Source organism: Dromaius novaehollandiae, chromosome 4, assembly GCF_036370855.1.
Source record: "Dromaius novaehollandiae isolate bDroNov1 chromosome 4, bDroNov1.hap1, whole genome shotgun sequence".
In the NCBI taxonomy this organism is placed as follows: Eukaryota; Metazoa; Chordata; class Aves; order Casuariiformes; family Dromaiidae; genus Dromaius; species Dromaius novaehollandiae.
Window position 1 is genome coordinate 18375147 of NC_088101.1, and position 118467 is coordinate 18493613.

The 118467-nt window shown below is 43.2% G+C and overlaps 4 protein-coding genes and 1 long non-coding RNA gene across 6 annotated transcripts; 1 reads left to right on the top strand and 4 right to left on the bottom strand.

Annotated features, from left to right (window-relative positions):
- The first annotated feature begins 8213 nt into the window (after positions 1–8213).
- DAPP1 (dual adaptor of phosphotyrosine and 3-phosphoinositides 1) lies at positions 8214–32723 on the top strand. The gene is made up of 9 exons (XM_026109487.2): positions 8214–8382; positions 18854–18976; positions 22326–22459; positions 25485–25615; positions 27671–27718; positions 27947–28009; positions 29808–29893; positions 30440–30527; positions 30994–32723. Exons 1-9 carry the CDS (start codon positions 8315–8317, stop codon positions 31042–31044), a joined length of 792 nt encoding a protein of 263 aa, XP_025965272.1. The 5' UTR covers positions 8214–8314; the 3' UTR covers positions 31045–32723.
- Positions 32724–33758: 1035 nt separating this feature from the next.
- On the bottom strand, positions 33759–38838 carry LAMTOR3 (late endosomal/lysosomal adaptor, MAPK and MTOR activator 3). Its single transcript, XM_026109464.2, has 7 exons — positions 38715–38838; positions 38579–38627; positions 38272–38306; positions 37399–37457; positions 36348–36481; positions 35194–35257; positions 33759–34612 (listed from the first exon to the last, which is right to left on the bottom strand). Exons 2-7 carry the CDS (start codon positions 38585–38587, stop codon positions 34539–34541), a joined length of 375 nt encoding a protein of 124 aa, XP_025965249.1. The 5' UTR covers positions 38588–38627; positions 38715–38838; the 3' UTR covers positions 33759–34538.
- Positions 38839–41252: 2414 nt separating this feature from the next.
- On the bottom strand, positions 41253–70188 carry DNAJB14 (DnaJ heat shock protein family (Hsp40) member B14). Of its 2 annotated transcripts, XM_026109044.2 has the most exons (9): positions 69800–69937; positions 67675–67803; positions 62245–62419; positions 52441–52586; positions 50163–50348; positions 49664–49758; positions 48847–48956; positions 47450–47622; positions 41253–44742 (listed from the first exon to the last, which is right to left on the bottom strand). In XM_026109044.2, exons 3-9 carry the CDS (start codon positions 62400–62402, stop codon positions 44618–44620), a joined length of 993 nt encoding a protein of 330 aa, XP_025964829.1. In that variant the 5' UTR covers positions 62403–62419; positions 67675–67803; positions 69800–69937; the 3' UTR covers positions 41253–44617. The 2 variants fall into 2 exon arrangements, with proteins under 2 accessions (XP_025964829.1, XP_025964824.1); XM_026109039.2 differs by lacking the exon at positions 67675–67803 and having other exon boundaries at positions 69800–70188.
- Positions 70189–71649: 1461 nt separating this feature from the next.
- LOC112988748 (histone H2A.Z) lies at positions 71650–74172 on the bottom strand. The gene is made up of 5 exons (XM_026109443.2): positions 73966–74172; positions 73380–73457; positions 72824–72937; positions 72196–72325; positions 71650–72045 (listed from the first exon to the last, which is right to left on the bottom strand). Exons 1-5 carry the CDS (start codon positions 73966–73968, stop codon positions 71984–71986), a joined length of 387 nt encoding a protein of 128 aa, XP_025965228.1. The 5' UTR covers positions 73969–74172; the 3' UTR covers positions 71650–71983.
- Positions 74173–78831: 4659 nt separating this feature from the next.
- Positions 78832–92068, bottom strand: LOC112988692 (uncharacterized). The gene is made up of 7 exons (XR_003260597.2): positions 91975–92068; positions 89036–89167; positions 87437–87592; positions 84802–85117; positions 83640–83780; positions 81413–81567; positions 78832–79297 (listed from the first exon to the last, which is right to left on the bottom strand). It is a non-coding gene; the product is annotated as an uncharacterized LOC112988692 (long non-coding RNA).
- Positions 92069–118467: the final 26399 nt, after the last annotated feature.

Here is a 118467-nt window from a genome sequence, read left to right on the forward strand (position 1 = left end):
TTTATACCGGCAGGGTATACTGTGTACAACAATGAAAGGTGTATTTCCTGCCTCCTCCCTTCACAGGAGGAATCACCAGCGACTGCCAAGTAATAGCCATGCAAGGATCATACCGCACTATACTCACAGAGAGATGTCTCAGGTAAGACTATGCTCCTAGAGAGGATCTCTATTTATAACCTGGACCTCGATAGGTGGCGAGTCTTGGGTGTTAATGTGATGAAGTATTGGTTTTTAGAGTAGCTGAAATGCCTCAACGCAAAATGGAAGATGAAACCGCCACTGGCTTGTAAATAATCATTCATGTCATTTGCTGGTAAGAGAAGAAGAAATCAATACTGAGAATTTGCAGTGCATTGAACACAAATTCAACTGATTAAGGTCCATGAAATCTTAATAATAAAGCATCTGTACCCCTTCTAAGATTAGGCTCTTGTTCTTTTTAGAAAAAATTGTCCTGTCATAGGGCATATGTAGCTTTAAATTAGCAACTGGCAATGAACTGAGCTTTCGACAAGGCTCTGGAAAATGCCTGGCATCCATAATTCCAGCAAGATGACTTCTAGGTTTCTATTACACAGATGTGAGCAGCATATTAACCCATGTTTCCCCAGCAAGGAAAAAGCTTTACAATTAGAAAGATTGCCCTCCAAAAATAACTTACATCCTCTTTTTGACCCAGATTCTCAATATCCTGCAAGAACATGTAATATGCAAGAACAGTGCCGTAAGATGCAAAATTATGCAACATTCAAATGTTTTTGGAGCTACTGACATAACATAATTTTATTTGGCTAAAATAACTTTCTCCACTACTTAGCTTTCAGTGTTACTCATGCAGTTTGTCCCTGCATCCATGTACAGTCAGATAAAGGAACAGGGCTATGAAGTTTGATAGTATATGCATACATTTTGCATGTTATTTGAACCTAAACTTTGAAGCCTCAAAAAGCTAAAAAATGGCAAATTTCAAAAAGAACTGAAAAAAATAAAGAGAAAAGAAAAAAATATGTAAATGAGCTGCGGAATAAGATCACACAAGACATTGAATTTCATAAACAGGCACATAAAACTATTTTCGGCTTTCTTCCTAACTTACTCTCTAGTTTAAACAGTTTCATTCTGTATTTTAAGACACTTCTATCTAAATCTAAAAGTGTATGTTGTATCCCTACCAATTTTGTCTTTCTCCTGAAGTATTTTTCTCTCCAATAAAGTGCTTGAAATTAACACCTAACTTTGTATGCCTTCTCATGAGCTCAACTTTGAGTGCTTTGAATTCAACATATACAGGATCTAATCCATTTGTTTTGTAACTGACAACACTGGAGATGATATTCTGAGACTTTGGGAATAAGACACATTACATATCTGCTCCAGCGTCAACAGATATTGCAGAACACTGGCATTTGTTTAGTTATGCACTGGAGGTACCGCTTGATTCAGAGTTTATTTTCAGTGGATTAGTAGACGTGAAGATCACCACAAAACCATACAGCACCTGTAACATGGAAGCAGGGTAGCTCCTGTACTGACACCAAGATAGTTGTGTTTAATTAGCAGTGTCAATACTGCAGCAGCAATATCTCTGGGATGCGAATGAAAACATTACTGATTGCTAGTTCTAAAAACGTCAAATAGGTGTTTAGTCCCATGCGTGATCTGAACCTAAGCCTGCGGTCAGATGGGAGCTGTAGCTCATTACAGAGGTGGAGCTAGGACCCTGGGCTCTGCAGCAGGACCGAATTACAGGTAGGCTTAACAAGCAAGTGGGAGTAGAGCAGGATTCTGTGATGGGATTACAGGTCTGAAGACGTTCAGTTCTCTAACCCTAACACTACCCCCTACTCCAAATCACTATAGCATAGACCCAGATTACAGGGAGTCCACTCCTCCTCTCTGGATCTTTAATTACTAGGTAGTCACAGCACACAAATTGCCAGCCAGGCACGATGCCTCTTGGTCACAGACCTTGGCCCCGACTGCCGTCAGGTCTCTTGGCCACCATATGGCCCACAAAAAGAGCTGCCTGCCTCCAGCCACTTCCCTTACACTGGCCTTTGACAACAGAGACCCCTCTCACCTACAAGCCCATGCACGCCACAACTACTAGCCACCGAAACTCACAAGATGATTTTCTCATTCAGACATAATTCCTAGATATTCAGGTTTGTTTCTTGAGATTATTTTGCATCTTGGTTGGATAGAAAAAGCATTTGCAGTGCATACCATCTATTAAGAGAGAAGAACACTGCTCTAACGTGGAAACTTTTGTAAAAGAGACTTTGGCCATCTCTGAGAAGACCTGAAAAAATGCGCTAAATGCTTCAAAAACAGGTGAATATTAAATAGTGGACCAAGAAAGTTCCTAGAAAGCTTTCCTTGTAAAACCGAAACTGGGAACATGTAATCTTCATGTCCTTATCTACATTATTAAATCTGTGGAAACTGAACCACGTGCCATAACACAGCTGTTCTAACCAGAGGCATTTAATCTCTCACTGCCATCTCAAAATATACATGATCCAGCTCTTGGTAATGTACACAGTAAGCAATGATTAGAAAAAATTAGCAAGAATGAAGGGCAATCAGATCCTCCTGATCTGATTTCCATGTCCCTGCTAAAGTTCTCAGACCTGGAAAAAAAAAAGAAAAGCAGGCTTTTCTTTATTCTAAAGGGAAATTGGACTTTCTAGAACTGAACAGACAAGAGGAGAAAGTCTTATTTGGTTACGAATGCTAACTATATTTGGTCCCAGAAATCACATCTTTAAGAGTCTGGAGAATGCAACATGTTTTTCTAAGGGCAGAGTTAAGAGACTTAGAAGGCTGAAATAGTACGTAAGTATTTCTTGGATCCCAAACACAATGATTTTTTGCACAACATGGCTGTGGCCATCCTACTTTGGAGGAAAGCATATAAAGGTTTGGGAGGACATGGCTATTACCTAACTTGCTGCACATAGGTGGGGATGTAGTCCTAGCTTAAGTCTGGAGTCTAGGGAATAAGCCTTACGGTGACAATGACTACAATGATCTGGGGGTACAGAGGCACTGGCCAGCGCAAATCATAGGAGGAAATGAGGGAGAAATAACCCCTCCTTTTGCCAAACTTCTCTTCAAGCCCATTTTCACTAAGAACCTTGGTAACTTCTCATCCCTTTTCTCACCTCTATTCTGCATTTCCTGACTAAATATATTGCAGGCAACGTAGGGTTAGTCAGAATCTTTTCTGTGTTGACCACTGAAATTGGGAATGCATTAAATAAATACATCCTTGAGCATCTCAAAATCTATGAAGAAATTTTATCACTATGTTGATATCTACTGCATCAAGGGTTTTCCAACAACAACAAAATAAAACAGTGTAATTTGCTTTTCATAAACACTCCAAGGCAATCTGTGATATATTCAGAAGGGAAGAATCAAGTTAATTGCAGAAGATTAAATTAGTGCTCATACCATGCATGAGCCCCATGTGTGAACAAAATGAAAATATTTCTGTTATTCTGTTAATGGATTTCATGGTATCCCCTGGGACTACAACTGAGTATAATAGGGATTAAACATCTAGGACTCCTGGAAAACTGTCAGATGCAATTACCTTAAAAGGAATAACTTCTTTTGCAGCTCTGCATTCCTATAGGAAACTTGCACTCGACGGGTAACCAGCCTGCTGCAGAAGGGACTGACCTCTCCTGTTGGCTGCTTAGCAGCGCAGTGATGAGAGCTTTCACCCAGAAAGGAAATGAGACCAAGGCAGACCGAAGCTCTCTTGCTCATCAGGTTTTGGAGACTTTGAGCAGAAACTCTCTCCAGATGGGGTCACTGTGGCACAGACCTGGACTGAGACACAAGCCTGCAGCTCCAAACCTGCAACGAGCTATCCTTGCCTAGCCCTCAACCTAATGATGTTAAATGGTTTTGTGATATTTCTATTTATTTCAGTTTCATTTGGATGAAATCACTCCCTTTAGGGTTTTCTTGAGGGGTAGTTTACAGCTGTCTATTCAGCTTATTTGAAACTGAGGTGAAACGGTAAAAGGAAATAGAGATTTCAATTCTTTTCTGTCAAATTCTTATCAAAAATTCTAATAGCATTGGGGGTTATTTAATTACACTTTTGCAGCAAGTATGTCTCTTCACCAACTTTATTAGATGCTCAGCTATCTAAGCTAAATTCTCCTTTATCACATTCATGTATCTTGAAATATCTAGAATTACAACCATCCCTGTCGATGATAGTGACTTAGTGGCCTAAATTCTGAATAAATTAAAATTATTTCAAATAGTTTTAAGTAGTTGCTTCGTAAAAGCTTAAAAACCTGGAAGAACCATTATGATCCCATGATTTGGCTGCAGAACACGGGTGATACGAACTCATTTAATAAATTCACAATTTCTGCCGGAACACAGGCACATCTTCCCAAAGTACCTTGTCCTAACAGAAAGCACTTACTAGTCTGTGAGACCTGGGGGCTGCTATGTAAAAGCATTTATTGGGGTTTAAAGTCTGCCTGTAATTATGGTGCCCTGTAATAGCCTTGAGTGATACAGAAGACAAGGTATACTTACATATCAATCATTATTGACTTCCCCCCCCTCCTTGTTTTGCTGGCCATAGTTTTCCTTCTGTGTAATTATGACCTGAAGTTAAACAAACAACAGTTTTTTTTTCCTGGGATGGGGCAGTCATTTAAGCAAGACTGTAAGTCAGTGTTTTTGAATTAAATTACACTCTGGTTCACAATCACTGAAAGGTGTGAGAAGAGGAGAAGAAAACCAAGCTATAAATTGATTTGTAGAAAGGTACCTTATTCTCTCGCGTCTTTTGGAGGCACTTTGTGTTCAGCAGCGCTCTGGGCTGAACAGCAAGCGCTGGAACACTGCTGCTACCTACAGGTCTCATCTGCACAGTGCTCAAAACCGATATAAAATCAAGTCCTGCGACGGGTTCTTGTATTTGGGAAAGGGAACTGACACTAAAGCCTGTTGACTTTTGGGAACTGCAACTTAGCAATCTGTTACGTGGCTAAAAGTTGGTTATAAAAAAAAAATTAGGTGCACTTGATTTAAGGGAAAGCTGATCTCTGTTGCACAACAGAACTTTTTTTTTTTTTTCCTTTCCTGTGAATGAAGAGGAAGCTTTGCACTCTCAGGTGCAGAGTAAGAGGAAGCATCTGCTCTGAGATGGGAACCTTCTCCCACCACAACATATTGGTGCACAAAACATGATGGCATATAGAAGGACTGGAAACTACCTTCCAGCCTACAATGCTCAACTTTTAAGCCAAATTGTGATATAACTAGAATTCCCTAAAATTTAGTTATGGCTATTTATTGTTTGGAATTTACTCAATCTCTTCCTCGGCTTCTTCCTCTACAACTAAGAAACTTTGATAATTGCTTTTTTCTCTTTCAGTAAGACAGGCAAACAAGATAACCTGAAATAGATTAAATGAAAACTTTGCTACAAACAAAGCAGCTTTCAGAACAGAAGAACAAAAATAAATAGATCTATCCACCACATACAAAGAAACCACGGAGAGTGTAAAAGCATCGTTACTTAACCGACGGTCATGGATTTCAGTATCAGGCTACCAAAGACAGTATCAGATCACAAACTCTGTAAGTGACAGAGGAAGGGGCAAACAGAGGAAGAGCTAACAAGGAAAAACCTCCCCCAATGTACAATAACAGAATTAAACCAGCTCATTTGTGAAATCTGCATATGCAGCTGCTTATTTTGCTATTGAGATGAATAGGCAAGCAGAAGAGAGAGCATCTTGCAGCCATAGAAAAAAATAATTAGAGGCTAAAACAGCAGGAGAGTCTAATCTGACATACAGAAAGTTTGTGAAGCTTTATCGGTCCAAGATGCTAGAAAAGCTCTTCCAAAATTGATTAACCTAGACCACCAGGAGCAGCATCTGATGAGCCTGTTCTAAATAAACCTTTGTTCCATACTGAGTGTCATGTTCGTATTACTGCTCATGAGAAAATAAATATCTGTTCTGAACTCTTTGTATAAACATTCTTCTGAAAATAACTTATTTTCAATACTGGATTTTCAGTGAAAACTTCAAACAGTGTACGTGATATGAAAATACCATTTTTTTTCCTTTAATTCACTGAAGCCCTATCTTATCAATAAAGACGCTTAATAAAACAAGAATTTGCCAGAGCTATAAGAATTATTGCACATGAAATATTCAGGAATACAAACAACCTCTAGTATGCAGGGAGTCATTTATGCATTTGGAAGGGCACGCACCAGCTGATGCTAAAAACTTGCTCATCCACAGAGTTCAGTCTGCATCTAACAGAACTTCATGCCCTGATTCACATTATCTTTTTGTCATTCTTTCACATTGATTGTCTCTTAGAAACAATAGTAGGAAATCAGTACAATCTTTTTAAAATCCACATGGAGAGGGAGGATAAACACAACAAAAATCAGTCATCAAACTTGCAATTTTGAATATAAAAGAGTTAAGGACAGCCTTCAAGAAGCTGAGAGTGCAAATATATTTAGGAAAGACACTGTTCCATCAGTGTAGTAACCTAAGAAAACATCTATAAAAAGCAAGCAGAAGACATATTTTTGGCTATTACCTATGCTATTTCTCTGTCAGTTCCCATCTGCATTAGGAAAAACTGAGCTTGTAATCTGCCAGTGGAACAGTTCTTCAAGTAACAGCAGAAAGCAAAAGTATCACGGGAACAAAAGTTAAGCCTGATCTGAAGAGTTTGACAGCTGTTGCTACCACCTGTAGAAATGTGCAGGAGTTGAATTACCTGTCTTGATTTTGCAGAACCAGAGTTAGCTGGATCCAGGTTACTGGGCTGTATTAAATGATAATGCAGGCTACATACGTCTCTACGTACTCCTCATTCAGGCAGCAGTTGCATTTCTGAGGCAAACCATCACCAGGATGCTGAAGCTGCAAAATCTGCAACGACAGTACTGACATTCTAGAAGGCTGCACTCAAATCTTGCAAGTCACAAAGTCCCAATCCTACCCTCAAATTTTGATGGATACAGTAATTAACTACGCTTACATAAATGGCAATTTAACCTTATTTAAAGGCTAATAACAAACTCTATAGATTTCCTCATCGTGTACTTTTAGAGAGATGCATAAGAGTTAAAGGGGAATTCATTAAAAGAGAAAAATGAACATGTGAAATACTTCAAAAGTACGTATTTTTGTGATGTACAGTTTAAAGCAATCTGAAACATACTCCTAGATGCACATGTCACAGCTTGAGATATACTTTATAATTTTCTATTTCCATTTACATTAGCATTTTAAAAGTGTATCTGCGTAAATAAGCACTTCCTCATTTTTATGAAATTAGCAATAACTGCATAGCATTTACACATGCTTACAGGACAGCCATGCTGCTGTCCTTCCTATGCCAGCGGAGACTCACAAAAAACGTAGATGAGTCTCTTCCAGCCTTCTTAGTGGAATGGCATCTTCATCTCACTGCTTTTCTGAGTGATGCATAGGAATTGCCAGTGCTATTCATGTTACCGCTTACAAGAATAGTAAGTATCTGTCCTGGTCTGCTTCTAAACATAAAATATTCTGGGGAAAATTTATTTCCAGTACTGGAAACCCAATGCAAACGTCAAAATGTTTTTGCTTGCACACGTAGCTCTACAGCTAGGCCTGATCTGACAGCCCTCCACCTCGTAAGGCCTCCCCAGGGGAAGGGGACAGTGCATCCCCCTCCTCCTCGCGGTGCTATGGGGGGCAAGGTCGGGGGCAGGGTGTGGGGGGCCAGACCACAAGCTCCTTCCTGGAGCTGCGGGCAGCCACCTCCTCCCTCCAGTCAGGCTTGTGGGGACGCTGAGCCTGATGGAGGCTGGCGAGTCCCACATCTCTGTGAAGAACATCGAGCGTGCAGGCACGTACAGAGCAGCTGTGCTCACTACCTCCTAAAACCACGCAAAATACATAAAAAAAAAAAAAAAAAAAAACCCTCCGACGTCTCACCTTCGGGCCGCGTAGGCACCACAGCCCCACTCGGGGCTGCCTGGCCGCAAAGGCCTGAGGAGAAACGCGAAGCCCCGCGGCCGCCGCAGCTGCCCCACACCGGGGGCGGCTCCCTCGCCGTCGGGGCGGGCGGCGACGAGACCCGCCCGTGCCGGGGCGGGCGGCGAGGACCTGCCTCCGACGGGCCACCCGGCCACGGCGGGCCGGCACCGCGGCCGGGGAGGCGCCTGCTCGCCGCCCGCCCGCCCGCGCACTTCCTCACCGCCCCGCGGAGGCGGCGGCCGGCGGCGCAGAGCCGCGGCGCGAAGATGAGCCAGCGCCAGGAGCCGCATCCCGCCGGGCAGCGGCAGCTCGCCGAGGAGCTCCAGGCGCTCGGGTAAGCGGCGGCCAGGGCGGCTCCCCACCACCACGCCGCGGCCGCGGGCTCCCCCCGCGAAATGGCGCCCCTCAGCCCCCGAGGCGGCACCTGAGGGGCGCGGGACCCCCCTCACGAAATGGCCCCCGCTCCCCCGGGTCTACTTCCCCCGTCATGAAATGGCGCCCCCCCCGGAGTGGCATCTGAGGGGCGCGGGACCCCCCTCATCAAATGGCACCCGCCCCCCCGGGGCGGCATCTGAGGGGCGCGAGGCTCCCCCTCGCGAAATGGCGCCCCCCCGGGGCAGCCCCCCCCTCGCGAAATGGCGCCCCCCGGGGCAGCACTTGAGGGGCGCGCGGCCCCCCCTCACGAAATGGCGCCCTCGCGGCAGCCCCCCCTCGCGACGTGGCGCCCCCCCTCCCGCGGCGGCACCGGGGGGGCAGGAGGCAGCAAGGGGAGGGGGAAAAAGCTGCTCTGACTCCTGATTATTAGTAAAGAAAGGAATGAAATAAGCCGCGGTTTGTTCTGAGCATGCCGCCGAGAAGCGCAGCCCCCTCAGGGCCGCCTTGAAGCTCGGCGCAGCCCCACGGCGAGCCCGGAGCCTAGTTTGCGTTGCCGGGCTGATGGGGCTACAGGTGCCGGCGGCGTACAGAGGATGGTGGCATGCAGCGGGCGACATGCGAGCAATAGATAATTATTTGACAGATTTTTCTCAAATAATTATTAGATGAGAAATAAATAATGACTAGAAAAATGAGCGCACTAGCAGGCATTTTAAATACAGCGGAGGGAGGAGGTCGCACCTTTCCTAGGGTGGCCAGCGGCTCACTCGACGCCCCAAGAGGGCCCCGCGCCAGTTAAACGCATTTAAACAACAGAAAAAGCCCTGCTCGTACCACGTTGTCCCCACATGGACCTTCGCCCCCGCCACACCAGCGCTACCGGCCGGACACGGCTTCTCCAGGCCGCCTCCGCCTTGGAGATCGCGCGGACAAGCCCAGGGCTGCTTACCGCTTCTGAAGATGTCATCCTTACACGAAAACAAAACCCGAGACGCAAAAGGAAGGGCAGAAGTTGCACCAGACCTCCTCCTTCTTCTTCCTCCTCCTTCGCCGTTGGCCGTTTTCACACGCGACTCGCTTGCTTTGCTCGCTAGTTTTGCTTTCTGCGGCGGGAGGGCTCGCTTTCTTGTGGGGAGCGTTGCCACCGAGCAGGAGACACGGCGGCAGGAAGAGCAGCGCAGATAGTGACTGTGAGGAAAAGATGCCGGACAGCAGAGTAAAGGAGTGGACAAAGCAGAAAAACACCCAGCGAGATTCAAAAAGCAAAGAGGCTCCGGTGTCATCTCCGAATTCAGAAGGAAGCGAGGGTGAAAACAGGTGTGATAGAAGATGATGGGTGAGGACTCAATGAGCATCGATTTTGGTGATTAATTTACTTAGCAAAGAGATTGGAGTAGGAGACACACTTGCAGTTATCTCCTTCAAGCTGATATCCTCCCCTATTTGGGAGCACCCATTAATGAAATGCCTGCTATGGAGCATCTAACAAATACAAAGTGAAACAAATCACCTTGTAACAGAACCTGGGATGGCCATTATGTATTTTTCCTTTTACTGCTGCAAGATTACTCTCATACTAAAAAAGCATCTTTGCTGCACAGGAACAGGTTGTGTTGCAGCTGTTGAGGGAAGTGTAATTGCAAATTGCAAGACTTGCGTATTGCAAGATTGCAATTCATTTAGGCTGTAGGGCTTGAATTGGTCTATGCCAGGGAGCTGCACTCACAGGGGGTTTCACAGGTTGGTGAGGAATTCATCCTCACCTTGTAGCACTGCAGCCTGAGCTGGTATAACTGAGGAGGACAAAACTGAATGAGAAGGCTACAAAGATGTAAAAGAAGCTACAGCTTTAAAATGCTTCTCCTTCAATGGCAAGTTGAAACTTTTCATACTACAACGAAACACGAGGCATCTATTTCGGGGCAACCTGTTGGGTTAAATGAAGTGAACGTGAATAAACATGCTGAGCAAGGACTCCTTTCAAGTCATGAAGTGAAGCCCTTCTTTCAGTCAGTATTAGGTCCACTTTTCTTGAATTTTCTGAAGAGGAAAGAGGAGACTCTCAAGCTCTGAACATAGAGGTTGGCTCTATCTTTCTCCACATAGCATATTAACTGTGCATGTAGTGAATCTGTTAATGTAGGTATGTACATCAACTGTGAGAATTGAGCCCGTCACTCTCAACAGATACAGGCCATAACTTTAAATTCTCAGCCACCACAAGGCTTTTTTCCCCCCCCTAAACCATCTCTGGTTTGGTGACAGTGATCAGTTCCCCTTATGGCAGCATAGTATCTACCACAACTGAAACCTGAATCTGAGTAGGACCTCTGTCTTATATTAATTAAAAAAGTTTTTTTTCCTTTTAAACTTCATGCACATCATTGCAATAATAAAGACCCACAGAAACAAAATTCATTTGAATGAGGAGCAACTTTGAAATTCACATGCGTTTTGAAGGGAATTGAAGCAGGTTATTTTTAGACCTTCTGCTTTACTGTGGAAAAAATCAAAGAAGTTGGAGAACGTTTGAAGAAGTGTTAAATGGGAAGCACTTTTTCTTTACTTGTGAGAGAAAGGAGATGAGTACCACAATAGCCTCATATTTTGCCAGGTCAGCTGGCCACCCAAACTGAAAGTTGACAGCAACATAGATTTTTGTAGTGTAAAACCTACCTGACTCCTTGCTAGGTGGCAGTGCCTGGTATTCACTGGTTTATTCCAGTTTAGTGCTCCAGTAATTGCATGGGGGAATATTGAAGTTGTTAAGAATAATGCAGAAAAAAAAAGTTTTAAAGAGTGAAAACATCAAGAATGCTCTTTCACTGCTGTGTCAAAACACTAAAAAACACAAAAAATGAAGCATGCATCCCCATGCCGTGAAACCCCATCTTTTGTCTTATTCCTGCTCTACAGGTATCCCATCCATCGCTAAAAGTGAACAAGAAATAAGGATTTAACCATCCAAATAACGATCAAGGACAATCACAGCCACTGAAAGATTTAGAAACGTCTACAACTGTTTATCAGATTGGGTTGTTTTCCTCCAAAGCCTCAGTATTTGTAAAGATATTCTTTTTGGCCTCTTACATCACACCAAAAGAAAGCCAAACCCATCACTTTCCCCTCTTTAACAACTTCCTGGCTTATGCCATTTCTTTCAGTCATTCATGCTGAGGGAAAATAATGGCTTGTACATGTTTGGAACCCTCTAAATTATTTGAGTTTTGGTGGTCAGATAATCAAGAGTTCAAAGTGAGCATTCAGAATACTATCAACTTCACTGTAAAGGTGTTTATAGGTAGAACCAGTGTCTAATGAAGAGAAAGACCAAAGTCAGAGTATCGTATATAATTAAAGAGATGCTAGAATTATTGACTTCTTTGCTAAAGTTACAGGAAATATTTAAATAGGGAACTTTGAAATTTGTTAAGAGAGACAGACAAAAAGACATCTTTGTTTAAAGGAAGAGAAAACCAACTTACCCAGTCTTCTTAATAGGTCTATTCAGCTATTCCTGGAATAGCCCTTTACCAACAGGGTTTATTGCTGCTTTTGCTAAAACATCAGCCTTTGCACTGTGGCGTGAACTCCTGTGGCTCATCACGCCTAGCGTGAGTTTGGGGAATTCCATTTTGTAACTCACATATTTGCACAAGAGATGAGAATGTGGAACAGCTTGTCACCCAAGTAATTACAGACTGGTCTGGTAACACAGCTTTGACTCCAACATAACACAGCTTTAGTGATACTGCTTTGTCTTCTGTCTTTCAGAGGTCAAAAGAACTGGGGAAGAGGAAACAAGTTTTTGAAATTTTCTTCCCTCTGCGTGCCAGTGTTCTTTGTTGTCTCTAGTAGCACAGATTTTACCTTTCTCCAGCTCCAGGTTTGACAATACAGTAACAATATTGTAAGACTGAACAACACTCTTCACACTTACTTTTAGTAAGAGAAAAGAAATTAGACCATGAGGCCTAAATTATACAATGATTAAAAATTTAGTTATGTGCTCAGGAACTGAAGTGACTAAGACAGGGTAAATTGTCAGAAGAAATTGTCTTCATCTATGCTTCTAATAGGGAAAAATCAAAATTTCAAGGACAAAATTGTGACAGTTAAAAAGTGGGTAGTGGATTTAGAGAGAGAGAGAAATGGGTGAAAACCAGAACGGAATCAGTTGAGAGAAGGGGAAGAGAAAATGGAAGTGAGAAGCAGAAGCTGAACTAGTGAAAGCCTGCTGATAGAAGAGATAAAGAACTTTAAGGTTAGATACATTGATGGCACTTACATTTCCATTTTTTAAATAATTTTTCTGCGAAATGGCACCCTCATATTCCAACAGTATACTTTACATGGGTGTATGATTTAGTGTTTCAACATTATACATTAAAAGAATGTCTAACAAATACCATTTTTGGTTGCATGCCACCTATACCTCCTCCTCTTAGCATTCATCTAAGTCTCTCACACTTTTTATTGATTTTCTAGAGCTCTGTCAACTTGTAAGCCATTAGAAACATTGCAAAATCTTCAGTTTTACTCATGTGAAATACAGAGAACCCTTCTGACTTCCAGATGATAGGTGATGTTTCTGGAGTTTGTCAATGGGAAAAAAAAATTAAATACGCATATCTGATCTGGAAGTTGCTGAAGTCCAGCATACAGAGAATACAAAAACTGATGAGGCTATTTTGCAGAGTTGTTTTTGGAATAAAGGCACATAAAAAGCATTGCATCTGACACCTAAAGAGATGAATGCTTTCCCACTTGCTTCATCAAGCAGTGCAGTAACTCCTCTAAACTAAGAATGGGAATATATCTTGAAGCTAGTATGCAGTTTCAAGGTCTAAGAAAATTCAACTGGTTGTATTGCAGGATAGTTTTATGCACCCCCCTCCCCCCAAAAAGGGTGGGGGGGAAGAGGCAAAGCCTACCAATATTTACTACTGCAAAAAACAGAGTATCTGCTCTGAAATAATTTAAGAATGAAATCCTACTGAGAGCGCATCTAGACCACTTCCCCCTAATGCAGATCTCTGCTCCATTTCAGAAATGGGTGAGATGGATGAATTCAACTGCTGCATTTCTGCTTGGCTTCTGTAAGCCCGAGCTGCAGAGGTGCCATCAGCAAGGACAGTCACCTGCCCAGGAGTACAAGTAGTATTGCACCAACGTACTGTTTCTGAGGAGGGAGTAGGGAGATAACCCAGCTGACTATCAAGAATCTCCTTCCTGTTTCTAGGAAGGAACTTTAAACTGCTTGACTTTTTACAAAAGTAAGTCAAGGCATCTGTGATAACCTGGGAAGATACTCTGATGAGGACACAAAAAATGAGCGCAACCTTTGCTACTTTTATCTAACAGTTATCTGTTATTAGGCATACCTCAAAGTTATGTATCACTCCAAACAGTAAAAACAAATGGCAATTAAAACTGCTTGCTGTGCTCTATACTGGTCATGGCAAACTTTTATTCTTATGAGAAAGAGAAGCAAGCATTTCTATCGGGCACTAGGCAGATTGCATGTGGAAAGAGCCAAGATGATTATCCCAAAGTCATGTAACATTTCTCCTTAGGTTAATCACAGCTAGGTGTTTTTATTCCTTCTGTGTTCCAGTAGAGTTTGAAAGTCGGTCTACGTGATGCCAGCTGCAGTTTTACTGACCAGCCCCTATTTACACAGGCAGAAGAGAAGCGTTTTGAAAAGTGTCCCTAGTTTCTTTGTCAGTGTCATCAGAAATGACAAATCCCATGCATAAGAGCTCCCTGATCTGCAGGGGGGAACATTTGCTTTAAAACATTGAGTCATTGAAGAGAACAGATGAGCATTTTGAGGCTGCTCTAACTGGAAAAGGGAATTTCCCACCCCACCCATCGCTGTAGCATACTCCCGGATCACCACCGTGGGGTAGGGAGATGTAGTCACTGTACTAACTACACAGAAATTGTCATGAAATAAGTTACAACATCAGCACGCCTGATTTTGGAACAGTGCCGACTGGCACGGCTGCGGCGGTACCGACTGCTGACGTAGACAGAGTTCGTGCTGCGGCAGCTACCAGCCTACCCTGCCGGTGGCTGGGCAGGCGGCTTCTCAGAACAAGGCAAGTGCTACAGCTTTTGCCTCTCTGGGGAATTGTCTCTTCCCCTCACCCTCTCCTCTATTTAACAGCAACCTCAGTAGAGCCTTCGTACACTATCACTGATGCAATCTGAATAGTCGTCTAATTTCTGAATTTCTAATTTCATTTTAAGAAATTCTGCCCTGGGCCCAGGAGACTGACCCCCAAGAGCAGGAATAGCACAGTCCCCTTCCACAGTACACACTGACAGCACAAACAGTTATGAATGTGGGATAAAGAGACTTAACATAAATTAACACAAAGTTAACAGAAGTGGATAAACAATTCTGGCAGCAGTTATGAAATGACATTTTTACTGAAGTGGCTGGTCAAATTGACAGAAGCCTGAATAAAAGAACTAGAGCAAGCAGGGTTTTTGACAGGAGAGGAAAAATGCATCGGAAAAGAAAAACCTCCTGGAAGTGTACATGTATTTGAGAAACAGAGATTTCCAAGGCCAAGAGCACCTGCCAAAATTATTGATTCAGCTGGGCTCTGAGGCAGAGAAAAGCTTTGCTCTGTCTTTCCCCCGTCTGCTTCTTCATAGAGATCTGTCAGGAGCCCCAGGCAAGTTCTGAACTCCTGGTGACTTTCAGTCTGGCAAGTGTCAGAGTACAGAGACTATTTCTGGAATTTTTGTAGTGAATACAGGCTCTATAGGTTGAGTCAAGTAGACATGTTTTTTGGAAGGGCTTTGGAAGGTATGGTTCAAACTGGAAGGGCTGGTAAGACGGAATCCAGTTTTCTCCCAAGAAAGTAAATAACTAGAATGGCCTGCTCATGGTCTTCGTAAAGGCTTCAAAAAAGACAGGTATTTGTAAAGCCTTTAATCACATTTTTAGTTTTCTGTTTTAATTAGGCAGGGAGATAGAGATATATTATCTTTTCCATCAACAGTTTCCTCTCCCAGGTACGTAGGTATCACAGGGAACAAGAGCAGAACTTAAGCTAAAGGTAGCTGCTCCTTACAAGGTCCTGTTGAATGAAGCATCTCTCCCACCTTGATTTAATACCAGCACATACACAAGCTGAGCTCTAGTGTGCTGTCTTAAGAGGTCTGTTGATATCAGGTGATGTAGAACAGAATTTGTCAGACTAATGTGACTCTTCTTTAAATCCTGCTTTTTTTGCCCACAAAATTCAAGGGGCTGGCTAAATGATTTTTCCAAACATGAAAAGTTGAAGGATTCCCCTCCTCCCCCCAAGGATTTAAATTCAGTTGAAATACACGTAGTAGTGTCTAATCACATGGCTGTTAGGCAGCTCCACTGAATGCATGAAGTTGTGCTGGCATTTGTTTCAGTCAGCAGTGGTACTTACGGCTCTTGGTGGCTCCAGATCAGTTATTAGACTGGCTGCGCAAAGGCAGAGGACTTGACTATGAAAAAAGGTGACATGAAGTTTTGACCTTGGTTCAGTTATTGGACTGCTTTTGTACCTAGCAACAGAGTGCAGTATAATCTAATTTAAATTAGACAATTTCAATTAAAGCAGCAATTTAAGAAGTAGAGATTTGAAAAGTTGCATGCATCTTAAAGATATTCCTAGAGTATATTTAGCATTTCTACTGGTTGTAAAGTAAGAAACAGGGCAGTTCAGATCTTTCTACAATGGACTGTCCGATGGTCAGGATCACTCATTTACAAATAGGAGGTTAGTACAGGCAGCAGCACCGACTGTATTCAGAACTGTTACAGTTAAATGCATTTCATAGATGATTTGCACCAAGGAGAATTTGGACTTATTAAACAGCTACTCTGCTGATTTGAGGAAAATTGGATCAAGGCTTCCCTTTTAGATTTTTTTCAGTCTTGCATTTGTGTGATCAAGCAGGCTTTATGGGGAGAACAGACTATTTGCATGCTTACCTTCCCTGGTGGTCTGTGTGCAAATACTGCATTTGCCACAGGATTTTAAAGTCGTACCTGTGTTCGGTGGTACTGGAACAAGTTCTGAGTGACCATTTGCATGGTTCAAACAGTAACAACTGTCAGGTTACTCTGGTATTTCACTATCTGACAGGAGAAAGGCGGAAAAACTACCTACGTATAACAGTTGCTTTGGCACGAAGAGCCATATTATGGTATTACATCCATTTCTACTTTTTGAAGTGAGCAAGACAACCTTAATGTTTGAGAGATTTTTGTCTGAGAGAAGAATGGTGGAGCCTTTTCACCAAAGATTGAGATATGTACTTTATGACAATGTTATTTTCCCAAGTAAGGTGGGTTTTTTGGTGCTGCATAGTGGTAAAACTTCACTGGTCAGCAACTTTGTGCTTGAAGAGAGACCACACTTAAAAAGAACATTTCTTAAATAGAGCAATTTCTGTTTCAAAATATCTTAGTAAAAGGCTTTTTGCAAATAAGGTAACAGTGCACTCAACCTCGACTTGAATATACCTTTGTTATGAAATTGGCCATTTATAGATTTTTCCTCAGTGCATGTTTCTTTTGCACAAAAGCGAGAGAAAATGCATTATGAGATTCCCCCCAGACAGTGTTGTCTTCCCAGGTCTGGATCTGGCCAAGCGTACGTGCTGATCCCAGCCTCCTAGCATCAGGACTGACCTGACCTTTGACTACTGCTTAGTTGGGCAGTTAATCCCAAAGCAGATTTTGGCTAACAGGTGTTTCAGAGGATGACCCTTTGATCTTTAAATATGCATTATTTTATTCCTTACAGTGTAGACAGCCCGTACAGCACGTTCTAGAGCCAAAGCAGCAATATCCTGCCGGCATTAAGTTTCACGGGGATCTGGTCTTCCGCAGGGTTAACGTTCTGAAGTCTTTCACAAAGCAATTCATCAACCAGCTGGCCTTTCGAATAGGCAGCCGTCTAAATCCAGAGTTAAAACTGCAGGGGAGTGGGGTGGGAGGATGCCAAGTTTAGTGGCAACTTGCAATGAACAGATAAGGAGGAAGAGTATACATTTACACGTCATTTCAGTTTGAAGACTGCCATAATACAAATGCCAAGAAGTGCTGTGATCCACCTCTCCGTCAACCTATATTTCTGTAGCTGAAATAGTAATAGAATTTGACCCCAAAGTTACCTGCACACACAAATTAAAGGATGGAGGAGACCTCCCACCAACACACATGCAGATGGAAGAGCCTCACTCCTGGCAGAGCCGTGCCCAGTTCAGCACCAGAGGTAGCTCTTCTCCTCCCACAATGTCCCCACATGTTAATAAGCAATTATTGTGTCTTCACCACACCTCAACAAAAGGCTAATTCTGCTCAGAGATACTGTATTTCCTCTTACCTTTGCACCTGAAGTTGTAAATGTAACTATTAGTGGTACCTGCATACACCATCTGTTACAGGATGACACTCCAGCCTTTTTATCTGTGCCCGTTTTATACGTTTAGTCTAAGAAACATTTTAAATGAGATTTTCTATTAAAAAAAAAAAAAAAAAGTTTTTCTATGCTAAATCACTCCAGACAGAAATTAAGCCATAACCAAAGTTTCATGATCTTATCTGCAGGATTTTTCCAATGAAATTCCCTCTAGATTCTTTGTCTAATTTTTCATATCACTAAGTGAAGCAAGTGTTCAGATGCTTTGCTGTGTTGCTCAGAACATGCATGGCTGAGCAACAGTGATATCAGAATTTCTTAAGTTTTATCTTTACATTTTATCTGATAACTTTGTTCCCTTCCCCTGCTCTTTTCTCCGGAAAGGTGAGGCTTAGGCTGAAGATTTTAAATTTGGGCAAATCTGGTTTCTCACAGATCTTAACAGTGCAGATGAACTGAGTTGCAGGGAATGTAGAATTTGGGAGGAGATTTCTTAACAGGGTTGCCTATTTGCCCCAAAAGAGGAAGTGCACTGAAGTGTGCAGATACGTCAGGAAGTACAGATTTAGCAAACAGACCAAAGAACCTGAATACCCTCCCAAATGGCTTTCATCTAAAGCAACATAGATTTAGATGATGTCTTATTGCTCAGGCAGGCTGAATTCACAAGGGTTTGTTTTGTTTTTAAAGATTCAGCAAACCGTCAGCTGTTTACAAACTTTGAAGGAACACCAACTTCAAAACAGACAACAAACAAAAAAAACCCGGCCCCCCCACCCCCAGCCACTTTCTGGGCTTGTCAAAAGGAGGCTGCTGGAAGGGGAACAGTTCTGCGCAACCTGTGCGTGTGTGTGAGACAAGAGTGGTAACTCACCATTGCAACAGCGTTAGTTGCAGGCCTTCCTTTTTCCCCCAGCTCGGCTTCATAACTCAGCAGAAGCTGCCAGCCAGGAACGAACACTGATGCTAAGAGCGAGTGACGATTTATCCCTTGTGTATCCCCAGGTGGTATCACGATAATCTTACCCGGCACGCAGCAGAAGCGCTGCTTCTCTCCAATGGACAGGATGGAAGCTATCTCTTGAGGAAGAGCAATGAAAAGGAAGGCCTATACTCCCTCTCTGTAAGGTAGGCTATGGGCAGAAGTGACTCATTTTATCTGACACTACCCAGCTGACAGTTTTAAAGTCTTCACTTATTCCCATATTTGTTTGCAACTCTCCTGCATTGAGATGATCTACGAGTTTCTTTCTAGGGTGTGAACAAGAATTGTTTAAATATGTATTTCTAATGGTGGAATCCTGCTGAATGACAAAAAAAGATTTTGAATTGGAAATTGCTCCATTTTTTCCGGAGTATGAATTCATTCTCCTGGGAAAAACATCATATAGATTGATTGTACAGGTTCATTCTTGCACTGTGTGGTAAAAATATTTATGACAGTCACAGGAGTTCAAGAAGCAGACTGATGAGAGTAGAAAGGTTTTGTGAGGAGGAGATTATAGTACTAAATATGCAGTTAACAAGTGATAACTTCACCGGTTTCTGGACAGTCTGTTCCTATACAGCTCACAGTACTTGTTCCACTGTATAGGAACAATCATCTCTGGGAGATGATGCAGTGTTTCACAGCGAGCCTCTCCCGTTCTGGGCTAAGCCTGTTTTAGCCAGTACTGCATGACTGATTTGAGTAATATCTTAGGGTAAACAAGTATCGTGCCCTTGAAGTCATCAGAATTACAGCAGTTTACATCAGTTGAGGATGCAGCCTATACAGAGCATGCATAATTCAGTCTATACCTCACTACTGAATCACATTTAAGGACCCTCCTAAGATGCAGAGAAGACATACAAATGTATTAGACACACAAGGTAGTTGCTGCTCGTCAGCTGGATGGAGGTAACCAACCCTGAGTGCATTCTTAGCCTTTGACAAATGTATAAGATATATTAAGCCTCTTTACTAAGAAGTTTAAGCTAGTGCATTTGACCTTATTTCTATCACAAATTGAGCCTACAAATGATTAGTGACCACAGCTCAGCTGGATCACAGTAACTTTTCAAGCTAAAGTCACTTTAAAAGATACATTATACTAGTTATTCACAACCCTAATAGACAAGAGCACAGCACATGCCCTTGAGATTAGTGATTTGCCATGTATTCAGTACCAGGAGACATTATAATTCGGAAGTTTAGTCATCTGGAAACTGAGGAAAGTGCAATTTGTGCATACCCTGTTCCATAGAGGTATGAAAGACAAACACAGTTTGCTTCACTGACCTCTGATAGAAGGCCCTAGAGCAAGTATTCTCATACATACAGCCCTGAAATTTTACCACTATAGACAGCTATTTATACAACAAGCTTGGAGGGGTACAGGGATGTGTGCGCCCTGACTGGAGTCTGGAGGTGTTTTTACAGAATGAATATTCAGAGTAATAATGGCCAAATTACGTGTAAATGTTGTAAAACAGGACAATAGGATATATAAATAATAGTGTTCCTTTAAAAAAATAATTCAAATGAAACAGTATCTTAATATTTTTGACTGTAAAGTATAACAAAACATTATTTATAGTATTCTACTTCAGGCAATTTTTCTAAAAGAATCCGGAAGCTATTTTTTTCCAAGAGCACTCGGGAAACAACATATTACAATAAAATAAAATTTAAATTGCTCTTTTAATAGGAAATAAAAGCTAAAGTGTTAAACAACTGATCAAAATAAATTCACTGCTTTAAATCTAGGCTTAAAATACCCAGAAGATTCTACTTCAGGCCAATTCCAGTATTTTATTCAGCTCTCTGAACAGGAACAAGCATCACTTACTGCATTACTAGATGCACAGAGTATCCCAAACCAGAGTCCGGAGCCTGAGCTTTTACTCCATTATATTAGTTTTGTGGTGGTACAACTCCCTTGAAATACTGATTTTCACTTTAAAATACTTTGTTTACTCATTTTATATTGCCCATTTAATTCTAAGTTTTCTTTTGCATTTTTTGACTAATATAGATTTTGTTTTGGAACAAGCAGTTTGATTTTGTTCTGATACATTTTTATAGAAAGGATCATTTTAGCAATTCTGGCCATCACTGTCCCTCTCTCCTAAATTCCTTTTATAAAGTTTTTACTTTATTGTCTGCGTCTGCCTCCCTAGACACTTCAGTCATTGTTAAGGTTTGTTTTAACAGGAAACAGCACTTGGGATTTTTATTGGCATATCTGTAATAAGCTAGAGAGACTGATCACAGACTGAAATCCCCTCCCCCAGATTAATTAGCCAACTTTAAAAAGGAACTAGAAAATAGAGTAAAGTTGCTCTCATTGCAACATTGTATTTCTTGTGAAACTAGATGAAGATTTTGTCAGTATAGCAGTCACAGCAGCTATTTGATGTATAGGCTGTCTGCACTTTGCTTCACACTCTGTGTCTGAGCTGGCTGAAGACAAGGGTGTTTTCATAGTGCAAAGCACAGGAGAAGCTGATAGATGCATATTCTACAATATCATTTGTCTCTCAAGGACAATTCAAAGATGTATGTTTGTTTAAGCACCTGCTAAGCATACATTATAAATTCCTTTCTTCACAATATTTTCAGTATATTTGCTGCAAATACTTTTCCTGAGCCTGATTTTTGTCTGGACTGCTTTGGATGCTAGCAATAATATTAACAGAAATAACTTTCTCACAATAGAGGTGTTCTCAAGTGCTTCATTGACTTCTGAAGTCAAAATAAGCACCCATCCCAGAAGTAAGGCCTTGCATACTTCTCTAAATATCAGCTTCTGTAAACAAATGATGCGACTGCTCTAACAGAAGGACTGTAGTTCACATTAGACAGTGCCCATGATAAAGAGACCCTCATATGAGTATAGAGACAAAGCAGACTTCGAAAAGCATTTTGAAAAAAAAATACAAAAGCCTTAGGTGTCTAGAGTTACCTTATTAAATCCTTGCATAGGTAAAGAGAGGCAGTCTCATTTTGAAAGAAGACAACATTTTTAGTGAGGTCAGGAGGACGCCTGACAAAACGAACACTGAGGGGTGTAGGTACACCATCAGAGCTAAGCCTGGTACATGGAAGAGTATTATCCTGGTTAGAGGACTGGATACCATGCTTATGAGTCTTGTTGCCTATTTGCAACATGAATTAATATAACTTACTTGGCTTTTCACTGTCTCTCATCTGTAAAGCAGCGATTATTTGTTTATTTTATTTTTTAAACAAATCTGATTTTCAGATGTGTTGAGTATTTGTGAAGGATGGTAATAACACTGATATTGCTGCTAGGACAGTGATTTTCAGCCTGCAATCTGTGGATTCCTTTGTATCTGTTGTACTGCAGTCTACTGTGTGAAATAGGCCCTGCAAGTCCGGATTTCTTGCTGTGAAAGCTGCTATTCAAGGGTTGTAGGTACCTAAATGTCTTTGGCATTTATGTCTTGACAGATTTTTCCTTTTCTATTATAGGGGAAAAGATTCTGTGAAACACTTCCATGTGGAACATACAGGAACTACATTCAAATTTGGATTTAATGAATTTTCTAACTTGAAGGAATTAGTCATGCATTTTGCAAATCAGCCTTTAATTGGAAGTGAGACAGGTAAGGAGAGCCATATGCATGTGTGAATACGTTTTTTGCCAGGCTTCATGTAATGCATTGCACACTCCTTTTACTCGGCTCTTTATCTGATGCCTGTATTGCTGATGTGTTCCTCTTCAGACATTCCTGTTTGTGTTCACCTCTGGTAGCTAAGATATCACCCTTAAGAAACTCTTCCAAGCACTCTGAAGACAAGCTACATATAAACTTACTGTGGTTTTGCTAGCCAAGGACATGAACTCTTTTTATTTATGAGAGAGGACAGAAGCATTTCAAAATATGCATGTACTAGAAATAGCAGGACCTTTCCAAAAACAGCAGAACCAAAGCAGGGTGTTTGATTAGTTAGAGAATAAATTATCAAATACAAAGCTGAAATCCCTCAATAAGGATAAGTAGAAAAGGGACTTGGAATTGTTTCTCTGCACTGTTCTTCATCTGAGGAAGAATCTGCAGTGACATGCTCCCCTTCCCTGCAGGGGATGTGCCCTGTATTACTCTGCTGCTTCTTCCCGACTACAGAGGATCAGCCTGCTGATTACATGCCCCACCACAGTGACTGGCCTTGTTCTTAAGAGAAAGAAAAAGCACAGGATTTTTTAATGGCTAACCTTGGATTAACAGTCAAAAGATCGAACTCAGTTCCTACAGATGAGTTGAATGCCACGTTGGAATCCCAGGAGAGACAGAAGCGTATTACCACGATCATGACAGTTTTAGGTTTAGCTGGAAACGTAGAAGTTAAAGATTTAAAAGTCAGTACAAGTTAGCACAAAGAAAAAAGAAAAAAGAGATGGGGGCAAAAAAGGTATTGTGTGTAGAAAGTGTATGCAGGCTCCTGATATGTAGAGTAGTGCCTAATTATATATGTGTCTAGTTAAATAATAATTGGCACACACAATAGCTGTAATGCACACTAAATATGCATGAGTGCTCTTTAACACAAATGAATCACAAGCATTAAACAGCAGGGTTACTTTGTAAGACATTTTAAAAGAAAAATGCAGTGGTACTTGCAACACTGTACTTTATCTTTCAAAGCATTCTCTTTTTAGGTTGCTTTTAAGAGCAGTTAGAACAGAGAGTTTCTATCTTTTGTGCCAATAAGCTATTTTCTCCCTGAAATCAGACATACACCCACAAGCCTAACCTTGTAAAGATTTCAGATGACATACAGAAATATTCAGGCACATACTCATTGCCTCTGTTACAGAGGTTAGTAATTAAGGATTTGGTGTTACATGATCTCTCTGGACAGGATCAACAGTGCTGAGTGATGGGCTCACTTGTCATCTTAAAGCTCCCTAATCAGATTCTGCTGGCTCTGTGAAATCTCTTAAATTTAAGCTGGACACACTACAAAGTAGGAAAAGGCATTTGGACATCACATCAAGGAACCTTCTGCCTTTCCTTCCTATGGACAGCAATAAATAGCAAGAGAGGGTTAGCACTCAGGCAATGCTCCTTCAAGTACAGATGTCAGAGCTCTCCTGGGAGGCAACTGATTTATGCCAAAAAGGGGGTAGGGGCTTATGACTGGTCCCACACAGGGTCACACAGCAGGTTAGCAGAAGAGCCAGGAACAGGCTGCGATTTCTTACCCCTTCAGCCACATGTCCTTTCAGCAAGGGGCAAACAACAGGAATTTATAAAAATTTATAAGACAGACACCAAGAGTTGCAATACATAAATGGAAGACAGTGGAAGCCATTGCTTTTTTTTTTATTTCATCACTGGAGCTACTTTTGCCTCTGGAAGAGGCGCACTAGGTGCTCTCAGACCAGTGCTTCAACATGCTGCGCTGCAACCCTGCAAACTGGTCCGTGCAGCGCAGCAGTTCTTTTGTATGGGGACAGCTGCAGGGTTGGGCTCCAGGCCCAACAGGCCTCGTCTGACTACAGCTTCACTTCCACTTTGCGTTACTACATGGATTCACATCTATTTTTCTACGTCATAATGTGTACACTTCCTCCTGAACTACAGATAATTAAAAAGGAAATTGAGGCTAGTGTTATCTGTGAGATGTTTTCTTGAACAGACAGCTGACTATTCAGTAACAAGGTTAAAGCAATACACCGTCATATTTCTGTAATTATTCAAAGTGACAAGGTTAAAAATGTTACTCTTACCTATTTGTTTTATTTACCAGTTTTTAAACTACATTTGGAAAACATCTATGAACTTTGAGTCACAAGTCAGATGGAAAAGCCGAAGTTACTTTAACTTGACTAAAGTTTCCAAGAATGTGGCTACATACTAGTTTTCACTCTTCCTTAGAAACACAAACATACAGACTCTTGCCAGAGGGCAGCTGGATCAGCTTTTACTAGTTCTCAGATATATTTACTGAATGACTCGGTAAAAACATCTCTTGTGGAGGAAAAAAGGTGGAGCGCTTACTAGAAAATCAAACCTCTTCTAAAATGTCCCTCCAGTTCTGATATAAGAATCTCTATGATGTACATATGATAGTACTCTGTTCGAGTCCATGCAACAGGTTAGGAGCAGTTTCCATAGACTGATGATGGAGGTTCTCAACTTCCTTTTAAATGGTAAAGCTTTCTCCCTTCCCCAGACTAGGGAAAATTAAGCTGATTCTGACTTTGGACCTATTTTAAGTTGAATATCTTACATTTGCATACACCCCTGTGCCTGTGATCAGATTTCAGTTGGTTGTTTCACATATTATTTTTCTGCTTCCCTTTTTAGCCCTTCCCATTACAAAATATAGCTTATTAAACTATATTTTTCACTTTCAAATGACTCAAGTCATCTGTAGGTTTCAAGTCCAATTCTTAGCAATCCTAGCACCCCTCTTTAAGAGCTGACAATGTCAGCACAAAATGCAAATATAACAAAATTCCCTATGCTATGACATTATTTAAAAAACAAAGATTAGATGCTACAGCAGTTAATATTTTAAGGAGATTGTTCACTATTGCAAATAGAATAAAAATGCAGTTCTTTGCAAAGAGCCTGCAATAAACATGACCTTATAACTCCCTACTGCTCTTTTTCTTTCCAGGAACCTTAATTGTATTGAAGCATCCCTATCCACGGAAAGTCGAAGAACCTTCCATTTATGAGTCTGTCCGAGTTCACACAGCAATGCAGACAGGAAGGACAGAAAACGATCTTGTTCCAAATGCTCCCTCAGTAAGTTGTGTCCTGGCATGAGGGGGATTTCCTCCCAGCCCGAGTTTAGTACAATTGCTGAAGTAAGCTATAGAATAACACCAGTAATTCATCCTTTTATGGATTCTTAAACACACAAAGTCTTTGTCAATCATAGCAGAACAAAAAGTCTTACTAGATACAGTCCCATGACAAATAAGGCCCTTCAGAATCTTTGTCTCTGAAACCTTCAGTGCTGTCAGTGGGAAAACATTACCTGGAGCTGACCTGTGTGAGCCTGGCCATCTGAACACAGTTCTTCTGTGTTAGCTTCCCTTTTGAATGTTAGCTTAAAACTTAAGTAACTTTTTTTTTTTCTTTAATTCCCCCCAAACCACACCACACACCCACAAAACAAGCAGAACCCTTCTCACATCTTTCTGACAACAGTCAGGCTGTACGCAACAATACCTACCTCAGGCTGCACAGTAAGCGCTTGTTTTGGCAAGCCTCTTTTACAGTCATTGGGAAGTTTCTCTCTCTACAGGTGAGGGGAGGAATACCGTAACACAACCGAGAAACAGCTCCAAGACTTACCACATTTTGTCTCGCTCAGTGAATATGAGGATTAGTTGAAAGAAAACAACTAGTGACATGAGACAAATTCAGTGTTTCTTATCATTTTAGTAGTTAGCAATATACAGCCTCCTTCCTAACAGAAAGGAAGGAAAGAGCATCTCCGACTTTCTAGGTTAATTAAAAAGTGACCCTTTGAAATGAAGGGGTGGGGGGGGAAGGATATGTAAGACAGGCAGGGACACATTTGGAAGACCTAAACTGAAGCATGATTCAAACAGGTTAATATGAAAACCTATATCCTGATAGGTACATTATTATATTAAAAAGATTTTTGGCATTTTCACATTGGAACTTTTTTTTTTTAAACAACTCTAGAATCACCTTGTCCTAAAGCACAAAGATGGCTTGCTGAATTCTGCCACAGACTTATGCCCAGCATAGAGAAAGCAATATGATAGAGAAGCACCTCCATACTTTCAGCCCTAATAATTATGAGCACAGTAAAAAAGCTGTGTCATGTTAGAAGCTATGCCTTAGTGATATGAGAAACAAGAGAACATCTTCATATCCATTTGGGCCACCTGCTCTGACATCTGTGACTCACTTGGACAGTAATTAGAGACTTTAAATCCCTAGTATCTCATATCTGAGCAAGACAGATGGTTTGTCTAGGACAGTAGTGCCTAGAACAGAGAGGAAGGTACTTTAATCATATGTTAATTTTTTTTTTTGAGAAAAAGAGAGAGTTAAATTAATAAGGATTAGCATAAAGTGGTTAAAATAAAAAAGTGTTTTGATGCCTCTCACAATCATTCATAGCTGGGTTGTTCCAACTTTACCTCCAAGGACACATGACCTTTTCACATACAACCAATAAAAAGGCAATATTTTTTCAAGAGCAAATAGCAGTTCACTTGACAGGAATCTGTGTTTTTTTTTTTTTTTTTTTAAAAAAAAGAACAGTCTCACAATTAGATCCTTACACAGAGTTTCAATGAGTATCTGAGAAGCCACAGGATCCCAGGGTCACTGATGATGGCAGTGAAGCAGTTCAAAAGCCAATTTTTCAGTAACCACATCTGAATTTTGAATTCATCTGCCTTAACTTGGGTGGGGGGGGGGGCACACTAAGAAGAGAATGCCTAGATAAAAAAACATTTTTGGTTCTTTCCAAGTTTTGTATTTCAAGGAAGATTGCTGTGTTTAATTCGACCGGCTGGCAAACCCCAGTTGCTTCTGGTCTACTGCATTAGGTTGACAAGGTACGAGCCAGAGGCTCACGCAGAGAGTCATGGTCTCACAGGCAGCCCCTAGAGCTGGTGCAGGTCCCCTGTACCCCAGTGGGGAATCCAGCTGCGTGAGGGGAGCAGCACAGACAGGAGCAAGGATGGGGTGATGGAAAGTTTAGCATGAACAGGCTGCTGTCCTATCTTACCAGTATAGGGACAAGAGGGGGATGTGGGAAATGCAAGCAGAGCTCAGTGTCTAACCCCGATCCCTTTCCTTCTTACTTCACAGCTTGGTACAAAAGAAGGATATTTGATAAAACAAGGCAAAATAGTCAAGGTAAGGAAACCTCTATTCCTTGCTTCCACCTTGTAGTCACACACAGAAGCTAGAGACAACGCGGAGCTGAAATAGCTCCGCCTCTATTCCTCTATAGAGAGGAACAATTATTGGTGCTTTGGGAGACAGCAAAGCAAGGCTGCAAACCAGAGCAAGTTAACAGCTTTAAAGGTTCCTCTGTAACTGAAGTTCTCACAAGACAATTACCATCCTTCCTTAATCTTTCAGAACTGGAAGACAAGGTGGTTTACACTGCATAGGAACGAACTGAAGTATTTCAAAGACCAGACAGTAAGTAGCAAACACCAGTTCTCCTCTTTAAATCTCTGCAGAGGAAAGCTGCGCCCCCTTGCACCTCTGGCTTCTCACACTTATCACCACTTTCTAGGCTAAAACTTCCCTTACTTTCAGAGGGACCAAATCAGTTCAAGTAAAGTCAGAGTTTGCTGATGACTTTAACAGGAACAGGTTAATAATGTTTATGGATAGAAGACATCTATTGTGCTCCTTTAGTTGTACCTACTAGACAGGGTTGTTCTTTGCAGTGCATTTTTTAATTGCTTTATCAAGCGAGTTTTAAACTACCAGCACAACGCAGCTTTCATTGGTGGCTTAGACCCACTAACTAAGAGATAAGCATGGCTATTGGGGTTTTTCTGCAAATGCCAGAAGTATGTTTTCCTCTCCTTTATTTAGTTTGTTTCAAATGGCTGCACAGTTTGCAGCGACCCTCATTTAAAGGTTCCTCCCTCCTAGCATTCTGCCATAGATGAAGCTGTTACATCTGAGAAAAATGGTTTGTCCTTACAGTTGCTACTCCATTTTTATCTTAAACCAAGTGAAAATAGGACATACCTCTAGAGCTTCTCTACCCCCAGGTCAGGCTCCTCCATAAATGCAGCCAAACTGTTTACTTCTGTATCTCACACCTCTGCCCAGCCCCATTCCAAACATGTAACGGATTTTAACACGACAACATACAACTCTCCTCTCTCCCCAAACACTACCATTTATAAACAGCTATTTATTTATGGGCCTTCCATCAGTTTTCACTGCAGTTTAAGCCAACCTGACTTAAGTTTCTAGGATAATGTTTCAGAGGGCAGAGCGCCAAGTGCTTCAGCAGCATTTGTGACTTACCAGGCAAGAAGGTGCCTTTGTCAGAAACACAGCCTCCTCCTGGGCAGCAGCCCCAGCTGTCTCCTGGTGCTCACATTGTTGCTGCAGGGTTGCAGATACCTACTGGCAAACAGCTTACTACCGGCCTGAGGACAGCGTTCACTCGCACATCTCAGCACAGCTTTCTCATAACGTAGCACGTAACTAGCATAAAGGAGGTGGGGAAGAAACATTACTTCACATACCTGGTCAGGGACTGAGGCTGTTCTTCTGCTTCAGCTGCCTCTTATAAGCTGCTCAGCAAGGTGAGGTTGAGAGAAACAAATCAGGAGAGGACTATCACACCTGGGAGGAATTAAACTCTTAATTTAACTGGGTGGCAGCAGCGCACAGTCTTCATCCCTGACCCAAGCACTTCTGGGCCTGGCCCAACAAAGTTGGATACACACGTTGTTCGTTCAGTCAAAACCATCACTCCTGCTGTAGCAGCTGCTGTTCCAGCTCTCCTTTTGCATTTTTCCTTTCCTAGCTTCATCCCTTTGAAAGCACTTTAGGAATTAATTAACTCTCCAACAGCTGGTTACGCCAAACTCCTGATGAGCCCTATAAACATTCCCTGTGTCTATGAAAGTAGTATTTTAGCTAGAAGTGTCACTGTGTTGGTCATGTTATAATATATCAACCACATTCTCAGCAGTCTGCTTCTAGCTCTACATTTCCTGTGCTAGTGCTGTACTCTGTCATTCATCTAGCTCTAAACTGACTGTCCTATTTCTTATGTTTAGCTGAGCTTCTCTTGCAGTAGCACTGCTATTAATTTTGCTAGTTTGTGTTTACAGTGTCATAGCTCTACCACCTATGCCTGGAAAAAACTGGTGTGCCTGTAAAGGTCTATATGCACTGAAGATGGGCTTAAATAGTTTTAGCTTCTGTTTCCATATTTCCACTTTAACACCATTTTATTTTCAAGGCCACAGAACCAATTCGGGCACTAGACTTAACTGAATGCTCGGCTGTGCAATTTGACTACTCCCAGGAAAGAGTCAATTGTTTCTGGTAAGCTGCTGTGTTTTTTCTACCTTTTTGGAAAGGTCAGAATAGCTAGGGCAGTTTGAAATGCAACTGCCGGGTGCTTCTCAAAGCTCTTTTGATGGTTGCAGTCCTGATCTTCCTCTCACTTGTGAGTCTGTTTGTGTCAACCAAAGGTTTTCTTGGTGAATAGGAAGGGGGTAGGCCTATATTATGTGCACTTCCCTCCCTAATTCTGTAAGTTGATACAATCGTTGCCTCGGCCTGTGGAACTCTTCCTGAGGTAGGTCCCCAGCTCCTGAGTTCAAGTCTTGCTGCAGGTCACGCAGTAGCCACTTCTGTGCCCAGATGCAGCTCCTTTCTCTGTGCAGGCCTAGGACAGCCCATCCCCAATCTGTAAAGGACCGTAAGTGATTCTTGGCTAAGCTCTCCTCTGGTGACTGTACAAGAGTGCAGCCTCACTCCACCGCTCTGTCTTAACAAACATGGGTGCTGGCCAGGTGGGCTCAGTTTTAGGAGGAACTACTGATTGTTCTAGCAATTTAAGAAACAGTTGTACTTGTTTACTTACAGCTTAGTGTTCCCGCTAAGGACATACTACCTGTGTGCAAAAACTGGAATAGAAGCAGATGAGTGGATTAAAATATTGCGATGGAAACTGGTAAGATGATGCGCGATGTTAAATGACAATATGCTTCAGGCAGCAGTACCCTTGGTACTGCCATGATAAAAGAAAACAATATTATGGTACAGAAGAGCTACAGTTCCCAGCATTTGCAAAGAAGGGGGTGATCGTTCTGACTTCCGGGCCAACTAGACTGGAATATGTAGTTTTCAAATAATGTATAGGCCTGCAAACCTGCTGTAGCATTTTTGGGGTGCCTTTTTAACATATCCTGGTTATGAAGAAGAAATGACTACTATCTTTAAGGACGTCATCTCACAAAGATTGTAAACAGTATAGAGCATCACAGGCTGCATGCGTTGGGTCGTGAAGCAAGCAATGAGAAGACAATGTAAAGGCTTGAAAATGTTACTTGCTTAAAACTCAATATTTGGCTTGTATTTTACTCATCCATGTACACATGCACGCAGGCAAACAGTAATGGATTGTGTTTCTGTTCTAGTCACAAATACGGAAACAACTGGAGCAGCGTAATGCCACCCTCAAGTCATAGTTGCACTCAAATACTTGTACTCAGTTGGCAGGGTTTGTCTGTTTGCTAAGAGGAAGGCATCTGATTACAAGAGGACAGTTTCAATGTCTCCACTGCCAGTAACGAGCGCACGCCTGTGCGGATACCCCTGCACGCGCAGATTTGCATCCAGCCCTGCACACAAAGGATTTGTACAGCTGAGCACTTTCAGGCTGTTGAGTCATGTGTGGAGACCGTTGCAAAATTACAAAGTTGGTTTGAGACGCACAGTTTGCATTTGTAATGCGTACTTAATTCATACACCTGTTCGCCAGTCACAGAAGTATTCACCGTTTAAAACTTTTGTGGTAGTACGGAGCACTCCCTTGAGAATTTGTTGCAAGCTCCATTGCAGCTAACTTTTAGCAACGTATTCTGTAGCCTTGAGCCCATTATTTAAAAGCAGTGTTTTCTGGAAACCTTAAATTTTTCTTCTGTATTACCTGTTTAGGATCTAAATTAAAAGAAAAATGACAGAGTTGATGCTTTCTCATAGCTGTGGAATCAGCTAGATTATATTTTTGTAAATAATATCTATATTACAATCCAAAGAATAAACTTAGTATTTCAAGGCCCTTTTCAAAGTGATGGACAAATAACACTTAGTTCTGGTCAAATATATTTTTGTATGGTTTAGCATTACACTGCAGCAAGACTCTGAGTGAGCATTTGTTGTAAATGGCATATATAGGTAGTGGTAAGCAGCATCACGAAAGCACACTTACTTGCAGAGTAGGATCATGAAAAATCCAGCAGCTGGTTCCCGGCTCACGTATGAAAGAGGTGCCACAGGAGCCGAAGGATGGACGATGACAGGGCTCTGCAGAAAGCTTTGCTTGCAGCAAACATCAGCCTTTTTAGTGGGATTATGAGTTGGGCCCCTTACAATCCCCTGCTGAAAACGGGCTGGATTTTGTATTCTTTCCTCACATAGAGAATTTGGTAGATGAAACAATAGGCTTTGTCCAGAACTTGAGATGTTCTAGAATTAAGCACTGCTTGCTTTATATTAAACAAGATGAGCAACAATAATAGAAAAGCATGATCTCCTCTAAAAATAACTTATGAATTTACAAGAATACATTTTCTACATAACCCGATGTAAATTCCCATGTATTTTTGGAAGACTCATAACAGTTTCTGCGCTCATGAGAGTTTTGCAAGCGAAAGGCCAGTACTATATTTTAGAAGCAAAATATGGCACTCTGGAGGTTTTCAAGGCCAAACTGGGTCAAGCCTTGGGCAACCTGACCTGGCTCCAGGGCAGGAGCCTGGAAGAAAGAGCTGGAGGGTCACCTCTGCCAGGGTGATCCTGCTGGTCCCAGAGGGCTAGGGGAAGGCTGGGAGTCGCTCCCTCTGGCTGGTTAATGGCCAAGCGTCCTCATCCTTCATAAGGTTGCATGCAAACCTCTCCCCCTAAGCACACTGCTTTGGCAGAAGGCTTTAGTAATGCTCAGGTAGCAAGTCAGTTTTCAGTAACTGCCTTTACTGTGAGAAGGCTTAAGAGGAAAAGGGGAAAAACAGTTTAAGCCTGGAAAAAAAAAGGAATCCAGATTTGGACATAGGAATAGCATTTTATTTTAACTTAGAAATGCCAAATATTTGTAAATTTTTTTTATACAGACTTTTCTGAATAAAATGTCATTGTAAAACTTGCAAAAGTCTTCTGTATTTCTGTACTGTATTGTTAAAGCTTTGTAAAACAGGCTTGTCCTTTTTTCCTCCCTTAAATAAGTGGCTTAAACTAACAACTGTAATTTAATTAAAAAGCTTTGATGAGTTTGCATGAGCTAAAGGCAGCATAAGGGGAGAAATCTGATATTCTCCAACAGCACTGCTGTTCTGTGAAGACAGCTTGGAAATGAAGCTTGAAGTGTAGCCACAAAAGCAGCCCTCCTTTTCGTACACACAGACCGTGTTACAAAACACTAGAAACAACTTCAGCACATGAGGCCACCAGCTGAAGCCAGTATGGAAAGGGAGGTCATTTGGCTTAATAAGCAGATTCACAGACAGGACATTAAACTATTTGAAGAGAAACTAATGAACAGCAAGAGTAGGCCCGAGAGGGAACATAAAAGTGGTTTTGCCACGTATAAACACAGATGTCTTGGCACTCAGTTACCACCCCTGCTTCTGTAATTGTAAGCAGCAGAAAGCCTAAGCCAGTTTAAATGGAAAAGGGTTGACTGATGAGTTAGTCTCAGCAAGAGCTTTTAAGCCAAGAATTCACAGCCCTCCTCTCCAGCAGAGCCCAAACGCAGCCACCTCCCCCAGCCCCTTCATCCCAAAGGTGGGCGAGGTACGAGTGAGGGGGGGCCGCAGTGCCACCCTTCCCAGCTGGAAGCAGAGGTCTTCTCACAGCACGCTCTCAGACCAGGGGGACTTCGTTTCAGAGCTGAAAAAAATCTACACTAGAGTCATCATGAAGGGATTTGGGGGAGCGAGGGGGGCCAAGGACATGAGATTGATCCCCAGTGATCTCACAAATAGAAAGTCAGTCAAATATTAACTTCTGCACCTGGACATCGACACAGCTTTGCTATCCACCTGTAAGATCCAACCAAGAGACATGCTGGTTAGTTCTTAGCCTGTAAACTCCCAGGTTTTGTACAAGCAATCAACACCTGTGCTCTGCACAGAAAGTCTGATGTGTTACAGAATGTTATGGCACGATAGAAACATGGACCAGGCTCTGTCATTTAAAAATACTATATTTTATTTAGATTTATTTACTTAGGAAAATCAAGGGTAAATGAGCTGAGAGTGTCACCAGTAATGAACCCACACAAAGAGTATGAAACATAAGAACGTCACACCTATATTACACAAAAACCCATGAAGTGAAAGACGGAGCACTTCTCTCTGGGCACTAGGAAAACCCCTGAAGCAAAAGCTTTTGTAGGAACAGCTCTTGTAGAGAAGCAGGATGCAGATGACATCCAGATTAACAGAATTCATTCTCCAAAGCATCACCAATCTGAGAAATATGGAGTATTTACTGATTGTACTGATAACGTCACTGCTAGCAAACTTGCTTTCACGATATTCTTTTTCAACCACATCTTTGATAACATTTTGTAACCAATTAAACCTGTTTTCCAGTAGGTAGTGGTAGCTAGTCAGAGGATAAGTCCTGCCGTATGCCTATTTCCCTGTACAGCTAAGGATCTGCCGGTTGCTCATTTGAACCCACAGTATCATGCTGATATGGCTCAGCTGGCTGAGCTAAACTCCATGGGAGCTATTTTGGTGGTCTCTCCAGCACTGCACGATACAAGAAATGCGGCCTAAAATAACATCCATCTACAACACACTAGTAGATCATTTCAGATTCAGTACTATGTACAATTTATTTTTACTTAGTATACTAGGGAGATGTGGTATTTCTTCTGAGGTGTGTTACTCAACTGAGGATTATTGAATCTTTCTGCCACCGGGCTGCAGAGATGCTGCACTTTGGCTATGCCGTCAGGTTAGGAAACTTCAACAACCTGCCTCAATTCTTCAAACAGGGGCGTGAGCTCCTTCTCTAAACTTACAATCAGCCCTGGAAAAAGATGACAGAATATCTTGTCAGATGCCCCACCGGAAAAGCCTCCCTCCAAAACCCGCAGCTCCCTCCCCTTGGAAGCCGCAGGAAGGGTCTCACAACACACAGGACATCTCACTCCCCTCGCTCCCCACGGGAGAGGCACACGGCAACCGATCCCGGCAGCACCCTGCGGGGCTGGTGCCCGCTCCGAAGTGCGGCCCAAGGCACCGGCAGGAGCGGATCCACTGCAACACAGCTGTCCCCCACGCTGCAAACCTCCTCCATTAGCGCCTTGCTGATTCCCAACAATCATTGCCAGTGCAGTGAATTCTCTCACATAAGCAAGGATGAAGTCAAACACAGGAGACACAAGCTACTTTCTAACTGAGAGTAGCATTTTCAGCAAGTCATCAAGAATCTTTAGGAATTTTTACCCACACATTTCCTTTTGGCCCCTCACAACACTCTTTCTGACAAAAATCATAGCAGGAGCAAAGTTAATATGCCTTCAACTAAATTCAGGTAATTTATCTTCAATTATTCAAACATCTGGTGCTTAAAATGCCATAATATTTAAAACACATCTGAAGACATACCGGTATTGGCATTGCTGCTAGCAATGAAACTTACTACCAAAGGCAAACGATTGAACTGGACCACCTGCAAGGAAAAATAACAACATTCAGGGAATAGCCAAGATACCTCGTACATCAGAGCTTTGCTACATAAATTCTTTCTGAAACAAGTAGCCTCCACAATGCAAAGGGCAAGTAGGAGTAAGAACCGTAGAACTGGCTTTTAAACATATCTATTTCTTAAGATTCATAGCTAAAAACACTAACAGAGCTTGTACCATAGTACAGTAAGCTGTTCTTGGAAAGCCTGGCATTTCCTTCCCTCTCATTTTCTGCAGAGTTATCTACTTGAAATCAACTCAACTGCAAAAGCTGCAGAGCACTCTATGGAGACCACACTCTCTATGGATGTCAAGAGGGCAGACAGGTTTATTGCTTTAACATGCTCCTGAGTGTACAGCACTATTTCTTCTTTCCTTAACTGGGTGGCTCAAATCATAAGCACAACAATATATTAGTAGTGTCAAGAGAATCAAAGCAATATATTCCTGTGTGTAAACTAATTCATTCAACCATTTCATTTGCAAAAAAATTGTGTAGTGCAGCCTAAACAGCTGACCAGTTTACCGCAGTCATACTAAAAAGCTTGCAAGACCACTAGGACTTCAGAAGGAGCAGAAACTTACTGGATGACACAAATATAATATCCAGTTTGTAAAAATTGTGAATGGTATTTCAAAACTTTCTTCTCTTGAAGTTATATTTACAGCAAGATTAACTGTGAAGTAAGCTGGATGTGCTTATTTTAAGTTTTTATAGGTGTCTCTGATCATAAACATGCAAGTATTTGTTTATAGAAAAGAACATTAACCCATCATAACAAGTTCTGAAGGCCATTTCAACAGCACCTGCAGCAAATTGCTGGTTACTGTCTGCTCAGGAAAACTCACCAGTTTCAACAAGCAAACCGTCTCAGGCTTGAGAAATAGAGAAGCTCGACAAATATTGCAAGTGTTTAGCTTAGCCAGCTTTAAGTGACGCCAGAAATAAAATGTATATAAATACTTTAACAGCAGCCTATATAGCCTATCTAGCACAGCTTGAACAACCCTCCCTCCCCTTTCTCAAGGCAGGAATTGCTCTGGTCAGTAAGAACAAGCAACGCTGCTCCTCACCTGGTATGTATTGTAGTAACAGATGATACTTTTGTTTTTCGAAAGTCCTAGTTTACTGCCCTGATCTGTTGCAAGGGCAAAGGTAGACAGAAAGCCAGGTCTAAGTGCATGTTCTGGAGCATTATCATTGGCAACTGGAATAAAACATGAACATTCTCATTTTTGCATAGTATCTCGGACTGCATCACAAATTGTCATGTAGCTTAGTGCTGTCCCAAATGTAGGTGTGGTGTACAAGATGCATTATTTGTTCCCCAAAACCTCTGCAACAACTAACTGCTATGGGACAACCTTCAAAAGCAGTACATAGGTCAACACTCAGTAAGTGACCTGTGGTGATTACATCCGCATCCTTCCTCACATTTCTAAGAAACAGCCTTTTCTTTTGTGGTGCGCAGTCTGTGTTAATGCCGCTTTGGTTCAGCATCCCACACTGACAAGCATTCATTTGCATGAAAGCAGGTGAAGATGTGCAAAATCTACTAGGCATATAAGTACTTTGGGACACAAACATCTGCAGGTACCTGAATCTTTGCATTCTTAAACTATTCTACCTACAATGTACAAACATCTTAAACAAGGACTGCAGAGAAACAATACAAATGACAGTGCCAAAAAAAGCAAACCGAGTCACATAAAACGGATAGAAGTTGGATGCAAGTTTTTCTAGGTACAGATCAGTCAAGTCATTGTGCTAACAAAACACCACTAAGCTCTCTCCTAGCACCCTATAACAACTTGAAAGTGATTAGAAAATACAAACATCTTATATCATTCCAACCATTTTCACTGGTGATGCAAAAGAGGCCAATTCCTGTGGACTACAATATCAGGAACATCGCATATACACAGATGGATGAAAAGATCAAAGAAGTACACAGTTGACTATTAAACTTAAGGGAAAAGTCTAATGTAAAGCTTCAGCCTCTGATATTCACAGATATCATATGTAAACATAAAAGAGTCTGCTGTTCTTCAGGAAGACTCCCCCACCACACCGCTCTTCAATCAACAGTCCCTTTGCAGTGCACAGCAAGAAGCTGAAGTTTACCTTTGATAACAGGCACACCATCTCTGTCTGATACTACAATAGCATGAAGACCTTCAACACTGCAGAAAATGAAGAAAATACACCATTTAAAATGAGGAATTATTAGCAGCAAAGAGCTTTTTTTTCTGCACAAACATGCAAGAAAGGGAAGAAAGTAATATGGAAAAAATTGCTGCAGTAAGCTCTGCCTATCATGAAAGTATTACTTAACTGGAAGAGACTTTTAAAATACATACTGTTTAATAACCATGGTCTCTTGAAAGAAGCTAAATGAGGAATATAAAATGAAAATACTGAAAGTGGTGTGGAAATTTTAGCTTCCGAAAGAGGAATGTTACTGTAACAGTTTCCTTAGTCAAGCAAGAGACTTTAGATACCATACATAGTAATGAAGTGCTAGTTTTTTTTTTTCCACTGTATTTACCCGTAATCTCTGACTGCAGCTGTTCGGTGATATTAATAGCTCGCAATTAGCAGAAACTGAGTTATCAAGGACTTGGAAACTGAATCACCAGGAGTGGGGTGTTTTTTCCCACTTCTCCTTGAGAAGCCTCGAAGCACACTTAGCTCCCTTTCAAAGGCGCAAGCACAAGGCTGAGCCGGTTTCGCTTTGCGGTGCTTCCAGCCCGTTTGCACCACAGAGAGGTGCACTAACCTCCAGGTTAGCCACGTCCCTTTATCAGCGGACGGGCTCGGCAACTCGCAGCTTTCTCGCGGCAACAGCCCGCCTCTGCCGCGGTTAAAAAGCGACTCACACCGGCGCAGCGGGGACACCTCCGAGCGCCGCCGCGCTGCGCTACCTGCACCGGCCCCCACGGGAATTGAGCAAACACGCAGCGTTTGCGACAGGCCCGAGCGCGGCGCCCACGTTACCTCGGCAGCTTCTTGTAGAGAAACCTCTTCAGGTCCTGAAGGGAGACACGGGCGTCAGGCCGCTTGTCACGGCGAACCGCACGCAGGAAACTGCCGCGGCCGCTCCCCTCAAACGGCTGCTCCCCTCCCCCCTCACCGGCCCCCGCGGCGCGCGCCTCGGCAACCCCCCCGCGGGCGGGGCGGCGGCCGTTAACGGCTGCTCGCGCGCCCAACCGCCGCCCCAGCGGCAACGCTCACCACCACCACCACCACCACCACCCCCCCCCCACCGCCGCCGCCGCCGCACCCGGCTGCGGCCCGCACTCACGTCGGCCATGGCTGGGGGGCCTCCCGGCGCTGCTGCCACCTCCGCGGCCCTGCGGGACAACGCACAAACGGTCACCGGCGGCAGTGGCGGCCCCGGGGGATTGGCGGGGGAGAGGGGAAGGGAGCGGGGCCCTCACCTGCTTGCGCGGCCGCCGCCGACACTTCCCCTTTAAGCCGCTCTCACGTGACGGCGCGGCCGCCGCAACCCCGGAAGCGCTTCCCCGCCGAGGCAGCGCCAGATTCGTCCCGCTGGCAGCTGCCGAGCATGCGCGGCCACGGCGCGGCTAAGGCGCGCCGGCGGGGCCAAGCGCGGCGGCGGAGGGACGAGAGAGCGCGGGCGGCTTCTGATACCGGCAGTAACTTGTTTTGCGGTCAGTGCCGTACCACACCAGGCATGTTGCACACCAGACAAGGCGGTTAAAACCGCACTCGCGAGTCCCGAGTATACTGACCAGGGAAATTACACCTGCAGAAAGCCTTTAAAAAAACCCACACTTTGCATAATCCTTAATATAAGGATTTTTTTAAAAAACATGCTTAGAAGAAATCAGACACGTTGGAATAAATTCCTATTGTTAATAGTGACGATAAAACTGAGAAGGGAGTCTGAAATCTCAAAAGTTTCTCTGTAAGGATACAAAATTCACCTAAGAGGTTACTGCAAGATTACCACCAACCAGACCAGCACAAAAACTTTAAGGACTTTCTTTTTTATTTTGCTCTAGCAGCTTTTCTTCCCACGGCTGCTCGGTTGATTTACCTATTTCACCATCTGGGCAGAAAAAGCATTTCTGCAACACTAGCGGATTTAATCAGAGGAAGGGAAGGAATCCGGTGCTTTTCTGTGACCCCATGTGGCTGTAACCTGCATTGCGATCCCCAAAGACCCTCGGGCTTTTCCCCTCCAAGTTTAGCTATTTCCCTAGGAATCAGATGTTTCTTTTCTCATGGTCAACACAGAGCAAAACCAAGAGTTCTGTTTTTCCACTAAGCTTCTGTTTTTTTTCACTAAGCACCACAGCTCATCTTCTAGGAAGATCGGGGGAAACAGCACAGTTTTGGAGAATTTCCCCCCTGCATTTAAGGAACAAAAAATGAAATGTCCATTTCTGCTTAGCATAGTTACACCTAGTTTTACTTTTCTGGTGATGCTCATGTTCTGTAAACATACCCATACTTTTGGACCTAGTCCCTCTAGCCACGCACCTGCAGACTGATAACTTAACAAACTACGGTGAGGAAGCAAGATTCATCCACTAGACGCGCACTATATAAAAATGGTAACTGTGCATCTGTGTTGAAACTCCTGTTGTACCAGAATCTAAGACCATAGCGGTGAATTTCAAACAGTGCTCGGCAAGTAACAGTGCTCCTTCTCTCAAAGCCAGCTGCTACATATTGAGCACTGCTGATATCCTGGATGGATACCAATTCTGGAGCTTCAGAATAATAAAAAAAAGATGTACAGCTGAAACTTGCTAATGTTTCTGAACATACAGGTCTTGTGAGGGCTAAAAAACCCCCAGAATAACCAGATGCAAGTCAATTTTGCAAGTCACAGAGAAAAAGCTCAGTAAAAAAGGGCAGATCTCTCTGAATATTGAGAATCTATGCCTCTTTCTAAATACAAGACATGGCAATTTGGTAAGGGACTTAGTCATACTGGAGTAACACCTAAAGAGCTCCCCATAAAATTCTCATATGTGAGCTTCTGGTAGCATTTTGAAAATGTTACATGCAAAAACCTTGGTTCACTCATTTGTTAAAATATTCCTTACTATACACTAAAAATGTTTAAAAATGCAACTGAGTTGTTCAGATTTGCCAGCATCATCCTAAATGATTGATTCTACTTCCTTCTCTGTCACACTGAGTACTGACTGAAAGCTATGCAGGAGCATCTATGAGATGACTCCTGCCTTTTAAAGTTGACAGGCATCTTGTCTCCAGTTCCAGTGACAGCCTATGTATACACAGAGTCTATGCTTGCAAACTCAGCCCTGAAGGGAGAAATATATTCTGCACCAAGAATTGTAACATCATAACTAAACATTGTATCTTAACATGACTTCTAAAAATCCTGAGGAATCTGATGTTCAGGCTTAATTCTTGCCAGACTGGGAAGTCTCGATTATCCCAGAAAACAGACATATGGGGAGGAGGGCTTATAATGGCATATTTCTTTTCCATATTTATTACATTTGTACTGTTTGCTCTGAAAAATAGCTAGATCACACTTCAAATATGGCACCACTGCTAATGTTTTACATTTGTTATGTGGTACCTTTTGTCCAGGCTCCCTGCTGTGGTTTACAAAGGAACGTGGGGAAAACAATGCCCAGAGGTGAGTGATGCTTGCAAGTAAATTCATAGTAAAATGGCAATACAGCACCAGGGCTCCCGACTGCCAGCCATCATTAACCATCGTGACCAAGCTGCCTCTGGCAAAACTGTCTGCAGTCTATTGACCAGATCTAGACAACTGGGAAGCGAGCACCTCTTTTAAATTACAGTTTCAGGAATTTGTATCTTGACTGGCTTTCCTCCAACAAAGCATTTGGTTTTACCATCATATTTTGCTTTCTTCTGCTGTGTTTGAAAGATCTACACAAAGAAAGGATAATGATGACTCAGGAGATGAATGAAATTTATGGAGCAAACAACCTTAAAAAATGTATTTTTGCCCAACCACTTTAATCCTTTTATAGCATTCATTACAACAGTGTATTAAAAATGTCCATAATTTACAGTTGCTTCTCCTGCCTATTTAAAAGCATCCGTTATATTTTAGTGACTATACATTTGTGCATTGCTTGGAAACTTATAAAAGAATTGAAACTGTTTTAAAAAAAAGTCAATAATTCAAATTTAATCTTGTTTTCCCTAAACAGGTAGAGAACTTGCAGGCAAATGTTCATCAGATGTGAACACTGAACTTGCTCATGACTCACTCAGGCTGCTCCATAAATAGAACAGATATCGATGTTTTATTTCAGCAGATGCAAATCACCTCCCTTTTTTCATTATGGTATGTCAGAGTGGCATGCCAAAATTTTTTACTTTTTGAAAGACTTTCCTACTTGCTCTTTTAAAGGAGAAATCAAGAACCCTTGTTTGTCCTATCTTTAATTCTAGATCAGACACAGAGGTCATGACTAAACCAAAGAATAAGGAGTTAATTCTAAGCAGCTGGAAAAGCTGAGGGTTCTTTAAGTCAGACTGTTCAAAATCACAGTTTCATTTTTCCCTTTTCTTTCCAATATCTTAACTGTACGAGTACTTAACCTTTTGGAGAAAGCTCATCTGAAAAGATTAGAGTACTCCACCCTCTTCAATTAGCATCTTCCTCATAAAAAAATTCACTCTGAATTTTCCAGCCGATTCCTTCAGCAAAACCTGGGGAGATGATAACATTTCTGAAGAAAAAAATTTCAGACTCAAGAAAAAAGTAACAACCAGACGAGAGAAACACCCACTTGAAACATTAACAGAATGCTTGCAGGCCATATTTAAAGCAGGTTAATATTTATGCTACAGGATATAAGAACATCCTTCTGCATTCCACACGCTACTGCACATTTCAAACTCTGCGACTATTCAATCTGTTAAATGCAAAGTAGCGTCTTTCCACCAGTCTAAACATACTAGCTGTTTCTTCTTTTAAAAGAGTTATTACAATCCAAAGAAATGTAACAGCCCATGTCTCACTCTTAACCTACTGGGACGTCTATGTCACCACACAACACAGACATTGCCTTATTCCAGTTTGCTGAGATACTGATAGCGATCTAACCAGCGAAATGCTGCTCAGCAGCAGTTCATTTACCACCTCCTCAGATGAAGCAGAAGTAAATGCAAGGCAGACATAACCCATCGGATTATTATAAGCAGCTTTGCTAAGACCATCTCTTAACTCTGACTTCACTGTTCCAGTATTTGACAAATGTGTAATACATCCACTTTCCTCTGTTAACTAAAAGATCACCTGCAAGCTCAGACCATTTGTGAATCAAAAGGCCTGAGTACTTGTTAAAGCCTTTGAAACATTTTTTTTCTATTAAGAACACACAGGAGTATCAATATGTACTCTGATAGTTTGTTTTCATTACTATATTTACAATACATTCCAGACAGTTGCAAAATTTGGGGAATCACATTTTCTCCATAAATTTATATTGTAAACTTCAAACATTTGAGCGTCTTTCATCACTTCCTCCCACTCACCCTATAATCTTAGCAAGGACATCCAGTACAGCAACCCCTTCTTTCTTTCAGCAGCTTTTAGTTCTGCTTTGTACCTCAGCCCTTCACATCTACTTTGAATGCTGCTTTAGATGCTCTGTTAAAACTCTGCAGCTAGTCTCTCTCATGTTACAACAACTTATTCAATACAGGGCATTTCCTGTAAGACAGTTTAGAAAAGGTACATATGCAAACTGACTTCTGGGTCACTCAGAGCAGTAGCATTTAATATATTTCTAGAGTCAAATCCTCTTCTCAAACTACAAGTCTCGATCAGAAGGAATTGAAAGGAATTTAGTCAAGTATTTAAATTTCCAGTTTAGGAGCAGAATTCAGCTCCATGTGAACTGATAGCATTGTTTAAGACAACAGTTTTCTCTGACAAAAAATCCTGCTCTTATTATGAGCCATCTGGCGTTCTCAAATACAAGAAAACATTCTGCTACATAGCACTGTTAAAAAGTAGAAACAACAGCTACTGAACCTAAAAAAGTTTTCAGCTCACTTTCTATAGAAACTTTTAGTACATTGTACCTAGCTGCTTCAAAACACCTCTTCATTTGCATTAGCAGGTGTGGCTACATATAGTCTCCCCGTACAGGCCACTGAGTTACATGATATTGTACGTAAGAGCCGAACAGTACGCTTACTCATCTCTAGGAAGTCAATCCAGCAACATTCGGGTCCAAAGAAATGCATACTCTACCTATTTGTTCCTTTAGTTCCTGTCCTGGGACAAGTAATATGGCTCTGACCACAGAAGTATACTGCAAACTAGCAAAGCATTTAAATAGTTGGCAAAAGTGTTGAAAGGCACATAGCTTGTCCTCAGCAATGTCTCCCTGCTCCGCTTGTGGTGCCCATTGAGGAATCAGTGTTAGGACCCAGCTTGAAATAAAAAAAACAGTAAGAAAATTAAGTCTCCCAGGAAAAAATATATTAAATTGCTTTTTTTTTTTTTAAACTCTAGATTTCCTATTGCATGTTTTCCCCTACCTTTTCAGTGAAAATTAAGGAAGCTGTGGATGCCTGTTATGGTCCTATTAGTGTAAACTCTTGCGGGTACTAAAAGCAATGCTTATAACGATCTGTACAGCATTTGCAAATATTTACTTTGAGAAGAGATTACTGTAGTTCTTAGTTTTCTTAGCATTGCTTAGAAACGCTAAAAAACTACAACAGCTAACTGCTACTCTACACCAGATCAATATACCCCAACACATATTTAGGAATATACGTCATTATATTTAAAAATAGCAAGTTCCTCTAAGCTGGTAAACCTAGAAGATTTTACATAGAGTTAGAGATAAAATATTAAAAATTCTGTTTCAACTCCACACACTTGACATCTGAATAGGAGTGATGTAATCATACTATTTATTCCATCAGTGAGACAAAATGTTGTATGGAACTAAATTTCTGAGATTTTAAATAGAAAGTCATTTAACTCGTATATACACGAAGTGTTCTTTCCACAGATATTTACATGGCAAATATGTTAGAGGAGAACCACTATGACTAAATCTCTACAAGTATAGCATCCTTTCTGAGCTATTCTCTCTGCTCAAGAAATTCACAGAAGCTTTGAAGTAAAATATCTAAACAAGTAAGGTACCTATATTTCACAGTAGGTAAAGAAGCCATTAAATTATAATTCAGCATAAGGTTTCTGGAAACAGCTACACAGTAGAGTTTTACATCCACCCCTCTTTTCCAGCATTCATGATGAAACTAAATCTCTTCTTAATTTGCAAGAGAGATAACCGCATACGTAAGGATGCACATGTATAATTCTAGTTCATCCTCCTCGATAGAGGCTGGTCAGTCGTTCTAGTTCTTTGCAGTTGTCCATAGACATGGAGTCTGCTTTCTTTCGCAGGCGGTCATCTCGATACACTTTTGCTGCATAAATTAAGTCTGTTTCTTTAATTAAAAAAAAAAAAGAGAGAGAGAGAGAGAGAGAGAGAGAGAGAGAAAAGATTTTTGAGGTTAAGAATGGAATACTCCACACACGATATATTCCCTCTCGGAGCTGTCCAAACCACCTCAGGCTTAATCCTCAACCTTTCTCCCTTCTGCCCCCTGAATATCACTGTCACAGGCTTCCCTTCACTGGGTCTTCACCAGCATTTCATCTTGTTGAGCAGCGGAAGTGGTAACAGCCTTCCAGGACCCTCATATTTCACACAGCAGTCCCTGACTGAAGAAACTACTTCTCTGTCAGGTATCATTAAACAACACAAACGTACGTATGCCACAGTCAGTGATCCTGCATATTACAGACAGCTCTAATGTCTTGTCTGTGCCCCAAAACCACTCTAAATGTTAAGCCCATTACTTCATTCATGCTGCTTCACACTGCCAGTATTCAGGGGTGTTAACAGAAGAGCTCTCTGTATTACAGTGGCGTTCACTGGCTTGTCACTAGCTTGACAGTGTTGAGTATTTTAATTTTATACGATCTTTTTCAGCCCTTCATCTTGAAATGGATTAGCAAAGTGTTTTTAAACGTCAATCAACACTGGAAAGAAGATTTTAACTGTCAAACAGATCTAAAACACAACAGATGTTTTAAATCCATAAAATATAGGGAAACTCTACTATGGACTGCTTTTTCAAAATCAGTCTGGGTAGTTTTCACAGCTTGATAAATTGCAAAGAGCAAACAAAATGACAGTCACAACCATCAGGTTATTTTTTCCTTTACGCTAGTGTGAGATGTTTCTCCAGCCGTCAATTTTTTCCCATTAAATATTTACATACTGCAGGGTGGGCCTCTGCATTGTCCAGGACTCTTCTAGTGCTTATCAAAGTAAACCTGTCAAGAATAAATGCTGAAGAATGAGATTTTTCCCCCTCTTTCCTTCCCTACGTGGGAATTGCATATCAACTACATATCTACCTTTCCAAAGATACTTAGATAGTATCTATTACATGAAACACAAATCTAATGTGCCAGTAAATCTAAGTGTAATAACTAAGTGACAAAAAGTACATCATGCTTCCTGATCTACACTCTGCTGAAAAAATTCACAGAGAATATGTCCTCTTTTTATTGTGCTGGTTTATCTCTTATGTGTTAAATTTTTTGATAACAACCTGCTGGTTTATCTCTTATGTGTTAAATTTTTTGATAACAACCACCTCTCATATTTTTGTGAGCCACTTCATTACATTTAGGTATTTTATTTCCATTTGAGACTATCAATCCTTTAACTAGAAACCACCCGTAGACGAAAAATTAGGTATTCATTTCTTGGAATGTGGCCATATTCCAACATTTCAAGATTATCAAAGAACAATTTAGTTGCAAATACACAACAGTTCTTAATATTTGCTTTTGAGTTAGATCCAAACAGTCTCTCATGATTTCCCGTATTTGCAAAATATGGGAAAAGTTATTCTGATCAAATCTAGTAGTCCAGATGATAATCTCAAAATTTTTCTCCAAAGCACAGCTGTTTCTCTTGCATATACGTGGCCCGCTGGGACAGTCTGCATTACCAGCCCACAGCTTTTCTTTCCTGCGGGCAATCTGTAAATCTGCAGAGATTTTACTTGAGCACACGCAGTGCGTATACCCGAGTAAGGAGTGTAATGCCTCCAGGAAGCCTTGGGCCTGCTCTGCATGGGCCATACAGTTTGCATTTGTATACAGAGAGGCCAGCTGTAATGAACATGTGCACTCCTGAACAGGTATTTGACCAGCTGTGATGTTTGGCTGTCTCTTGCAATGGGGAGAAGCTCAGGGGCCATTGCAGGTGAAATGTTTGGCAGTTAGGCAGGAACACACAACTTCATTCAGGGAGCAGCAGCATTCTCTCTGCTTCTTGTCAGTGACAACTTTACTAACACTTCATGAAAGAGTTATTTCTCCAGTAAGATATTACTGAGTTTACCAGCATGCTTTCTGATCTTAACACTGGTGCCATTTTAGCAGTGCTGCTCTCACAGAGCACAGCAGGCTAATGTCTGATGCCATTCACTATTCTCTCTGTTAAAGCAAATTCTGCGCTTGAACACTGAATTCTAGGTTCTATCTCCTATGATGTTTTACATGACATGTTGGGTTTCCTTGGTTGCCTGGAACAGTAGTGTTTGTTTGTATTGTGATCCAAAGCAGTTATTTTTTCCTTCTCTGAAAACATCTATGTGTGCTTTGGTTTTATTTCTTTATTTTCATAAAAACACCTACGACCCTTGCCTTGACTACGAGGAATAACATTCTGGAGAAAGAAGCAAAAGCTGGCTCATAGGAAAGGTACACAATAGTAATGAATACAAAACAATAATGAGATATTGCCATGATAAAATAATGTGAAAGAAATCAGAATTCTCAGCTTTCATCCTTTACTTAGAGAATTTTTTCCCCCATTATAAATTCACTGTAATCATTAATTTTCTGAGAAATGGCAACAGAAAATAGAACAACAGGTTAAAAATCCTGACTATTTGCAAATGGTTATTAGGGCACTGAGTAAAAGACAGGGAAGTTAAGTGACACTAGCTGTGACAACCTGAGAAGTGAGAAACAGTAGGGAACTTCACACTAGGCACTTGATTCAAGCCTAAGACAATCTTTTTATAGTAATGCATGCTTTCACGTAATTACACGTAAAACCAAACTTACTTTGTTGCCTCTCCTTCCAACAGTTATTACGAATGTTGGACACATAATCCTCTTCCACACTCTTTTCCACTTTCTGTAATGACACTCCTTTATATTCATTTTTAAAGTCTTTGTTGACATAGTAAACAACAGCCAAGTTTTCTGTCTGCATTTTAATGGTCTGCCCTGTACTTCTGCAGGAAAGGAGAGAGAAAGAGAATAGATTTTTTTTTTTTTTAACATCACAAATACATTTTTTAAAAATATTATTACAGAAGAACAACAGCATGTCACTGAACTTGCTACTTCAAGACAAGTAATGATATGAATGGCTGTATATTTTACTGGAAAAGAAAATTACTACATTTACATGAACACTAAACTTCTGCTGTTTTCACCCATAATCCCAAAAAATCAACTTCAGTAAGACACTATTTTAGAGCTCTTCAGCCACATATAAATTTTGATAATAGAAAATTACATTCAAACCCAACAGAAAGAAAAATAGATCACTACGCTGTAGCAACCTAGTACAGGCATCTCTGCTCTAAAATATTTTCTGCAACCCCTGACAAATCCATCTTCCTGCTGGCATTCCGAGGATTAAAAATCAAAGATTGTGCACAAACATTTTGGCAAAGAAGTGTCTGTAAGCATCATAACAGCTTAGCTGCAGATGGAAACAACATCGCACTCCGGAATTAAAGAACACTGAAAAACAAGAAAGGAGAAAGAAGCCCTTCTGCCGTGGAGCTGTGAGCTCTACAAGGAACTGAGAATCTTTAAAACAAGTGGCAAGTGGGATGCCTGTTAGCTGGCAGAATGCTTGATACTTTATTTAATATGTTATTTATTTCTCTCAAGGAAAAAAGATTTATATATCCTTCTGTTTAAAACAGATGGTTTCACTATCAGAATCGTCTGCAAGGCAGCAGAGAGAAACTATTTTATCATCATCTAGAATGAACGAAAGAACAGATAATTTCTGTAGTCTTTACCTAGTTCAAAACTTAAGTAAGGATGAGGAAGTTGCCTTCAAGCACTTTGCTTGCTACAAGCACAGATGACTCCTAAAATACTAATAAGCCTTAACGGGGTTCAGGACTGATTAAACATGCTAGAGATAGACACTTTTGCAACATGCTACATTTCATAGATGCACTGCCTCGTATTAGAAGCTCTCCTAAGTGCCAGTTACTGCTGACCTCTTTTCTCCACTACATTCTCACAGTATGTTCTTAGTATCTAACTTGCAAGTTTTGTTTTGCTCCATTTCTGCTTCATCTATACTTTTTCTTCCTTCCCTCACTGTGGAAAATCAAGGTCTGACTAATGGAGGACTCTCTAAAATGCTTCTGATGGCAAGGGATTATAACTTCTTACCCTGTTTTAAGCTAATGTAATTTAGCATTACTTACGGTCTTGGGTATAAGGCGTAAGGAGGGTTAGATACCATCAACTGGCTCAATAAGGAAACAAGGATCAACACAATAATAGGCATCAGCTGAATGAACATAGAGAAGCCTCCCTAAGGAACAAAACAGATTCAGATATTTCATAAAATAGAATCAAATAAGCAGGCAAATTTGACAAGATTTAATCCTAACCGTGATTTTATGCTTAAGCATCAAAAGCTGCTAGGAAAACTGTAGCTACAAACACTACTATAACCTGCAAAGCTGCAGGTTTGTTGATATTATCTGTGATATTATCTTAGCTTTCTAATGTATACACAATATTCAAAATGTGCTGAAGCTACAAGAGTTCATTGGTTAACACAAACAATTACCAAATAAATCACTGGTTTCACTTATGCAGTATTCCATTATTTGGTCTCATCTATACAGTGATATGTAATTAAGCAGGACTACACATAATTCCTATCTAGGACTAGCTATTGAGCCTTAAATACAAGCCCTACCTCAACCCAAATCAAGTTTTAAACGCAGACAAGGATTACTGACCAGGATTAGTGGCATAGTTAGACTAGTAGTACCAGTCACTAGCTTGTTAGCAACATACAACACACTTGCAAAAATGTACTATTATCTTCTTAAATTTGCATGTCTATTTACCAGCTCCCTGAGACTACCACCTGCCAAAGTTTTAAAGCATGACACTGGCAAGCGCAAATTCTCCTCTAGAGCACAGAACTCCCTTACGATCACATCCCTGAAAACAACTACCAGCAAATTTCACAATCCACAGTTTAAAGTCAATGGCACTTAAACATACATCACCCCTTTCTTCTTCCCTTTCATGTCCACTCTGACGGTGCTGATTGGGATGACTGTAGCCAGCGCGACCATTAGAAAATGAATGTACACTACCTAAGGAAAAAATATCCATATTTAAAGCATGTAAAATACAACAAAGGGAAAAAATCTAGAAGCCAATATAGGGGCAACAACATAGAGTATTTAACATTATTGCATAATGACACTTAACATAACTCAACTTCAAGATGTCTTACAATTTCAAAGTCTTTTGAAATAAATATTTTAAGCTCTAAAAGCAATTGATTTATTTCATGTACTGCAGGATAACTCCAAAGAAGGGAATTCACATTTTTGGGATTTAGCAATACTTAGGAGAAAAATAAACTCTGATGTAACCTAAAGAGTTGGGGGTGTGTGTTTTGGAGTAATTTAATTGTTTTAGAATGGCACAACATTTAATGCCCCTCTAATCAATACCATTGCATATTGGTGAGTATGCTGATGTATACAAATACCTGTTGGAAATGCCCCTCCAAAAAACATGTTGAATAGATCTTCTGGAGTAATATCTGCCTCACAACCTCTATGGAAGTTGAATCGACCGTTGCTAGGGTGACTGCATGCTTGCTCTTCACTGCCTGTAAGGTCATACTGTTTTCGTTTTTCTGGATTACTCAGCACAGCATACGCATTTCCAATTTCTGAAGCAAGGAATAGAAGACAGCTCCCATAAATGAAAGATAAGAGCTATTTCAGCATGAAAACTGCAATTTCAAAGTCAAAAATAGGCAGAGATTGATGTCCTTCAGGTTACAAATCAGCTATAGCACAACAGGGTCCAGAAACATCTCTACTCATCTTAGCATAGTTTCCACCAAGTTTCCCACCAATTCCATTCAAAAGCTTTTATTTTCTTGAACCAGGTGAAGAAGGCAGGACAGTTTTGTTCCTCCTTCTAGGGGAACACCTTCACCAGTGGAATTACCACAGTTACAGAAAAGAATCAAGCATTACAATGAACACTTAGGAAGGAGGTAACTGCAGCCCAGGGTTGAAATTACCACAGCCAGTTAACAGGTTTTCTTTGGTTTTATTTAAAAGGTGGTAACTTCTAATGTGCCAGGTTGATTGCTTTTAACTGTTTGGATGTATTTTCATACATGCTGCTTAGATATTTTACAGTACATTAACAACAAAGTTTTGCACGACATAACATAAAGAATACAACGTGTGCATGACAGGAATGTTCCTGTTCACCTGTCAAATGACATGTTCCTAAGGTTGTTGAAATAACCTTAACATTTGGAGTGCCTGGCCTGGATGCTTGCCCCAGTACATTAATGCCATTTTATCATGAACTAATTTATTTGATTTTGAAAGCAGCAAGAGGAAAACTCGGATAGGTGAGCATGGAGAGAATCAGTGTGAAAAGACCACAAGTTCTGCCGATTTTACGAGACTCAAAAGTGCTTTCACCCTAACTGCTGTGCACAGACACATAGCTCTTGCAGACTTAAGGAAATTTTTTGTTGACACTCAATAAATAAACTTCACTCAGTCATATCTTCATTAGAGCCCTTCTGCTTTTCTTCCTTCCTCTCCTCCTTGCCCCTCCAACAAAAGGCTTCTCTTTTGCAGCCAATCAACACAAGTCACAGGAATTACGTTTTTCAGTGCCGAAAAGCCATCGGCCATCAAAAGTTGGTGAAAGGTGCAGTACTAAAACCTCATCACCGACAAGTAAGACAGTAGCTCTGCACAATTCATGTTTTCAACATTATCTAACTGAGAAAAGTTAATGGAGTCTTAGCTATGGGCTTTTAAGTTGACCTTAGAAATTATCATTAGTAGTTCCTTTAAGTGGGGAAAAAATACCAAAGAAATGAAGCTTGGTAACTTACAGCTGGGAGCACGTTATACACTAATGACACCAAATATTGTTACAAAGTTACTGTTACTCAGCACAAGGGTAGAATTGGTACTAAAAATTTAGGGTTTTTTTCAACAATTAAGAATTTAGAGAGACATTAATCTGGGGATAGGAAATGAAGTAAAGAAACCATACTGTCACAGTATGGTCCATAATTAAAAGCAACCCTTTTTGACTATTTGTTTGTTACTTGTTTCTGACTAGTTGATACTAATTCAAAACAGATCTGATTAAAAAATAGTTTTCTTTAAATAAAGAACAAAAAAGAAAGACTGCTCAAATGTTTGAAAGATGTTTGATGAAGTTGAGGAAAAGATTTCAAGAGATTAAATGTGATTTTATTTGCATATACTTTTTAAATCTAAAAATAACCTCAAGCAAGACTGCTTAATACAATAGATGAGTAGTACTACCTTACCCCAGGATCTAAGTAGGTACCCTTGCCTAAGACCAAACTCAATCCTGTTCTCTAATGTCACCATTCCTTAAAAGAAATAATGTTTTCTTCAGATATTATTATGAAACTGCTTTTCTCAGGTAGGATGTAAGAAACTCATCAGGCACCTTTAAAAGCCAGACTAAAGTGATAAATTTACTCAGCCATAAAAAAATGAAAATAATTTAAATATAAGAAAAATGCTACTTTTATTGTAGTTCTTTTCAGTCAGCAAGAGTCCTCTGCTAAGTTTTCTGTCTACGTACTGTAATACTACACATCTAGTTCAGAACCAAAAACGTCAGTTTAATATTAATTACAAAACACTACCTTGTCAATTTTATAAAAAGACAACCGACCAATGCAGATGAATTCCTTTTATTCTGCCATAGTTTGATCATAAAGTTTAAGAAAGATGATATTTTACTTTTAAAAGCTTCTGTTGCTCCAGGTGCATGGTTTTTGTCTGGGTGGAATTTCAAAGCAAGTTTTCGATAAGCCTTCTTTAGGTCTTCTTCACCAGCATCCTTTGACACTCCAAGGACTTCATAATAATTTTTACATTTCTTTATACTGCAAAAAAAAAAAAAATTGTAACCCAAAAGATGTAAAAGTAGTGTGTTGGAACACAGCTGCAAAAGAAGTAATACATTGTACTGATTGCTTACTTTCAATAGAAAATATACAAATAAATTCACTCTAGAAATAAATGAGAAAGAGCATTCTTTCATAATAAACTCAATATTGAGTACATAAACTACTGTTCTCAAACATTACTTATTAGTTACATTTATTTTACTTTCACTTGTACTGTAGAACCACAGCAGTTGTGATAAAGGTTTCAATTTGCAATTACTCATTCCCAATTACATAAATATTGCTGCTAATACTACACAAAATGAAGATTTCAAATTGACTTTGCAAAGCAAGCAGTTAGAAAGTTCTGTTTCAACTGTCAACAGCAAATGCACTTTGATGTGCGTGCTAAAAAACAAACACACAAACAATACTTCCGTTCCTCCAAACAAAAGTCAAGTAATAATACCATTCCAGCATTCCCTTTGCAGGGAAATAAGGCATGCAAGAACACCTGCATTGCTAGAAATGCACTTGGATACCAAAAAGAACCTTTCCATAAGTGCTTTATATAAATCTGAAGAAACAATAACAGCTCCAGCAATTACATATCCAGCTCAAGTGTTCAACGTAGCACTTCTGGAAAGCTCTGAAAACTCTGAAATATTCCTGCTATAGACAGTCTCACCCAGACAGGAACAGCAAAATCCGGAAATGCTGTAATATGCTTTACAATACCCAGAAGAGAGAAACAGCAGTTACAGGGGACAGACAGGACATTACTTCCATGTGGGCAGGAAGAACTGACCAAACCAATAAACACATCTTAAAGTCAAACCAAGTTATCTGGGTAAGAGTTCAGAAACGTAGAGATACAAAGCTGAATCACAGAATCGCACTGCAGAAATCAAACACACTGGCATTTAGTGAACACTACAAAAAAGATTTGGTCTGAGCAAGCAATAGAAATTACATCCAGAAATTGTTTCGGCAATCTTTTAAATGCATGCACCTCTACATAAATATGGGTTTAGTGTTACGAAGGCTACACACAAGGCAGCCAAGCGGAAGGGAAGGGGGCAAGCAAGCCTTTGGCAGCTCCGTGGAAGAAGAACGGGCACCCTATGACAAAGGGAACGCTAGCACCAGAAGTGCAACCACACCATCTTGTGTGGTCCTTCAGAGTTCACAGATTGATCGAGTCAAGTTTTATTTGAGGGATCCCTTTTTCCTGTATTCAAATAACACGAGCTTTTTATGGAAGTCTCCGTGTAATGCTCCCAAGAGCACTGAACTGAATATATGCATGCAGTTGCCAACAGGAACATCCTGTGAAACAAATATAGCTCATTACATTGAAGTAACATTTAATAAGCTCTAGTTAGGATGATGATAAAGCTAACTAAAAAGAACACAGTGAATTCATCATCAAAAAGAAAGAAAATACACTAAATTATACTCTGGGTAGTGGAAATTTTTGTTTGTAAATTTTTATGATAGGCTAAAATTTTGGAAGTATACACACATCCCTTCATCTTTAGCCTCAAGACATGGATTACGTATGAGTTATATCAAGAACAGATAGCTTAATATGCAACTGTAACAGTACCACATTAGGCTTTTATTTCAAGAAATTGCCGTCTCAGCATCTGATCTAAATCTAAATTTCTTCTCTTCAGTAATTCAGTATCTGTATTATCTATTTGGAACCATACTTTGCAGAGCTTAGGCTGATATAAAGTAAGGTAGTGATTCATCAATATTTGGCACTATTTTATTAGTATTAAAACTGTAGTTTTAAATGTTTGTTCAAACGTTTCTAAGAACCATGCATCCTCAACAACCTTTTCCCCGAACATGAAAAAAAAACAGGAAACAAACTTGACGGAAAACATGAAAATTCAGTTCTTTGCAGACTTGATACACATTTAGTTCACAGCACTCAAAGATGCAGAGAGGAGAAAAATTAAAACAAAACAAAACAATCTGTTCTAATCTTCAGAAACTTGCCCTACAGTTTCTTCCTACTAATAACCAATAAGGAAAGTCCCACAGCCGACCACCACCATGGGAAAAGCAGGAATGGTTGCTATCAACCAGAAGACATGCAGGTGAGCACACTACCCACCAGCTTCTGACACCACCATTTACTTAAGGCCAGAGTCAAGAACTAGAGCTCTGTCCTGATGAGAAAGTGCAGGAAGGAGCCTGTGGTCATACAGCACTTGCCCTCGGAAGAGATGAATGTAATCACCCTGCATGCAACACCCATCCTGAACCTGGTCTGCAAGCAATAAGCTGTTGTTATTTATCGAGAACCACGCGTTTGGCTCAGGTATAATACATTTCTATTTTCTCTCAGCATGTCTTTGCTAGTGTTTGACTTGCTAAACAAAAAAATTCTACGAACAAACTTTCTATTCCAAAGTTCTTCATTTTGTATGAAGCCATGATTTAATATTTCAAGCACATCTTGTATCTGATCACCCTCAGAACCTGACCTGCTAATCATCGAGATCTAAAAACACTAGGCTAAAAAGCCGTTCTTAGTCAACGAAGCCTTTCCAGAGTTGTGGCTGCCACCCCTTACTTCTATTCTCTCCTATCCTCTTTCGCCTGTTCTTGTCAGGATGGGCACGCTCACAGCACCAGTGCCTACAGCATGCCTGTAACCGATCTTCCAGATCATTTACATTGTCCTCCTTTCTACTGCACAGGATCTACACCGAGTTAGGTACCTGCTGTTCACTGTTTAACCCCTTGTTGTCTCCAGATCTCATCCAAATCTGTGCTAGCTCTTAGAAACCTCAGCAGCAAACATGAGCTTCAAGTACTCTGCTGAATAGCTGGAGGAGCACTGCTGCATGTGACTTCCTTCAATATGCACAAACATAAAGCAATTTTCCAGAGTTTAGCAGAACTTTGGATTCAGTGTATCAAGCTTTAAAGCTAAATAAAGCACATCAAACACCTGTCTAGATACACAGAGGACAAAAACTATATGAAGACTGGAATTCTCAGCAATGAACTTGGCCCTTACCACTTCAAGGCAAAACGCATCCAGACTCGAACTAGCTAGCATCTAGTTAATGCCAACTATTGCCAGCAAAGTTTCCTACAGGGTGGAAGAATTTAGTGACTTCTCTCAGGAGGTCCCTTTACTGAGCACAATTCAGGGCAATAATTACAGGGTAATGACTCCGTCCTTCCCACCTCAGTGAAGTCCAAGGGAGTTTTGTGCCAGAAGTCCTACTGCAGCAGTTTTGCTGTGGGGAACATGGGTCAAATTATCAATGGTTTTGATACATCCCCGAGAGGCGCAAAACTTTATTGCAAAATGAATTCAACCTGGTAAGTCCAGTTAACTGGCAGGACAAACTGTGCTAGATAACCAGGGTAAACCACCAGACCCTCATTTCATACACGTGCTGTGCAGTACCAGGCTTCTCCAACACCTTTGAGTCTGATCACTGATGGTACTTCTGACTTTTACCTGCACCTCAGACCTCTGTCCCACAGCGCACTGAGCATGAACAACTAATTTTTTGAAAGCTGCATTTCAAATTGTTTGTTTTTGCTACACTTAAGGCACTGTTGTCCTTCAGTTTTTTGTGTGTGTGCGTGTGTAAACTCCACACAGACGTTTCTTTTTATAACTGTATTTTATGTATCACTCACTCACTGCACCCTTGCAGTCAATTTTGTTACTTATTTTCCCGTTTAAAGATTGGTGTTTTCACTGTTCATTTGATTTTTGTGAGCTTCTTTTCTCGCATTTTTCATTCCTGCATGGATTACTTCTGTTTCTGAATTACTATCAAATTACTTGCGGTGTTCAGTTAATTTCTGTCCCTGCTGAATTGTTAGCCCCCTGCCAGAAGCTTGGCAGTGTCCTCCTGGCTAACATACTTCCTGACTCCTTTAGGAGGGCACACCGTGGGGTGCACGCGGGCCATCACTTGTCTTGATGCAATTTGACAACTCTATTCTCTAGAGGTCAGATATTACTTCAGGAACATCCAACAATCTGTTGATAGAGGTATCTCACCATGACTTGCAAACCTCCACTACACCAGCTTGGCAGGTGACAAGCCAACTGCAGTAAAATTGGCCAGCCAGCTTCCAAACTGCAGCAGCAGCCAATTCTGCCTTAGGTCAAGCTCCCCTCTGTGCTCCGACGGCAGAAGGCAGAGTAAGCCCTTCACGTCCAGAAATGTCTGCTTTCTCCTGCAGAAATTCTGGGGATACAACCTCTGGTTTTCCTGTGACTATAAAGTGATGTGATCCTGCTGCTCTGTGCTTCTTGTTTTACTTTCAGATCTACAATTCAGATGTCAGCATCAACACCTTTTATCAGGTTAACCAAACCTATCAGATATGCTTTCATTTCTGTATCAAATACCTGCAGTGATCCATAAACACAAGATTTTGAGTACGACTATGCATTTCAAGAAGCCTTCCAAAACCTCTGCCTACACACACAGGGATAGCCCGCAAGGCACATATAGCTGGACCACAGCTTTCAGGAACACCCCTGATGGGAGCCACTGTCATTCCTCCTGATTGTAACCTGACCTGAGCTGTACAGTGAGCAGCAACAAGAAATGCAAGCCACAAAGAATTAAGCAAAAGGAAGCTGTGATGACTTCTGATCCCAGAGTTGAGCAGAAAAACAAGATAAACTGCAGACCAATTTCTACATAGGCTCAAGTTTCAGACGATGCCAAAGGGCCTGATGCAAATGGCATCTTGCAGCTGAACTGGGGGTGTGCCAGTCACAATTTGGATGACAATTTGGTCTTTAAAAGATACTCTAGATTAGAAAGAGGGAGTCACAGCGTTGTGGAGGAACTCAAGCTGGTCCCAGCATACCCCCACTTTCTGAAATGCCCTGGATGTTCCAGATCTCTGTTCTGCAGCCAGATTCAGCTGTGTTTCTCCTGTGTGTATTACACAAAATATTCAGGTCTGTGTTCAGCACTAGTACACTTTTATCCAGATATTTTAGGCTTTTCTCTTAACTTGGAGGAAAAAAAAGAAAAAAAAGGAGAGAAGGCAGGATGTTTCTGACAAAGTCCACCAGACTTTCCTGTGCCACTTCTGCATGACAAGCCTTACTACTGAGATTTCTGTCTCGATTTTCTCAATCATTCAACTGGGTATTTCAACAATTCACAGCAGTTCTAGCAGCCTAATTAAAGGCATGCCCTGATTTCTGTGCTTTGTTTTTCCATTTTAGGGTATGTTGATTGCTCTTATTATTCCACTTTCAGTTAATTATCTTTCTGACCCCATGATAACAAAGTAATGATATACCTCCTTTTGCTGAATTTGCAAGTCTCGGCCACACACAACTTCTGTTCCTTGCAGTTTGATCCATAAAATGTGCAGAGGCAATTTTTTGGTTTACTTTGTGAATTCAAATGAAGTTGCTGATTATTCTTGACCACTGCTGGATGAAATTTAATCCTGCCTTGCAAGACTCCTGCATAACCCATGACCAACAGTTTGCTTTGGTTCTAATTCAAAAATCCAAACAATACAAAATTTCATTCTTATGCTCTCAGAAGAGCACTAACAGGGCAAAACAAGCAATATTCCAGTAGAGTTTTCACAAGAAAGCAATCCAGCTCTAGTATATTGCTGATCGTGGAGGTTATTTTTCAGATGTCAAATAATATAGAATTTGTGCTAAGGCTTATTTACTAAAAAGAGACATCAGATATGTATCAATTTTAAGATCATTTAAAGGGAGTCAACATAAAGTGAACAACCTATCTATATTTCTCAAACTGCTCAAACTCAAAAAACTCAAATTTTTAGAATTAGGTAGCTGACAGATAATACACACTTGACAGCATAAAAAGAAATGAGAAAGATTAACACAAAGCAGGCACTAATTCTTTTTCAAAAGATTTTTCTTTAATTTGTCCACAAAAGCTTTCCAAAGGGTCTGCACACTTGGTACGACAAGGCAAATACTACAAACAGAATTTGTCTGAAAGTGGGTAAGAACTCTTTGATAACTGTAATCCTGTTCAGCACTTATTCTTCAGTTGTTTTAAGTGAACTAAAAGGAAAAAAAAGTGACTATCTTTCTTGAGCAGATGCTTCATTTCTCTACCCTAGCAAGAAATAAGATAACCTATATAAAACAGCAAAGGAATTGCTTTAAAGACCACAGAAGCCAAAACCAAGTTCTCCTTTTTTTTTCTTTCTTTTTTTTTTTTTTGTCATGCCTGTGATTTATGCACTTATCTAAAGTTGACATAGTTCAGACAGGATTCAATTGCCTAAAAAGAGACTCCTAATGCACCAGCTCTAGAAGGAAGTAACTCTGCCATGGGTCCTCACACATTTTTGCTAGCCTCCTTTTGTTATCTCTGATAGACAAGACATCTAAAGTGTGAAAGCTATGTGATCCAACCCTTGCTGACAAGACGATAACCATCAGTTAAGAAAAAGATGCATCTACTACCAATTGTATTTTCAAAACATTTTAATTCAAAAGCAATGATGTGCTTCTGAATACCTCAAGTTTCAAACTGTTGCACTGAAACAGTGAGCACATTGCTACTTTCCTTAAAGAACCAGAGCATCACCCAGCACTTATGCAATCAGTGGAAAGGTATTGCATCTTCTGCTTCTCCCTGTCGAGCAACTTGTTTGCAAGCTCATGCAATGCTCTACTGAAGTGTTATGGTAGCTTGCTGGTGATCGGTGTCCCTTGTGTATGTGGGAAAAATAAAAAGCTGCACTGAGGTGCTTGTTTGTACTCAAACCTACATTGCTGGAGTAACACTGATGAAAATTAATGCAGTTAAATCAATCAGTTATACTGCTCCAAGTGTATCTTCGCTATGCTTCCTAAATCTATTGTCACAAGCAAATTCAAGATAGCTGGACAACACCAGGAACACTAATCGGTGCTCCAAGTCAGAGAGCTGCGTCAGTCTCCCTATCCTACCACTCACTAGTGCTGATAAAGAAAGGAGCGTAAAGGGCAAGTATACTCAAATTAGGAATACCTTCTCTCAGTCTCTATTCAATTGCTAGCACAGAACCCAAAACTCATTAAGGGAAGGACACCTGAGGATAACGGCCACATTTCAAGCTGTAAGTATGCAAAACAATTTAGTTTGACAAAGTCAAATCCATGCAAATTCATGGAAACTGAGAATTTATCATCAATTGAGGCTCTGCTATTTTGCTACCTAAACATTTCTTTTCATCACAGGAAAAGAAATTAAAGTCAGGCATGAAGCACTATTTAACACCACCTCTTTTCATACAGCATTTCTTTAACTGATTCCAAGGTCTGAAAACCATTCAGTGGTAGTATGGCAGCAATGTGTGGTGGTGACAAGCTTGACTCTCCAAAGAATCCCCTTCCCCAAAGGCGGGTGTTTCATTTAATTGGAAAAGTCTGGGCCTGACTGCAGCAATAGCATATGCAGCCTGTCATGCCCCCACAAAAAAGGCTCATTCTCACTGTGGCTTAAATATGAACTTCCCCTCAGTGATCCTCACTGAATGTGTTCAGTTAAATTTGCACAGTTGTATTTTTCCTTTGAGTTTTAGCCCACTGTTTGTATTTAATCCTGTTCTCCTTGGCAAGGCACACATATTTTTCCTTCTCAACCACAAATTTTCTAAGTGGTGCGTTGATGTCAGTAATTGACAACAAGACAAACTTTTCGAGACTTCCATCACAGACTGGGGACTTGCTCTGTTGATTCCTGTGCTTCTAAAGCAAAAGTCAGTCTCTCCCCAAAGTTTATAAACTGTTGTACTAAAGGATAATAGCATTACTGAAGCTAAGATCAAGATTAAGTCATTGTTTAACAGCTGTTTTTCTAAGTGGTAAGCAAAATACAAACAAACATGGGTTAGTCTGCAAACTATTATGACTGCTTATTTACAAAGATTTGAGTAGGTTTTAAAAAAATTTGATGTTCACAGGAGAGATTGTTGAAATAGCCACTAAAAAAGAATACCGGATCAACATCTTCCACAATATGCAACTTGTTGAATATCTCAAACTCTGGTTCTGATCTCCCTGAACTGGATTCATTTTATCTGTTACTTAGTAACCCTTTCAGGGAAGCAATACCATCAAAGCCTTCCTGGGAAAAAGGTTGGCTCTACAACATGATTTTACTCCAGACAACAAGGTAGAGAAGATTACTTTCTGATAAAAAACAAAACGAAACAATAAAACAAGCCACCCTCTCTCCTAGAACTTGCAGGGAGTCTGATGCCAAAGCACACCGTAGCTCAGGACGCCGTATCATGGGTGAAGGAATCCTGGCAGTAGGGCAGCCTCACCTGCAACAGCTTTTTGAGAATGTGTTACATGTCTTGAATGGATCTAAGCCTCATTTTAAGAAGGATTTCTTTCCAGATATTTCACCACACACACATGTTTTGCTTCTACTTTAACAGTCGATATTTCAAGGTAACTGAAAGTTTACATGCTTGTTCAGGTTTTACTTTAGATGTAACAAAGGGCAACAATATTAATTAAGCAGAGAAATGATGGTAAATGAAAAGCTTTACTAAAGAGCAACACCAAGAGGATAACCATGCCATATGCTGCGCTCTACCTGCCTGAATGCAGTGCTGCTGTATCAACAAAGAAAAGCAACTTTTTGTCACTGTTAGCATAGCTGAACAGATTACTGAGGTGCAGAAAATGATCCCAACCTAATAGCAACAGCAGCTTACATTTTACATGGAAAATTTAACACACAATTTTCTGTTTTCTACAATAATTCATCCAACCCACACAAGCTAAGAGACAAGGACCTCTGGATTGCCCTTTCTTGAACTGCCTTGAAAGTATTTGCTATACTTCTCAGAAAATAAAGGCTGGGTTTGAGGTATGCAATTTTAGAGTGGCTGCATGAACATTTTTAGCAGAAAGCAGAGCATGCCTCAAACAATATTTTTCTAACTCCTACCGCCAACAAGTTCATAATGATGACATGACTTTTAAGAGCTACTCTCATTAGAAGGACATTTTTATAGATCTTGTTTCTTTTAACTCGCATCCAACTTTCCCTCTGTCGCCCCATCTTAATACTGCCACACTGTGTGAGGTCCAGAGTTTATGGTGCAATTTACACTATTTGATTCTGTGCCTCTCAGACACACGTACTTCCAGAATGAAATTATTGTGATATTGGTTTAAGACCAGTTTGCATAGCAATATTTTCTTGTAAATAAACTTTGTGAGATTTTTTCCTTCTCATACTTCTAAGCCTGGATTTTCAATCCCACTGTAAATTTAAATATCTGCACATGAAAATATTTAAGAATAGAAACACTGTGCTGCAAGTTTTACTACAGAATTTTCATTACTACTTTCATTTATCATGAGAACTACTTAATAATTATTTTCAGTATTTTCTTTTTAAACTATCAAGGTTTCTCTATATATAGATCAGTATAATCTTTCTTGCACAAAGTGACAGCATATCATGCTGTCTTAAACCCAGTTAAACTCTCCTTTTCTTCCTGGTCACAGTTCAGTATAAGTAACTCCACTCAGCTAAGCTTTATTTTGCCAGTGCTTCTTTAGATCTTATATCTGGAAGCATAAGTATATAATACGCAGAAGGAAAAACAGTGACATATTTAAGTAAGGCCATACCTGAATACTCCTTCCATTTGGTCTTTGGTGTAGCCTTTTCCACTCTCACCTGCAGCAGATGCATTGCTCTCCTTCGTGCTACTGGGCTTACTTTGATCATTGCTACCGGCTGGTTTTCGGCAGTAAGCGCCCCCCCCAGCAGTACTTCCATTCTTCATAATAGCTTCCAACAAAACTGTAAAATGACAGCATACGATAATATTATTATAGGCATTACTGATTAAACCAGGAGCTCTCAAGTAACTTAAACTGGAGCACCACATTGTAAAAGACTACCTGCTAAATCCCCCTTTCTTATTAATCATCTCTTTGTACCACAAATGTTTCTGAAGCCAGTCTAGCAACTGCTTTTCAGGGTGAAACAATGCGAAAACATTTCAAAATTAGTGACTGGACTCCTCTCCATCTCTGCCAAGGTAATTTAATGCTGGAGAGAATGTGTCCAGTTCCTTCATTTCCAAATGTTTTTAGAGACACTGAACCCACACCTGAATAAGCAACTGTAAATAGAAAAGGGGAACAAATCTAACACTTAAAAGAACCTGAGAGTGACTCCATACAGATCCCAAGCCCATCTCCTGGTACTACGCAGACTTGTCTGGGCAACAGATTCATTGATCTTTATGACACGGTGAGATTTTAGTCAGATTTACCTGGTTAACAGATTAGCAAAAAAAGAGTAATGGTCTTTGCAACAGAATAGATAATTCGTCTTTGTTGTTTCTAAAAAAACCAACCAAACAAAGAAAAAAACCCCAAAACACCCACCACAATTTGGAGTACTTCTACAATGACGTTTCTGTGCCTTACTAAATTAGAGGACAGAACTGAAAAAAGATTCTATGACAGCAGATCAAACCTCTAGTGTCTCAGTGCTGCCACAACAAACACTTTTTGGCTAATAATTTACTACGGCAACACTAAAAAGGGCAATAGAAGAAAACACTCTGCTCCTTTCTCAGCCCATCATCCCTGCAAGTCATTGTAACAGAAAGACAAGCAACAGATGCTGTCCAAGAGAAAAGACCATGGCACCTGACCAAAGCTACACTACAAATTCAGGTCATCATTTGCATTAAAGTTATATGCTTCTGTTGGTGGCTGCTGGCGAGAAGAGACAGGGCTTTGTTGATACGCAGCTCCCCGTCTCCCCCAAGCCTGCCTGCTGCCTTGTTACGCACAGCTAAGGTCACAGACAAAGGGCTGCTTGATTAAATTCCACGCGGACAAATGGTACGTATGCTTGTAGGAAACGGAAAATAGGCAGTAAGTACTGCAGTCCCACCTTGCCTGCAGAACAAGAGCAGATATTATGGGAACACTGGTAATCCTGGATTCCAGAGAAGAGACATTTATTATACTGCTGTTATTACTGTCAAACGACCCAAACACAGTACCCTACTTTCTAATGTGTGAGGATGGCTTAGGACATGGGCTCAAGCCCTGAGCCAGCCATGGAATTCGACTTCGTCCATGTCACAACCGATCCCATGCTTTTCTGGAAAACAGAACGGGTACGCCTACATCTCAGGAAAGCACTGATGATATAGTCATGACTAGGGTGATGAGAACCAGAAAGATGAAGACAACAGTTGTGTTTTTGTCAGGCTGGAAACCTGTAACGCACCCTGCTAGGGCTTTCCTTAAAGCAGCACATTCCACAGCACACACAACACGGCTGTTCGTAACCTGAACCATCAGCGGCTACGGACTGGTGCTCCATACCCCATTCAGGCAACACCAGCCAAAATTCACACTACTGTTAAATGCTACAGATAAGTCAGGACCAACCAACTACGCTCAGCTCTTAAGTCCTGAATCTTAAAAACCAGCCATACCTTTAAATCCTCTTTCCTTCCATGATCCAACAGATCTCAAACATGTCAGTTCTAATACATCACCAGACATGAACTTGCCTTTTTGCTTCTGCATACGAGCCTGTATTTTGGGGTATGTGTCTCATCAATACATTGGAAACAGAACCATTCTAACCTGAGAAACATAATGCAGGTAAAAGACCAACTACTAAACAGTCTTTCCTTATCCTTACCGAAAAGAGATCCTTCAGGGTAAGATGGCAAACTACGCAGGGCAAATTCATTTCATAAACTAAGAGTTATTAACTGCATTAAAAATGCCCTTATAAAAATTCCCAAAGAAAAATATTCCACGCATTGTGAAAGGATGCTGTAGCTTCATTGTTAAAGAGCATTTTCTTCTAAGAGATGGTAAGAAGCAGCTCGAAGGACTTTCTTCTAAACCCAATGAAAAATTTCTCCTCCAACTAACATGGTCAGTCTTAGAGCAGCAGCAAACTGAGATCCTAATCGCTATAGCCTGTATCTCAGACAAACACAGGAAAGAAAAGTAGGCAGAGTTTTCTTTAAGGAAGAGAACCGCTTTCTCCAGATGTGCTTCTTTTTTACTCCCCAGTATTTGCTTTAGTTTTTATTACTCACTGGCCACAGCAGTCTGCAGGACTGCAGCCTAACAGCTACACTCAGCCCCAACGAGCAAGTCACCTGACTTCAGCCGCTGGCCCTGCGCTCCTGCCTGCCTCAGCAAGACTCATCATTTGATCAGATCCGGCTTCTTCCCTGCACAGGAGAAATAAACAAGCAGCTAATAATGAGATGTTGAGCTGCATACCAAGAGGAAGTTTTCACAGCAAATGAAATGAAGTTCTTGAAAACAGGAGAGCTATAATGCCATTATAACTGAAGTACCTATCCCAATATATTCATTAGGTTCGCCTAACATCATCTGTTATGGCAATCCTTCATTCACTTCAGAACTTTAAATAGCAACTCCAACAAGATGACTTTGTCCACAGGCTGGGAATTTATCAGGAAGAGAGACTTGGACAGACAGAGTCTTTAAGATGAGCATTTCTGGTCCAAGATTGCTCCAGTTAAATGAGAACAGAAAACAACATTATTCTTTTCTATTTTGTGACCTTTAACATACAATGAAGGTATCACTTGGGATTGCATTGGACATGTGACCCTAACTTCCCCTCTGTGAATAATGCTGAATCGACAGTTTTGCAAAGCCTGCCTTTATACTGGAATTTCTGTAGAAATTCCCCATCCCTGCAACAATGCTTGTGCAAACCAGTAGCAGTAATAATGGCAGAAACATTGGTACAGACACTAATTTGCATTTGTAACCCCCAGTATCTACTTAGCGCAAGTTTAGCTGGTACGTCTGCTCAAGGACTAGCTTGTCCGCGCGGTGCTTCCAACGTTACCACTTCCTAATCATCCCTCTCAGACCTCCCGTCCCCACAGCGGGGCTGCACTGCCCAGAAGACCAAGTCGGATGCTTGCGGAAAATGTCAAATACAGAAGAGTTAACCTCGTAAGCTAGCAGGACACAGCGTATGCAAACATGCTATTATCCTGTGCTCAAAGGCATACAAAGGGCCCGGGGGCACTGTTTTCTTCAAATAAAAGATTCGGTTCACATATTCAGAAACAAGAGTTCGACTCTTCCATGAGCTTCTGGTGGTAAAAGCAGCTTTCAGAATGGTAGTACCAACAGGGTATTAAAAACAACTTCCAGTGCACATACAGTGCACATATTTTAAAAGAGGATATAGATGGAGTCAAGTAAAGATTTGTTTTGTTCCAGGTAAGACAATGATTCTTATCTTCAAGCATATCTGAAGGCTCTCTCATGCTATCCGGTCCTCGTTTCTGAACGAAAAATCCCTACACTGCCTCTGCGCCCATTACTCACTCAGCACAATCCCCACTTGCACGAGCGGAAAGAACTGTTAAACTCAGAATCATACTAACACAACACCCTAAAAAAGTAAGCTTACTTACTCCTGAAAATGAATGTTTGCTTTTAAAGTCAGCATCAGGTATAGCGGAAGAAATCTCAAAGCAACACTGAGAAATAGAGCTGTCCTTACTAAAACCTGTCAGGTACAAACTTTAATGGCATATTCTGCCTTCCTCTCCAAAGAGAAAGGCGCGTATGCTTGGAAAGGAGATTTGTTCTTTGTTATCTTTAAACCCACTCTTACAGATCATTGCTGGGCAAGTAATTAGTTTCCATTGAGCTGCAAGACAAATCATTATCAAAAATCATAATCAGACTTAGTATTTTGATTGAGCAGATGAACTGTAAAGCAATTTTCCAGCAAAGAATGACGTCAACACAGAACCTGCTACTATGAAGTTATTAGCTAGATATCATTGAATAAACACTGACCTTACATTTCACACCACTAACGCCTTAAAATAGCACTGCTGCAGTCAGCGTATTTCAGGCAGAAGCCTTGTTTAGCAAAACTATACTTCAGCAATGACTGAACCAGTGCTGAATGCAGTTTAAATGCAAATGTGGCCAAAGACACACCACACGTAGTACCATTTCGGAGACAATGGGTAAAAGCTGCTTTGTGTCCTTTCAGAAACCACTACAACACCAGGAGGAGGGAGCTCAACAAAGGGAATTCAGCGATTACGAGGCCAATTTCTGCACCCACTGGCCTCCTGTGAGGGAGCAGCATCAGGAGTGCTCTGCTCGGTGTCCTCCTCTGATCACGTCCTTTAACGTTTGTAGCCTTCTGAGCCTGCTTTACCATTTTCATCCGCTGACCCCTGTCGTTTTTCTCCCTCTGTTTCTTTCTTTAATCCCCCTTTCTTCTTCTTCCATCCTTCATCTTTTTGACGTTTGCTAGGGATGGGCTGATTCCCATCAGTAAAAATAGTCAGCGTTACCATTCTCATCGCTGCTATCACGGATGGAACATCATTTGTGAAATGGTGGGCAATTGTCCCCCAAAGGATAGCCAATATATAACTCATGGAGAACCCCTGACTCCACAGAAAAATGGGTAAGAACTATCTTCTAACACATAGCTGAAAGAGAAAATAAGCAACCACAGGGACGACTGGGGCTGCACCATATTGTCCTGTCTCCATATGAAACCAACACGTTGTGACTGTAAAATAAGAATTTGTGTTAGGATTAAGGGAGCTCACAAAACCTTAAATGTTCCCTTCTCTTGGGTATGCACTATTACATGATTTTTAATTTTCTGACAAATTACTGTTTTTCAGCGTGGACCCCCACTTAATTTATGAAGAAGGTGACAACGAGTTTATGAAGCAGTCATTTCATTTGTTCTTAGTCAGTGTAAAATTCCAATTCTAATTTATTGCACATCTTCCAGATCCTGTCCTGAAAACAGGACATTCTGTGTCCTTGCAGCCTACTACACTTATAACAGGGCTATCTGAGTGCCTCACAAACTCAAAAAGAAAAAAAAGAAAAACAAAAAGAAAAATAATTCAATGAGTTGGTGCTATTTTGTTAGGAAATGGGATAGGTCGAGAAGAACCACCAACCTCCACAGCTAGAAAACTGAAGCACAGAGATAAAAAAAGTCTACAGAGTTCCCTAATTTCTAAGTACCTAGTTCAAATCAGGCCTAGGGCCTGATTTTTCAGTGGTATTAGGGCATCTGCAATTCCCATTAGCTTCAGATGGAGCTTTAACTGCCCACCAGTTCCACAAATCAGGCCCTTGTTTCAAGCTGAATACCTGAAAAATGAAGCACAAACAATTAGCAGTCACTAATGAAAATGGAGTGAAGTGGCTTATTTAACATCACAGAGAGATTCTGTGAAGCATTTAGTGTCAATACACAGTTCCCCAGATTACAGTCCACTACCGTAACCGGAAGGCCATCCTCTTTTCGCCAGATCTGTACCTCATTTGTGACACACTTTGCTGATTTCCACAGTGAATAAAACAAGTGTCCTAGAGACAATAGCCTAATTAGCCACCTATTTCTTGCACTGAACGCTTTACAATGGTGGTTACGTAGTAGCAGTCCTACTTAAAAACAAAAACCTCAAAACATAAAACAGATGTAGACATCTTTTTCTGAGAGCTACTGTAACTCTTAAATTGGGGGTGTAAGACCATAATGAGCTGTGTGAAGCAGGCAAAGCTATTTAACCCCCTTGAATGGAAGAGGCCGAACTGAAACCCTCAGTCTTCGTGCCTCCTGACCAACACAGCTTCCAAGAAGCTGAGCGTATTTTCATGCATGCCATCTTCTCAGGCCATAAGAAATTAGGGGAACATGATGAACTTTTGTTTGCTTTTATTTTAGGGGGGGTACGTAACGTGACAGGAGTATAAACAGTGCCACTCTCTTGATCCAAACAAAGCAGCAATGATTACCTTCTTTCAGTTGATTTACCAGCAACATCCATCCTGTCTTGCAGGAAAGAAAAACTGTTTACTATTAAAAAAAAGTACTGATGAGACCTTAGCATATTCTTTTTATATAAAAAGTAGTCAAGATATTTAGGCGGATAGAAAGTGTTCACTGAATATATGTCTGACACTAAACACAGGCCTCAGCAGTCATCATTTTCTGAATGTGACTTTGGGGTGAAATTTTAACTGTAAGTATTCTGTGCTATATTTTATTCTGTGGCCAAGCCTTTAAGACAGTACAGAGCACTGAAGCCTTTCCTATCCCTTCAATGATACAGATGATTTAAGCGAGAACTAGAGGAACGCAACAAGTCACTGCACCCAAAGGTATTGAGTTGACTTCCGACATAGTGCAACAGAAAACACCCCGAGACATGTAACAGCTCTGTATACCCTGAGAATGGAATCCTTCCTATTGCTCCTTTCAAAGAACCACTTCTAAACACATTTTGCTAAAAAGATGCTAAGTATTTTTAAAAATTTAGCAAATAACCATCTGAAGGGCCAATTAAGTCATAGGGGAACAACCTGCCCCATTTTCTCTACCATAGCTAAACCTGCGCTTATTTCCTATCCAGCTACTGTACGATGAAAGGGAAATAAAACTAAAAAAAACCCAAACCACAAATAATTCACAAAACAAAGGCATTGCCCAAGCTGGAATTTCAGCTATTGGCGCGAGCTGTTAGCGCAAGGCTAATTCGCAGTGACCTAAAGAAGCCAACCTGGCGCGTCTTGCCCTGGGGCCCGAGGTGTACTGCTGCGAAGCAGGTCTGGGCTTAGTCTGGATGACTCCGACTATATCGAGGGCTGAAGTGAAAAACGCAGGCGAGCGCTCGGGCTGACCCGGAGCATCCACAGCGGATCCACAATCCGCCCGGCCCGCGCCTCCCTCGCGGCTTTTTCAATCAGCCCTCCGCGCTTTTGCAGCGCGCTCCCCGACACCCCCGGGGCGCTGCGGCGGGGACCCCAACTCGGGCGAGCGCGGGGCCCCCCCGCAGGATGCCCCCGGCGGGGTCGCTGCCGCCTCAGCGCCTCCGCCGACGGCTCCGCCTAACGGCCGCGCCGGGGGCTAACGGCCGCCCGAACGCTAACGGCTGCGCCGCGGGCTAACGGCCGCCCGAACGCTAACGGCCGCGCCGGCTGTGAGGAGACTCCCCCCCTCCCCCGCGGCCCGCAGGCCCCGCGTTTCTCCCCCCTCCGGCCCGGGGAAACCCGGCAGTAACCGCGGGGCAGGAGGGCAGGCGGGGACGGCCGGCGCAGCGGGGACGGCCGGGGCGTCGGGCCCGCGGCGGGGGCCGGGCTTCACCTCGGGCCGTCTCGGTGGGGTAGAGCTTCTGGGCCTTGCCGAGGAAGCGGAGGGCGCGGTCGCGGTTGCCGGCCTCCAGCGCCTCCCGCGCGATGCCGATGCACTTCTCCGCCTCGTCCCGGTTCCCCTCCATGGGCTTCTCCTTCCGCCGCCTCCGCCCGCCGCAGCGCAGAGAGAAGGGGCCTGAAGCCAGAGCGGAGCCGGGCCGGGCAGAGCGGGGCAGAGGAGCGGGAAGGAGGGCGGGCTCGGGCTCCCCGTCACTCCGCCAGGCTCATCCCGCCGCGCCGTGCCCGCAGCCCCAGCGCGCCGCTCGGCCCCGGCAGCCAGCCCGGCCCGCCGCCTGCTTCCGGGGCGCCGCCGCGCATGCGCCGCCCGCCCGGGCCCGCGGGGCGCCCCGGCTCCGCCCGCCTCCGCGGGCCCCGGTGCCTCCCCGCCCCCTTCCCCGCGCCTCGGGCACCGGCGGCGGTGGAAAAGTACCGGGCGGGCGGCTGCGTGCTGGCGCGGCGCTGCGGCCCGGCCCTCGCGTTTGCGTTCTTTACGGCGCCGTAGTTGTGCTTTAAGGCGCTCGTCACCGCTCGCTATAATTAGCGAGACCCCCCGCCCCTGCTGGGAGCTGCTTTGGCGGGGAGGGAGGGCTCGGCCGCCGCCACAGCGAGCCACCTACTTTTAAGAGGATGAATGCCGGTGTTTAATATAGATCTAGCCAACGTTTAAGATCTAGGTCAGCACCTTCTAGCTACAACGCTGCAGCAGAGCACAGTACCTGCAAGAGGCTGTCAAAACAGATTACCCTCGTTTAATGCTGAAGCATCTTTAGAAAAAGCAGTGAATTGCTGGAAGAGAAGTGGTTCTAGAAAGCATGGAGCTTACTGTCCCCATTCATTTCACCACATTCAAGAGGAAATCTTCACAGGACTTTTGCCTCAGCAGTAAGAGCACAGCACAGACAAGCTTTTTTTTTTTTTTGTATTAAAATATATATACCTATTTTAATTAAAAACTTGGAGCTAAGAAAGCACAGGTAAAGGAAACAAGAGCAGAACTTCCATCAGTCTGCTGCTGCTGAGGATACAGTATCCATGACCTTCCTAGAGCTGAGGCAGTTTAACAACAAATTTACAAATTGGAGCTTAAGAATGCATGGTAGTTTCTCACCTAATGACTGCAGGGCTTAAGAATAACAGAGGACAAGTGGTTTTAACTTCATATTCAGATCAGCAAGCTAAGATAATTACTCTGACAACAGGTTTTCCATTGGCATTTGATAGCATCAGCATACAGACTTGGCCTTGTTGACAAAGCACTCAGCCAAGCTTAAAAAAAAAAAAAAGACTGCTACCTTGGAAGTGTTTTAGACTCCCTCCCAAAGTACACTATGAGCCAGTGGGGATTACTGCAGTATATTTTAGTTTTTACTTGTCCATGGCCTTTCATTAACAGAAATACTACAGAAATACACAGACAGAAGTTCTAGATTTTCAGGCTCCAGTCAGAAAGCTTACATGCTTCTTCACCCACAATAGTCTGAAGGCTACTATCAAGTAAATCTGTCCTTAAATAGCACAGCCCTTAGATATACCATTCTAAAGGTCATTCTATACATCAGGCTCAATTATTAAGAATTTGTTTTAACCTGATGGGGTGAAACATGTGCACCATGTCACTCACATACAGCTATATCTACTAAGTAGTGCAGTATTCCAGGACTAAGTTTCCATTTGAAAATAGAGATACCTGCAGTACTTCACGGCTTGGAGCACTGTAGAGTTGTGTGTTCTTGGAACTGCTCTTCTTCAGAGCTGCATAATTGAGACCAAGTGTTTTTCAGTTACTGTACATGAGACAATTGGTATTGATATAACATTTATTGAATATTTCCACTCTAGTGGATGAAAAGTCTGTACAAAACCAAACACTTCCTTTACTTAATCAAACCGATCTAAAAACAGTCAGCTCAATCAAAACCCACTACAAATACAATAGCTTCTTTGAAGCCATGGTAACACTTAAATACGGTTAAGACTTCAATGCAGAAATTTGGTTTGTTAGAAAGCTCAGTGAGCTTTAGCTTCTCAAAGTTACAAAAAGGCAAAATTGTGTTTCACAGATACAGTCCACTGGAATCACCAACACTGGACAATTAAGTACTTAGAGTCCTGAGATAACACAGAATCCTGGTATCCTTTAGACAGTTTTCTGTTGTCCTTTCTTTCCAATGAGAGATTTGTGGATATGTGGTATTACACCTAAGAAAGAGCAATACCAAGAATTAAGATCATATTACTTCTCGTCAATGATTTTGCTAAACTTTGCACTTCAGATAGAATTATTAAGCATCCTTTAAGACTACTGGACTTCTTGCCACTTAACACAAAGTTAAAAAGCAAGTTACATACCACCACCAGCAATTGTTGCCTTAATGAGAGAGTCCAATTCTTCATCTCCTCTAATTGCAAGCTGCAAGTGACGGGGAGTAATACGTTTCACCTTCAAGTCTTTGGATGCATTTCCTGCCAGCTCAAGAACCTGAAGACAAGAACATTTTTAGATCTAATTAATCTAATTTAGTTAATTTCTAGATTTAGTTTAGAGTTAAGCAAGTCAAATGAGACCAGTTGCATGGCTTTAGCTCTTTTCTTCTCTACACCAACCGATAAGCAACATGAAGACAGCAAACAGTGCATCTTTTTAACCAGTTCCTCTTTTAGAGCTTTGGATTTGGTTTTCCCCAAAGAAAGAGTAACGCTTTGCAGCAGATGGGACAAGTTCTAACTGTACATTTTATGAAGTGCTTCATACTTGCCTCCTCCCTATAAGCCACAGCTACCTGCTCTGCACAAAATGCAAAGCAAGAAGTTCCATACATGTTTCATGGTCTCCTCAGGAAGCATGTACTTCACAACACAGGCTTAAAGCAAATGAAGAGTCATAACCCAGTTCAAACTGGCAAAATAAGCAAGATTGGTCATAATACCATTTCAAGTAGATTGACCAACTTGCTTGTACCTCTAGCAGCAGCTTTACCTCAGCTGTCAAGTACTCCAGGATTGCTGCACTATACACAGCAGCTGTAGCTCCTACACGCCCATGGCTGGTGGTCCTAGACTTCAGATGCCTGTGGATGCGGCCAACAGGGAACTGAAAAATAACAGAAGTAGCAATATGCTGTTACCACAGAGACAGAAGAAAAACACTATTCTAAAGCACTTCTGCTGCAGTGATTCTGTTGTCCAGCATACGCAAGCGGTACTAGTTGAATTCTAGTGTCAGAGGTGCTGCGTACCACAGAAAACTACATTTCAATACCTGGCACGCAGTGCCCCTAGCTGGATTCCTCAGGCCACATCAGCAGCTTCACAATTCTAACCACTAGCAGCCACCACAAGGCAGTTCTCTTCTGCCAGCACAGATGTACAGGAAGTCCAGAGTGTGGCCGAGCCAAACACTAACATACTCAAGGATCAAACACATCCTTAGACCAACAGACAGAAGACACCAGCCATCCAGATTTCACAAGGTTCGACCTGCAAGTGGAAGGCCAGCCTGGCTTCCATTTCCCCACACCCCAGCCTCTGCTCACCTGCAAGCCAGCCCTCTGCGAACGGGACACCGCTTTGGTCTTGGTCTTTCCAGAGTCCTTCCCAGCTTTACCTCCAGCCTAACAGAGAGGCGCGATCCGTGTGAGAGCAGGCACATCCGCAGCAGCGCTACGCCCCCCTCCCCTCCCTACCTGCCTGCCAGGGGCCGCGCAGCGGCAGCATCCCACCCGCGCATGCGCTCCCCGCCCCCCCTCCCCGCCCTTCCCTCCCGCGGGGCGGCACGCGCTACACCAGGGCGCGTGCGCTCTGCCCGCTACACCTAACGGCACAGGCCGCTCGCCAGGCGCATGCGCCGCGGCCACTCCCTCTCCCCAGCGGCACCAGTGCGCGTGCGACCCTCCGCACCACCCCCCTCCCAGCGCCCCTCCCCCGCCCGCCGGCAGGTAAAACGCCTGCCGGCGCACGCCGCCTCCCCAGCCACTGCAGCCGCCCGCGCGCGCTCCCTCCACCCCCCCGCGCGCTCCCGCCTCCCCCCAACGGCCGCCGCCGGATGAGCTCGCTCTCTGCCGTCGCCGAGGCGGCGCGGCCGCGCGCGTGCCTCCCCCGCCGCCCCGCGCGGCTCCTCACCATCGTGAGCGGGACCGCAGCGCCACGCAGGGGGACACGGAGGAGAAGAGCGTCCCGCACGCACCCAGCCCGCGCGACAACGCCGACCTGCCCCGACCCGCCGCGATTCAAACTGCGCCCGCTCCCGCCTTCCCCCGGCGCTTTATAACCGCCGAGCGTGCCTGCATCCGGGAACCCCAGCCTCGCCGCCAGCCAATCGCCGCCGGCTGGGGCGGGGCGCCTTCGCAAGGCGACAGCCAATGGGAGCGGCGGGGCGGGGCCCGCGCCAGGCTCGTTGCGCAGAGCTATGGGGCGCTGGCGAGCGGCGCCGTTCCGCAGAGGGCCCGCCCCCATTTAAAGGGGCAGCAGCCCCGGCCCGCGCCGCGGCGAGGGGGGGCTGCTCCGCCATCCCGGGCCGGGACCCCGCCCGCTCGGGGGCCGTGTCGGCGGACGGGAAGCGGCCAACAGTGCCTGCGCCGCGGGGGGGGGCGAGCCCGCCCCCCTCGGGCCAGACCATCGGCGGGGAGGCGGCTTCGAGCCGCCCGCGCAGGGAAACCGCCGGTTTAGGCCCGCGGCCCCAACGGCCACTGCCGCCGCGTAACGGCCGCCCGGCTTTGAACAGGGGGAGCCGCCTCCCCCCCCCGCCCCCGCAGCCGATCTGCAGTCGCTTAGCGCGGCGGAGGCGCTTTCCTTCTCCCAGGGAGGTCGGCGGCGTACCGCGGCAGCGCAGCGCTGTGCGCGACTGCTTTAGACACCCATTTAAACAGCAGCTGAGCGCCTGGCAGATAATTAGCTGCGCATTAGCCAGCAAAATTCAGAAGAGCCTTTTCGGCTTCTTGCGTGCTGCTGGGTGGGGGAGTCATTCCCCTAAGCCTCCCTTAGGCAGTCACCCTCACTAGGCTTCAAGCTCTCAGGAGCTAAAGTCAGATTAACGAAAAAAGGAAAAGTATCTGAAGCGTGCTCGGATGCCAAATTGCCATCTGAACGGCACCCACTCAGCTGTCACCTCAGACTGCAGACACCTTCCTTCTCCGTCGGGAAGCCAGAGCTGCAGCCTTGCATAATCCGCATGCTTGCGTGCACGCACAAGCCGCCTTCCCCTCCCCAAATGCAGCGGCGCTTGGCTCCCACCTGCCGCCCTGCTTCAAATCAAGGTATGAAAGCCAAGTCCTGAAGGCCTCCCAAGACTTCTGAACAGGAAGAAATCCAATTGCTAACACCCCCCAGACACACACACAACTTCCCCCATGCAACAGTGTTTTCCATCTCACCTGCTGCTTTTGGCAGCAAAGGCGAGCCAATTGTGTGCATCTCTTAAAGCGCACCGAGCACTTCTGTTCTGGCTGCCACCACCTTTATTGCAGCTGCAGGAGACAGCAGGGATCACAGCAGGTTAGGAAACATGGTGTTCATAGTAAAGAGCAGATGAGGTTTAAGGACTTGATGGGGTTACCAGCATGAGAAGTGTTTGCCAGAACTTGTCAAGTGGTTAGATTTGTAGTGCCCAAAATTAATAATTATTATTGCCATGTCCCATTCCTATACTGAGGCTAGCTGTGCATCTGCACCTTTAGACGCCCAAAGAGCAGGAAGTCTGACAATACCCTATAGAGGAAGTATTAAACATTGGTCAAAAATAACCATAGTTCTGTTACAGCCGTACAGCAAATGCATGCTGCTGGGAAGCTTCTGCAAGAAGCATAGTCTTCTGAGATCCTTCAGAGAATATAAGTCACAGGAAGCTATTTAAAAGTATGCTCACTCTCTCAAAGTAAAATTTAAGTTCATGGAAGGGATTGTACTGTTATGGAGCAGCCTACAAATGATTCCTATGCTCCAGACAAAAGCTTTTACTGGGGATTTTAAGGGGGTCTTTATGCCATATAAAGATACTATTTGATATTCATTTCCAGTAAGTTCTTCAACTAAGCCTGAACATGATGTGCTTCACTTTTTATTCAGGTTTAAGTCACTTTAGTTTACCACATTGCCAGCTGAAGCCTTTACCAATGGAGTTATTTGACTTAGTATAGAAAGCAGTTTAGAAGCAGACTGAATGAGGTTACATCCCAGACTTGGGATGAGGTGCTATTACACTATATTAGCAAACACATGAGCCCAACCAATGTGGTTTCAGCAGAGATGAAGTCATATCTGCTGCTTGTGACACTGGGGGAAGGGAAGTGCCAGCATGTCAAACAACTGTACACACATGCACTAGTTTTTATTTTTACCTCGGTCTTATGTAAGAGCCACATGATTATCGAGGGCAGTCCTGCCTCAGACCCATTCATCTCATTGAACGTTTCAAACTGCAGTTAAACCATTCATCCTGAATTCAGTTCTTTCCGAGTAACTTAATTAATGCATCCCAGATGTCCTTCGCTTGGCACTTCAAAACCCTGCCAATATTTCCCTGAAATGAAGCCTTAGCCCCATTTTTTGGCAGGTGCCATTTCCAGTGCAGTGTAGTTATTTCTACTTCAGAAAAAAAAAAAAAAAAAAACCCACCCAAGCAGACTGGCCATTTAACCTCAGAACTCCTTTGTAGGTTCTCTCTTTCAGCTCTAAAAAACTAACTATTCATGGTGCTATTCCAGAATGTCATAGATCTTAGTTTGAGATGATATCTAATTCACCTGGGAGTATCAAACATGCTTAGGCAGAAATCCTGGTACTTCAGTGAACAAATAGCTTTTTAGAGGTAAAACTAGCTCAGTCTGCCATGCACTTTACTAATATCACAAAATCACCACTTCAGATGTTAATATATTTATTTCCTTTAACCTCAATATCAAAGAGTCCCAAGCAAGAGGAGTACTCTTACAGACTGAAGTTTAACAGGAGACGGAGCTGTGAACACAAGCTTACTGTAAGGCTACTTTTCTCCATAACTTTTCCTTCTTCACTTCTATAACAAGCCAGAGACACAGAGCTCTAAGATACATGTGTAAGTGCTGATCCCTAGAGCTCCTCTTCAAGGTCTTTTCTGCTGTATACAGAAATAGTACCCACTATTGGGTGTCAGCCATGGCAATGAAAGAGTCAAAAATCAAGTTGACACTTGCAACCACTTTATGAGCTCAAGCAGTTTTACATCAGCAAAACAGACAAAAGAGTGAATAGTTTAGGTGTCTCTGGTTGCTCACCAGCTACCTACAAGCAGTAGGAGTCTGTGTCCCAGGGAGTGTTGTCATTTAGCTGCAGCTTCCTTTATTGCTCTTTCATCAGAGCCAAATGATCAGTACACTGGCAGAATGCACTCTGCCTGAGTCCCCAGACAGTCCAAGATCATATCATCGACAGCCTCTGTCTCTTTCAGTTCAGCCATTTTATGCTAGCTAGTCCCACTTCAGGGTAGAGAGACCTACTTCTATCTAGCTAGGCAGAAGCACAAAGGCAGGACCAAATTGAGAGCAGACACTCCTACATTCAGGAATTTGGCATTTTGTTTTTATATCTCTGTCTGCTGCCTCTATCTATTTGAAGCATTAGTTATTTATATTCTCCTTCAACAAACCCCAAGATAAGAGGGGTTTTTTCAGTTAAAAAAAAATTCAGATTTTACAGAAGCCTGCAGAAGGCAGGATTTCATTCAACCTACTATTTAAAAAATGGGTTCTGTCCGAATTGCCTAGCAAGGATCAATTCACCCTCTTCCTTAGAGGAAACAGAAGTCAAGTTCCAGGCCATAAGACTCTCTGGGAATAGTATACTGGATGCAGTAGGAGAAAATTAATTTTTCTCCTTGGTTTCTGTCCACAGAAGCCCTAGGAAACAGAACAAAGAGGACTCCTACCAGATGGAAATAATCCCTACCACAGACATTCCTTGCTTCCCACACAAGTCTCCCTGACCATTTGTTTCAGCTGCATGCTTTTAGCCACTTAAGGCCTCTTACAGCTCCAACTTGCACTACATGAGGAAGACAGCACAAAACTGAAGGTGGTGCTTTGCACAGAGGTGTTTAAAGCAAGCATAACCCCACTTTGCAGGCACCAAAGATTAGGGTAGGTAGCTACTTAAGCTAATACAAGGGTGCATAAATACTAAATAGGTCAGGTGAGTTATATGTTAAATAGAACAATATGTGAAAGTAGTCTCTAATCACCTAATCACTAGCTAACAAGCCTCTCAATATAACCAGCAACCCCCCGCCCCCAACCAATATTTAAAGTGAAACTAGTTCAGATACTCTAGGAACAGCCCAAAAGCAACTTTAGAGCCACTTACAAACACAAATAACCCCTACTTCAACCCCCTATATGCAAAGGAAACACTTTTCACCTCCATCCTCCTGACACAACCAGACTCCTTCTCAATACCCCCAAAACTGCTAACCTGAGTATCTTGCCTAGCTTTTATAATGCAATTGCCTCGTTGAGGGGCGGGAGGGATGTGCTTCAAGGGGCACAACTGAGTAATTAGTTTTTATTGGTCCAATTAACATTGATAGGTCCCTTTAATGGGGGTGAAAAATCCTTCTAATAGATAAGGTTATGGGGAATCTGGTGACATGAGGGGTCTAGAAAGGGAGGGAAGAGACTTGATGATAGGGCTTGTGTAGTAGTATTCATACCCAGTAGTCTCAATAGTGAGGCCTGCTGGGGTACCTTTTTATTATCTCTGACAGGCCAATGATGAAGAGTTTTGCCTTATTTGCTTCAGCTGGTACACCGCTTATTAGTATCAAGGTTTTCTGATGCTTTTCACTACAAGACACTGTAATCATACTAAACTCTTTTCTGCCTTATCCCGTGACTGGCCTGTCACTGCAGTACAATTATACTCAATCCAATAGACAGGCCAGAGTTTCGATATATGAGGGTACATGGCCAAGTGAGGGGTGCAGGCGTCTGCTCAGGTGGCAAAGCAGTGCCTGGACGTGGAGTGTGACAACTGTGTGTGCCTGTCAGTAAGCTGCCCTGGGCTGAGTGCTGCTCTTGTCCAGCTGCAACACCTACTAACTCTGACCAAGCGGTGAGCCCTGTGTTAGCAGGCTTTAAACAGATCTGCATTAGGCGGAAGGCAGCCTTACAGCATAAGTTCTTAGGTAGGAATTGTCTCCACTTTAGAGACAGAGAATTGAAAGTTAGAGAAGTTGAATCACCTGGTTGCGTTCTCAGAGCAAGCAGCTGGGTGGTTGAGCTTCACCAGCTGGCCTTCTGCTCACAAGAATCTCACCTTCGGCCGTGTATAGAGGATGTTTTCTGTGAGCGGATGCAGGCCTGCCACACTCACCTTTTATGTAGCCTTCCAGCGGGGCTTGTTAGGTGAAGCTCAATGCTACGTTTAACATGGTCTCCCAGTGTCCCATCAGCTTGGAGTATGGACAGAATTCATTCTTCTCTATCTGCAAAGTACAGGCTAGATGTACATTTTGCCTGCCTTATGGATCTACAGTTCTATTTCCTGGCGTTTATGGTTTGTAACATCTATGCTAGAGCACATCACATCACTAAGGAAGCATGCCTTTATTTCATTTTTTAGCGTGTCAAACGCAACAAAGGCCAGGAGCCCATAACATATTTTTAGGGAATTTGTCTCCAGAATAGACTCCAGAGCTCTGTATTAGATGCCTGAGCTCCCTATGGAGTTCACAGGGAAAGATGTGCACCACAAAATAGGTCCTGAAATTGTCAGCGTGTTCAGGGGTGACTCAATACCTGAATGATGCTGAGGAAGGGAGAGATCATGCCCTAATGGTGCTTTACCTAGGGCTACAGAAAGGTATCACTATTCAGGTGGGATTCATAACATCCTGGGGACAGATACTTTCTCCCAAAAATGCAATACATTTCCCATTTGTTTTTCATCACATCTCAGAAGTAGAGTATAGTGCCACTTGCCTTTCTGCTCTGCCTACTGCTTAATATGACTTTCTCGGAGGCTAAAGCTCACTTTCATTCTCCTCCAAAATATGGACATGTTCTCTAAAGCAGGGACTACTTCTCACCGTCCCTAATCATTAGGTTATGGACATGGTCTTATTTGGATTCTCCCTTGAATTTGTTTCTTGCAGTTTTTCAATTTCTGCCAAAGGGGTAGAGGTTATCTTCACATCTTCATGACAGCCTGAACGGCCTAGAGACTTGGTAGGGCATGTGCAAAGGAGGCAGGAGTCATTGACTTGAATTTCATCAAGAAGTAAAAAGAATTTAATCCAAATCTCTCATTCTCAGGGCAGTGGAGCTAGCCAGTAGACCAGCTCATCTTTGCTGAGATCAACTGGACAATTTTACTGAGGCTCACTCATCAGTTAGCAACACCAAGGCTAGATCTCCTGGGCCAGCCAAGTGCTGCACTCCAACTTCATGATGGGGAGGACGGCTGGACCACTGCAGCTGCTTCCTGGGAGGATGGTGAAAGGTAGCGGATTTCCTTGCAGGAATGCAGGGAACATCGGAAGTCTAGTGGTCTCTGGGCAAAAATAATTGCTGTATGGGTTTGGGCTGAAGGCCACCATATATATACTACAGGATAGCCAAAGGAGAAGCACAGGTGCCCACAGACACATAGTAATAGCTGTCATTGTATTTCATGAAGGGTAATTCCTGTCACTCTGTGGTTGTTGTGCTCCAAGAATACTTTTTGTGTCACATCCCTCAGGGAACTTTGCAGTTTCTGGATCCTGAGTGACTTTATGTGGGGAATATATACCCAGCTGCTCAATCCTACCATGGTATTCCTGGGGTTACAAATCTGATGCTTGAGGGACTTCAGAACGAAACAGCAGAAAAGACTTAGTGAATTCATGAGCCTCTGGTTTTAGGTGGCAGCTAAGCAGAGACTTCAGGATCACAGTCTTTTAGTAGAAATGCCTAACGCACCCACCTCCCCCTTTAGGCGAATAATTTCTTTTTCTTTTTTTTTTCTTTTTTTTTTTTTAATCTGTGATAACTGCTTTCATTCATTTTGGCTCTATTTTTGTGGTAAGATGGGCTATAGGATGGCTTGCATTTGCCTGCTGTTCCATGCTAAACACACTGCGGGGGTAGATTGGGGGCCTCTCCCATGGCACAGTATTTCTTGCTTCCTTTTGCAGGATTCTGTGAAATAACAGGGTTTTGCATCAGTTAAGTCTCCCTGCTGACTAGTGTATTTGGGTTAAGGAAGATCACATGCTCTCTGGTAGCACTGTTGTGTTGTGCTTGATGATGAATGGATGCAATTGTTTGGTTTAACAGATACATTTATTAACCTGGTATCTAGAAACAGCTTTCTGAGTCTCTGTAATAGATCTGTGGATAATACTTGCATACTGATCATCAGAGAGACTTGAACTCCCCTTATATCTACATTTATGTTCATTGTATGCTCTTGTATCTACTATTAATAGCGTCATAATGACTAGTCTGAATAGATTTTTGTTTTGTTCTTGTTTAGTCAGCTGTGAAAGGAAGCTGTAGCTACTTAGGCCAAATGAAACGAGAGTCTGTCAGAGACAGTGCCAACTAGAACTCCTTACCTTCATCCCTCCCATTGCCTTATGCAGAAAACATTTCTTATGCAGAAACTTTTCTTCCCCAGTCCCTTTTTGTTGCTGCAGGTGCCTTGATCCTCCCTGTAGCAAGACTGTTGGCTTCCTCGTTACCCATGCTTGAGCTCCATCCAGTATGGTAGCTGAAATACATGATATTTATGCCATATTTCGTATTGCTCTATAAAGCTGTACCTGAGGACCTACTCAGACTGTGTTCAAGATGCAGAAGTCTCAGAGTGGATTTAATTTGGCCTATGATATCTATGCTGAGAGGACACTGTGATTCAATAGGCTTGTACCAAAGAAACGTCAGTTGTATCAATTTCTTTCCTAATAGAACAACCTGAAAAAACTCTCTTAGACTAATCACTTCCTGTTGTTTAATCCATTAACACACTTAGACTAAGCCTGCATTGTAAACAGTCTGTATTTGAGGTGGTGAAATCAATATATTTGGTTTGAACAGTGACTGGCAATGTGTTATGAGCACATCTTATTTTGCTTTCATAATAACCTTCATTCTTTCAATAAATAATGTTTCTTCAATCACTCTGTTTACTAAATGGCTTTTAGTTAATTTGAAACAAAGTGTAACAAACTTTAAAAAGCAAATGAGAAAGGAGGAACACAGAGTTTCACTTCTCTCTTTCAGTGCAATCCTGTATTTTTTATTCCTTTCCTTTTTCTCTGGGACTTCAGTACAATCAGCTGCTCTCCCAAATGCTGACATTGTTCTATTAACTCTTTATATTCACAGCCACCCATTCTTCTGCCAACACTTGACATCCATCTTTCAACTGAAATGGAGTATCTAAGTGCTTCTAGCTCTGACTACTTCAATGCAGCAAGGAGAAAAAGAGAAACCATGCAGTCTGAGAAACCATTTCCATAAAAAAAGAAACTGGAGGAAAGCTGCATTTCCCTGAATATTGCTGGTTCCAGGTTTTCAATCAAAATGCTCATTTGTAGGAGCTGGAAATGGTTCTTCACAACTTGTTCTATGAAGATGAAAGGGAAAACAGAAATGCCATCTGCCCCTTGGAACAGCAGAGAGAGAATTCACTAGGGGGCTTGTCCTTTAGTTGCCAAAGTCTTTGCAGATAGAAGTGATCCAATTTCTTCCTTATTGGTAGAAGGCGGCTACGCTACAGTCACTAGTTGTTTCCAGATCAACATCCTGATTTACCTTTTCCCCATGGTATGAGCTGATTTTTGTAGAGAAGTAAATCAAACTCACTGATGGAATAAGAATCTGTATAGAAGCTGATTTATGACACAAACAGCATACTCCTCACTGAGTAATATGTGATTAATATTAACATGTTCTAATTTTTGGCCACCTGCAACAAAGGACTGGAAGCACCAGGACATGTTTTATACAGAGAAAAATACTGATTTTATGAAGCTAGGTTTTGTGTCAGTATGAATATGACTTTTACAGATAGGCCTTTACAAGCAATGACAACAACCATACCCCATTTAGGAAATGAGGGTACCTTTTTATTGTTAAACAGCTTAAATAACATCTTCTTGAACAACATGAACTTTACGTGTTTGTGAACAACACGAGATTCAGCACATTTACTAGAAGTGAAATACAGCTACTTTTGCAGATAGTGCAACTCTTACATTCTTTAGGATTTGACTTTCTTTCCTTCTCGGCCTTCTCCTTTCCCCAGTTTTTGTCCATTGAGGGTTATCTCTGTGTGAGGCTTTTTGATTTAATCCTTTAGAAAGGAAACGTGTTTGCAAGAGATCACTTTTGCCAGAATCTGGGCTCTGCAGCTACAGGGTGGTTCATTCCCCAAAATAATGACTCCCTGAGAACATTTTTTTTTCTTTATCTTTAAATTCTAGTAATCCTAGCTAAAGAAAAGAGGTAAGTGGGTATTAGATTTTACATGTGCTTTCATCTCTTCCTTGCTCTTTGCTATAACCTAGGTCCTTCTCAGGACTTTTTTTTAGAAATTTCTGGGTTGTTTTAGTTTTCCTAAACCAGAGATTTGCATTCAAAAGCAACAGGTCCTGCAGTTTGACTATTAATGTCCAGTTAAATTAAATATACTGTGAAAATGCTTTGCACTTTGATCAAAACAATATGCAGGGGCATGCATGGAATGGATATGGATTTCTTCAAATGTAACATGGCTGTGACTGAACAAATGAAATTGCCCCAGTGGTGGCAGTATAACATAAGAAATAAGAATCCTACCTAAAATACAAAAGGATGAAGGGTTTCCTCTTCAGTAACATTTTTAGGCTGAGTCATCACTGTCAAGGAGGCATCCTTGTTCTTCTGTGGGGGGTGGGGTTGTCTGTAAAACGATAGCACAGCCCTTATCCTGCTAAACAACTGGAGAGAAAAAACATTTTATTTTTTACTATCAGGTAACTGGGCAAGGTCAGCACTTTGCAGGAGATTGATCTTGTCTAATTGCCTTCCAGTTCAGATCCTCAAATAGGACTTCAGAGCAGGAAAGACAACAGGCGTTAAGTAGCTCGGGTTAAAAACATGTTTTCTTAACTGTGAAGGCAAACATAATTTGCCTGTATCAGGAACACCAGAGGGTGTTACTGCAGAAGAATAAATGCACAACTATCTAGCTATAAAATGCCTGCCTTTGATAAAGAAGATCTTTCTAATCAAATCAAAAACTCACAAACAAAAAATGCCCAATCCATCCTCTTGAACTTTGTGAAGGTTTTGTATGCTCTGATAATTTGCACCTTTTCTGTTTTTCCCCAGAATACCCTGGGGCAGGACCTGCATCTTCTTGTGTTTGTCCGAAGCCTGATACAACAGACCCCACAGTCCAGTGGGGACTAGGCAATTCAGATGAAAGGATCTAAAGATTTGCAATGGTAAATAACATTATCATTATTTGTGAGGCAATTTCCTTCTCATAAGAAAAACAGAAAGAAGAAAAAAAAAATCTCTTTCTTTCTTAGTCAAGTTTGTCAAATACATAGATTCACCTGTCCTGGTGAAGGCTTGCAAAAGAAAAAACATTTTATTGCAAAAGCTAGGAAAGGTCTTAAAGAGAAATATTTGGCACAGAGAGAGTTAAATGTCAATTGTTAAAAGGGTTTCAGCAGGAGGATTTTTTCCTCTTCTATGGCTTTGTGAGTGATGTGCATCCATCCTTCTTATCTTGGTGAAGCAGCTCGGCTACCAACACCATAAATCAGGTGCAAGAATAACAGGGTTATTATGAGAGATTTGCGGCTGGGTGGTGGCAGTGCCTGGGAACACAGGGAGCAGACCAGGCCAAAACAAGGTGCCCAAAGCTTCTGTAAGAGGGAGCGATGAGGAACACGAAGCCCATGATGCAGCGGAAACGGAAAGGAAGGGGCCAGGCCGGCAGTGCTCCTACCTGCGAGACAAACCTGCCTCCGAGGAGCAAGAAACTCTCTCGTTCCGACTGGAGCAAATGGGAGGTAAGTGTGCAGCGAGGGTCCAGCGGTGGGAGCGCAAAACCAGAGCGTTAAATTATGCACCGTGTCCCAGCTGGATGAGGTCTCCAAAGCTTTGTCTGCCTCTGCGCAATTGCAGCTGAAGCAGCAGCGTGCCCGGCATGCGCGTCTGACTGCAGCGTAGTGTGCAGCACTGCTTCTGTATCAGCTGCTTGTCTTCGTTGCTGCTGCTCACGAGCAGTAAAACCAGCCACCATGCAGAGGTGGAGTGGGATCCTGCAACGAGGTGGGCATATGAGAGAAGTGCTAGTAGCCTGTGAAACCCGTCGATGCCAGAGGAGGTCAAAGCCGCTTGGGAAGCCACAGGAAGCTTCTTGTACATACAGTGCCTCAAACTCAAATCCTACGCTTCCTTTCTCAGAGTTATGGCCATGTGTAGACCGGATTGTAACATGACTGAAGCCTCTGCAAAGTCCCTGGGGTTTTCTGTTTACAGACACAGGGAATGTAATGAAGATAGTTACTGCAATACAAACAGAGCTTAGGGAGCAGGGACATTTGCTCATGTGCAGCAATTTGTCATCTTCCAAAGCAATCATTACAGGTAAGATTTTTTTTTTTCTTTTAAAAAGGCATGTTACGAAGGTTGATGCTCATGTTTTTGTACCCATTTACCTAGCTGTAGCACATGGGTAACGGTGCAGACAAGGCAGCTGAAACTGCTCAGGGAAAACTGACAGCTCTGAGCCCTGGCACTGATACAAGGGCAGTCTCTGGAGAGACCAAATTTCCTCCTCCAGCACAAGACAGGATTTTAAGCAGCGTCACTGGCTCCAGGTCTCAAGAGGGAAGGGATGCAGAGGCCTCTCACTGTCTTTTATTGCCCAGACAGATCCAGCTGCTCGTATTATGATTCTTTAGGCTCCAGTTCTGACCTAACTAGCATGAATTTTGTTTCTTCTGGATTTAGGAAGGATGCATGAGAGGAACTGAGTTACTTACATATTTATTTTTAGGCTGATTCTACTCCCAAGCCACCCAGTCTTGTGTGTAACCCCACCGATATCACTGGGCTTTCTCTTGCTTTAGTGCAGCCTAAATGATGCAAGATCTGGAACATGCAGACTAGTTTCTAAATGAGTTACCGTGGAAGGACAGGGTGGAAATGAATAACCGGGTGTTCCTCAGAATTATATGAAGGTGGTTTCAGGCTAGTGGCTCACCTCCCACCCCTATTTAAGGGGATACAAGTAAGCTTCCCACATTCCTGAATTTGTAATTTCTGAGGAGCTCTTGCTTCCAGGGGCAGCTGGTGTTAAATGAGCTCCCCAACCCCTTTCACCAAAATGTAGGCAAAACCTTCCTTTTCTGGGGCACTGTGCTGCCTCTGGGCCACTGCCTGTCCTCTCATGAGCAGCATGGCTCCAAACTGCCTCTGCAAAGATGCTTTATACTGCACCTTCAGTCCCTAATGCTGGCTGTGAGGGCTACGGGCTGTGGACAACCAGTCTGAAGGAAATGTGGGGACTTGCACCTCCATCCTACATCACTCTTCAGGCAAGATCTCACTTCAGAGTGCCTCCCATTCACCAGCGGATGCTTCTGAGAAACATCATTGCATTTCCCCTCTCCCAGTCTTTGACTTTAGCAGTCATGCACAATAAAACCATCACAGCTTTGTTTAAGAGGCTGAATGGTCACCTGCTTATCTTCCAGAGGCCTCACTACCCACCACAGCAGACACAGCTTTTTTAATGCTTGCTTTGTATGGCCTGGCAGCAGCCACCTGTAAACCTGCTGATAAACTGGCTCATGGGTGACGCAAGGGAAAAGCAGAGTGATGCGATCCAAAGCTGCCAACTCTGTCATACATTTAAAACAGAATAGGCAGAACATTTATGCAAACATTGGAATATCTGCATACCCAGCAGAGGGCAAAGGAGCATTTTGTTAGACAGTGATGAAAACCTCCAACATCTCCATTTCCTGCACTTGGTATCAGACTAGCTGGGTGCTTTTAAATGCTTGCTTAGATGTTGACGCGCAGCCAAGCGAGGACCATTTGTGGTGCCACCCTCCTGGAGCTAGGATCATTACACTCCAGCACTTAGTGTGCCTACATTTTGCCAGGCATAGATCTTGGTCTTCCTTGCCCTTTAGGAAGGTGTGTGTGGGGAAAAATAGGGATGTTCAGTAAACCATTTCTAAAGGAACTGCCTGTGAGAGCTCTCACTTGCAACATCTCAGACTGCCTACTTAATTGTAAAAAGCCGAAAACAGCCCTGTGGAAAAAGCCTAAGACAAAAAAATGGGCATGTGGCAATTCCCATGCCATCTGTCTCTGAGGAGCCTGGCACGATATGGCCATAGCTGTGAATGTGATCGCTGCCAGCAGTGGACATCTGACTGTAACAGACACTGCTGTGGATAGGTGGTGCCCTGCAACGAGAGTTTTGTGCTGTGATGTACTTCCACGATGGTGGCACATGGTGACAGCCCACACCAAGTACATGCAACTGCTGTAGAGATTTCCCTAGCAGGTGACTTCTGGGGAAGATTTTCTGCAGCACCTTTCTCACCACATTCAGTTCTCACCAACAAGGGGTGTTGCTTTTGGCATGTCTTTAAAGAGTCGGTCTTCTTGCAGTTGGTTCTGGCCCTTCAAACCTTCCTGGGTTGCAGAGGAATCACAAATCCTCTTTCTTAGTTTGTGCACAGACCACTTGGGCTCCTCATTTTCCACAGTGTGTCCTACAAGTGGAAAGAATGGCACAGTACTGTGGGCTGGCAGACAAGCTCGGGGATGATGATGAGTCCAAGCAGCTCTAAAACACACTGGAAACACATGCCTTCCTTGCAAGTGCAGCATGGGCACGACAAGGCCAGCATGGTATCTAGCAGCACTGCGCAGGACAGGCAGAGAGGCATGAGGGACGCTTGTGCCTGCGGAGGTGAAGGCATTGCTTGAAGAGATGGCAAGGAAAGCATTAGCTGTGCTGTCAGACCAGAAGCAGCACAAAACCTCTCACTAATGCTGCTAGATGCTCCTAGTGTTATAAGCAAGCTAGGGGGAAATATGAGGGAGGCCTGTGAGTGGGATCCCACAGCTGCAGGGGGGGTTGCCCCAAGGGTTAAGCGTGACTAGCTACCCAGCCTGAGGGAGGCACTGACCTGCTGCTGTTAGGCCGTATAAAGACGTAGTCTGGCTGTCTTGGCTTGGCTAAGCTTGAACTCCACCTGCAATGCCCCCAATAGGGCAGCCTAGCACAGGCATTTGGAAATGGTCCTAAGATTTTCTTTTCCCCTTTAATTTAAAAATAGCCCATCACTGGTTTGCTCTCCTGGGCTTATTTTTCACACCAGATCCACAACAGAGCATTCCACAAAAGCTCTTCTCAAATGTGACATCGTTTGTGACATTTCCTAGTTCTTTCCTCAGAATTCAGGCAGTCCTGTGCAACATGTAAAGAAAACATGACAGCCGCAAGCATCATGCAGTCCCCAAATCCACGTAATAAAAACACTACCAGCTCTTGCAACACTTTGCAATATATCTTGTGCAATTGCATGAAACAGTTTTTGAAATATTGAGGCCCTAGACACTGTAACAGCGACAAAATATCATAGTAATAGTGTTAGCTAATGCACTAAAAGAAAAATCACACTGCAGTTAAAGTGTAAGATCAGTCTCTAGCTCCAAAGTTGGAGTGCTGTGTTCTGACATGCGGTGCCCCCATCCCCCTTCCCCCTGGCGAGCGTGATTTTGGAGAGTCCTTCTCCCTGTCTGTTCGCAGAGCCCCGCGCCAGCCTGCCCTGCGACTCTCTCCCCCGCTTTCACAGAGGCTGTGTGAAACGCAGCCCGCTGTCACCTCACGCGGCAGCTCTTACTCAGCAGCCTTTGTTCTTGTTCTGAAACGCTGCCTTCCCTTTGCCGCCCGCTCCCCTCCTACCCGGCAGCAGCCTGGGTGCTAAGAGCATCTTTCCACGGTGGACTCGCCTCCGGTGCACAGACACCGGAGACCTGCCCTCAGCCTTGCTTGAGGGGAAGCCCTAAAATCAACGGTGTCTTGAGTAAGGAGTGCTTCTTATCATGTTTCTAGCCATTATTTTTTCAGAAGGCAGAAAAAAAAGCATTCAGCAATAACCAGGTCAATCTGTAACCTGTATTTCCCATTGGAATTGCTTGTGGCTTACCGCAGATTTACGTATTTTCAGTGTTTTCAGGCCCTGCAGGTTTCAGCTGCATTACAGAAGAGCTTTCTTTGTCAAAACATTTGGGAATCATCCCTGGCCGAGAAGGAACATTGCACTGGCTGAACGGGGAATCTGAAAGAGAACAGCAAATATCTCACATCTCTAGGCTTATCAACCAAAAAATTGAATATTGGGGGATTTTCATGTCATTATTGCTTACCTATTTTAACTAATTAGCTTAATTAGCTAATGAGGCTCATTTAATTCTCAGCATTTGCTATTCCCAATTAGAAATGGGCCTGAATCAGGACCTGGGTCCCAATTAGGAGATAATGAGATCTTGGTAACTAGCTGGCTCCAGTGGCTGACACAGCTTTCATTGTAGGCACGAGTACGGGAACCATCTAGAAACAGCAGGGAAACACTGGACCCAAGTCACCTCTGCCCTCAAGCTCTCGGGCCAGTCTAGAAGCAGATCAGGAGCTAAATGCAGGGGTGTTTCTGCAGCGGTCTGAATGCACTTCTTGTGCCAAACCTCCCAAAAAGGAGGTAGTTGTTTTTTGCACCCTTCCAAGTCAGTCACATCAAACCATTTGTAATGACCAGACACGTCCCTGAACCTTAAAGCCGTTGCATCACATCATCTGTTTCAGCTACTTCTTGCAGCCTTGGCTCATTCTGAAAATGACATGTAGCAAACTCAAATACACGCTGCAGTAAGTCTTTACAAAGACCTGTAGCAATAAATTATGCATGAACACAAAAGTACACTTATTCTGTGACAGTCACAGCCATACGGACGGGGAGTCAGGACAACAGCCTCTTTCTGTTTCTGACTCGGGCATTGAAATGGGGCCGGTCATAACTGCTCTGTTCCTGCATACATAAAAGAGAGGCAGTGATGTGTACCTAGCCTGCATGTGCTCTGGCATGTCCCCATGAAAACCAGACCCCAGGAGTAAGCATTACTTGCAGAAAAACTACAAAGTTCAAGGATGAGGTATCAGCAATCTACTGTGGATTGCACACCATCAATCTGGTGTCTCTCAGCACAGGCTCACATTGAAAAATTTGAGCAGCGTTTGCCTCCATTGTTATTTTCAAAGACTGGTGTCTTCTACTCAGTGACAGCGTCTGGCCTCCATCCACCATGTATCAATGAAGGATTTTAACGTCTGTAGCGTTGGCACCTTTAGTGAAATGTTTCACTTTCTCACACTGCATTGACACTGCAAGTCAACGTGGAGACAAATGGCTCTCAGTAAATTGTGCAGGTAGGCTCCATATGCAACTTGTAGAGCTTTTTCATAAACCCTCCTGTTCTTTCCTAGGCCAGGGATCTCTGCCCCCTGCTAAGATGTGGTTGCTCGAGTTGCCAACTCCTTCACTAGAAACTAATAGGTAGCATGCTGAAAAAAGAAAATGCAATTTGGCATCAAAAAGTAACCAGCCTGATTCTGGTCTCAGATCTTTTTTTCTGCAGGTGTAATACAACAGATTTTTCACTGATTTATACCCTGGATGCAAGAAGAGTTTCAGACCCAAGGTTATTCTACTGTCGAATTTGGAAGTTTCAGAAGTACCCTCACTGTAACACATGATGAAAGGATTTATGAATTGGTGAAGTTTATAAAGGGAGCTTTCACATTCATACAGCGAAGATGCAGTTAGCTGTGAAATAGCGATGGGATGAAGACCCATCTGCCCAGGGAATAAGACTCATTCTGACAAACTCTCTTGACGAATTGCGCATAGAAGTCTGATGCCAGCTTATGGTTTTTTTCTTCAAGGGGACCACTAGAAAATAAAACGACTGTAGTTTCCTTTGCTGTAGCAGAGCTAAAGATGATATTAACTAGGGACCTGATCCACTGCTCACTGAAGTCAGTGGAGCTTTTTCTGCTGGCTTTCATGGGTGTTGGAGCTGGCTCTGTATCAAAGCTTACTTTGATTTTTCGCTGCTGTGTGAGGCTCTCCTCCCATTTCTCTTTGGGGAATAGCTTTAGGAGGCTTTAGAGCTTAGATGAAATATTTGCTGTAACTGGTCCCCTGCTTCTTTTTTTCCTTACATCAGGACTTCCCTTCTCTTTTACAGTTGTCAGCTATAGTCATCGCTGGCCTCCTCCTGCTGTACATTTTGCTGTGTTATGAGAAGTTCCATTTCCACGTGGCTCATCTGTACGCTCATCTGGGGTACCCCAACGCCCAGCACCTTGTGGGACAGAGATATTTGAAAGGTAATATTTCTCCAAGCCCTAGCTAACTTGGTGTCAGAGTATGTGTATAAAAAAGAAACACAAATGTGGTTCTGCGCTATATGGCACATTACCACACTGCTGTATGTTGGATATCATATTTTATATCCTAACTATTATTTCACTTCCTTGTCTTTGTCCAGGAGCTGGAGTGGAAAAAAATGAGGACATGGCCATGCACTGGTTCAGGTGAGGTGGGAATAAATAATTCCCAACAAGGCCATTAGCTCTCTCCTGGGGAAAGTCTATCGGGGAGGGAGAGGAGGAAGAAGAAGCAGCAGTGCTTCCTGCAGGGAGAGCTGTGCCAACCCTGCCTGTGTCGCAGCACAGGGTGGTCGGAGGGAGACCCATGACTCCCGACTGCTGCCAGGTGCTTCACTCTGCTTTCCCTACCTGCTATTTCTACTTTTTAAAGCAGTGGGAGGCAAAGTATGTTGACAGAGAGGGATATCGGTGCTGCCGTGACTGTGTTGGGCAGTGCAGCTTTCTGGGGGAGGTCTGAGCCACAGGTAGGCAGCAGAGAAGCGTGTACAGGCCTAGGAGTGGAAGGGGACAGAAGCTGCTTTAGGCAACAGAAAATAAAAGCAGCAGCGTATGAATTTCCCGCTTTTTGCGTATGCTCACAGGAGGTTTCTGCCATGTAAATGAAGCGACCGTCCCCAGTGGGCAAATTTGCTGCAGTACCTGCTGCAGTGCTGCATGAGGTAGTTGCACTCCTGGCGAGAGCTGGGGCTTCTTCCTCTGAAACCCAGGGACAGCTCAGCCAAGCCCAGGCACCCTCCAGCTCCTGCTGAGAAATGGGAAGGATAGGGGGTTGTAAAAATTACTGTACTGCACAAAAAGCTGGGAAAGAGAGGCACGTCACATGTTTCAGATGTGTCTGGATAAGGCATAAAACAAGGTGAAAGAAGAAAGCATAAAGCTGCAAGATTTTTAGGGCTGAAATAACTGTGCCTCTGACACCAGGGGCTACGAACCAAGGAGGCATCTCTGAGGCCATCCACACTTAGGAATACACTGAAGCCTTAGTGCCTTTCCCAAATCAGGGCCTGAAAATTTTAAAGGGGTCACATTTCAGGATACTGATTTATACACACCTTTCTCCTTGTTTGCTCTTACCTCACTTGAAAACATTCAGACTAAGGTTTTCTTCTTCTGTATTTTCTCTTATCATTTTCTCTCCTCCTCTTTTTCCTCCCTTTAGACTAGCTGCAGGACAGGGCCATCCACACTCCTCCTTCAACCTGGCAGTGGGAGCACTCAAAAACATGACTATGGCACTTGAAGAAGGGTAACATTAACTATGCCTATTCTTTTCCTTCATAGCTGAATTCCTGGTTCTTCCTGAGCGGGTAATCCAATTCCAGTCCCTATAGGTGTAGCTACTCAAGCGTTTTTAATGCCCTATCATTATATTGTCAGTAATGCAGCTCTATCTGTAGCGAGAAAGCCAAAAATCCTTGTGTTAGCCCATTGATGTTTTAAAAATTAGATGACACGGTACGTAAAATGCTTGTAATCTGGTTACATATGTATTTCCATCAGTAATTTCCCAGTGGGGGTGAGGGACAGTAAGAATCATACTGGTATAGAAAGAGCTATTGAAGTGGCATGCAAATTTTCTGCTAGAAAGAGCTGTCTTTCTTTCCAAGGGCACTCCTTTTTTTGCTCTGCTTCAAGTCTGGTGAAGCCAGTGAAAAGTTTTCTTTTGATTTCCAAGGCATTTGGCTGAAGCTACCCAGGATACATCTTTCTTACTCTGATGCACTTATGCATATTTGAGCTGCACACAAATGTTCCCAGCAAGATCAGATAGCCAAAGAAGACTTGCCTTGCCTCCATAAAAGGGAAACTCAGTCATTTTTCTGTTGTTTTTTTTCTGAGTTTTTAAAGCGTATTCCAAATCTGAAATTTAAAATTGAGCTTGGGGAGAGTAAACTTAAGCTAACTGAAAGTGAAAAAACAATGTTTGTGCAAACCCTATGACTTGAAGCCACTGTGTTTCATTTAGATCTGTCATGTGTATTAGGTCGGGTGGGCTCATGTGTTCAGTTGTATGAGGAGTATTTATCTTGAGAGCTCCAAATTCATCTCTACCGCAATTCAATTAAGTCAAAAAAAATCACCAAAACGGAAACATACATGCAAAGGTGACAGGGAAAAGCAGAAAGAAAAATAGATCATTTTCTGAATAACGGAGAATTGACTTTACAGAAGTAGTTATGGTCCTCTTATAAAAGCCTAGGTAGATAAAAATCTTATAGGAGCAAATGAAACCTCTTTCTGCATATTCCTGATAATGACTTCATGTCCTCCAGGGAAGTGGAAAAGCTCCTTGGTGTGGCTGCAGACCAAGGGCTCCAAGAAGCTCAGGAACTTCTAGAAAACATCCTCAAGAACAGAAACCTTCCCTGAACAACCACAGCAGAGCTGGCAACACCAATGCTCTTCTAGCCTTGCCTTTTTCTGTGTTTGGCTCCTTTTCTTCGTCTTTGCTGAATGTCTAGTCTTTAAGTATTGAAGTATTTGAAACATTAACAGGACATTACATTGTTTTGCACTGGATCACCACAATTAGATCTACAGCAGTGAATTGTTGCAAGATTCAGGAAAGAATAGTTTACGTGCCTCTTTTAATGGATGGGAATTCAGGTTGAATTCAGTTTCATCAATGAGCAGTACAGATTAGCTTCAGTCTCAGTTTTAACAACAAGGGCGATTCAGTCTGTTTGTCATAAAATGCACAGTGTGGGATGGGAAAATACCTGAAATTATCAATGTTCTGATACTTTCCCTTTTGTTTTCTGGCTCACCATTTTTGAACAGTTCTGGAACGGTGTGATGGATGAGATGAATATTTTTAAGGCTTACATGGACAACAACAGACATATGAATGTTACTGAAAAAGAACTGCTAGAATTACAAAGAGAGTGTGAACCACCTCTCTTTTACTTAGAAGTAATTGCCAGCTGGTGATCACACTTTGTACCAACTGATCCACTAGTATTAGGTCCAAATATTGATCTGGGGCTTGATACAGTGTTAATTGTGCAACTGTGTGTCATATATTTTATGCTGTATTTATGCATTGCAATAAATGATCAAGACTGAAGCTTTATCATTGTAAATCAGCATGAGATATATGCATGATGTCATTTATAATAGAAATAACAGTGATTTAATAGAAAATATAAATAATGCCCTCACTTAATAGCTACTATTCCTTAACAGCTGTACCATTACCATGCCAGTTTCAGGGAAATGTAATTAAATTTAATGGAAACTGCCTTCATTTTCAAGGTGGTCTCAGTTTAAAGTCACAGTGGGAGTAATTACACTTAACAGAAAGTGCACTTACTAACCAAAGATCGACGGTGTTTTGCTAGCAATAATTTTTTTTCCCCTCGGATGTGTTTGTTGGTGTGCAACCAGTGTTTTTTCCTATCATGATTATCCAATTTACTTCTTGTGTCGTGTGAGGGCCTGAGCTTCCCACGGGTATCTGAGACTGTGCATTTGAGCCTGAGTCCTGAGGGCTGCAGCAGAGAGAGCAAGTGAGAAAACAAGACTGTGACGGAGGGTGAGTTGGGTTTCGAAGAACTGCTTTTGCACCGTGACTCACCAACAAAGATGTAAAGGATTTCTTGCCCAGGTTCCCGTTTCCCTGGTTGTTGAGGCAGGTTGTTGAAGCTCAGTGTCAGGGTGTTAAATGGAGGACAGCCTGGCTTAGCCTCCATGCAGCCTGGGGGCCCCCGGGGCAATTTGCTCCCTGGGGTCAGAAGTGCGTTTTGCACCAGTGGCACCAAATACAGGCTGAGGAGCACCGGGGCCTTACTTTCCTCCTGCCTCCCCCACCAACTTGTCCCTGCCAGCACATATTGCAGATTAACTCTTTCGGTTTGATTTACGGTCCTTTGCTTCCTTAGCCCGCTTTTATCTTTTGTCTTTTCCTTCTGTGCTCCCCTCCCACACATCCTTTTATTAAATCTGGTACCGCAAAGCAAGCAGCAGCGTAGAGCACCAGCTGAGTTTCTTTTTTCCCTCCCCCTCAACTAGAGAAGCAATACAGTGTTTGCCAGTTCAAAAAGGTGCTTATTTCTACTGCCTGTGCAGCAGCTGCTGACTGGGGCCCCGAGCCAGGACCCTTTGAAGGCAAGGGGAATATTTCCCTTGACAGAGGTTAGCACTGGATCATGTCTCATACCCATGTTTTTCTTGAACAGCAAGCATATATGAGCTGTAACTCCTCTTCTTTGATTTGAAAACTAGATCTATGCTATGTGTCTCATACGTATATATAGACACATCAGTTAAGTACAACACAATGGACATTTCTTTCAAGCCTGTGGTATAGTCCTCTTTGTATCTTGAGCAGGAAAAACACAATACCTTTGGTCTCCACGTACTTATCCTGCATACTGCATGGACATACTGATACTAAAAAAAAAAAAAGCAGAAACTGCTTTGCTTCTAGAGGACCTCATGTTTTAGTGGGCCTCTGAGGTTAAACAACTCCTGCAGTACTGTTACTGGTGCTTAATGAGCAAGCTGTGACGCTCCCTCCACGCTGCTTTCATGCTATGAGATTGCCTGTCATTAGCTTAGATAATATGAAGCTCCAAAGCAATGAGGAAACAAAAATAATGGTTGTCAGAACTTTCTTTATGGTGCTGTAGGGTGGCAACATCAAAGGTCTGCAGGCTGCTTTTTGCCTTGTGTTGTGGGTGTGCTTGGATGAAAGCGGCTCAGCTGGTGCCATGTTATTTGTTTATAACGAAATGACAGAACGGCCCCAGGTTTGATACAAGTGAAGCAGTTTCTTGGCAATGATTCATGCACATACTGCTATATCTCAAATTCTCACCCACAGGCACCAGGTCAGAGAAACGTGCCTTCAGCAGCAAAGAAAATCACATTACGCTAAAGACTGGCTGAATTCCTTGAAGGCTGCCCAGGGGAGCGGAGGGAAAGACAGAGGCACCCACCTCCAGAGAACAGTTTTTGAGGTATGGCGTTTCTCATTTCTGAAGGGCACGGTGTTGGGGGCTGTGCAGACCCCAGCATGGGAGACCCCCGGTGCTTTGTGTGGAAACCTGGCTCGCTCCAGCAAGTTTTCCTGCCCTTGTCCACCGCGGTCACTGACACGGGCTGCAAGACACTAGAGTTAGAGCGACACGGTAGTGTCAAGGTTCACGCTGCCTTAGCTTCAGTGATAAAACATACTGCCAACATAGTTTTCGTTTTGCAGTTCCTTTGTTCACATTCACCACAAAATCATGTCTGAATATTACATTTTTCCTTTATCTTGACTACAGTTTCATTAGGCCTACACGTTTCCTCCCTGGTATACACCATCTCACATAACAGCCAAGTGACTTATCGCCCAATGTTGCACCAATTGCTTTCCGAGCGGCCTGTTTTTTGACAAGTAGCAGTAAAGCTGGAAAATAAATCAAGAGCAATCTCGCATTATATTTTCACAGAAAAAAAAACTGCTGAGGTAACATAGCCAATTATCAAGCACTAGTGGGAGAAGGCTCTTGCAACTCAATTCTGTGCCAATACTTCACCAAGGAAAGACATTCACGGGCGTAGTGCAACTTACAGAATTAGCTCTTACATAACAATTTTTATCCTTGCACCAACTCGCTGAGAAATCGGTTTCTCCCACCCCAGACTTATTTTCTATACAATATTTTCCTTGGGTTTTCTCTCAGTACCATTCAGCGAAACATAATGTCTCAAAAAGTACCCAGGCACATCGGTGTGCTGTTAGAAAGGGGCATGCACAGTACCTGACTGGCGTGGAAGTGAAAGCACAGCCAGGGCTTGCTTGGATGCCATGAAGAGCGAGGATGTTTCATGGCTGATATCTCAACTCTTGATTTTCTTTCCTTTTTCTTGGAATTTTGCAATAGCGCGCCTTAAGCCATTTCTTTGGTGTTAACAGTATTTCTAGCACCTCCCTCTCTGTGAGCGTGTTTCCTGTATGTTTGGGCCATAGAAATGCCTGGATTCCCTTTCCGTAGGTGTTTACTCCCCCAGTCAGAAACCCCTAGTTAAGCCAAATGACCTTTGGTGTAGATCACTCTGGTTATAGTGCTTCCTGCCCAGCACCAGGCAGTTAGTAAAAAGGGACCAAATATTATGACAAGTTCTTTAAGCTGTGTTTTCAGGATACATTCTGAGTGTGATAAAAGCAGGAGTCATTCAGCTCAAAAATGCTTTGAAACCTGTTACTAAGCAAGCTGAAATCAATATTTAGAAACAACTTTTCCCATTTAGTTGGCAGTCTCAATTCAGCATCTTCAAAGACGTAGAAAGTCGCTTTATTTCTTTAGGGGATCACAGGGAGGAAAACAAAAGACAGCAACAAACCAGCTCCAAGCATGGAGGTAGGGCTGGGACCATTAAGGTGTTATGAACGTCAGCACTTCTAGGCTGCCAAGTAGCCTAAAGCCCCAAAAAGTTAACTGCCAAAGGCAGGGGCCACGCGAGGAGTCTCCTGAGGGTCCCGATGAGGGGAATGTCTCTATCAGGGGGTGCCAGCACCTGCCCCAAGCAGGGACTTCCCTCTGCAAGAGGTTTCAGGTCTTGCTGTGAGCCCTGGCACCTGGCTAACAAACAGTAGGGAGCTACGGCCATACAATGCTCAAACTTTTGCTCATGAAGAAACTGCAGAAGAAAATCTATATTCATATGTCCACTCATAGCATAAGAGTAAATACACCTACCTATACTACCTTGACTTTTATATATCCTCTATCCAGTTATGACCTTCTATTGCCAGAAGCAAATGAACTGAAAAACACCCACTAGAAAAGTGTCTTTCCTTTCCAAGCGTGTTTACTGGGGCGCAATGTTCCTCCGAACACAGGGCTGCAAGCGCAGTCCAGCACACCAGCCTCCTCCTCCTGGCCTCGGAAAAAAACCCTCGTGAGGAAAACTTGCTCCTGCTCTCTCCATTACCAAAAGAGGAAAACCAGCCGACCTGCTCCTTTCCAGGGCTCGTCCTTGTTTGCTGTGAAAGACAAGATCCCTGCCTCGTGCCCTACAACTCCTCTGCGTTTCTTGGCCGGGAAAAATAAACCAAGAGCGCCCTGGGATTTTCCAGGCACCGGCTGCTCCCTCGGGACGCCTCTCGCTGCCAGCCGGCGAGGTCAGCCACTGCACAACCGTATAGCAGGGAGCCCAAGCGGGAGAGATGCGAGGGCAGGAAGGCAGCTGGCAGCCCTGGAAAGAGCATCAGGCCAAATAACGGGGCGAACCCTCGGCGGCACTGCTGTCCTTGCTGGTGGGGGCATGGGCCAACCCGGCCGCCGAGCAGCAGCTGCTGCCAGGAGGCACCTTGGATAAAGATTAAGGTTGCCAGCAGGTGCTAGCTGTATTTGCTTGAATCACCTTTTACTGTTATTTTCTGCTGTTGGGAGGGGGGGGAAATATTGCCATTTGGAGCCGCTCAGTATCAAGCGTTAATCTCTGGCCCAGCCAGAGCCCCTCCGAGGGGGCGGCCGCATGGCTGTAAAGGCTACTCCCTGTTCTGCCCAGCACAAATCTGTCTAGCACAGACTCAGCCCTAGACACAAAAGCTTTTGAACGATGGCCAAAACCCAGGCCATGACTCCTTGCATGTTTGCACAGCCCTCCGCACGGCCAGCGCAGGCAGCGGCCTCTGCCTCGATCGCTGCAGAAGTGGAGATAACAGCTCACACGGCAGCCACCCAAGCCCTGAGCACGCACAGGGCTGGTTTTTCAGTGGTAATCTCATTTCACATCGCTGTTTTTGGCAGCTCAGCTGCAAGCTTGCCCATGAACCTGGCTCACTGGGGCTGCTGGCGGCGAACAGGCTCATGCACGCACCCCACACCCCCGGCATCGGCCCACGGCGCGGCTCCCTCGTTGCCGCACATTCATCCTGCAAACGGCACTCCTGACTTCCCGGCAGCTGCGAGACCTCTCCTCGCTGGCACTGACTGTATGTAGGCAATTAGAAGGATTTTCTTTCCCAAAACACAGCGCTAATTATAATCTAATTCAGCTTATTTGAAGTACATTTTGGTAGCATTTCCATTATGCAAATATCAATTTATTATCTTCACATTATGTTTTGACTGCAGTTGTGTTGCTAATTAGAGGCAATTTAACCACTTTAAAAAAAAATCCTTTCCTTTCTCTGCACTTTTACTTACTTGCAAACCACACAGAATACACATTTAGTGCAGAGTCAGTGATGAAAACCTGCAGTTATCAGCTCCATTTTAATCACTCTAATTGACTTTCATTATGTTAGAAGCCACTTGGAACGCACAGATTTTTCTGATTTACTTCAATTTGGGGACAGAGATGCGAAAGAGAAGAGGGCACGCTATTCCAATCCCATTTGTAACATTTTCCTGCCTTAGAGCTGCAGACGGGTTTGGTGTGGCTGCCGACTGCCAGTAAGTGCCTGCAGGCTTCTCCCATGGCACTGCCTTCGGCTGTGAGAAAAAGACAGACCCTCTGGTCCAGGAAAGGTGACATGTTTCTGCAGCGATTCCCATCAGCAGGGCGACCTGTGAGGGGCGATTTCTTGTGGGTGTCGTGCAGCTCGCTGAGGCCTGCAGAAGGGGCAAAAAAAAAGCCGAGGGGGCACGGAGCAGTCAACAGGGCTTTGGACCACGTGAATTTTATGCTTTGCTCATTTCTGTCATTTTCCTGCAGTTTTAGGCGGCTTAGCACAGCTCAGCCCCAGTTTCTCTGCCTGTTCTTGGCCTAGCTGCATTTTCCCCTATAATCAGTGGGCAACAGAGATTTTTTTTCAGGGAAGCAAAGTGGCCACAGGGAAGTGTGTGGGGGTTGGCGGGGGGGATTCCTAGTGAGTTGGATACCTACAGATCTGTCACCAATACCCTTATATAAAACAAGATTATTCCTCTCAATACCTTTTACAATGACCACTAGTTCTGTTTATGTTGCCATGTCACCTGTTTTATTACCTTTTTTCTCCTTATATGACTGTTTGTTTAAACAGATCATACATTACTATGGAGCAAAACGGGTGTAATTTTTATCTTGCCGACTTTTTGGTTGGCCATGCTATATGTTTCTCCTACCATGGCTGAGAGCAGGAAGGAGTGCTGCACATTACTGGGTAGCATGAAGATTTCTGCATCCAAAAGCATTTCTAGGGGTGCTACCAGTAATGTGGTATTTTCACACTTCTAAAATGGCATTTTACTGAAAGTTTTGAGGACTTCTCAGAGTTTCCCAGAAACATGCTTAACTCGACTTTAGAAAGGGAGAGAGGAAAAAAGGGAGCATTACTGCTAATAATAAAAGCACATTAAAATTATCATAACCATAGATCTCTAAAGAGGCTTTTGCAGCCTTGGCTTTGAAGTGTGTGCCTCTGCATCCGATGAACATTAGGGGTCCCCAGTGGACTTTCAAAAGCTTTGGAAAAAAAAAAAAGAAAAAAGGAAAAGGCTCGAGTGTTCCTGATTCTCTTTACAATATGAATCCCAATACTCCACCCACCTACCAGGCGAGCTCTGTTGATACCAGGGGCGAAACAACAGCATTAGCGCACTGACGTAAAGCCAAAGCAGAAACCACAGCGCAGTGCCTATAGAAACATGGGGGCTTGCTAGCAGGGCCTTTTCTTTCTGCCCAAAGTCAAGCTTCGGAGCTTTTCGTCAATTTTTGTACTTAATTGCAAGTGTTATTTTGGCGCAAGGCTCTTTTGATTTTTCCTTTTAATTTCTTTTTTTTTTTCATTCCTTGGGAGACGCTCTCTTTCTTTTGCTGAGCGAATTCAGCCTTCGCGTAACAGAGCCGTAACGGCCCTGGCTGCGATCCAGCGCAGCGTAGGCAGGCCCCCGCGGAAACTTTGCCGCGCCGCCTCAACGCTGCGCGAAAGCAGCGGTTTTCGGAGGCTGCAGTTGCTGGGGAGAAGAGCCGGGATGGTGGCGGGATTAGCGAGCTCATTTGCACTTGTCACATCAATCAGATTGCTTAAGTGCAGGGGACTGCTAAGCCATCTCTCTCTCCTGCCTTCCAGTGTAATAAAATGTCACGCTTTGTTCATGGGTTTTCTGATACGAGCACGGTTCACCTTCTAGATGATATAGCCTGGTGAGCAAAGGGTGGGCGCAGGGAGAGGTGGTATGGGGGAGAACGGCTGAAGCGTTTGTGTCCAGATGAAAATCAGATACATTCGTGGTCAGGGACTAATAAAATGCAGAAGTCACGTACTGATTTAGGCTGAGCAACTTTGCGCTCTCCAGCTCCTCACACAGGATTTCTAACAAGGCAAAGAGCAGAAACTTTGGGCAATCGGCTCAAAATGGGATCCATGGTTATAGCAGGATTTCTTCCCCGAGTTTTGCACTAGCCTTTCTATTTCCGCGTGAGAACAAAAGCCTCCTGGGCAGGTCTGATTTTGGGAACTGGGCTTCACCTGAGGCAGGGCCCGGGCTGCACCTTGGCAATGAGCCCCCAGAAGAAACCAAATGAGACAAACCAGGGCAAAAGCGAAATGCAGCCTGGAAAGAAATGGATGTGCCCAAACCACTGGGCAAAACAGGGCAAAGTCAAAATTTCACAGGGGGGAAAAGGTACATTTCCCTTTTTTTCCCCACCAGCAGCCAAGCGGAAAGGAATTTGTTGCATTTTTACACAAAAAGCAAGCTCTCCCCCGGCGCAGCTCAGCCACACTGGTGCCACTTGGGGATTTTGACCCCTCTCTTTCCTACCCCACCACGCGAGTGGTTAATTAATGGACAGGGCCAGCATTTTCCCGCTCGGCCTGCCCTTTCAAAACTATCATGCAGCCCATAAATGGTTTTTGCACAGCCAGCTGGCCGAGGAAAGAAATGGCGAAACCCTTCTACCACCATTGGTGCTGCCTGGGCCCTGCAGGCATTTCCAGTGAATAGTGCCGCGTGAAGCAGGGGTTTAGCTCACAAGATGTTCAAAGTGGCCGGGCGGCCCTGACGAGCTTTTTCTCCTCATGTAATTAATAGATATTATTCATAATTTTCCCCAGTGTCTTCCACCAGATGGAGGTGCAAAGCCGGAACCTGTGATTACTGCTTTTTTTTCATTCATCCCCTACCTCCCCCTTAAAACCTGGGAGCAACCAAAGCAGGAACAGCTCTCAGAAGAGGTCCTGCCGGGTTTTTCACAAGGACAGTGCAGTATCACGGAGGGCACTCGCGCAAAGCGCAAATGTTGTCTGCAGCGCCTGGGGCGAGCTGCTGCAAAGCGCTTTGCTTTGCTGGCAGCAGTGAGACGCATGCTGACAGAGGTGCCCCCAAGCACCGGACACTTGCTGAGCAGCACATGCCTGTCCCCAAAAAGCAGCATTTCCCAGAGGGCATGGAGCATATGATGCTCTATACCATTTCTCTTATTAGATTACAAAGGGAAAAACATACTGATGTTTTTCAGTATTTAAGTATATCCTTCAGTATTTAAGAAAGAGTTTTCCTGGACTGATGCAAAATGAACATCGCATTTATGCTTTATCAGTGTTCTGTGTAAAGTGCTTTCTGGCAGGTGCTCCAAAATAGGACTTAAGATTTTTTGCAGACATCGTCTCTGCTATGCAGTGAATACTGCCAGAACCAGGCTTAACAAACTCCAATTTCCATCTGCAAATCCATTTTCAGTAATGCAAGCGAGAAAGTGAGCATCATTCAGGGCTCTGTAACATTCGCTGCTACTGAGACAATTTCAAACCCCTGTACCCTCTTTTCAATTTGTATCTTGCTTAGCTCCCTCCAAACAAATGGACTGCATTTGAAATATTCAGGATTATATGAAGTCTGGATGGGGTGGTCCTAGTCAAAGGTCGGTAACAGCTCTCGCGGTCCTCCTGGGAATAACGCCTGTGGCGCAAGGACAAGCGGCGACGTGCCACAGGCAACGTCCTCCTCAAGGACTTCCCAAGACCGACGTGGTCTCCGTTAACCTGTGGCAACTTGTTTCCCACGCTGAATTTTTTTCCCAAACTGCCTTTTGAGTCTGCGTCTTGGGTAGCTCAGTAGCAGACGTCCGAGACAGAAGCCGAACAGCAGATCAAGACATTAACACTGGGTGTCAGCTGCTGCCCTGAGCTGCCCCTCCTGAGGGACGAGGACATGCAGAGACACCAGCAGATGTCTCCTTCAGTCCCCAAGGGAGACAGCCGGCAGAGATGACACAAGCACGAGATGAGGACACGGGCAGCAAATCTACTTGCCGTGCAAATTCAATGACTGTGATGATGATCAGGAATAAGCTATGTCCGCTGGCTGAGCACAGGGTTTTTGCCCAAACTCTTCTGCATGCATAGGGGTGACATTAGAAGTCCAGTTGGCCTAATCAGAAGGTCTCTGCTGCCTTTGGCCACATCCAGCGCTTCACGGCCTGATCTTGGCTGGCCCTTTGCAACAGCTCAAAGGCCTCACACATATTATATTTTTATTCTCTGAAGCCCTTGGAAAATCTGGCTGCCTGGAGTTCTCCATAATGTGCTTACTATGACCAGCAAGCAAATCTCAGTAGCTTCAGATAATTTCAGTTTCTCCGATGCTCTCAAGGTGCATGGCTTCTCAGGGGGATTTCTTCTTCTCCTCTGCTAGGGCAAGCAAACCAGCTCTTCCTTAAGATGATCAACCCCCTCTCCTATAGCCAAGTGCTGAGTCCTCCAGCTCCATGACCCAAACGAGGCTAGGACCTGGGGTTATCAGCAGATGTAAACGCTCACGGGGTTTGTCACCGAGGAGTCACACTTTGGCTACCTCATGTCCTACCTGGGCTCATCATCAGGGACTGAGTTTGCTGCAAATCTCAGCCACTACCACCCGTTTCACCTGGTGAAGCAGTAGCAAGAGCGTATTTGCTGACCTAGGGGCAGATGGTCACTACCTGAGCCAGGTAGTGTCCCCCAGGACCTTCCCTGCAGCCCTCAGCCACCTCCGGGGCCTCCCTGGCTGCTCTCCAGAAAGGCTAATTGATTATTAAGGGATGTGTGGTGAGATACTGACATTTGGGGCAGCAATAGCAGCTTTTCCAATTTTACAGGAATTCAAGGGCCTATTTTGTTTACCCTTTTTATTATCATAAATACAAGCACATAGTCATCTGCATAATTACAGATGCTGTGTAATTACTGTGCAATTATACGTTACACCAGGCTACGTTTGCTGTACGGGTAGACAGGCAGTCTCATGATTCTAGCACCTATTTTGCAATCAGCTGACATCCAAATATCCATAAATCCCTCAGCAGAAGTTATGCTGCAGCCTGCATGCCAGCCACCTTGATGCTGCAAAGAAGGTAGACTATGCAGGATGCTTTGTAGATAAACTTTGAGGTTTACTGAGATAAACTGTATTTCTGTGGCCTTCCTGGGGAAACCTTGCAGTCTTCTTCTCTTGCAAAGTGTCTGTTAGGGATGCTGCTATTTTCATAACAGCAGGGACTTCTGGGGAGAAGGATGTCTAAATATTTCCCTCTCTGTTGCCTCTATGCAATACATAGGAACCTGATTGCTGGTCGCGATCCAGCCAGAATTGCATGTGTTTCGCTGGCGCCTTGTCTAGGCAGTTGGTAAAACATTTTAGTGTGAAAGGCACTTCATGTAAAATGATCTCTTGGTGCACAACAGCTCCCGTTTCTACCAGCTACGAATCAGGAGGGAAAGAGAGAAATTGGAAGGAGTAGAGGGAATAGCCCTAAGCATGAATTAAGAACTGGAAAACCAGCCTTATGGTGAAAGACTACCAGATTTCACTTGAGCTTCTTTCTGAAAAAGTCAAGGTCACTTGATTACTGTCTACAAAAAACTAAGAGAAAACTTTGACAGGCCACAAAGGCATGACAAAAATCAAACTGTTAGAAGTGGAAGCAAGACAAAAATTGGACACGAAGTCGGGTGGCGAATTTCAACCATACTGATGACTGGAAAAAAGGTAGGTTCTCCATCATCGAGATTTTCTTGAGATGATCTCTAGATCAGTAAGTTACCAAACTTTAAGTGTTGTAATGGCCCAATCAATATAAGAGTGGTACTTTAAATGTCCCAAGATTTTTGGCTGCTTTTTTCACTGTTAATTGTCCATACTTCAGTTAACCAGAACTTTCTATTACGTAAAACAGGATCATGTCTATTTAGTGACTTATAATTACTTTCAACATTTCCCTGATTATCCAAAATCATGATCAGGAAAATATTTAATGTACTTCAAATTAATTATCCAAATGCATTTGATCCTATTCCTCCACAGAAATTTAGCCAAAGCTCCATCATTTTCACTGGCCAAGAAAAACAAAGTAGATGCAATATGCAGTATTAAAAGATGACTTGTAACACAGAACTGCCTTATAGATCAGTTCAGATATGGCTCGATCCCTGTAGCATGTCTGGTACAGGTTAGTAGTAGATTCTTAGGGAATTACACAGTATTTCATGTTTTTTACATGACATTTCTTATCATTAAGCCATCTTAAGCCTCATAAAGAACAGAGGCAGAAGGAGCTACAAAAATTAGAGAACCCACAAGGTCCGTGCAGCAAGGCACATCTATAAGAGAAGGCCATGCCGTAGCAAGATCCCCCATTTTATCCTGAGAGAACTTGCAGTGTTGAAATAGAGAAGAAACCACAAAAATGGCAAATAAGTGCAATAGAAACACACGGCCACAAGAAGGATGCTGCTTTCTACTTCTTATCAATCATCGCTTTGGCAAGACGGCTCCGAGCAAGAGCGCACATTATCAGTAGCAGAATACAAGATAAATGGTGTTTGTAATTCCTCATCAAGCCGAGGGTTAACAGTGTAGTAAAACATCAATACAACGTTATTACCTCTAAGGCATAACCACATGTCATATTGCACGGTACCTGCAGAGGATTAAGCATCTCAATAAAGTAATCCCATGACAAAAAGTCACTACAGTAGTCATTACCAATTGCACTGCATAAAAACAGCAAGAAATATGTCATGCTAAAGAAACAGCGCAGTGCCGGATAAAGAGGCGTCTGCAGCCAGTCTGGGAGCGAACTCCTTCCCCTGTTGGCAGGCGCAACACTGTTAGCTGGAAGAAGCTTTTATTTTTCTCAATTTGTCCTAGCAGTTTGAAACCAGAGTCCGCAGCACTTTATAAACACGCAAGACAAAAAAAGTCCATGCTCAGGGGATCTTATTATAATCTAATGAAGTCAGACAGTGCCATGCATTCAGGAGCAGATGGGGGGAAGGCAGCACTTGTCTTGATCAGTGATGAAAAGGCTTGGGACTGGCAGGTTTCAGGGAAGGGTTTGGGGTCGTTTGCGGCACTTGAAGATCAATCTTTGATGTTTGCTGGGCAGAAGTCCCTTGTGGGGAGGCCGCGCTAGAGAGACAGTCCACAACGAACCAAATAAACACAACAGCTCTGCAGTGGTCAGTAGGAAACAAAGACAGAACCCATTTTTCGCTTTTTTTGTACGCAATACATGCCATTTTGTGAGTCGCCGAAAAGCCTGAGCTCCACCAGCTTGATAAAGAGTAAAATAGAGCAAAAAATGCATGCAGTAAACTGTCTCAGAGCTGCATGTTCTCTTTTCACCCTACCTGCCAGTCTGTGGATAATTCATATCTTAGTGCCTCTGCAATACGGCCTTTTCCTTCACACTGCTGTGCAAGAGCGACTCAGAAACTGCTCTTGCAAACCATTTTGGGATGGTTGCAGAACAGCGGGAGAAAAGACAGGACGGACGGAGGTGAAGATTGAGGGACGCAGCTCACACTTCACTTCCCCGCATGTCAAAATAGCATTCATCACAACTTGACCTCCAGTAGGAATGCTGGAGGCTAATGAAGCAAAATGCTGAAAAAGCATATATTAGACTTACGGTAAAGACTCTGCAAAAGCAGGGTCCAAGTTAAACACACATATAGATATTTATGGGGCTGGCACTTCAATGAGGAAGAGCTCCCCCGAAGTCTCAACCAAATGAATATCGCAGAATTTCTTCCAATCCTCGCCAACGTTTGGCTTTAATTTTCCAACGTGGGCATTTTGCATCTAGCAAAAAGTTGTCAAGAGCCATCAACATTATACATTGGTGACTCCCCTTCACCACACAGCACTTAATATATCACATGTTTTGGCTTAGAAAAATGCAGCAACATCAAGTCTAAGACAGAGGAAATTTTTTAAAAAAATTAGTCTCCTCTGCTGAGCCTGGATAACTCTGCTGAGGTCAGGTAATGCTTTGGCTCAGGGGCCTCAGAAATACCAAGTCCAGTTCTTTCAGGCTTTGGCAATTTTTCCTTCCCTGTCTAGGGGTTATTGAACAAAACAATTCACATACTACACATGAGGCTTTGCCCAGAGAATATAACATCTGAGCCTTCCTTGGCCGACTGCCAGACATGATAAAGAGATATTTAATTTATTTTAAGACAGAAGCCAAATGCAAGATCCAAACTACCTCTCAGTGCTGTCCATGTATTCACATGTAGCTGTTAACCTACCCTCCTCTCGGATACCCTTCCAGCTCCAGCATCTGTTATACCTGCCTGCAAACCTGGCTTTCTGTCCCCAAGAGCACCGCTCTCCATCCGGACACCAGCAAGAAGAACCAGCGACACACATTAGAAATCGTATCAGCCGCTGAACTGACTGTCTGCACAGGCCTTATACGCACACGTCTTCCCTTCAGTGGAAACGAAGTGAGTTTCCAGACGCGTAGTTTTCTTCCTCCTACTTTAGTTTCTCTGTAAGAATCGGATATTGTTCAAGCCAATGTAGCCTGGAGGTGGAAATGATCAGGAACAGCCTCAGATTTTTGCTGGCCACCTGCAAAATATGCAGTGAAGCAACCGGGGGCCCTGCTGCCTTACGAACCTTTGGCACAAAGCATTTAGAGCAGCCGGGGCTGCAGGAGACTTGCCTTTCAAAATCACGGAAAGGCTGTGTTTCAAAAATTGTATTTTCCACCTGTATTTACAGAAACAGTTACGGAGTTGTGTGGAGAAGATTACAGGTTGAAGCACTAATATTTAAGGTTTTCTAGACATTAAAAACATCTTAAATGGGGGAATTGCACTGGGAGACAGAATATACTTCAGATAAGTGGCAGCTTGGCTCTTTATCATTAAAGCTACTCATCCCACCATCCACATGCTGGGAAAGACGGGCAGCATTTCTGAAAATGGTAGTAGCTTCTTTTATTTAACACCGAGGACATATATTAAAAACGTAGGGAGTAGTTCAGTCAAAAGTAACTTCCTTTTTCTCTAGAAAACAGCTAACGTTAGATCAGTGGTGTGCAGAACAAGCACTGCCTTTTTCTACATCTTTCTACCTGTTAAGGCTTCATCCCAGTTGAAGCATCTCACTTGCAGTGTGGGGCAATAATAACCAGTTATAGGTTTTCACCTGCCCACAGCTGCAGTTTAGGCTGTGCTGTGGTTTACTGCAGTATTTGGTGTGAGAAACCCTATTTTGTGCTCAGATTTGGGGAGAGGGAAGGTGGCAGTGAAAGGACAATACTCTGGCTTTAGTGTATGTATGTGGTTTGTTTGAAAGGACAAAATTATTCATACTAAAGCCTGTAAAGAATAACAGCAAACTAATTGGAACATTTCAATTAAAAAATAGTTTTCCTTCAGCCTTTTTTTTTTTTTTTAGTTTTATAGTGATGCAGCCATTTGTCATTTGGTACTGGGTTAATAACAGGCATTGAAATAAAAACACATTGTCGATGTCTCTTTCATAAATGGGTAAAGACAAATACAACACATTCTTTATCACCTATATTTGAAAAGATGAGTTTAGCCTGTTATCTGAAGTAATAAGTCAGTATTTCTCATTGAAGCAAGGAGTGTGCAACGAAATAATTAGGCAGCAGATCTGCAAGCAAACAAAATTTTTTCCACACAGTGTGGAGTTCAGCCGAGGAGGTCTTTGCTGTAAGATCTTCCACAGCCCCCAAATGTGTCCAGAAAGGGAATTAAGTCATTAGTTAATCAAAGGCAAGTGTCTAGGTGCTATTGAACACAATACTCTGGAGGCAGCCATTGGCTCAGGAGGTCGGTTAATTTGCTAATTCCTGGACAGGCGGAGGTGGGGGAAGATCACTCTTGGCTCACTTTCTTTCCCTAAGCATCCACAATTGTCAGAAACAGGTATTTTAGCCCAAGCCAAAGTGATTTTTTTTTTTCTGTAAGAGAAGCTCACTGCTACAGAAATCAGACTGGATGCGTCTGCAGGCTAGTGAAATAGCAGCGAGCAGCTGCAAGGAACAAACCCCATGGCTGCCAGACAAACTCCTTCCCCAAATCACTAAAAAACGCAGGCTGAAGAAGCTGGGAACTGGGAGAGACCTCCCAGGAATGGAAAAAATTTTCTCAGTCTTTGAAAAATACATAAACTGGCCTGTCTGCCTCCACCTTTCCCTGTGACAAAGATTGCATTTCTCCCGCTCCTCGAAGGAGTGCTTTGCACCTCCCATTTCTCACCGGGCTTTTGGTCGCCTAATCGAGCTACAGCAAGAAGTCACTTGGACAAAATTAGAATAAATGCTGTTGAAGCTTAAAGCTGACCTGATCCTTTTTCCTGCTGATTTTGTTCTGAAATGAGTAGCTCGCCACCAAAGCCTTGCCCGCGGCTTGGTTTTGGGGCTGAGCATGAACGGGAGCTCCCAGCAGCAGGCAGGGGCCTGGCAGCCTTCGCATTGGTTTTCCCTTTGCAGCTTGCGTTGGTACTGCTGCCAGCCGAAAATATAACTAAATAAGCCAACTGCCTCTCCTCCCCCTCCCTCTTCACAAATTAAAAAGATATGACTCATCCGGCACAATGCAAGTTTATCCTCATTTGTTTCCCAAAATGCCTACTCGCTGGCTTTCGACTTATCATCGACAGGATCTTTATGAAATATTTCTAAGCAAAACATCAGTGTTTTTGCCTGAGCGCTGATAAATATCTGTTTAAGGTGATAAGAGAAATTTTATTGCTGACACATGCAGGCAAGAACTGAATCTAGAAGGTTTTGCTTAAAAGCCCCGGTTCAGCAAAGGACTTTAGTACATGCTTAAATTATTTTATAAAGCCAGATGCACTACTGAATCCGGGCCTTGGGTCTGTATGACATGTTATCTGCCCAAAGCCTGTTCACAAAATAGCAGTAACAACTGTAATATAACTCACTTTTTCAGAGGAAGAAAACCCAAGCACGTACATGGGAACCATACCAGGAAGCAGTTTCCTGAGACCATTTGCAAGATGTGATGTAGGACTTTTTCTGATACACATACTGGCTGAAAAATTGCAGAATGAAAAGCCTCTGGGGGATGCTCTAGCAATTATAAAAAGCCAGCTAAAATGTATTCCCATCACCTAAAGGATGAGCACGCCACTGAGAGAAACCACAGAGATGTTGAGGACAGGGTTGCGTAGCTCTGCCAGAGTTACACAACACATTTCAAAAGGGCATCTTCGGAGAGGGGCTGCAAGGTCTCTGCACTCCTGCTCATTAGCCCTCATCATACATTTCCAGAGTTTCTCTATGTCCTGTATGGACAGTAGGAAAATAGCTTGGATTCAACGGTGCACTGGAGGGAAGTGCCAAGGCCCGCCGCCCGTGACAAGCACCACCACACAGGAGCTGGGCAGGACGCACCACCTGCATGGCCCTTGCTTTTATTTCTTTTTAGATTATCCCATACACACACCTCTTGGGTAACCCGGGTACTCGGTCTTTGGCCTTACTTTACTATTTATCCGAGGAGTGAGTGACCCAAGCTTAGAGAGGCCCTTAATGAGTGCTAATTAAGAAATATTTTTTCTAATTCCTAAAAAAAGAGAATTGTTCCATGTTGGCAGATAATCCCAGCTCTGAAATGCTTTCACCACATGGAGCCAAGTTTCCTAAAGGGCTATGGATGGAGGCCATGCAGGGGGCCTTTCCAAAGGACTAGCTGCTTGGCTGGAGCTACGGCTCTAGCTCTTCAGAAACAGCTCCGCTAAGACAGCACCACAAGCAAGGCAGACTGCAACACATCATCTTCCAGTTGCAGAAAGTGCTTGTTTGCATAAACATGCAACTGATCAGTTTCAAACCACACAACGCTCTGTAAAGCTGCCCAGATTCACATCTCTTACTGCCCCAGGTGGCAAGTTTGCTATATCAAGGGAGCTCCACTGCCCGGCATGTCCATGGGCTCAAGTTAACAGTCCTAAATACCTAGGTTAAGCTGTGGTTCGTGGTAAAGGCAGGCCATCAGAAGAAGATGGTATATTTACCAAGCATGCAGTTAATTAAAAAGAATACTGTGTATGTGCCAGGCAGGTGGAGCGCTTCATCTGCTGGGTCCCAGCTCATGCTGGTCCCACCAGCTGAAGGCATCAGTGTTTTCCTTGCAGAACTAGCATTTTTGGTATTAGAGGACAGGGTCATGGTTTCCATGCTGAAATGTCAGTCATAGTTGTGCCCAGGTAAATTAACGTCTTCCTGAGAGAAGAGAGCACTGGCAAACACTAAGATCTCACATGTCCATGTCCGTGCTGACCTTCCACAGAACTAGGAGGCTGCCAAATATAGCTAGGTAGTGTGCTGTCTCCCACCACTTAGCAGTGGCAAATCCCTCCAAAAATGTTTTAGTATCTGCAGTCAAGCACAAATGAGACGTGCTCGGAGCTGTAGCTTGTTCTTGTGTTTTGCCTGGGATCACCATCCACCTTGGTCAGAAGCTAATGGCGAGGTTGGTTTTGGGGGGTGGGGGTGGGGTTGTAGGATAGCACCTTGCTAGCAGCCTGCTAACGCATTGAGCAACAAACATGATTATTCCCTTATTCCCTAAAGCCTGGGGGGTTTTGTGTGCAAGGGTATGGAGGAGTAGCTGCCAAATCCAGGAGTCTCTCTCCTGCCTGGGATAATGACAAGAGCAGAGAGGCAAAGGCCTCAGCCAGGGATGATCTCCATTTCTAACTGGGGAGATTAGATCCATGGAGAATGGAATAACTGCAATTTGCTAGAGGGAGGAGTTTGCAGGCAGCAAAAACCACATGTTCACAACCTGTTGGGAGTGCAGTCCTATGTTCTGCAAATTGCATTTAATAACTAATAAAACTCAAACCAAAGAGCAGACTCCTCCCAATGGTTATGTAAATATGAAGTCCGCTGTGATGGGTTTCTATTTGAACTTTACTGGAGCAGTGACAAGTTGTCACTCAAACATAAATACGAAGATCTTTCAGATTCCTGGGTTTGCTGCCCACATATTATGATAGCGCTTGCCTTTGCTATCCTTAGATCCATTTGTAAAAGTGGCTTGCCTGGAAATTGGCAAGTGCTCAGCTACCCAAGAATATCAGCTCATCACTACCTTATAAATGGGTAGCTCAGATTGTGCAAAATGTCTTTTCAGATATTTCTTATACGTTCGTCTTGGCTCTAGAGCATGGAAATCTTTTATATCTATCTATATATATACATCACAGTCACAGTTCTCACACTTAGGTCACCTGGCCAAATAGCGAGAGCATGTTGCAGCAGATGAGTGGAGGTAAATCTACGTCCCCTGGCATTTGGCACGGCGCCTGCTGGAAATTTTTTTCAAAGCTTTCTTGCTCTAACTTGCTGAGTCAAAACCACCATTGCAAAAAAAGCCAGGCAGGCATTAAATGGGGCCAGTCCTCGTGAGGCTGCAAAGAGTGCTGGGAAGAGAGAAAAAACCCAGAGGCACGGATGTTTCTTATTCCTCCATTTTAGCATGAAAGATCTGGGTAGTCCAGTAAGGGCAACTAAAACCTCTCCTTAGGGTGAGAAAAATAGGATAAGGACTAGGCCAGAGTGCTACATTTGTGAGCAGAACTAGGCTAGGATAAGGAAATGACCATAACGCTTTTGGGAAGAATATGGCTCAAGGATAAGCAGAAATTGAGATTTGAACACTTTAACTCAGCAAAGGCCTGAGGACTTCAGGAACTGCCACAGGTCAAATAAATGAAGTGACGTAGCCCTGGTTTGCTTTCCAACATCTTACTTAAAAATGGGACCTCTCGTCCTGACTCAGTGCTGCATGTGCATTGCCCAGTAACCCGCATAGGTGCCGGCAAGCTCCCAGCTGGCCCAGGGCATCCCAGTTCCCTCAGCGGGTTTTGCTGGGAAGCACCTCTAAGTTGTAAAAGTTACTTAAAAAATTCAGCCTTTCTCCTATTCAAAATTAGCCCTGGGCCCCCTATACCTGCCCCGCTGCCCAGGTAAGGGAAAGCCGGTGTGTGTATGCAACTCTGGGAGGGGGCAAGGGGCTGTGATTTATCAATTTCTTCCCGTGCCGGTGGCTGAAACGTAGCCCCCTGAGTGCGCCGCAGCTCCTGGTGATGGATGGGCTTGCCTACTCCTTTTCCCTTTGGTCTGAAGAAGGCACCAAATGGGTTTTCTGCCAGCATTTCTGAAGGGTCTGGCTTACTCTTAAGGCAAAATCTCTCAAGCCCAAGCCCTGTTTATACCACTGCAATGCTTGCGCATTTGAGGATTTTAAATTATTCCCAGACAAACAGCTGCATTTCCATTACCTGAGCACACAACACTGAAGTTGTACCAGGCTTATTAAAACCTGCACAGTATATTCCCGCTGTAAAATCAACACTATTAAAAGAATTTGAGAAGACACATTTTCCTCTCAAGTTCCTCTTTATACAACTCTATTGACTGAGCATTCCCAAAAGCCCGCATGCTCTTTGCACAGTATTAATACATCTATTACAGTGGGATGACAAGCAGTACATGTAAAGCTGGACAGCCTGATAGAGCCGGGGTCAATACACCCATCTCTCTAAACATACAGCAGAGAAAAGCAGCGGAGGGATGTGCACTCGTAACTGTACACCCAAATGCAAGACTCGAGTGTCTTCACTATTGCAAGAAGTTCCCAGAGTTGGACTCGGTTAAAAATTTTGGCTGTCGTATGCACAAAATATTACTGCCAATTTTGCCACTCTGTTGCCCAACTATGACCTGGCCTTAGCCTGAGGGAAGGTAAATATTAGAGAAAACAGCTTCATTTCTCTCACTGGCCTTCTATAGAGAAACCTTTTTGCAGCAGTCTTGTATTTCCAGCAGCTTTGCCCAGCCACGCCTGTGACCAACCCCAGCAATGTCTGCTGCCTTCCTGTCTCGCACAAGGAAAGCTGTTTATATCCCATTGCAATTTTCCTGGTAAAATATGGTACAAATAAACAAACATCACAGAGAAAGTAGCTTAGATGCAGAGGTAGCGTTGAGGCTGATTGACTGCGTTGTTAGTATGCAGCTGGGGGTGCAAAAAACTTCAGAGCAAAACTAAGGGACTTATGCCTATTTACTTTGATTTCAAGGCTTACTTGCTCCAAGCTTAGAAAAGCAAAACACATAGTTGTTTTTGGCTGTTCATTTTTGAAGCTATGATTTCTTTTTCTATCTGTGGGCAGGAACAACGAGTTTATTGGTGCTCTCCCAAACTGGATTACAACAAACCAGGAATGAGACAGTCTGGATGATGGTTAAATCTGAGAAGGAACACGCATTCGGCAACTCCCTGCATCACTCTCCAGGCTTCACCTTTCGCCTCTGTGGGTTTTTATGTTTCTAACAGGGCAGACAGTGAAATGTCATGCTATAAAAACGCGGAAGATTAATTCCCCTACGAGCTGTTACCTCTGAAACCTGAATGCTGCTGGAGCAGGAGGAATCGATACCAGGCAGGCAGAGGGAGCTTTAAACTCACCACAGCAGTCAAATAATATGTAAAAATAACAAAACCTCCACAAAATATCCTCTGTAGCGCCTTACCACCCAGCAGGAAAACACCGCCTCGGCGCCATGCGTGGCAGGGACCCTCCTCGTCCAGCCTTCCTCCCCCAACAGCCCCAAGATACCTCCTTCTCCTCCTCCTGCTGCCCCTGCAAGCAGGGAATGGAGCACCTTGGGATGCTTTCCCTTGGCCTTTTTATCTTGTTTTACATGTATAGTTTTGCATAACTTATGGGGGGGGGGGTTCGTGAGGACTTAGTTATTGAGATGAGGCAGAGCAAAGATGCCTCCCCAAAGTAAATCTCAAGCCCTCACCTGAAGCAGCAGTAAATTGAGTGCTTTATCCTGGCATATGCATGTATTTGGGGTGGGAGGTTGGGCTTTTTTTGGACGTATGTTGGCAAACAAGCATTTAAACTGCAGTAGATATCAAGAAAAATATTGCTGCAAGACTGCGAATCTAAAGAAGTAGCAATCAGCTTTCTGTTCTGCCATAAAAGGTCCTGATCCACAAGCAGGGTGAAGGCCTTCTTTGGGGAGGCAAGAATATAATTGCATTGAAATATATCTCACAGGGCAGAAACAGCTTTTGCCCTGTACAACAGCTAGCAGCTTTCACCCCCTCTACCAGCCCAATTTCTGCTAAACATCACACAGGGAGCCCGTAACTGAGTCTTATGCAGAGGTGTGCCCTGAGGCCAAGTGAGGAAAACTGCCCGGTCTCCCCAGCTGAACGGCTGTGCTTGCTTCCTAAGGAAGGGAAAGGAAAAAGCTTTTGGTGCCCGCTATGGTCCATGGCTCAATGGAAAGGAAGTGATCTATCTTTCTTTCTTTCTTTCAGGGAGAAATCTCACCTGCCTGCAGCACACCTTTCTTGCACTCATCTCAGTGAAGTCCTGTCTTGTTTTTCCCCATATCATGCAGGGTGTCAAAAACACAATGTACAAATAGTTTAAGATTATCATGTGATTTTCCTTCAAGGGAGAGTTTCTTTTCACCCTTGTCCCAAATTCAAATCCAGATAATCACTACCCTGTTTTGGCCTGAAATATTTAGAGAATTACCCGTATTTGTAGGACGCAGGAATAGAGTAGCCTATATCTTAGTTGCCTGACATGCTTATCTGAGATGTGCCCGTCTTCCCAGTGCCCACCACACCTTGGGATTGCAGGAGAGAGAACGCTTGCAGTCGGCAACGCACGGCGCAGAGCACTTATTTTGCATGCGTATTTGACCGAGCTTCGGAAAACCTTGCTCTTCCACACTCGTGCTCCTCGGGAGGGCAGCCTGAGCCTATCAACCTAGAAACCTGCGCCCACCTTTACTGCAAGACTGGTGTAGAAAGGAGGAGGACAGAAAAGGGGAGACGCAGGACCAAGCCCAGCTTTCCTGTCCTTGTCCCCACCTCACAGTTCTGCGGGCAGTGTCTGCATCCAAATTTGACTTGCAAAGCTGAGGTGAGGGAACTTGCAATTTAATAAGTTTGGCTTCTACACTTGAAAAGCTGCTGGGGATTTTTTCTTGTATGAGAAGAATGTTCTTTATCTTGGAGCTGGACGGGAGGACACACAGCATCACAGCTGCCGGTGCAGTTATAATTCAGCCCCCTCAGGCACATATAGTACATGATACCTTTTATTTTACTTACAGGGTCTCTGCCTCATTTGGTTCATATGGTAGATTTACAAGGATGAAGAATTAAGCTTGTACAGGGAACCATAAAATGCTATTTCTTATCTTTCAAGCGATTGCCTTTCAGCATAAATAATCTGTTCACATGAAACGTCTGCTGAAGGCAATAGCCACAGACACTTCCACACCTCCTTTCTCATCCAGAAGTATTTGTGTTTAAAGAAGTTATGCTACGAGGCAGGGACCTTGCTGATATTATGCTTTATTGCTTGCATTTCCTAGGCACCTATTTCGGCCCTGTTCCTCTCCCCCGCCTCCGTTAAATGGCTTGCTGGCATATCTAGTGAAAAAACTCAAGAACGGTAGCAAGGCAGAGCATTACTTTGAGAAGTCTGAGCAGGGTGAATCTTGGGCCCCTTAAGCCACTTTGCAGGGTAGGCTCTCCTGCAGAGAGACACTTTTTAAAAATACCAGCTCAGCTTTAGAGCAATTCATAGAGGATGGGATCAGTTGATGTTGGAGCTCTGGGTTGTTTTTTTTTTTTTTTTTTTTTTTTGGTGTTTGTGTTTGTTTTGTTTGCAAGAGGAGAACAGATGGATTTAGAAGAGTGTTGGTACTACCTTAGCAACAGGCTATTTTTGTCTTGCAGTTGAATCCCTCTCCTTTCTGCAAGGGCATTTTCATTTTGAGGCTCCATGGGTGAGGATGATCATGATCCTCAAGAGAGGCTCACTCTCTTCAAGAGTAGAAGGAAATGAATTCAAGCTGAGAAAGTAGATGGAGGGCCTTATTATCACAATAACCAGCGCAAATGGCAGAATTTGTTTCTCGTGTTCCAAAATGAGGCTTCTTTATTCAGATTTCTACTCTCCCGTATAAGATATGTTAATACACTTCAACTTGAAGTAGGCTCTTCTAAGCTTGGCATCACTCTGATTACAGTAGCCTCTATAATCTTGAGTAATTATTATTCACAAGTACTCCTTAGAGCTTAGCACAAGAATTGCTGAAGACTGCAGTGCTACACAATCTTTCCCGTGAAGAAAAGAGGGGGTATAGAAACTGCATGTCTCCAAACACCGTCCAGGAGCTACGTAACACTGCGCTGACCTGACTGAGCTGCTCCAGAACCACCCTATTTCTGATCAGGAAAATTAGCCATAGATGGGTGCTCACAGTTGCTGGAGGAAGGAGCTGAGCTGCTACAGTCGGTGCATTTGTGGGGCGTGAGACAGCACAAGTGTTATCACGCTAGTTTGTTCAGGAGCAATGAAAGCTGCCTGCCCCTACTGCCTCACCTGTTTCCCAAGGCCCAGCAGTCCATCCTTGTTCCCCAAAACCTCCCTGCTGCTGGTGGCTGGGAGGCAGCACCTCCTGGTGCTGGCTCAGAGACACCCCCAGGTGCTGGGGGCACCGGCAGAGCAGGGGCTGTCACTTCTGGGGCGAGCAACTCCTCCATGGGGGTCCCAAGCAGTGTAGTGCGAGGGCAGAAGTTTGCTCTGCCCCACTGACTCATGTCTCAGCTCTTTTATTCATGGTGCAGTTTACCAAGGGAAGAGCTGGGATCCCCACTGGCCTGGACAGCCATGCACGTCCTCCATGTTAGACAGGACCGCACACCACAGACACCCTACACTGATAACCAAAACCATGATCTTTATTCGCAGCACAGACAAGCTCATTTCCTTTTACCAAAACTTGTGTATTTAAGGGCAGTGTTATACCTGAGAGTAATTGCCATCTTGAAACTAGAAAGACAAGAGGGGCGGCGGGGAGGAGGCTAACATCGCACGGCAG

Bases quoted from the DNA above. Each gene is read 5' to 3' on its own strand.
- LAMTOR3 (XM_026109464.2), bottom strand. The intron at 37,458-38,271 runs GTAACGTGGGCG...CATTTTCTGCAG, and splicing joins CTCTACAAGAAGCTGCCGAG to TGTTGAAGGTCTTCATGCTA. The intron at 36,482-37,398 runs GTAAACTTCAGC...GTTTTATTCCAG, and splicing joins TGGTGTGCCTGTTATCAAAG to TTGCCAATGATAATGCTCCA.
- LOC112988748 (XM_026109443.2), bottom strand. The intron at 72,938-73,379 runs GTGAGCAGAGGC...GTTATTTTTCAG, and splicing joins CGCAGAGGGCTGGCTTGCAG to TTCCCTGTTGGCCGCATCCA. The intron at 72,326-72,823 runs GTAAAGCTGCTG...TCTTGTCTTCAG, and splicing joins TGGAGTACTTGACAGCTGAG to GTTCTTGAGCTGGCAGGAAA.
- DAPP1 (XM_026109487.2), top strand. From the start codon at position 8,315: ATGAGCCAGCGCCAGGAGCCGCATCCCGCCGGGCAGCGGCAGCTCGCC. The intron at 22,460-25,484 runs GTAAGGAGAGCC...TTTTCTTTCCAG, and splicing joins TTTAATTGGAAGTGAGACAG to GAACCTTAATTGTATTGAAG. The intron at 28,010-29,807 runs GTAAGTAGCAAA...TTTATTTTCAAG, and splicing joins AGTATTTCAAAGACCAGACA to GCCACAGAACCAATTCGGGC.
- DNAJB14 (XM_026109039.2), bottom strand. From the start codon at position 69,932: ATGGAGGGGAACCGGGACGAGGCGGAGAAGTGCATCGGCATCGCGCGG. The intron at 62,420-69,799 runs GTGAAGCCCGGC...GTCATTTTACAG, and splicing joins CCCCACCGAGACGGCCCGAG to TTTTGTTGGAAGCTATTATG. The intron at 44,743-47,449 runs GTAAGTTTGGTT...TTTTAATTAAAG, and splicing joins TTGGAAGGAGAGGCAACAAA to AAACAGACTTAATTTATGCA.